General features: G+C 43.7%; 4 protein-coding genes, 1 long non-coding RNA gene and 1 pseudogene across 8 annotated transcripts in view; 4 read left to right on the top strand and 2 right to left on the bottom strand.

The window, feature by feature from the left end:
* LOC121573448 (probable RNA 3'-terminal phosphate cyclase-like protein) overlaps positions 1 to 108 on the top strand; it is an 11532-nt gene extending 11424 nt beyond the window's left edge. For all 3 annotated transcript variants that reach the window (XR_006661406.1, XR_006002046.1, XM_045222510.1), the window contains one exon: positions 1 to 108. This exon is cut by the window's left edge and continues 211 nt beyond it. The gene's annotated coding sequence lies outside the window, so the exon portion shown is untranslated.
* Positions 109 to 8373: 8265 nt separating this feature from the next.
* LOC121573446 lies at positions 8374 to 12535 on the top strand. 2 transcript variants are annotated; one of them, XR_006002044.2, is made up of 3 exons: positions 8374 to 9802; positions 10833 to 10927; positions 12175 to 12535. It is a non-coding gene; the product is annotated as an uncharacterized LOC121573446 (long non-coding RNA). The 2 variants fall into 2 exon arrangements; XR_006002045.2 differs by having other exon boundaries at positions 8382 to 8706.
* Positions 12536 to 46464: 33929 nt separating this feature from the next.
* On the top strand, positions 46465 to 105333 carry LOC121573445 (tyrosine-protein kinase JAK2). The gene is made up of 24 exons (XM_041885448.1): positions 46465 to 46687; positions 59994 to 60221; positions 73502 to 73625; positions 73836 to 73947; positions 83972 to 84117; positions 86767 to 87058; positions 87398 to 87517; positions 87781 to 87938; positions 89572 to 89683; positions 89785 to 89971; positions 90672 to 90796; positions 91262 to 91396; positions 91639 to 91726; positions 94095 to 94222; positions 95699 to 95837; positions 96353 to 96504; positions 96726 to 96876; positions 97099 to 97232; positions 97682 to 97871; positions 98760 to 98884; positions 99223 to 99395; positions 102979 to 103096; positions 103554 to 103667; positions 103748 to 105333. Exons 1-24 carry the CDS (start codon positions 46627 to 46629, stop codon positions 103853 to 103855), a joined length of 3420 nt encoding a protein of 1139 aa, XP_041741382.1. The 5' UTR covers positions 46465 to 46626; the 3' UTR covers positions 103856 to 105333.
* Positions 105334 to 107908: 2575 nt separating this feature from the next.
* On the bottom strand, positions 107909 to 110057 carry LOC121574302 (relaxin-3-like). The gene is made up of 2 exons (XM_041886915.1): positions 109670 to 110057; positions 107909 to 108884 (listed from the first exon to the last, which is right to left on the bottom strand). Exons 1-2 carry the CDS (start codon positions 109845 to 109847, stop codon positions 108517 to 108519), a joined length of 546 nt encoding a protein of 181 aa, XP_041742849.1. The 5' UTR covers positions 109848 to 110057; the 3' UTR covers positions 107909 to 108516.
* Positions 110058 to 112552: 2495 nt separating this feature from the next.
* Positions 112553 to 126392, bottom strand: LOC121574519 (annotated as a pseudogene).
* A 7060-nt stretch (positions 126393 to 133452) lies between these two features.
* On the top strand, positions 133453 to 138613 carry LOC121574301 (programmed cell death 1 ligand 1). Its single transcript, XM_041886914.2, has 6 exons — positions 133453 to 133916; positions 134993 to 135052; positions 135296 to 135646; positions 135938 to 136216; positions 136862 to 136975; positions 138118 to 138613. The coding sequence occupies exons 2-6, from the start codon at positions 134998 to 135000 to the stop codon at positions 138186 to 138188; spliced, it is 870 nt and encodes a 289-aa protein (XP_041742848.1). The 5' UTR covers positions 133453 to 133916; positions 134993 to 134997; the 3' UTR covers positions 138189 to 138613.
* The last annotated feature ends 5566 nt before the right edge of the window (positions 138614 to 144179 follow it).

Here is a 144179-nt window from a genome sequence, read left to right as displayed (position 1 = left end):
TAAACAGAAAATCCCCTTCCGGTGTAAAAATCATGGAAATTAAAAACAAAAAACTATGTTTTAAGTGAGAAGTAGGCATTGGTTGAAAAATAAAGGAAATTGTGTGACCGATGTGTATGAAGTTTGCTAAGGATTCAAACCTCAAACAGCCTAATTCATACTCTTCAGTGGGATAATGGACTTTACAGTGTCCTGCTATTAAAATTATATATATATATATATATATATATATATATATATATATAAACACTACCGGTCAAAAGTTTGGACACACCTACTCATTCAAGGGTTTTTCTTTATTTTTACTATTTTCTACATTGTAGAATAATAGTGAAGACATCAAAACTATGAAATAACACATATGGAATCATGTAGTAACCAAAAAAGTGTTAAACAAATCAAAATATATGTTATATTTGAGATTCTTGAAATAGCCACCCTTTGCCTTGATGACAGCTTTGCACACTCTTGGCATTCTCTCAACCAGCTTCATGAGGTAGTCACCTGGAATGCATTTCAATTAACAGGTGTGCCTTCTTAAAAGTTAATTTGTGGAATTACCTTCTTAATGTGTTTGAGCCAATCAGTTGTGTTGTGACAAGGTGGGGGGGTATGCAGAAGATAGCCCTATTTGGTAAAAGACCAAGTTCATATTATGTCAAGAACAGCTCAAATAAGCAAAGAGAAATGACAGTCCATCATTACTTTAAGACATGAAGGTCAGTCAACAAGGAACATTTCAAGAACTTTGAGAGTTTCTTCAAGTGCATTCGCAAAAAACCATCAAGCGCTATGATGAAACTGGCTCTCATGAGGACCACCACAGGAATGGAAGACCCAGAGTTACCTCTGCTGCAGAGGATAAGTTCATTAGAGTTACCAGCCTCAGAAACTGCAGCCCAAATAAATGCTTCAAAGAGTTCAAGTAACAGACACATCTCAACATCAACTGTTCAGAGGGGACTGTGTGGATCAAGCTTCCATGGTCAAATTGCTGCAAAGAAACCACTACTAAAGGACACCAATAAGAAGAAGAGACCTGCTTGGGCCAAGAAACACGAGCAATGGACATTAGACCGGTGGAAATGTGTCGTTTGGTCTGGAGTCCAAATAAGAGATTTTTGGTTCCAACCGCTGTGTCTTTGTGAGATGCGGTGTGGGTGAACGGATGATCTCTGCATGTGTAGTTCCCACCATAAAGCATGGAGGAGGAGTTGTTATGGTGTGAGGTTGCTTTGCTGGTGACACTGTGATTTATTTAGAATTCAAGGCACACTTAACCAGCATGGCTACCACAGCATTCTACAGTGATACGCCATCCCATCTGGTTTGGGCTTAGTGGGACTATTATTTGTTTTTCAACAGGACAATGACCCAACACACCTCCAGGATGTGTAAGGGGTATTTGGCCAAGAAGGAGAGTGATGGAGTGCTGCATCAGATGACCTGGCCTCCACAATCCCCCGACCTCAACCCAATTGAGATGGTTTGGGATGAGTCAGATGGCAGAGTGAAGGAAAAGCAGCCAACAAGTGCTAAGCATATGTGGGAACTCCTTCAAGACTGTTGAAAAAGCATTCCAGGTGAAGCTGGTTGAGAGAATGGCAAGAGTGTGCAAAGCTGTAATCAAGACAATGGGTGGCTATTTGAAGAATCTAAAATATAACATATATTTTTATTTGTTTAACACTTTTTTGGTTACTACATGATTTCAAATGTGTTATTTCATAGTTTTGATGTCTTCACTATTATTCTATAATGTAGAAAATAGTAAAAATAAAGAAAACCCCTTGAATGAGTAGGTGTGTCCAAACTTTTGACTGATACTGTATATCTCATTAGGCTGTATGCATTTATTTTTTATCTAGGCCTATTGTAAATGTGTATTATTATAGCTTAATAATCTTTATTGCAACAATAAATACAAATACACACAACTTTAAGCTGAACTGTCCATTGATCAGCACAGCAATTTATGAAACAGTTGATACTTTCTGAGCTTATGTCAATATTACAGGTAAACTAACGGTTACAGAAATCAGGAATGCAGACGGGCTCTATAGACCTCTAAGCCGGGGTATGAATACTTTGCCTTCAGAAAGTATTCATACCCCTTGACTTATTCCCCATTTTGTTGCGTTACAGACTGAATTCAAAATGGATTAAATAGATTTTTTTTCTCTCACCCATCTACACAATACACCCCATAATGACAAAGTGAAAACATGTTTTTAGACATTTTTGCAAATGTATTGAAAATGAAAATGAAATACAGAAATATGTAATTTATATAAGTATTCACACCCTTGAGTCAATAAATGTTAGAATCACCTTTAGTAGTGATTACAGCTGTGAGTCTTTCTGGGTAATTCTCTAAGAGCTTTGCACACCTTGATTGTACAGTATTTGCACATTATTATTTTTTTATTCCTCAAGCTCTGTCAATTTGTTTGTTGATCATTGCTAGAGAGCCATTTTCAAGTCTTGCCATATATTTTCAAGCCGATTTAAGTCAAAACTGTAACTAGGCCACTCAGAAACATTCAATGTCATCTTGGTAAGCAACTCCAATGTATATTTGGCCTTGTGTTTTAGGTTATTGTCCTGCTGAAAGGTTAATTTGTCTCTCAGTGTCTGTTGGAAAGCAGGCTGAACCAGAATCTAGGATTTTGCCTCTGCTTAGATCTATTATGTTTATTTTTATCCTAAAAAAATCCCCAGTCCTTGCCGATGACAAGCATACCCATAACATGATGCAGCCACCACCATGCTAGAAAATATGAAGAGTGGTACTCAGTGATGTGTTGGATTTCCCCCAACATAATGCTTTGTATTCAGGACATAAAGTTAATTTCTTTGCCACATTTTTTGCGGTTTTACTTTACTGCCTCATTGCAAATTGGATGCATGTTTTGGATTATTTAAAAAATCTGTACTGGCTTCCTTCTTTTCACTCTGCCATTTAGGTTAGTATTGTGGAGTAACATCAATTTTGTTGCTGCATCCTCAGTTTTCTCCTATCACAGTCATTAAACTCTGTAACTGTTTTAAAGTCACCACTGGCCTCATGGTGTAATCCCTGAGCAGTTTCCTTCCTCGCTAAAGTGTAATTAATAACTTCACCATGCTCAAAGGGATATTCAATGTCTGCTTTTTTTATTTTATTTTATGTATGTATCTACCAATAGTCGACCTTTGCGAGACATTGGAAAACTTCCCTGGTCTTTGTGGTTGAATCTGTGTTTGAAATTATCTGCTCGACTGAGGGACTATACAGATAATTGTATATGTGGGGTACAGAGATGTTAGTAATTCAAAAATAATGTTAAACACTTATTGCATGCAGAGTGAGGCCATTAAATTTATGTGACTTTGTGGCGAAATCCCGCTCGGAGCCTTCACCATGCGCTGCCGCTTTAAAAGTGCACCAGTTGTCAGGAGGGATTATGTAAATATTTATCTTCCGTTTCTGTGTGATAACTCTCGGTTAGCGCGGCAATTTTGACTGTGGGTGCAACTCATGCAGAACTATTCTTTATTTTCGGAAGAGCTTAGTTCATGAAAGTTTTAAACCAGGTCGCCGGTGTTACTGTTTGGAACCGCTCTTTCCATAGATCTCATTGATGATTAGCAACATTGTTGTGAAGCTTTTGTGAGGAAAACAAACCAAAGCGTGTATCGGAGGGACGAATATAACTTCAATGCTGGAGTAGCCTTCAACAGTTGACATGCTGACCACACCGCACGAGTTGCGTGCTCGAGCGTAGCAAAATAAGTGTACACATACAAGTTATTCAATCATTGCACCCACACTGCTCGCGCACGTCAACGAGCGTCTGCCTGGCCAGGCGCTAAAATAGAACTCGGTCAACGCGCTGCAAGTCCTGCCTCTCCCATCTCCTCATTGGTTTTTAGCAGCATCTACCCACGTGGGTGATTGAAAGACACACACCAGTTTCAGTCGGTGGTGGTAATGCACCTTTTAAAGTTGGTTGCCAAACACAATAGTCCAAAGAAGAACCCTGAAGGAGGAGAGATTACTAGAAAACTAACTTTTCCCGTTTTATCTGTGGATTCATTGTCGGAGTAGAGGACTTTGTGCATTTCAGGTAAAATAACCCAATGTTTATATCCCAGAACAAATTAGCTAGCAACAGCAAGCTAGCTAGCTAAATTGCCATAAATGTTTAATGCTTTTCGACCTGTCCCGAAATTAATATAATTGGTACAGAGTTTGTTTTGATATTTCAACCTGCGTGTCATGATCGCGTCTGGTGTGGGGGGACAAAATCAATTTGCGCGCGTGCGGTCTGAATATAAAAGCACCCATGAACACACCACATACACACAATTGTTGAATCATGTATTTTATTGGAACCCCATACTGTGTCAATGTGGACATGCCCAATGTAAATTATGACCAGGATTCAGGAGTTGGAGAGCCTTGTCCCTTATCCCCTATATCCTCTCCACGGTTACCCTCCCTTCAACCTCTTCCTATTACCCTGCCCAGACAGACTGGGAGAGGTGTCTCTGTGCTCACTGGACAAATGGAACAATGGACACACCTTTTAATAACAAAAATATAAATGCAACATGCAACAATTTCAAAGAGTTACAGTTCATATAAGGAAATCTCTCAATTGAAATAAATTCATTAGGCACTAATCTATGGATTTCACATGACTGGGAATAAAGATATGCATCTGTTGGTCACAGATACCTTAAAAGGGTAGGGGCGTGGCTCAGGAAACCAGTCAGTATCTAGTGTGACCATCGTTTGCCTCATGCAGCGCAACATCTCCTTCACATAGAGTTGATCAGGCTGTTGATTGTGGCCTGTGGAATGTTGTTCCACTCCTCTTCAATGGCTGTGCGAAGTTGCTGGATATTGTCGTACACGTCGATCCAGAGCATCCCAAACATGCTCAATGGCTGACATGTCTGGTGAGTATACAGGCCATGGAAGAACTGGGACATTTTCAGCTTCCAGGAATTGTGTACAGATCCTTGCGACATGAGGCCATGCATCATCATGCTGAAACATGAGGTGATGGCAGCAGATGAATGGCACGACAATGGGCCTTAGGATCTCATCACGGTATCTCTGTGCATTCAAATTGCCATCAATAAAATGAAATTGTGTTCGTTTTCTGTATCTTATGCTTGCCCATACCATGACCCCACCGCCACCATGAGGCACTCTGTTCACAACGTTGATATCAGCAAACCGCTTGCCCACACAATGCCATACACGCTGTCAGCCATCTGCCTGGTACAGTTGAAACCAGGATTCATCCGTGAAGAGCACATTTTTCCAGTGTGCCAGTGGCCATCGAAGGTGTGCATTTGCCACTGAAGTCGGTTACGACACTGAACTGCAGTCAGGTCAAGACCCTGGTGTGGACGACAAGCATGCAGATGAGCTTCCCTGAGATGGTTTCTGACAGTTTGTGCAAGAAGTTCTTTGGTTGTGCAAACCCACCGTTTCATCAGCTGTCTGGGTGGCTGGTTTCATACGATCCCACAGGTGAAGAAGCCAGATGTGGAGGTCCTGGGCTGGCATGGTTACATATGGTCTGCAGTTGTGAGGCCGGTTGGACATGCTGCCAAATTTTCTAAAACAATGTTGGAGGTGACTTATGGTAGAGAAATAAACATTCAATTCTCTGGCAACCGTTCTGGTGGACATTCCGGCAGTCAGCATGCCAATTACACGCTCCCTCAACTTGAGACATCTGTGGCATTGTGTTGTGTAACACAACTGCACATTTGAGTGGCCTTTTATTGTCCCCAGCACAAGGTGCACCTGTGTAATGCTCATGCTGTTTAATCAGTTTCTTGATATGCCACACCTGTCAGGTGGATGGATTATCTTGGTGAAGTAGACATGCTAACTAACAGGGATGTAAACAAATTTGTGCACACAATGAGAGAAATAAGCTTTTTAATGCGTATGGACATTTCTGTGATCTTTTATTTCAGCTCATGAAACATGGGACCAACACTTTACATGTTGTGTTTATATTTTTGTTCAGTATAGTTTGACAATGCAGAAGAATGCCATTCTCAAACTTAGTGAAAGTGTAGTTGCGGTTAGCTCACCTTCATCGTCAAATGGAGGAAAACCAATAACAAACTGTTCAGAGACAGAAATATTAGCAAGATTCTCTGAAACAACAGGATGTTCAAGGGAAAATGTAAAGTTTCAAAACACTCAAACTAACCATAATGTTGTCCTGAACTGTCTTGAGGAGGATCAGAAAGCAGAGGAGTCGGCCTCTGTTGTGAAAGAAGTGTGTGCTCACCTGAAAGATGTTATGGAGGACATGAAAAACTCTTCACAGGGGAAATGCGATTTATGATTGAGGAATCTCCCCGCCTTGCCAGCAATGTTCGAACGTTTGCAGAGTGTGGAGGATCTGGTGTGTCTTGTGACCCAGTTTGAGAAGGACTGGAAGCACCACCTCTAAACTCAAAACCCTGTTCCCTCATCCCGGTATCCCAACAACTCTCCTGGGGCTAAACCGTCTGTGCCCAAGAACCAAGATACAGAAAAAGGTAAATGGACAGAATACAGACAGTCTAGACAGGCGTGGTGGCTTGCATTCAGTTGGGTCGGCCTCAATGCCATCCATGAAGCCGTCAGACTGCTAGCTGTCTTAGGTCAACTTACACCCTGATGCAGGAGCCCCTCTGTAGAAAGATGGCATTACCGCATGAGGAGCTTCGAACCTGGGAGGAAGGACCATTTGTACTTGGCCAATGGAGAACCAACCAATCCCTTGGGCTGGATTGATTATGGCGATAAAGCTGCATGATGAAATTACCACCCTTCCTGTGACTATTCTTCCAGATCCGTGCCTTGCATTTGCTGTGGTCCTTGGCCTGGACATTTATGTTCTTCAGTGGACTGACCAGCTCGATGTCCGAACCATCCTATTGGCTGCGCTCTGACCCTTCCCAGCCTCATCCATTTCAACCTGGAAATGCACTGATTTCAGACTGGAGCCTGCAAGCCTATCCAGAGTCCCGGCAAGGACAAGAAAAGACAGAGACAAAAACATGTTCCACCAGTGAAGGCAAAGAATATGCCTAGCATCATCATTACAGCCACATGTTGGCTAATGGCTTTGTGGAACCTTCCTTTTCCGGATGGGCTTCTCCTGTTGTCTTGATTCCAAAGAAAGATGGCGGATATCGATTCTGTGTGGACTACAGGAAGCCGACATACTATTTCAGAAAGCGATGCCTATCCTCTACCGAACATCAATGTCATACAAGAATCTCTGGCCGGAGCAACCATTTTCAGTCATCTGGATCTGAACAGCGGATATTGGCAGGTGGCAATGGATCCCTCCAGTCAGGACAAGACTGCCTTCGTCTGCCTGTTAAGCACATTTTTACTCCTGAATTTATTTAGGCTTGCCATAACAAAGGGGTTGAATACTTATTGACTCAAGAAATTTCAGCTTTATATTGTTTATTCATTTGTAAACATAATTCCACTTTGACATTATGGGGTATACCGTGTAGGCCAGTGACACCAATATCAATTTAATCCATTTTAAATTCAGGCTGTAACACAACAATGTGGAAAAGGTCAAGTGGTGTGAAGGCACTGTATGAGTGACTGTGTCCAACACACTCCATCCACCTGGTGTTATGTTGGGCACCTACTGACCCAAAAAATATTTTGACATTTTTTATTTCTTTCTCAATGACATGTATTGCTAAATAAAAAGGTTTAGGGAAATACAGGCAGGCACCAGATTACTACAATACAAAACAGCTCGCTCAATCAAGCATGATGATCTTGTAAGTATAAAAGCAAATCTTGTTTTCATCTAATAAAAAAAAAGTTTGAAAAGGTAGTGGAATGGGATTAGTGTTGTGTGTGTGTGTGTGTGTGTGTGTGCAGCACAAATCACATTGTGGGAGCACCTCCTCTAAAAGTATGAATTAGGCTGTTTGAGAAGGTTTGAATCCTATGCAACCTGCCTACACGTTGTTTGAAGTACAATAGACCAACATGGCTACTGTAGTAGGTCAAAGCTGTGTGCTGGAAAACCTTGGTAGAGCATGGGTGGAGTAGGCATTGTGGCGCTCATGAATTTCCTTTTCTTTTTTCGGCTTCAGACCAATGCCTACTTCTCAATAAGTAACTGCATCCTATCTATGTAGAGATATAACGATGTGAATGTGATACATAGCTCCCCTCTTTTAACAGTCAAAATACACTTTATAAAAAAATTAAAATCTATTAGCTGCTGAGTCTGTGACACCACTTTACTCCTCCTGCCTCCCACTGGTCGCCCCCTTTCATAAGAGCATGTGAGTCCAGTTAGCCAGTAGAATTTGATGAATCGTTTTGAATGCCCAGTATTGTTGCTCCCTTTTCTACAAAGCTAGGCCCGTGGAGAGAGTCTGCTCATTGGCCGAGAGGAGGGAAGGAGAAGACTAGGCAATAGAGGAGTCACTGGGGTCTCCCGGGAATGGTTAATATTTGAAGCATATAAGGGTGATGGAGTTTCTTTTTGAGGACTGCGGTGCGCCTCTGTGTGTTTGTTCCGTGGCTAATGAGTAATACTGGCAGCAGGCAGGCAGCTAGCTTAGTGGTCGTAGTAAACGGGAGCTATGTTACGTCCACAGCGTTTAGGAGCGCCTGGTGAGGAGAGCTGAAGTACATAGTGGTGGACTATTTTTGTGAGTTATTTATCTATTGAGAGTTGACTTAAAATCAATTCAATGGATTTAGCAAATTGTTAAATATGATATGAAGTAAGCCTATGTGAGCATGAACTTTTCGGTTTGAAATTATTTGACAGTATCTGCATGTTTGTTGTATGTTTCTGGTTGAAGAAGACCGATTGCAAGTTTGTTACGTCCAGTAATTTACCATATGTTACCTTATGTGGTATGTCTTGCGCTTTTGGTGATTTTTCTATGCATGATGACAGACCAGGGTAATGGAAGACTTTAAAGTTAATATTCCTTGTGGTTCAGAGACAAGCAACTCTTATTGGACAGGGGAATGTGCCACTCCCTTGGCTTCCTAAAAATGTATTGGCAAAATTATATATCAAAGTAATGGCTTCCCATATGACCTAATTCAATTTTACAATTTCTTATCGGCCAGGTCAGGAGATGCCAAATATCATGCCAATGGCTTGAATTGTGACCAAAATTCCCGCTTTTCTCTCCAGTCACTCATTGTAGTGTGTAATGTCTAGGTCACAGGGTCTGATCATTTGAAAGGCTAGAATGGCTGCAACTGAAAACATCTTGGAGCTGTGGTTGTGGATTCTAGGCATTTTCCCTCAGGCCTCACCCCATGGCAGTTGAAACCAGGGCCATGTTTGATGAGCATCCTGAAAAACCTCCTCACTCTAAAACGGATATTGTGTAGTGTTTGTTTACATGAATGGAAGCAAAGTCAGGTTTATTTATCTATGTTGATGGCTTTAGTGGAAAACCTGCTATGGTTCAATGATGAGGCTTGAGGATGTAACCTAAGCACCCGTTTCCAAGCCTTGTGACTGCAGTTGCTTAGTCTCTCTCATCTGGAGGTTTGTAGGCTGGTTGAAGTGGGAGAGGAGATCTCGTTATGCCATGTTATTGTTTGAAAATGACCATTGTAAATGCTAGGTCTAGACCGTGTTTTGTGATAAGATTTAAAATGTAGCTCTTATGTCCTGTTTCTGTTACGTTTTCATCAGGACAGACCTTTCCTAGACAGATATTTGGGTCTGACAAAGAACAGAGTTTGGAATCCCAGTAGTCTCATGGAACACGGAATGACGTGAGACAATGTTGCCTTAGTTCTTAGATAAAGCGATTAAGTGATTGAATCATATTCAAGCTGAAGACTAGATGTTGGGCATAAAGGCCACAGTCACTGACACTGCATGCTGACATGGCATGTGATGCACACAGCCAGACTACCCTCTCTGTCTTCCAGACTACCCTCTCTGTCTTCCAGACTACCCTCTCTGTCTTCCAGACTACCCTCTCTGTCTTCCAGACTACCCTCTCTGTCTTCCAGACTACCCTCTCTGTCTTCCAGACTACCCTCTCTGTCTTCCAAACTACCCTCTCTGTCTTCCAGACTACCCTCTCTGTCTTCCAGACTAAAAACGTAAAGAGTGTCTGGTAACCCTGTCTGTCTGGTAACCCTGTCTGTCTGGTAACCCTGTCTGTCTGGTAACCCTGTCTGTCTGGTAACCCTGTCTGGTAACCCTGTCTGTCTGGTAACCCTGTCTGTCTGGTAACCCTGTCTGTCTGGTAACCCTGTCTGTCTGGTAACCCTGTCTGTCTGGTAACCCTGTCTGTCTGGTAACCCTGTCTGTCTGGTAACCCTGTCTGTCTGGTAACCCTGTCTGTCTGGTAACCCTGTCTGTCTGGTAACCCTGTCTGTCTGGTAACCCTGTCTGTCTGGTAACCCTGTCTGTCTGGTAACCCTGTCTGTCTGGTAACCCTGTCTGTCTGGTAACCCTGTCTGTCTGGTAACCCTGTCTGTCTTGTAACCCTGTCTGTCTGGTAACCCTGTCTGTCTGGTAACCCTGTCTGTCTGGTAACCCTGTCTGTCTGGTAACCCTTTGAAAACGCAAACACTTCAATATTATAGCTGCTGTACTTGTTGTGTCACTGACACTAATCGTGTTAGTATTCCTAGAAGGGTTATGTCAATGTTTAATTTTGAATAACAGTATAACACAAAATGATCAGTCTAATCTCCTTTTTTTGTTAAGTTTTAAGTGAGGCCACAATGCCACATGCGGTGTCTTTCACTTTGAGGACATCAAGTGCCCCCCCCACCCTTTCTCTTTCAGGGCGGCTATATCGACTCAACCAATCAGAGCCTGGCTCTCATGGACCCTTGGCCAAGAACATGTGTGTAATGTGCTGCTCGGCCACCTCCATACACGTACGTTTTGTTTTTTGTTTTTCTCACAGTTGGCTTGGCAGGACGTCCAATCCAAAGTTCTCTCCTGTAGCAGGAATTCCTATAACAGAAACTGCAAAAAAAACAGGGACTAACTTTAAGGTGGAACGCAAACAAATATATTTTTTGTCATTTCCGATAAACATTTGGTCACGTTTTTGTTGAATCTTTTGTTTGTTGATTTGTGCAAAACATTTAGGGTGAATACTTTTGATTCTTCTTCTACGAACTTCAAAATATTGTTTTAATAGCACATTTTGTTTTAATTTTGTATTTTAATTATCCTGCGAGAATTTTTAAATGTAATCTAACCCATTCATATCCTAATATTAATGTTAGAAAGTTAAGACCAAGCCATAATGGTAAATGGCTTGTATCCTTCTGTTTAACATATTTACATGAGTGTTGGTGTGTTTCTACATATACTGTAAGTTGGTGTGTGTTTTACATTTGTACATAATATATAATAATATATGCCATTTAGCAGATGCTTTTATCTAATGCGTGCATACATTTCACGTACTGCTGGTCCAACTGATCTACAGAGAGGAACATATGAATGTTGGTGTGTGTTTCTACATGTGTTTACATGTATCCCCTGATAGCAGTCAGTCAGGATGTGACTCAGTCAGGAGTTCATCACTCCTCTGTCAGACCTCAGACTATGAACTGTCCATTTTCAGTTATCATGGTACCGGTGCTGTGTGCCTGTCAAGTACAGTACTATGATAACTGAAGATTGGCAGTGCCATCGCAATGGTTCTCTGAGCAACCTTCCGAGGCAGCCAAGCCTAAATCTCACTGGTTTTTCTAAATTCTGAGTATCAACATTCTAGAATCTACTATATGGATTATCCGTTTTCTGATTCTGAATTCTCTGTAACGATGTTCTACTGTTTAGAATTCCCCTGACGTGTATATTTTGTTGTCTATGGGTGATCATAGAGACCTTTGAGCTGCTGTTTAGTTGTTTGAAGGCATCCCAAAGCACACACTGTCCTGGATCACCGCTCGTCCTCGGTCATCTCTCTGACATCACACAGGGTCAGAGGTCACAGTGCTTCTCAGTATTCCATTGTGTTTGACTTCCCCTCTGGCCTTCACAGCCTGTTTGTAGGATGCTCTAGTGTTTTGTAAATCTCTCCATGAGGTAGCCTGTCACATAATGCACTGCTGTATTTGAGTAGCCAAGCCACCCACCTGAAATATAGTCTCTCTCTCTCTCTCAGGATTGACATGCTCAGACACATGAGACTTCTTCCAGATGAGGTTCAAGATGGAGACTCCGACATCATTGGAGGACAAGAGAAAAGGAGAAGACTGTGTTGGCATTTGGCTTTACCAACGTCAGCGAATCAATACTTTTATACCGGAGTCGTTCTTGAATTGCGGTGGCATTTGGGCATGGCATACAAAAAAAAACACATTATTTATAGATTTGTATTTAACATTGTGCCACCAGTGGGAATGGTAACACCAATGAGACTTTTGGTTGTTGAGAATTTTCTTAAATGGAGGCCACACATGCTCAAATCTAAGGTCATTAACCCAGAAAATAATTTACTAAATAAAATTAAATAAAAAATCTAATTTTATTTGTCACATGCGCCGAATACAACCGGTGTAGACCTTACCGTGAAATGCTTACTTACAAGCCCTTAACCAACAATGCAGTTCAAGAAATAGAGTTAATAAAATATTTACTAAATAAACTAAAGTAAAAAATAAAATAGAAAAGTAACACAATAAAATAACAATGGGATATGGTTCATAATTGCTCACAATGTTATTTACCTTCATTTAAATTGACTCACCAAGTGACACTGGGTTTAGACACACCAAATTGTCAATGGAGTCCTCAGATTTATGACATAATAAAAAAGGTGTGGTTAGCTAACACTTTTCTTTAGTAAAGACCCCTCCCCCGATACGTTTTCCACTGGAGGGAATGGTCAAGGTCCTTGTATATGTTTGTAATGAGTGATTTTCAAGGCGGTAACACCAATGACATAAAACTGAGGGACAGACATAGTAGTATAATATATTACCTCTTAAATGTAAAGTCCCCATATACAGTGAGGGGAAAAAAGTATTTTTGATCCCCTGCTGATTTTGTACGTTTGCCCACTGACAAAGACATGATCCGTCTATAATTTTTGTGGTAGGTTTATTTGAACAGTGAGAGACAGAATAACAACAAAAAAATCCAGAAAAACGCATGTCAAAAATTTTATACATTGATTTGCATTTTAATGAGGGAAATAAGTATTTGACCCCTCTGCAAAACATGACTTAGTACTTGGTGGCAAAACCCTTGTTGGCAATCAGAGGTCAGATGTTTCTTGTAGTTGGCCACCAGGTTTGCACACATCTCAGGAGGGATTTTGTCCCACTCCTCTTTGCAGATCTTCTCCAAGTCATTAAGGTTTCGAGGCTGACATTTGGCAACTCGAACCTTCAGCTCCTTCCACAGATTTTCTATGGGATTAAGGTCTGGAGACTGGCTAGGCCACTCCAGGACCTTAATGTGCTTCTTCTTGAGCCACTCCTTTGTTGCCTTGGCCGTGTGTTTTGGGTCATTGTCATGCTGGAATACCCATCCACGACCCAATTTCAATGCCCTGGCTGAGGGAAGGAGGTTCTCACCCAAGATTTGACGGTACATGGCCCCGTCCATCGTCCCTTTGATGCGGTGAAGTTGTCCTGTCCCCTTAGCAGAAAAACACCCCAAAAGCATAATGTTTCCACCTCCATGTTTGACGGTGGGGATGGTGTTCTTGGGGTCATAGGCAGCATTCCTCCTCCTCCAAACACGGCGAGTTGAGTTGATGCCAAAGAGTTCGATTTTGGTCTCATCTGACCACAACACTTTCACCCAGTTCTCCTCTGAATCATTTAGATGTTCATTGGCAAACTTCAGATGGCCCTGTATATGTGCTTTTTTGAGCAGGGGGACCTTGCGGGCGCTGCAGGATTTCAGTCCTTCACGGCGTAGTGTGCCTTGATCATCCTCCCGTGTAGTTCTGGGCTGATTCCTCACCGTTCTCATGATCATTGCAACTCCACGAGGTGAGATCTTGCATGGAGCCCCAGGCCGAGGGAGATTGACAGTACTTTTGTGTTTCTTCCATTTGCGAATAGTCGCACCAACTGTTGTCACCTTCTCACCAAGCTGCTTGGCGATGGTCTTGTAGCCCATTCCAGCCTTGTGTAGGTCTACAATCTTGTCCCTAACATCCTTGGAGAGCTCTTTGGTCTTTGCCATGGTGGAGAGTTTGGAATCTGATTGATTGATTGCTTCTGTGGACAGGTGTCTTTTATACAGGCAACAAACTGAGATTAGGAACACTCCCTTTAAGAGTGTGCTCCTAATCTCAGCTCGTTACCTGTATAAAAGACACCTGGGAGCCAGAAATCTTTCTGATTGAGAGGGGGTCATACTTATTTCCCTCATTAAAATCCAAATCAGTTTATAACATTTTTTTGTTGTTATTCTGTCTCTCACTGTTCAAATAAACCTACCATTAAAATTATAGACTGATCATTTCTTTGTCAGTGGGCAAACGTACAAAATCAGCAGGGGATCAAATACCTTTTTCCCTCACTGTATGGGGACCCTATTAGATTGTTTGTTTGTATTCAATTCAGTCTGGTATGAGAACAGTAGCCCCTATCTGCAAAAGCAGGGTGTCTGCGGAAAGCCGAGTATCTTGGCTATTGATCGGTGCCTTCAAATATTTGGTGTGACTTACTACCATATATGGGCATACGAATATTGTAAGGGCAAGCCGAGCCGATGACCTCATTTCAAGATGGCTGCTACCTACATTCCGGTTAGCGTTTGTGAAGCATAAACAAAATAAACACGGAATATGTTGATACACATCAAAAGCCGGGACTCCACAGATCATTAGGATATCTTATTTATCTGCCTGTGACCTAGCGTTATTGATCACAAGCCCCGAGAGTCAAAATGTTTATTTTACACAACATTTTCACCAAACAGCAAACATCTTACTAGGTAAGCTTCGATTTGGTCTATTTGAGCTATAGCTACATGGGGGGTATCAAATTAATCCTTAGGTTGGTAGGAACATATACAGTTGAAGTCGGAAGTTTACATACACCTTAGCCAAATACATTTAATCTCAGTTTTTCACAATTCCTGACATTTAATCCTAGTAAAAAATTCCCTGTCTTAGGTCAGTTAGGATCACCACTTTATTTTAAGAATGTGAAATGTCAGAATAATTGTAGAGAGAGTGATTTATTTCAGCTTTTATTTCTTTCATCATATTCCCAGTGGGTCAGAAGTTTACATACACTCAATTAGTATTTGGTAGCAATGCCTTTAAATTGTTTAACTTGGGTCAAACGTTTTGGGTAGCCTTCCACAAGCTTCCCACAATAAGTTGGGTGAATTCTGGCCCATTCCTCCTGACAGAGCTGGTGTAACTGAGTCAGGTTTGTAGGCCTCCTTGCTCGCACACGCTTTTTCAGTTCTGCCCACACATTTTCTATAGGATTGAGGTCAGGGCTTTGTGATGGCCACTCCAATACCTTGACTTTGTTGTCCTTAAGCCATTTTGCAAAACTTTGGAAGTATGCTTGGGGTCATTGTCCATTTGGAAGACCCATTTGCGACCAAGCTTTAACTTCCTGACTGATGTCTTGAGATGTTGCTTCAATATATCCATATAATTTTCCTTCCTCATGATTCCATCTATTTTGTGAAGTGCACCAGTCCCTCCTGCAGCAAAGTACCCCCACAGCATGATGCTGCCACCCCCGTGCTTCACGGTTGGGATGGTGTTCTTCGGCTTGCAAGGTACCTCCTTTTTCCTCCAAACATAAATGGTCATTATGTCCAAACAGTTCTATTTTTGTTTCATCAGACCAGAGGACATTTCTCCAAAAAGTATGATCTTTGTCCCCATGTGCAGTTGCAAACTGTAGTCTGGCTTTTTTATGGCAGTTTTGGAGCAGTGACTTCTTCCTTGCTGAGCGGCCTTTCAGGTTATGTCGATATAGGACTAATTTTACTGTGGATATAGATACTTTTGTACCTGTTTCCTCCAGCATCTTCACAAGGTCCTTTGCTGTTGTTCTGGGATTGATTTGCACTTTTCGCACCAAAGTACGTTCATCTCTAGGAGACAGAACACGTCTCCTTCCTGAGCGGTATGACGGCTGCATGGTCCCATGGTGTTTATACTTGCATACTATTGTTTGTACAGATGAACGTTGTACCTTCAGGCATTTGGAAATTGCTCCCAAGGATGAACCAGACTTGTGGATGTCTACAATTGTTTTTCTGAGGTCTTGGCTGATTTTCTTTTGATTTTCCCATGATGTCAAGCAAAGAGGCATTGAGTTTGAAGGTAGGCCTTGAAATACATCCACAGGTGTGCCTCCAATTGACTCAAATGATGTCAATTAGCCTATCAGAAGCTTCTAAAGACATTACATTATTTTCTGGGATTTTCCAAGCTGTTTAAAGGCACAGTCAACCTAATGTATGTAAACTTCTGACCCACTGGAATTGTGATACAGTGAATTATAAGTGAAATAATCTGTCTGTAAACAATTGTTGGAAAAATGACTTGTGTCATGCACAAAGTAGATGTCCTAACTGACTTGCCAAAACGATAGTTTGTTAACAAGTAATTTGTGGAGTGGTTGAAAAACAAGTTTTAATAACGCCAACCTAAGTGTATGTAAACTTCCGACTTCAACTGTATAGCCTATTGCCAATGTTACAGTGGGGAAAAAAAGTATTTAGTCAGCCACCAATTGTGCAAGTTCTCCCACTTAAAAAGATGAGTGAGGCCTGTAAATTTCATCATAGGTACACATCAACTATGACAGACAAATTGAGGAAAACAAATCCAGAAAATCACATTGTAGGATTTTTTATGAATTTATTTGCAAATTATGGTGGAAAATAAGTATTTGGTCACCTACAAACAAGCAAGATTTCTGGCTCTCACAGACCTGTAACTTCTTCTTTAAGAGGCTCCTCTGTCCTCCACTCTTTACCTGTATTAATGGCACCTGTTTGAACTTGTTATCAGTATAAAAGACACCTGTACACAACCTCAAACAGTCACACTCCAAACTCTACTATGGCCAAGACCAAAGGGCTGTCAAAGGACACCAGAAACAAAATTGTAGACCTGCACCAGGCTGGGAAGACTGAATCTGCAATAGGTAAGCAGCTTGGTTTGAATAAATCAACTGTGGGAGCAATTATTAGGAAATGTAAGACATACAAGACCACTGATAATCTCCCTCGATCTGGGGGCTCCACGCAAGATCTCACCCCGTGGGGTCAAAATGATCACAAGAACGGTGAGCAAAAATCCCAGAACCACACGGGGGACCTAGTGAATGACCTGCAGAGAGCTGGGACCAAAGTAACAAAGCCGACCATCAGTAACACACTACGCCGCCAGGGACTCAAATCCTGCAGTGCCAGACGCGTCCCCCTGCTTAAGCCAGTACATGTCCAGGCCTGTCTGAAGTTTGCTAGAGTGCATTTGGATGATCCAGAAGAGGATTGGGAGAATGTCATATGGTCAGTTGAAACCAAAATATAACTTTTTGGTAAAAACTCAACTCGTCGTGTTTGGAGGACAAAGAATGCTGAGTTTCATCCAAGAACACCATACCTACTGTGAAGCATGGGGGTGGAAACATCATGCTTTGGGGCAGTTTTTCTGCAAAGGGACCAGGACGACTGATCTGTGTAAAGGAAAGAATGAATGGGGCCATGTATCGTGAGATTTTGAGTGAAAACCTCCTTCCATCAGCAAGGGCATTGAAGAGCAAACGTGGCTGGGTCTTTCAGCATGACAATGATCCCAAACACACCGCCCGGGCAATGAAGGAGTGGCTTCGTAAGAAGCATTTCAAGGTCCTGGAGTGGCCTAGCCAGTCTCCAGATCTCAACCCCATAGAAAATCTTTGGAGGGAGTTGAAAGTCTGTGTTGCCCAGCGACAGCCCCAAAACATCACTGCTCTAGAGGAGATCTGCATGGAGGAATGGGCCAAAATACCAGCAACAGTGTGTGAAAACCTTGTGAAGACTTACAGAAAACGTTTGACCTGTGTCATTGCCAACAAAGGGTATATAACAAAGTATTGAGAAACTTTTGTTATTGACCAAATACTTATTGTCCACCATAATTTGCTAATAAAATCATAAAAAATCCTACAATGTGATTTTCTGGATTTTTTTTTCTCATTTTGTCTGTCATAGTTAACGTGTACCTATGATGAAAATTACAGGCCTCTGTCATCTTTTTAAGTGGGAGAACTTGCACAATTGGTGGCTGACTAAATACTTTTTTCCCCCACTGTATATCTCACTGGTCATCTCCAAAGCCAACACCTCCTTTGGCCGCCATTCCTTCCAGTTCTCTGCTGCCAATGACTGGAACGAATTGCAAAAATCTCTGAAGCTGGAGATACTTATCTCCCTCACTAACTTTAAGCATCAGTTGTCAGAGCACCTTACCGATCACTGCACCTGTACACAGCCCATCTGAAATTAGCCCACCCAACTACCTCATCCCCATATTGTTATTTATTTTGCTAATTTGCACCCCAGTATCTCTGGACTCTACCCACACACACTGACATTCCAACACACACACACACACACACTCACTGGACTCTACCCACACACACTGACATTCCAACACACACACACTCACTGGACTCTACCCACACACACTGACATTCCAACACACACACACTCACTGGACTCTACCCACACACACTGACATTCCAACACACACACACACACACACACTCACTGGACTCTACCCACACACACTGACATTCCAACACACACACACTCACTGGACTCTACCCACACACACTGACATTCCAACACACACACTCACTGGACTCTACCCACACACACTGACATTCCAACACACACACACACTACATACACTCTTCACATACACTGCTGCTACTCTGTTTATTATCTATCCTGATTGCCTAGTCACTTTTACCCCTACCTACATATTATTTACCTCAATTACTTAAACTACCTCGTACCCCTGCACATTGACTCGGTACCGGTACTCCTTGTTTATAGCCTCATTATTGTTATTTTATTGTGTTACTATTTCCTTTTTTTTATTATTTGCTAATTTGGCTTACTTTTTAACTCTGCATTGTAGGGAAAGGGCTCGTAAGTAAGCATTTCACGATAAGCAGTTGTATTCAGCACGTGACAAATGCATTTGATTTGATTTTGGTAAAGAGGATAGCCTGGGCCTGGTGCAAGGACAGGAACAGGCTACAGGGTGGCGCTAACTATTTGTCAAATCAAAATGTGTCACATGCGCCGAATACAACTGCCGTAGACTTTACCGTGAAATGCTTGCTCACGAGCCCATCCCAACGATGCAGAGCTTCAAAATAAAATAGTAACACAAGAGGAATTAAATACGCAAGATTGGAGCTATATACACTGTATTTAAAAATTATACATTCTAAAAAAAAAAACATTTAACAAGACTAGGCCAACGAAAGAGGACATAGACATTACATTTTCATTTTATTCATTTAGCAGACGCTCTTATCCAGAGCGACTTACAGTTAGTGAATACATATCTTTTTATACTGGCCCCCCGTGGGAATCGAACCCACAACCCTGGCGTTGCAAACGCCATGCTCTATCAACTGAGCTACATCCCTGCTGGCCATTCCCTCCCCTACCCTGGACGACTTGTGCGCCGCCCATGAGTCTCCCGGTCGCGGCGCGCGACCGGCTGCGACAGAGCCTGGATTCGAACCAGGTTCTCTAGTGGCATTAGTTAGCACTGCGATGCAGTGCCTTAAACCACTGCGCCACTCAGCTGAGACATAACATTGAACATTTAAATGTAACATTTAAAAACACTTAGCTGTCCCAGCTGACAGGACCCCCCATAGGGTCTGGGTATGTACACCAGTAACAGTGGCTATGTATCCACGGTGCACTGAATAGGCTACACACTGGACAGGAACAACAACTAGGCTATACTCTGATTCAGGTCGATCACTGTAGGGTTTAGCCTGATTTAATTAAGTAGAAGAGGAGAACACTACATTTGCAGCGCGCTTTGTTTACAAACACTGATAAAACTTAACTAATGAATTTGAATGTCCAAGAACACCCTACAACCCGCAGTGCGGTCTGTTCCCAAAAGCCTGGGAGATGGCTAGCACTCCTAGCAACCCCACTAGAGTCCCATCAATTCTATCAACATTACTCTGATCTGACATTTGGACTCACCTCTACCCAGTGAAACATGAAAATAAATTATATCTCGTTTTAAAGCCCTTTTGGCTATCTAGTCTACAATTGAATTCCCTTCCACACCCGAATGGGTTGGGACCCAGCAGAATCTCACTACTACACCCAGTCTCTCAATTCTCCATAATAACATTAATGCCTCCAATAGCAGGTCACTCCTATTAGATTTGCCAGATGATAAACTATTCAATACAGACAGGGAATCGGAGCATACTATAATTCGGACAGGTTGAGCGTCCTCCACCCACTGGAGGGCAACTACTATCGCCAACAGTTCAACTGAGTATACTGACAGTTCATCTGTTAGTCTTCTACATATCTGCACATCAAATTTAGGAACGTAAACGCCTGCTCCTGTACGCCCACTATCTGGGTACCATCTGTGAAAAGCTATAAAAATGCATAAAAACTTCTAGCAATGTAAGACTTCTGAAGTTCTGACCAATCTTTTCTTTTCTCTACCAAGGTTAGATCAACAACAGGATCTGGTAGTAACCACAGAGGAACATCCCCTATCACTACAGAAGGGCCAACCTCCAACTCCCTCAAACCACTCTCATCAGCAAGCTTTCCAACTGTCCAACAAAAACCACTGCCTTGTCTTATAGTATATTCCCAACAATCATCTAGGACAGTACCAGTGGGATGTTCAACCTCCCAGCTTTTCAACCTAACCCAATAAGTGAATGACAATTCTTTAAGCTGTATATCCAAAGGCATCTCACCTGTCTCCACTAGTAAAGCACTTACAGATGTTGATTTAAATGCACCAAAACATATCCTTAGAGCTATATACTGGATTCTGTCCAGCCTCTGAAGCCAAGTCTTCGCCGCTGTTCCATGAACTATACACTCGTAATCAATTGTCGTCCTAATCAGAGCTCTATAAATATCCATCAACAATTGTCTGTCAGCAGCCCATTCATAACTAGAGACAGAGCGCATAAGATTCACCTTACACTTTGTTTCAACATTTATGACATGATCTTCCCATGTATATCGCTCATTGAACCATAGACCCAAATATTTGAACTTAGAAACCCTCCCCATAGGCTGTCCATACAGAAACAACAGTATATTATCAGTAACTTTCTTCTTCGAGAAGAACATACAGTAAGACTTTGCCACTGACAATTTAAAATCCCAGTCAATCAACCATCTTTCAACATCCACTATAGCTTGTTGAATAGATTTTGACTTTCCTTCCCCTCTTCCAAATAGCTCCATCATCAGCATATAGGGAAGCCCCAATACCCCTACCTACATTCGAAAACACACCGTTAGTCATAATATTGAACAAAATAGGACTGATAGCACTGCCCTGAGGAATACCATTGTCAACTCCAAAGGCATCAGATAAAATTGATCCTATTTTAACTCGAAAAGAACGATTAAATAAGAAGGCCAAAACCCAGTTATATAATCTCCCATCAATACCAAGTTTTTCCATCTTAATCAGTAGGCCTTCTCTCCACATAGTGTCGTATGCCTTTTCAATGCCAAAAAAAGACAATAGCCATTACTTCTTTCATGACCAGAGTTTTTTTCAACTTCATTGCTCACCTTAACTAATGCATTCAAGGTAGAGCTACCTTTTACAGAAGCCACTTTGACATTGACTCAATAAAACCTCTATGTTCCAAGAAATAGGACAGTCTGCTGACTATCATCTTTTCCGTCAGTTTACACAAGTCAGAGGTCAGTGCTATTGGTCTGTAACTATCAGCATATGAAGGATCTTTACCAGGCTTTACAAAATGTAATATTACTGCACATTTCCAACCAGAAGGTACAATCCCCTCACTCCAAATATTATTAAATAATCCCAGAAAAACATGTATGACCTCATCAGGTAGATGCTTAAACATTACATAGCACAACTGATCATGACCTGGGGCTCTATATCCACAGCCTGTTAAGGCTGAACGCATCTCATGTATGGTAAACACAGCATCCAAAGAAGAGTCAACAGTATCCCTTTTCTTATACACATTAATAGGAGCATTTAAAATCTCACACCTGCATTGCTTATATACTTCATCTAAAGTAACCCCACTATGTACTATAGCAAATGTCTTCCCCAACAAGTCAGCTTTTTCTTTATCAGTTACAGATTATTATTTTTTTACACACAACCAAAACTGGAATTCGAGTGGACTTGCTTCTTCCAGCCATCTTCTTCAACATAGACTATACATCCACCAGCTCAGTACCCCTGCCTATTGTAGAGCAGAACAGTCTTCATGCATTTCTCTTGACATACTTAATGACCCTACGTACTAAAGCGCTCTTCCTTTGGAAATCAAGTAGATTCTCAGGAGTCATATTCCTATGCAACACTCTGTAAGCCGTATTTTTTCTCTCGAAAAGCCGCAGTGCACTCTTCAGTCCAACAAGGAATCACTTTCCTTTTCTTACCCACTTCACTCTCTGGTACAAATACATTCGCAGCACTCAAAATCAGTGATGTCACAGAGGCAGCACATACATCAACCGGCCTCTCTAAAGACAACTGTCCAACAGACTTTAAGCAATGGTCACCAAACCTTTCCCAGTCTGCTATATGAAAGAGCCATCTTCTGAATGGTACCCTATCTGGAATAGTAACATCAAAGTTCATGGTACACTAAATCGGAAATTATCACTGCCAACAGTAGAACCATCCATTGAATTCCATTCACACATAGATGCAATAGAGTTAGAAGCCAGTGTGAGGTCTAGGCAGGATGTAACCCCTCTAACAACATCTACTCGTGTACCACATCCCATTGTTAAGACATACTAATGCTCGTTTCCATCATATCTTCCACAATAGTACCATTAGCATCTGTATGTGTGCTTCCCCATAAACTATTATGGGCATTCAAGTGGCCGCACCATATCTCTCTAGAGCCCAATTCTCCTGATATTTCATCAAACATCGCTACAGATAGGGTGGTAAAAATGTTGCTACTCAATATTACTACCTGCACTGTAGATTTCCACCATCACACATTCATTTTCAGATGGGACAGGTATTGTCACACCCTGATCTGTTTCACCTGTCTTTGTGATTGTCTCCACCCCCCTCCAGGTGTCGCCCATCTTCCCCATTATCCCCAGTGTATGTATACCTGTGTTCTCTGTTTGTCTGTTGCCAGTTTGTTTTGTTTCGTCAAGCCTACCAGCGTTTTTCCCCTTGCTCCTGTCCTGTTCCTGTTTTCTAGTTTTCCGGGTTTTGACCATCCTGCCTGCCCCTGAGCCTGCCTGCCGTTCTGTACCTTGTCACACCTCCCTGGATTATTGACCTCTGCCTGCCCTGACCCTGAGACTGCCTGCCGTTCTGTAGCTTTTGGACTCTGATCTGGATTACTGACTTCTGCCTGCCCTTGACCTGTTGTTTGCCTGCCCCGTTTTATAATAAACTTTTGTTACTTCGACACTGTCTGCATCTGTGTCTTCTAATGAAACGTGATAGATATATTACGATATACAAGACCTTACCTTATGAACGTAGCACAACCACCACCCAGTCCAGTTGATCGATCAGATCTGATTGAACAATAACCAGGAATAATAAAATCAAGATGTGTTCTAAGTCATGTTTCTTGAACACATATCACATCAGGTTTGATCTCTAAATCAATTACATATTTCTTAAACTCCTGACCGTTTTTCAATAAGGCTTCTGGCATTCCACTGAAGGATGACAAAAAACATAACTCTAATTTTCATCACACTGAGACATTCCATCATTAGTATTATTAGGAGTCAACAGATCAACTATCATGGCGACAGTAACATATGTTACTGCTAAAAACTGTTGCTGCTTCTATCTAATTAATTGTCAAGGTGTCCTTTGACACGACACGTTTGTGAGAGCAAGGTTTCTGAACGGGTCTCGTAACAGTGTCAGATACCAGCATAAGCAACATTTCCTACAGTAGGCCCACATTATTCCAGGAGTAACCCTATTATCTCCATCATTCTGCCTGATAGTTCCACCAATCTGCCTCGCAGCCTCTGCATAACAGACATTATGAGTGATTGTATAGCTTTGGAACTCTCTAGCCTCTTTCTGCACATGGCATCCACCAAATGCTGTACTATGTTCCCCTACAATTACAACAGTTAGCCTTGACATTATTTCCCACAGTCACTATAATCATGTTCCCCTCCACACTTGGAAAACAGAAAGGAAAACGCTGCATACTGCTGCTCATGCTCCCAGGTGATTTTATTTACAACAACGTTCCGACCCTTAGGTCTTCATCAGGCATCTATATCCCAGGTGGGGGTGGAAGGTCCTATATATAGGGGCAGTACTCAGTGACATCACTTCCTGAAACAGGAGGTAAAAATATATGGGGCCTCCCGAGTGGCGCAGCGGACTAAGGCACTGCAGTGCTTGAGGCGTCACTACAGATCAGTCAATGGCACCGGAGAAAATGGCTGCCGTTTTAAAGCCCTCTAACCAATTGTATTGTTATGTGTGTTTTTTCGCGTTATTTGTAATTTATTCTGTACATAATGTTTCTGCCACCGTCTCTTATGACCAAAAAGAGCTTCTGGATATCAGGACAGCGATTGCTCACCACGTATTGGACTAATATTTTTTCTTCAATGAGTCGGACGCGAAGGATATCCTACAGACACCAGACAAGGCCCAAATCCCCCTCATTCGCATGAGAAAGAGACAGATATCGTGGACGTAGGTCGGGGTGCCTTGTAAGGATCCGACGGCGAGCAAGTAAACTGCCTCTTCCATCAATCCTATTAGCCAATGTTCAATCATTTGAAAATAAATTGGACGACCTAAGATTAAGGTTATCCTACCAACGGGACATTAAAAACTGTAATATCTTATGTTTCACAGAGTCGTGGCTGAACGACGACATGGATAACATACAGCTGGCGGGATATACGCTACATCGGCATGATAGAACGGCTGACTCCGGTAAGACAAGGGGTGGCGGTCTGTGTATATTTGTTAACAACAGCTGGTGCATAAAATCTAATACTAAGGAAGTCTCGAGGTTTTGCTCGCCTGAGGTAGAGTATCTCATGATAAGCTGTAGACCACACTATTTACCAAGAGAGTTTTCATCTATATTTTTCGTAGCTGTCTATTTACCACCACAAACTGGTACTAAGACTGCGCTCAATGAGCTGTATAAGGCCATAAGTAAACAGGAAAACGCTCATCCAGAGGCAGTGCTCCTAATGGCCGGGGACTGTAATGCAGGGAAACTTAAATTAATTCTACCTAATTTCTACCAGCATGTTAAATGTGCAACCAGAGGGAAAAAAAACTCTAGACCACCTTTACTCCACACACAGAGACGCGTACAAAGCTCTGCCTCGCCCTCCATTTGGCAAATCTGACAAAAATTAAAGCAGGAAGCACCAGTGACTCGTTAATAAGGAAGTGGTCAGATGACGCAGATGCTAAGCTACAGGACTGTTTTGTTAGCACAGACTGGAATATGTTCCGGGATTCCTCCGATAGCATTGAGAAGTACACCACATCAGTCACTAGCTTCATCAATAAGTGCATCGATGACGTCGTCCCCACAGTGACCGTACGTACATACCCCAACAAGAAGCCATGGATTACAGGCAACATCCGCACTGAGCTAAAGGGTAGAGCTGCCACTTTCAAGGAGCGGGACTCTAACCTGGACGCTTATAAGAAATCCCGCTATGCCCTCCGACGAACCATCAAACAGGCAAAGAGTCGATACAGGACTAAGATTAAATCGTACTACACCAGCTCTGACGCTGGTCGGATGTGGCAGGGCTTGAAAACGATTACAGACTACAAAGGGAAGCACAGCCGCGAGCTGCCCAGTGATACAAGCCTACCAGACGAGCTAAATCACTTATATGCTCGCTTCGAGGCAAGTAACACTAAAGCATGCATGAGAGCATCAGCTGTTCCGGATGACTATGTGATCACGCTCTCCGTAGCTGAGGTGAGTAAGACTTTTAAGCAGGTCAATATTCACAAGGCCGCAGGGCCAGACGGATTACCAGGACGTGTACTCCGAGCATGCGCTGACCAACTGGCAAGTGTCTTCGCTGATATTTTTTACATGTCCCTGACTGAGTCTGTAATACCAACATGTTTCAAGCAGACCACCATAGTCCCTGTGCCCAAGAACACTAAGATAACCTGCCTAAATGACTACCGACCTGTAGCACTCACGTCTGTAGCCATGAAGTGCTTTGAAAGGATCGTCATGGCTCACATCAACATCATTATCCCAGAAACCCTAGACCCACTCCAATTTGCATACCGCCCCAACAAATCCACAAATGATGCAATCTCTATTGCACTCCACACTGCCCTTTCCCAGCTGGACAAGAGGAACACCTACGTGAGAATGCTATTCATTGACTACAGCTCAGCGTTCAACACCATAGTGCCCTCAAAGCTCATCACTAAGCTAAGGACCCTGGGACTAAACACCTCCCTCTGCAACTGGATCCTGGACATCCTGATGGGTCGCCCCCAGGTGGTAAGGGTAGGTAACAACACATCTGCCACGCTGATCCTCAGGGGTGTGTGCTCAGTCCCCTCCTATACTCCCTGTTCACCCATGACTGCATGGCCAGGCACGACTCCAACACCATCATTAAGTTTGCCGACGACACAACAGTGGTAGGCCTGATCACCGACAATGATGAGACAGCCTATAGGGAGGAGGTCAGAGACCTGGCCGTGTGGTGCCAGGATAACAACCTCTCCCTCAACGTGATCAAGACAAAGGAGATGATTGTGGACTACAGGAAAAACTACAGCGCTTGATGGTTTTTGTGACTACACTTGATGAAACTTTCAAAGTTCTTGAAATATTCCATATTGACTGACCTTCATGTGTTAACGTAATGATAGACTGTCATTTCTCTTTGCTTATTTGAGCTGTTCTTGCCATAATATGACTTGGTCTTTTACCAAATAGGACTATCTTCTGTATACCCCCCCCACCTTGTCACAACACAACTGATTGGCTCAAACGCATTAAGAAGGAAAGATATTCCACAAATTTAACTTTTAAGAAGGCACACCTGTTAATTGAAATGCATTCCAGGTGACTACCTCATGAAGCTGGTTGAGAGAATACCAAGAGTGTGCAAAGCTGTCATCAAGGCAAAGGGTGGCTATTTGAAGAATCTCAAATATAAAATATATTTTGATTTGTTTAACAAATTTTTTGGTTACTACATGATTACATATGTGTTATTTCATAGCTTTGATGTCTTCACTATTATTCTACAATGTAGAAAATAGTAAAAATAAAGAAAAACCCTGGAATGAGTAGCTGTGTCCAAACCTTTGACTGGTACTGTATATATAACATAAGTTGACAATGTTAACATTCAATGTATCAAAATATATGATCATACACATGGAATGTGATCAATATTTACAGTAATATATATATATATATATATATATATATATATATATACAATATTCAATTAGGATAAAACACAATAATTTGGACATTTTGAAACTATAAAAACGGTTTCAATATGAACTCCTTGTTAAGGCCAAGAGGAGACAGTGTGTTGAGCCTGTGGATCCAGAAAGATTCCCTTTGAAGAAGTTTCCTCTCAATGTCCCCTCCCCTGCGTGACATCTTGACCAGTTCTATTCCAATGTATCTCAGAGAACTAATAGGATGTCCAGCTTGTACAAAATGAACAGCAAGCAGATTTTCTGTCTCACCTGTCCGTATATTGCTGCGGTGCTCACTGATCCGGGTCTTAAGGCTTCTACAGGTTTTCCCTATGTAAGACAGACCACAAGGATTTCAACATGTTAACAACATTGGTGGGCATGCAGGTAATCAGGCCTTTGATCTTAAATCTTTGTCCTGTGCAGGGGTGGGTAAATGAGTCACATTTGTACGTGAAACTGCATTGAGCACATTGGCCATATTTGTAATTACCTCCTGGAACCTTGTCCAATAAAATTTCCTTTTTCTCTGGTGGATAATCCGATTTAACCACGATGTCTCTCACATTTGGGGGTCTTTTAAAGACCATACGTGGGGGATATTTAAAGATGGGTTTCAATTCTGGGTCAGTATCAATAATGTTCCAGTGCTTCCTGATAATGTCCTCAAATGCCTTCCCCAATGGTGAGGGGACATGTTCTGCTTTTCTTTAACTGTGTTAACCCTTCAAATCAAATCACATTTCATTTGTCACATGCGTGAAATGCTTACTTACAAGCCCTTAACCAACAATGCAGTTCAAGAAATAGAGTTAAGAAAATATTTACTAAATAAACTAAAGTAAAAAATAAAATAAAAAGTAACACAATAAAATAACATGTACAGGGGGTACTGGTACTGAGTCAATGTGCGGGGGTACAGGTTAGTCGAGGTAATTTGTACATGTAGGTAGGGGTAAAGTGACTATGCATAGATAATAAACAGCGAGTAGCAGCAGTGTAAAAACAAAGGGGGGGGTCAATGTAAATAGTCTGTGTGGCCATTTGATTAATTGTTCAAAACGATCATTGGCATGTTTTACCCAATTTTCTTTGTACCCCCTTTCCTTAAACCTTTGTGTGAGGTCTGTGGTCTCATCCGAGCTGCATATTGTTCTGATTAGTCTGAATTGACTTATAGGGAGACTTTTAATAAGTGGACGTGGATGGAAGCTGTCACCTCTAAGGAGGGTGTTCCTGTCCGTTTCCTATAGAGATCTGTAGAGAGGGAGGTTTTGTCCTTAATAACCATCACATCAAGAAAACCTATTTGTGATAGGCCATAGTTAATGTTGAAACGAAGGTGCTCATTCATAGATTTTAGATAGGCATGGAATTCCATGAGTTCTTCCTGGGTCCCTGTGTAGATCACGAAAATGTCATCCAAATATCTCAGAATTAGGAGAATATTAGAGAGAAAGGAGTAAAGGTCTGGATTCAGCACCACCTATTCTTCAAACATTCCTAGATATAGGTTAGCATAATTAGAAGCCATAGTGCTCCCCATCGCTGTCCCTTTGGTCTGGAGGAAAAAGTCTCCTCTGAAGAGAAAATAGTTGGAGGTTAGTACCAGTTCAGCCAAGTCCACAATCCAATTGGTGCTGTGAAGAGCATTAGGGGGACGTTCATTGAGGTAGAACTTGAGGGTCTCTAGGACACCCTGATGGGGGATGTTAGTATATAGACTGGTAACATCAAAAGTACAGAAGAAAAAAGTTCACCACAGACCATCCAGGTCCATGACTTTCATCACCCCCACCCATACCATCAGAACTATCATCCATGTCGACCACGGTCCAGCTGATGCATGTATCACTTTATCAAAGTACGTCATCAATGATGTCCGCAGCTTCGTTTGTTCACGTGCTTTTTCAAAACCGTGTGTTGTAAATAAGAGATCCCACTGATTTCACTGTGGTTCCGGTGCTTTCTTCGATTCCACAGGGATGCTGGCCCATGTTGACTCCAATGCTTCCCACAGTTGTGTCAAGTTGGCTGGATGTTCTTTGGGTGGTGGACCATTCTTGATACACACGGGAAACTGTTGAGCGTGAAAAAACCCAGCAGCGTTGCAGTTCTTGACACACTCAAACCGGTGCGCCTGGCACCTACTACCATACCCCGTTCAAAGGCACTTAAAGCTTTGTCTTGCCCATTCACCCTCTGAATGACATACACAATCCATGTCTCAGTTGTCTCAAGGCTTTAAAAGCCTTCTTTAACCCATCTCCTTCCCTTCATCTACACTGATTGACGTGGATTTAACAAGTGCCATCAATAAGGGATCATAGCTTTCACCTGGATTCACCTGATCAGTCTGTCATGGGAAGAGCAGGTGTTCCTAATGTTTTGTACACTCAATGTATAGTCTAGTGAGTGTGCGTAGGGTCAGTGCAAGATAGGGTCAGTGCAGATAGTTCGGGTAACCCTTAATTGACTATTTAGCAGTATTATGGCTATTTAGCAGTCTTATGGCTTGGGTGTAGAAGCTGTCTTGGAGCCTGTTGGTCCGAGAGCCGATGCTCCGATACCATTTGCCGGATGGTAGCAAAGAGAACAGTCTATGGCTTGGGTGGTTGGAGTCTTTGGCAATTTTTGGGGCCTTCCTCTTACACTGCCTGATATATAGGTCCTGGATGGTAGGGAGCTCAGCCCCAGTGATGTACTGGGCTGCCCGCACCACCCTCTGTAGCGCCTCTGGGTCGAGGGTGGTGCATTTGCCATACCAAGCAGTGATGCAACGAGTCAAGATGCTCTCGATGGTGCAGCTTCAGAACTTTTTGAGGATCCGAGAGCCCATGTCAAATCTTTTCAGCCTCCTGAGAGGGAAGAGGCACTGCCGTGCCCTCTTCACGATTGTGCGGGTGTGTGTGGACCATGTAAAGTACTTAGTGATGTGGACACCAAGGAACTTGAAGCTCTCGACCCGCTCCACTACAGCCCCATCGATGTGAATGGGTGCGTGCTCTCCCCTCTTTCTCCTATAGTCCACGATCAGCTCCTTGGTCTTACTGATGTTGAGGGAGAGGTTGTTGTCCTGGCACCACGCTGCCAAATCTCTGACCTCCTCCCTGTAGGCTGTCTCATCGTCGCCGGTGATCAGGCCTTCCACCATCGTATCGACAGAGAACTTGATGATGGTGTTGGAGTTGTGCGTGGCCATGCAGTCATGGGTGAACAGGGAGTACAGGAGGGTACTGATCACGCACACTTGTGGGGCCACCATGTTGAGGATCAGCATGGCGGAGGTGTTGTTGCCTACCCTCACCACCTAGGGCTGGCCCGTCAGGAAGTCCAAGATCCAGTTGCAGAGGGAGGTGTTTAGTCCCAGGGTCTCTAGCTTGGTGATGAGCTTGGAGGGGACTATGGTGTTGAACGCTGAGCTGCAGTCTATGAACAGCATTCTCACATAGTTACTTCTCCTCTTTGTCCAGGTGGGAAAGGGCAGTGTGAAGTGCAATTGAGATTGTGTCATCTGTGGATCTGCTGGGGCGGTATGCGAATTGGAGTGGGTCCAGGGTGTCTGGCATGATGATGTTGATGTGTGTCATGACCAGCCTTTCAAACAGTGGAGTGTGCTGTTTAGAAAAATGTATGTTATTTATCTTTGTGTAGCATCAAATTAATCAACCAATCAATGTGCATACAAAAATACAGATATTAAAACAAACAATTCTGAAAATCACCCTGCAATAGAGCATGATAGGAAATATGATATGGCTCTAAGTAGAACCGTTCTTGCCTTCCAAAGAATCCTTCTTGCCTTCCAAAAAATCATTCTTGCCTTCCAAAGAATCATAAAAAAACGATTTCTTCCAAAAAACGGTTCTTAGGATGTTAAAAGTTCTAGGTAGAACCCTTTGCCTTACAAAGAACCCTTGTCTTCAGATCAAACCGGTTCTTGGTAGAACCCTATCCCTCCACATAGAACCCTTTTGGAACCCTTTTTTCTAAGAGTGCAGAGAATCTACATTTGGCTAGCCTGATCCCAGATCTGTTTATGCTGTTTTGCCAAGTCCTACTGTATGATTGTTGTCATGCCATGTTACCATAGGAGTTGGCTATACATAGGAGTTGGCTATCTGGCACAAATAGATCAAAGACCACGCTTACATTTGGCTGATTGTCGGAACAGAAAAAGTGAAACTTTGATGTACTGGATGACTACTCTAGAAATTGTTGGCTTTGTTAAAGGAAAAATAGGAGGATTGTTTGTGTAGCACCTGAATGCAAGGGCAAATGGTTATGCATCGTAAGGGACCGAAATTGTTTTAGGTTGTGTCACTCCAGTGAGTTTGAATAATTGCGGAAATATGCACCAGTAAAGGTAGCTATCAATGATGTCTACACTGAGGAATAGGGTGTAATTTGGAAAGCAGCCCTAGTATGGAAAAATTATGAACTATTGTCCCTCCTCTGCATGGTGAACCTGGAGTTGGCCTACACTGAGTTGACAGTGGATCAGGGTTGTGTGAGAGGTCTGGCTGTCAAACACACTGAGATCCTGAGGAAGGCATTCCACAAGCAGATGGGTCAATATGTCCCAACACCTGAGGCAAATATTAAAGATTGTATATATATATTGTGATGCCACGAGAGGCTACCGCTTCCAGCGGGATTGCCCAAGTAGTGCAAGGAGTCCAGGTTCAACCAAAACAAGGATTTTATTAAAGGTCTTCGGCAACTAACGAAATTATAACACAATTCTCTTCTTCCCAGAGCCCACCCTCCAGACCGTGTCCCTTCCCTTCAAAAACAACTCCAGCCCATCCGCCCCTGATTGGTTTCAGCTGCGTGGGAAGATTGGCCACAGAGGGTTGGAGTTCCCGACCATACCAGCAGATGGAGCCATAGCTGTCTGGGTTTGCAGCCACCTCAGGGGGATGTAACGTCCCTCCAGGACACAGCCTCTCGTGACATCACAATATGTATATTGTATCTTCCTTATCCTATACGTCAGGGGTGTCAAACTCATTTTAGCTCAGGGGCCACATGGAGGAAAATCTATTCCCAAGTGGGCCGGACCGGAAAAATCATGGTATATATAACTTAAAAACAACAACTTCAGATTGTTTTCTTTGTTTTAATACGATCAACATACAACATAAAGCTGGAGCCTGAGGACAGTGTGTCCAAAATAGTACAAGCACAACATCACTATTAATCATAAAACACGTCAAGTTTATTTGAAAATTCTAAAGAAAAAGAACACACAAACACACAATGCCTCAGTGATTAACAGAACTGTTTCACAGATCACATAACTATATCAGGGTGTCATTTCTCAGGCAGAAATGTAGATACAAATAATGAAATCCTGTTCCCCAAACAAGTGCAAGAACCACAGAGTCAATAATAGGTTAAATATACAAATAAAATAAAATCAATTAAAAACAATAGCACATCAACATAAAAACATATAAACATAAATCTGAAAGCGTTGCTCAAACTCCCGTAACAGTCCCGTTATTTTATCTTTCAACCGCTTCATGTCTGCCACATGTTGGGTCGCGCACACATTTTTCAGACAGGGGAAGTGAGCTGCATCACCACCGGCAAGTTGCGTCTCCCACAATGACAGCTTCAACTTGAAAGAACGTATGCTGTCATAATACTGCGTGACAACTTTGTTGCGCCCTTGCAGCTGTTTGTTCAAGTTATTCAGGTGCTCTGTAACATCCACCATAAATGCAAGGTCCTGCATCCATTCTGCGGAATGAAATTCTAACACTGGTTTGCCTTTTTCTTCCATGAACTGTTCAATTTCTTCTCATAAATCAAAGAAACGCCTCAGCACAGCACCTCGGCTTAACCATCTTACCTCAGTGTGGTATGGCAGGCCATAGATGTAGTCTTTCTCTCTGAGAAAGCTGTCAAACTGACGGTGATTCAGGCTTCTGGATCGGATGAAATTAACAGTTTGGATGACCACCTTCATGAAGTTATCCATCTTTAATGACTTGCAACACAAAGCCTCCTGGTGCAAAATACAGTGAAAAGTCAAAAAATCACGTCCTCCATTTGCAGATTGCACTTTCTCTCTGAACTTTGTCACAACGCCTGCTTTTTTTCCCGATCATTGAGGGCGCACCATCTGTAGCCAGGCTGACACCGCGGGACCAGTCCACTCCGACCCTGTCCAGCGCGCCGACGAGTGCGGTAAAAATATCAGCTGCTGTCGTTGTATCTGTCATCGGCACCAACTCCACGAACTCCTCGGTGACGGTCAATGTGTCATCAACTCCGCGGATGAAAATGGCCAGTTGTGCAACATCTGTAATGTCCGTGCTTTCATCAATTGCAACCGAAAACGCAATAAATGACTTTACTTTTTGCTTCAACTGGCTGTCCAAATCCACTGAAAGATCGGAAATCCTGTCTGCAACTGTGTTTCTTGTCAGGCTGATATTTGCAAAAAGCCTGCCGCTTTTCAGGGCACACAATCTCCGCTGCCTTCATCATGCATGTTTTTACAAATTCACCCTCACTAAATGGTTTTGAAGCCACTGCGATTTCATTAGCAATGAGGTAGCTAGCTTTCACTGCAGCGTCACTGATGTCTCGGCTGTGAGTAAACACAGACTGCTGTTTCTTCAGACCCGCCAACAGTTCATTCACCTTCTCTCATCTCCGCTGTCCTTGAAAGTTGTCATATTTTTCGGCATGAAGACTCACATAGTGGCAACGAAGGTTATATTCTTTCAGCACTGCAACATGCTCTGAACACACCAAACATACAGCTTTCCCATTCAATTCAGTGAATAAATAGGATGACCATTTTTCTTGGAAGACTCTGCACTCTGCATCCACTTTTCTCTTTTTTGACAGAGACATATTGGGGCAATGAGGGTGCCAAAGCACATAATGTTAAAAGTAGAAGCCGTAATAAATATCGCGGGCAAAACAAAGTAGCTCATTGGCTGCAGTGCTTGACCTACTTGCTCTGCCCCGGTATAAACAGTTTGCTTGCTTAACACAATTGCTATTGCGCCATCCAGTGGACGCAATTGGAACAGCAGTTTATTTTATTGAAAAATTGCAGCGCATTTTTATACTTTACAAAATTATTATTATTATTATTATTATTATTTATTTTTTTTTTTTCAAAATCATCTCGCGGGCCGGATTAAACCCGTTTGCGGGCCTGATCCGGCCCGCGGGCCGGACGTTTGACACCCCTGCTATACGTCCTGCATGCCAGCCTGCCTACATGTTTGATTCATGACTCTCATGGCCTTAGAGATGTAAAGTCTAAAATAATGTTGGGCTTTTGCATTATTCCTGTTCTGACTCTTCATGTAATAGGCTATAGGCCTAGTGAAATGGATGAACAGAAGAAATGTAAGTTGTAAAAGCCAATTATTGTTATTATATGCCATATTCTTATATTATGTAATTATGATAGCAATGTAACCTGCACTTTGTTTTCAGGTTTGAATAAGAATGTATTCCCCTAACCTTATTCTTTCAATACATTTATATTACTTGTTTATGTCTTTACTTATCATATTTAAGACTAAATACCATTCGTAATTAGATATGTGTTAAATATACTACCCACATAAGTAAGTGTCTCTTCACAGAACAATATCGTCGGCCACTAAAACAGCTGTAAATTGTTCACAGTAAAATATATTTTTTATTCTGATTTCAGATTTTCAAGCCTAACAGAATAAGGAAGACTCAATATGCTGTAAGTGTTTCTCTATCTTCATTAAATAGCTGTGTAAATGGCAGTTGTTTGGGGGAAAAGCAGCGATTTTTGTATAAGATACACATTTTCACAGGTGTTTTTTCTCGACTGATTACAATTTCATTGATGTGGTGTTATTGTATGTCATATCATTGGTAGGAACTTTTCATTTGGTCACACACCAATCAAATGCAAATGACCAATCATATGTGTACAGTAATTTACCGGGCCAATCAGATCTCAACACCAATTTACCTCTTCAACCACATGTCCAGCAAGAACCATTGGAGCAAGAAGAATAGCCTTCATTTCTACCATTGAACATGCCTACAGTTGTGACCTTCACAAAATAATGGCAACACCAATTTACAGGTTGGGTCATAACTCAACCATTGTTATGTTATTTATTAAAGAAATGCAGTTGTGGAAATACAAGAACAACCAAATGTTGATAAAGGACTGGTCAATTTGACCCTTCGCTAAGCCCCGCCCCCCTTGGTTACTGTTGCAACCTCGGACAAAATCTTACATGTGTGGTGATACTGATGATTTGTCACCACAGATGGTTTGATTACATAGCAGGTTAGGATAATTAATGTGTCAGATTAGGTGAATTAGTGTGGCAGGTTAGGAGAACTAACGCAGCAGATTAGGAGAAAAAGGTTAAGGTTAGGAAAAGGGTTAGGTACAACGCTACAGTTATGAACAACTAGACACGACCACTAGATGGCGCTGAAGCTAGGCCTCCCATTAGCCACAATGCTAGAAATGTAAACAAACCATCTGTATCATAACACATGGAAGCCCAATTCCCCAGGCATTCAACCACTGGCGAAATCCCCTCACAATGATCTCAAAGTGTGTTTTTAATATACAATGAAATTAAGCAAAGTCTACCCCTTGCTAATCAGGAAACTCTCGGGTATGTTGTGGTGGACTGTCATTACAATTGCTTCATTGGGACCTGGTAAAATTATGTTTGCAGTGTGGCTAGACACTGAATGGCTCCGAATTCACACTCAGCATGCAGTCAAAGCTATAACCACTTTTGGAGCAAACTAGTACTCTCAAATCATATCCTGATGCCGACAGCAGATGGGAGTTGTATTAATAACATGGATAACTTAGCTAACGTACATTTCAAGAAAACAAGTTATATTAGTGGCTAGCTAGCGTTAGCAACGTTTGATGGTCAATGCAACTGAGCTAGCTAACCAGCTGAGCCAGCAAACAATGTAACCAAAACTATAATTTCGGATTCTAAAAATACTCCAACAGGCTCTGCATTTCAGGAATCACAGTAGCAAATACCCATGGTGCATTGTTAAATTATTTAGCCATATAAATTTTTTCCTCACTGGCCTTCATGTGTTTCACACATGTCATGAGCTTGTCTAAGGTCTCGGACTTAATGACAGTTGCTATCCATTGGAGCACTGAGATTGGTTGGCCAAAATTCCAGGGCGGGGCTTAGCGAAGGGTCAGATTGACCATTCCTTCATAAACATTTGTTTATTTCTGTATTTCCACAACTGCATTTCAAAAAATCAAAAAATCAAGACTATGGTTGGGTTAAGACCCTAATTGGTGTTGCAATTATTTTGTGAAGGTCACAACTGTAGGCTAGCCTGGTTGCTGTCTCTGTTCAGCTCTTACATTCCACTCCTGTCATTTCTTTTTTGTCATCTTTGGCAAATGACAGGAGTGGCAAGGAGTGAAATGTTAGCTAAAAAGACTGGAACCCAGACTAACTGTAGACATGTTCAATGGCAGAAATTAAGGCTATGCTTCTTGCTCCAAAGGTTCTTGCTGGACATGGGTTGAAGAGGTACATTGGTGTTGAGATCTGATTGGCCGGGTAAATTGCTGTACACATATGACTGGTCAATTGCATTTGATTGGTGTGTGACCAAATTAAAAGTACAATTCCTACCAATGGTTCTTGCACCCTGTAAAATGTAGTCTCCAACCCTTTTCTGCCTGAGCAGAATGTTACATTTTTTGCTGGATCATGACCTCTGCGTGCATTACTGAGTATAATTTGTTGGTGTCAAACTATATATGAAAACATGATACGTATTTTGAAAGTTGAGAAAGAGCTATTTCGAATATGACATACAATAGTGTAACAGTCTTGCTTCCGTCCCTCTCCTCGCCCCTACCTGGGCTTGAACCAGGGACCCTCTGCACACATCGACAACAGTCACCCTCAAAGCACCGTTACCCGTCGCTCCACAAAAGCCGCGGAATTTGCAGAGCAAGGGAAACAACTACTTCAAGGTCTCAGAGCGAGTGATGTCACCGATTGAAATGCTACTAGCGCGCACCACTAACTAGCTAGTCATTTCACACCGGTTACAATAGCACCCCATCAATCAAATTGTAATCAGTCAAGAAAAAACACCTGTGAAAATGTGTATCTTATACGAAAACCGCTGCTTTTCCCCCAAACAACTGCAATTTACAAAACATAGATAGAGAAAAACTTAGAGCATATTGAGTCTTCCTTATTCTGTTAGGCTTGAAAATCTGAAATCAGAATAGAAATACTTTTTACTGTGAATAAGTTACAGCTGTTTAAGTGGGCCACGGTATTGTTCTGTGAACAGACACTTACAGTTGAAGTCAGAAGTTTACATACACGTAGGTTGGAGTCATTAAAACTAGTTTTTCAACCACTCCACAAATTTCTTGTTAACAAACTATAATTTTGGCAAGTCAGTTAGGACATCTACTTTGTGCATGACACAAGTCATTTTTCCAACAATTGTTTACAGACAGATTATTTCACTTATAATTCACTGTATTACAATTCCAGTAGGTCAGAAGTTTACATACACTAAGTTGACTGTGCCTTTAAACAGCTTGGAAAATTCCAGAAAATGATGTCATAGCTTTAGAAGCTTCTGATAGGCTAATTGACATCATTTGAATCAATTGGAGGTGTACCTGTGGATGTATTTCAAGGCCTACCTTCAAACTCAGTGCCTCGTTGCTTGACATCATGGGAAAATCAAAAGAAATCAGCCAAGACCTCAGACATTTTTTGTTGACCTCCACAAGTCTGGTTAATCCTTGGGATCAATTTCCAAACACCTGAAGGTACCACGTTCATCTGTACAAACAATAGTACGCAAGTATAAACACAATGGGACCACGCAGCCGTCATACCGCTCAGGAAGGAGACGTGTTCTGTCTCCTAGAGATGAACGTACTTTGCTGTGAAAAGTGCAAATCAATCCCAGAACAACAGCAAAGGACATTGTCAAGATGCTGGAGGAAACAGGTACAAAAGTATCTATATCCACAGTAAAACGAGTCCTATATCGACATAACCTGGCCACTCAGCAAGGAAGAAGCCACTGCTCCAAAACCGCCATAAAAAAGCCAGACGACGGTTTGCAACTGCACATGTGGACAAAGATCGCACTTTTTGGAGAAATGTCCTCTGGTCTGATGAAACAAAAATAGAACTGTTTGGCCATAATGACCATTGTTATGTTTGGAGGAAAAAGGGGGTTGATTGCTAGCCGAAGAACACCATCCCAACCGTGAAGCACGGGGGTGGCAGCATCATGCTGTGGGGGTACTTTGCTGTAGGAGGGACTAGTGCACTTCACAAAATAGATGGCATCATGAGGAAGGAAAATTATGTGGATATATTGAAGTAACATCTCAAGACATCAGTCAGGAAGTTAAAGCTTGGTCGCAAATGGGTCTTCCAAATGGACAATGACCCCAAGCATACTTCCAAAGTTGTGACAAAATGGCTTAAGGACAACAAAGTCAAGGTATTGGAGTGGCCATCACAAAGCCCTGACCTCAATCCTATAGAACATTTGTCGGCAGAACTGAAAAAGCGTGTGCGAGCAAGGAGGCCTACAAACCTGACTCAGTTACACCAGCTCTGTCAGGAGGAATGGGCCAAAATTCACCCAACTTATTGTGGGAAGCTTGTGGAAGGCTACCCAAAACGTTTGACCCAAGTTAAACAATTTAAAGGCAATGCTACCAAATACTAATTGAGTGTATGTAAACTTCTGACCTACTGGGAATGTGATGAAAGAAATAAAAGCTGAAATAAATCATTCTCTCTACTATTATTCTGACATTTCACATTCTTAAAATAAAGTGGTGATCCTAACTGACCTAAGACAGGGCCTTTTTAATAGGATTAAATATCAGGAATTGTGAAAAACTGAGTTTAAATATATTTGGCTAAGGTGTATGTAATCTTCGGACTTCAACTGTATGTGGGTAGTATATTTAACACATATCTGCACCAAAACAAATTACAAATGGCATTTAGTCTTACATATGATAAGGAAAGACATAAACAAATAATATAATATTAATAAAACAATAACTTTATTGAAAGAATAAGGTTAGGGGAATACATTCTCATTCAAACCTGAAAACAAAGTGCAAGTTACATCGCTATCATGACCGTAACATTGTACAACTGTCAGAGCTGGCGTAGGGGTGGTGTGGAAATCAGATGCAGGATGCAGAAGTAGTCCAAAAATACTTTAATAAAGTCCACAGAATGAACGGCTACAAACAGAGCCGGAGGCACAAGAAAAATAACGCACTCAGCGTAATACACTAAACACGCACAATAGTGCGGACTCTCTACAGCAATAGAGCACAAACTAGACATGGAAACACCTGCTGACAAATGAACAACTACACACAACCACAAGACAGAAACAACGAGAACTTAAAGGACACATAATCAAGACAAAATGAGAAACAGGTGTACCAAAACAGACCAAACCAAACGAACACAGAAACAACGAACGGTGGCAGCTAGTACTCCGGGGACGACGACCGCCGAAGCCTGCCCGAACAAGGAGAAGGAGCAGCCTCGGCAGAAACCGTGACAACAACATTCATCTCAGCGATATTGTCATCAAAATGGATCTGGAATTACATAATATAAGACATATCATTTTACATTTACATTTTAGTCATTTAGCAGACGCTCTTATCCAGAGCGACTTACAGTTAGTGAATACATATTTTTTTTATACTGGCCCCCCGTGGGAATCGAACCCACAACCCTGGCGTTGCAAACGCCATGCTCTATCAACTGAGCTACATCCCTGCCGGCCATTCCCTCCCCTACCCTGGACGACGCTGGGCCAATTGTGTGCCGCCCATGAGTCTCCCGGTCGCGGCCGGCTGCGACAGAGCCTGGATATATAATAACACATTGGCTTTTACAACTTACATTTCTTCTGTTCATCCATTTCACTAGGCCTATAGCCTATTACATGAAGAGTCAGAACGGGAAGAATTTAAAAGCCCAACATTATTTTAGTCTTTACATTTTACATTGACATTTTAGTCATTTAGCAGACACTCAAGCGCCATGCTCTACCAACTGAGCTACACAGGACTCTCCAAAGCCATGAGTCATGAATCAAACATGCAGGCAGGCTGGCACGCAGGATGTACAGTGAGGGGAAAAAAGTATTTGATCCCCTGCTGATTTTGTACGTTTGCCCACTGACAAAGAAATGATCAGTCTTTAATTTATATGGTACGTTTATTTCAACAGTGAGAGACAGAATAAAATAAAAAAATCCAGAAAAAACGCATGTCAAAATTTATATAAATTGATTAGCATTTTAATGAGGGAAATAAGTATTTGACCCCCTCTCATTCAGAAAGATTTCTGGCTCCCAGGTGTCTTTTATACAGGTAACGAGCTGAGATTAGGAGCATACTCTTAAAGGGAGTGCTCCTAATCTCAGCTTGTTACCTGTATAAAAGACACCTGTCCACAGAAGAAATCAATCAATCAGATTCCAAACTCTCCACCATGGCCAAGACCAAAGAGCTCTCCAAGGATGTCAGGGACAAGATTGTAGACCTACACAAGGCTGGAATGGGCTACAAGACCATCGCCAAACAGCTTGGTGAGAAGGTGACAACAGTTGTTGCGATTATTCGCAAATGGAAGAAACACAAAATAACTATCAATCTCCCTTGGTCTGGGGCTCCATGCAAGATCTCACCTCGTGGAGTTGCAATGATCATGAGAACAGTGAGGAATCAGCCCAGAACTACACGGGAGGATCTTGTCAATGATCTCAAGGCAGCTGGGACCATAGTCACCAAGAAAACAATTGGTAACATACTACGCCGTGAAGGACTGAAATCCTGCAGCGCCCGCAAGGTCCCCCTGCTCAAGAAAGCACATATACAGGCCCGTCTGAAGTTTGCCAATGAACATCTGAATGATTCAGAGGAGAACTGGGTGAAAGTGTTGTGGTCAGATGATACCAAAATCGAGCTCTTTGGCATCAACTCAACTCGCCATGTTTGGAGGAGGAGGAATGCTGCCTATGACCCCAAGAACATCATCCCCACCGTCAAACAAGTAGGTGGAAACATTATGCTTTGGAGGTGTTTTTCTGCTAAGGGGACAGGACAACTTCACCGCATCAAAGGGACGATGGACGGGGCCATGTACCGTCAAATCTTGGGTGAGAACATCCTTCCCTCAGCCAGGGCATTGAAAATGGGTCGTGGATGGGTATTCCAGCATGACAATGACCCAAAACACACGGCCAAGGCAACAAAGGAGTGGCTCAGGAAGAAGCACATTAAGGTCCTGTAGTGACCTAGCCAGTCTCCAGACCTTAATCCCATAGAAAATCTGTGGAGGGAGCTGAAGGTTCGAGTTGCCAACGTCAGCCTCGAAACCTTAATGACTTGGAGAAGATCTGCAAAGAGGAGTGGGACAAAATCCCTCCTGAGATGTGTGCAAACCTGGTGGCCAACTACAAGAAAAGTCTGACTTCTGTGATTGCCAACAAGGGTTTTGCCACCAAGTACTAAGTCATGTTTTGCAGAGGGGTCAAATACTTATTTCCCTCATTAAAATGCAAATCAATTCATAACATTTTTGACATGCGTTTTTCTGGATTTTTGTTGTTGTTATTCTGTCTCTCACTGTTCAAATAAACCTACCATTAAAATTATAGACTGATCATGTCTTTGTCAGTGGGCAAACGTACAAAATCAGCAGGGGATCAAATACTTTTTTCCCTCACTGTGTGGGATAAGGAAGGGAAAACATACATATATATACAATCTTTAATATTTGCATCATGTGTTGGGACATACTGACCCATCTGCTTGTGGAATGCCTTCCTCAGGATTTTGTATTTATTTGTATTTATTAGGGATCCCCATTAGCTGCTGCCAAGGCAGCAGCTACTCTTCCTGGGGTCCAAACATATTAAAACACTTACATTACATATAAAACAAAATATAAATCAGTACATCATATAACATTATTACACCACTACCTATCTACAATACAAAATGTTCAACACCACCATACAACAACATCACAATGTGTGCGTATGCATGTGTCTGTACCTTTGTGTGTGTCACTTCACAGTCCCCACTGTTCCATTTTTTAATCTGTTTAAAAAAAAATCTGATTCTACTGCTTGCATCAGTTACCTGATGTGGAATAGAGTTTCATGTAGTCATGGCTCTATGTAGTACTGTGCGCCTCCCATAGTCTGTTCTGGACTTGGGGACTGTGAAGAGACCTCTGGTGGCATGTATTGTGGGGTATGCATGGGTGTCTGAGCTGTGTGCCAGTATTCCAACAGACAGCTCGGTACATTCAGCTTGTCAACACCTCTTACAAAAACAAGCAGTGATGAAGTCAATCTCTCTTCCGCTCTGAGCCAGGACAGACTGACATGCATGTCATTAACGTTAGCTCTCCGTGTACTTTTAAGGGCCAGCCGTGCTGCCCTGTTCTGAGCCAACTGCAATTTTCCCAAGTCCCTCTTTGTGGCACCTGACCACACTACTGAACAGTAGTCTAGGTGTGACAAAACTAGGGCCTGTAGGACCTGCCTTGTTGATAGTGCTGTTAAGAAGGCAGAGCAGTGCTTAATTATGGACATACTTCTCCCCATCTTAGCTACTGTTGTATCAATATGCTTTGACCATGATAGTTTACAATCCAGGGTTACTCCAAGCAGTTTAGTCACTTCAACTTCCTCTATTTCCACATTATTCATTACGAGATGTAGTTGAGGTTTAGGGTTTAGTGAATGATTTGACCCACATACAATGCTTTTAGTTTTGGAAATATTTAGGACTAACTTATTCCTTGCCACCCATTCTGAAACTGACCGCAGCTCTTTGTTAAGTGTTGCAGTTATTTCTATCGCTGTAGTTTTCTGTTCTGACAATCAGTCAAATGTAAGCGTGGTCTTTGATCTATTTGTGCCAGATAGCCAACTCCTATGTATAGCCAACTCCTATGGTAACATGGCATGACAACAATCATACAGTAGGACTTTGCAAAACAACATAAACAGATCTGGGATCAGGCTAGCCAAATGTTGATTGCTCTGCACTCTTAGAAAAAAGGGTTCTATGTGAAGGGATAGGGTTCTACCAAGAACCGGTTTGATCTGAAGACAAGGGTTCTTTGTAAGGCAAAGGGTTCTACCTAGAACTTTTAACATTCTAAGAACCGTTTTTTGGAAGAGGTTTTTTTGATGATTCTTTGGAAGGCCAGAACGATTCCTTGGAAGGCAAGAACGGTTCTACTTAGAGCCATATCATATTTCCCAGCATGCTCTATTGCAGGGTGATTTTCTGAATTGTTTGTTTTAATATCTGTATTTTTGCATGCACATTGATTGGTTGATTAATTTGATGCTACACAAAGATAAATATAAATGTTTCTAAACTAATCCAATCTGTTAGTAGTTAGTAGGACTTATTGCACTCATTACTGGGATGGTTGTTCCAGTTTAGATGATTGAGGTAGTCTCAGTATTCAATCTTCCCTACCCTGGCAGTCATTCTGAATGCAGGTTGCGGGTGATTCAAAATTCAATTTGTTGGATATCCTAACTCTGTCTGGATTCCAATAGGAATTACACATCACTTTGCAAGCCTGCATAATGTGACTTGCAGGCCTGATGTGGCCTGTAAACCAGGAGTTTCCTAACACCCCTGTGTTAGGGTATAATTAGGCCTTCAAAGAAAGGCCTTATGATATGTAATTATTGTCATAAGAATTTCATTTTAAAGGCTAAAAAGGCTGGTGGAACTGTTCAGACGGTTCTAGAATGAACCCGCCAAAGACAAAATGGTTATTGGTAGAACCCTTCATAGAGAGGGTTCTTTGTAGAACCCTTCATAGAGCAGGTTCTAGGCAGAACCCTTCATAGAGGATTCTAGGTAAAACCATATACAGGGGCTTCTATGAAGAACCCTACATAGAGGGTTCTAGGTAAAACCCTTTGCAAAGGGTTCTACCTAGCACCAAAAAGGGTTCCCCTTTTTTTCTAAGAGTGTGCCAGTCAATGCTAACCTGCCTGTCCTGTGTGTGTGCTGTTACCTGCCTGTCCTGTGTGTGTGCTGTTACCTGCCTGTCCTGTGTGTGTGCTGTTACCTGCCTGTCCTGTGTGTGTGCTGTTACCTGCCTGTCCTGTGTGTGTGCTGTTACCCTGGCCTGTTGTATTGTGCTCACCTGGGCTGTGAGGGTGTGTCCTGTGATGTCTGGTTGTCCCTCAGCCCTGTCTGCAGCCTCAGCAGCATGTTCTCCGGTCTCTCCAGTACCTGCCTGTCCTTTTCACCGTAGGGACAGCTTCTATTGACTACCTGGTACACAGATGACATACTCTCCTCACGACGGTTCACCACACTATGCTACAGAGAGCGAGCGAGAGGAGAGTATTTTAAAAACATAGACCTAATATATATACCTAATAGTACATAACAATAATACATCACTAATAGTAACCTTTCAGGTTATATGACTTGCAGCTCATCAGCTGTCGGCAGCTTCCTTCTCTTCAATCAAGCACACATACGCACACGTGTGACTCAAATAATTAGTACTGTAACCTTTCTGTGTCAACCCAGTAAACTGTGTATGTGTGTTTTTCTAACCTCAATACAGATGTGTGTGTCTGGGTATCTCCTGTAGAAAATGGCCCTCATGTTGAACTCTAGGTTTCCCACCCTTTCTTAGGGTGTCGTCCTCACATCAGATCATAGCATACTAACCTGGTGCTACACAACACAGATACAGACAATACAATCAGTCTTGATTTGAAATGGAAAGATGGAAATCAAGGTTTGCACACAATAAGATCAGATGTGATCAAATCAAAGTTTATTGGTTACATGCGCAAGATACAGGATGTAGGCTAAACATTGCAGTGAAATGCTTACTCATGGTCTCTTCTCAACAGTGCATTACACATCCACCATTACCTAAGGTGGCAATATCTGTTAATGATAATGTAATAACAATGTCCCAGTGATGTGTATAGCTGTCTGTTTAGGCTGGCTGAGTCCAGAGGACGGTGGTCACTAGATTGGGCTGGGGAAGACACTGTAATTTATGATGCAGAGACATGTTGTAAGTTTGTGTGTGTAAACTTGTGTGTGACCTGACAAAAGCTAAAGATGGGTTCCCCTTGAAGTCTGATAGTCCTGTCCAGTTGGTCTCGAATCAGCTCAGATATCTACCACTATAAAGATATAACTCAGAGACAGACACACAACTGATAACTTGGCACACAAGAATGTGTCATGACGTGTTGCCATGCATAAATTACAGTATTGTGATAATCAGATTCCCTGCGAGGCTGGTATTCACCAGATGCATTCTTTCTTTCCCTCTCATCCTAGCTAGCTAGCTACTCCATTTACTCATTCACACACACACAGATGGCTTCCACGTAAAAAGCTTAGTGGATTAACATTAGCCCTTTGTTTGCTATATAGCTAGCTAGCTGCCTAGGTTAGCTAGAAAAGCAAAGTCAGCATCTAAAACATAAGTTTCCACTCAACATTCCAGCAGTCTGAGCTGTAGCTACACGTATTTCCCCCTACCGTCTCCCTCCCTCCACTTCTCCACAACAGCTTTCCAAAGAAGTTTGAACTGAAGTCTGCACTGACATTTCCACTTAAAATCGTCCACTCTCCTCCCCTTAGCATTCGTCACTTCCGGTTCTCGTTGCGGCATTACCTTATCAGTTGTTTGTTGAATATTACATTTTACAATCGAGGTATAGACACGTATAACGCCTTACTGGCTTGTAAGGAATGTGACACGAAGGAGCCGAAATGAAGTGTGAAGCACGCGGACTGTAACGTTAGCGGTCTTGATTTCTGCAAAACTCATGTCATTGGGAACAGCGACAACCACGACATTCAAAACGGGAGCTGTTGGGCAACATTCATGTAAGTAACTGTACAGCTGCTGTCAATCGCTTATCTGTTAGCTAGCTAAATTAGCTGACAAGCTAGCTAGCTTAGTCCTCTTCACTTGCTACAAAGAGAACTGTACACCAGGCTGTTTTCAGTAAATGATTAATTAAGGAATTTCAAGTAATAAAAGGGGATTTTATTTTCTATTTCCTTTAGTGATTCACTGTGACACATAGTCTCGGAGAGCATGAACTGCATACGTGCAGAAATAGTGCCTCCTACACACTTGTCACAGAGTTTTCAAACACAGCGGCGCAGTCCCGATACTTATGGAGAAACGCGTCGCGAAGCTGACAGACCTTGGCTGGGTTTCCCAAAAGCATCGTAGCACCTAAGATCATCCATTGAAACTAAATGGACTAAAGATGATCTTAGTACTACGATGCTTTTGGGAAACCCAGCCCAGGGGTGTATTCATTACTGAAACCGTTAACGTTTAAGAACCAAACGGAACGAAACGGGGAGTCACCTCACTGAGGAGGTATAATAAGAACAGGATAATATGTCCAACCATTCTTTTCAAGGTAATCTACTCACGTTTACATGAAGTCAAGAGCTCTGCTGTCTGGCTACTGAGTAGCAACCTAGAGGTGCCAAAAGCCCTGAGCTTGGTTTCCCAAAAGCATCTTAAATATGCGCTATGCAGATGTATTTGTCACATGCACTGAATACAACAGGTGAACCTTACCGTGAAATGCTTACTTCTGAGCCCTTAAACAACAATGCAGTTCATGAAGTAGAGTTAAGAAAATATTTACTAAATAAACTAAAGTATATAATAAAATAACAATAACGAGGCTATATACAGGGGGTACCAGTACAGAGTCAATTTGCGGGGGTACAGGTTGGTCGAGGTAATGTGTACATGTAGGTAGGTGTAAAGTTGACTATGCATAGATAATAGACAGAGAACAGGAAGCATAGAACAGATCTACCGCTTCTAAGACTTGTGTTCAATGAGAATTACGTATATATATATATATATATATATATATATATATATATATACATACATACATACATACATACATACATACATACATACATACATACATACATACATACATACATACAGTACCAGTCAAAAGTTTGGACACACCTACTCATTCAAGGGTTTTTCTTTGTTTTTACAATTTTTTACATTGTAGAATAATAGTGAAGACATCAAAACTATGAAATAACACATTTGGAATCATGTAGTAACCAAAAAAGTGTTAAACAAATTCTGTTCTTCTTATTGGTGCCTTTAAACCAGAAAATTCCAGAAAATGATGTCATGGCTTTAGAAGCTTCTGATAGGCTTATTGACATCATCTGAGTCAATTGGAGGTGTACTTGTGGATGTATTTCAAGGCCTACCTTCAAACTCAGTGCCTCTTTGCTTGACATCATGAGAAAATCAAAAGATATAAGCCAAGACCTCAGAAAACAAATTGTAGACCTCCACAAGTCTGGTTCATGCTTGGGAGCAATTTCCAAACGCCTGAAGGTACCACGTTCATCTGTACAAACAATAGTACGCAAGTATAAACACCATGGGACCATGCAGCCGTCATACCGCTCAGGAAGGAGACACGTTCTGTCTCCTAGAGATGAACGTACTTTGGTGCGAAAAGTGAAATAATCTGTCTGTAAACAATTGTTGGAAAAATTACTTGTGTCATGCACAAAGTAGATGTCCTAACCGACTTGCCAAAACTATAGTTCGTTAACAAGAACTTTGTGGAGTGGTTGAAAAACAAGTTTTAATGACTCCAACCTAAGTGTATGTAAACTTCCGACTTCAACTGTATTCATTCCCCTTGGCGTTTTTCCTATTTTGTTGCATTACAACCTGTAATTTAAATTGATTTTTATTTGGTTTTCATGTAATAGACATACACAAAATAGTCCAAATTGGTGAAGTGAAATGACAAAAATAACTTATTTCAAAAAATTCTAAAAAAATAAATAACGGAAAAGTGGTGCGTGCATATGTATTCACCCCCTTTGCTATGAAGCCCCTAAATAAGATCTGGTGCAACCAATTACCTTCAGAAGTCACTTAATTAGTTAAATGAAGTCCACCTGTGTGCAATCTAAGTGTCACATGATCTCAGTATATATACACCTGTTCAGTGGTCCTATGTAGCTCAGCTGGTAGAGCACGGCGCTTGTAACGCCAGGGTAATGGGTTCGATCCCCGGGACCACCCATACACAAAAATGTATGCACGCATGACTGTAAGTCGCTTTGGATAAAAGCGTCTGCTAAATGGCATATTATTATATTATATTATTATTCTGAAAGGCCCCAGAGTCTGCAACACCGCTAAGCAAGGGGCACCACCAAGCAAGCGGGCACCACGAAGACCAAGGAGCTCTCCAAACAGGTCAGGGACAAAGTTGTGGAGAAGTACAGATCAGGGTTGGGTCATAAAAAAATATCAGAAACTTTGAACAGGGCATTAATCAGAGAGGCAACAAAGAGACCAACGATAACCCTGAAGGAGCTGCAAAGCTCCACAGCGGAGATTAGAGTATCTGTCCATAGGACCACTTTAAGCCGTACACTCCACAGAGCTGGGCTTTATGGAAGAGTGGCCAGAAAAAGACATTGCTTAAAGAAAAAAATAAGCAAACACGTTTGGTGTTCACCAAAAGGCATGTGGGAGACTCCCCCAAACATATGGAAGAAGGTACTCTGGTCAGATGAGACTAAAATTGAGCTTTTTGGCCATCAAGGAAAACGCTATGTCTGGCGCAAACTCAACACCTCTCATCACCCCGAGAACACCATCCCCACAGTGAAGAATGGTGGTGGCAGCATGCTGGGGGGATGTTTTTCTTCGGCAGGGACTGGGAAACTGGTCAGAATTGAAGGATGATGGATGGCGCTAAATACAGGGAAATTCTTGAGGGAAACCTGTTTCCGTCTTCCAGAGATTTGAGACTGGGACGGAGGTTCACCTTCCAGCAGGACAATGACCCTAAGCATACTGCTAAAGCAACACTCGAGTGGTTTAAGGGGAAACATTTAAATGTCTTGGAATGGCCTAGTCAAAGCCCAGACCTCAATCCAATTGAGAATATGTGGTATGACTTAAAGATTGCTGTACACCAGCGGAGCCCATCCAGCTTGAAGGAGCTGGAGCAGTTTTGCCTTGAAGAACAGTGGCTAGATGTGCCAAGATTATAGAAACATACCCCAAGATACTTGCAGCTGTAATTGCTGCAAAAGGTGGCTCTACAAAGTATTGACTTTGGGGGGTTATGCACACTCAAGTTTTCTGTTTTTTTGTCTTATTTCTTGTTTGTTTCACAAGAAAAAATATTTTGCATCTTCAAAGTTGTAGGCATGTTATGTAAATCAAATGATACAAACCCCCCAAAAATCCATTTTAATTCCAGGTTGTAAGGCAACAAAATAGGAAGAATGCCAAGGGGGGTGAATACTTTCGCAAGCCACTGTAGATGTGTGTGTGTATATATATATCACACATTTATATGTGAATGTGGTCGGGTCTCCCAAAAAGTTACATATTGTAGCTTTAAGGCTATGTTCATTTTTAGCATCATTAAATCTCTGAGCTGTTTCCCAAAACCATCGTTACTAAAGTTGCTCTTGAAAACGCTTGTTATTTAACAACCAAGTCGGACCACTCCTAGAACAGCTAAGTACGTCATTAGATGCTTTTTTTGACCTTCCGCATCACTTATACACAATCTCCACTAAGCACAAAATCAAGATGTTTATCTATCTTTCTGTGACTTCTGATAACTTCAGAATGAATGTGACAGTGACTACAAATACAGTTGGCCATTTCTTTGCATAACAAGTGAAGGGTATAAAGGTGCTTCCAATGAAAACCGAGATTACTGTGTTAAAAGATAAATACAGTAAAGACTACATAGACCTATTTGAATGATTCAACTGAGTTTTAGTTAGCTATTTGTACGCTACTCTGACATTTATGCCTCTATAGCCTATTTCATGATGTTTAACGTGCGCAGTGATGTGCCGAACTTGATTTAGTGCATTGTTATAGGGTAAGCATTAGAATAACCCGCCTCAATATTTGTAGCCATACATGATAATACAGTGGGGGAAAAAAGTATTTAGTCAGCCACCAATTGTGCAAGTTCTCCCACTTAAAAAGATGAGAGAGGCCTGTCGTTTTCATCATAGGTACACGTCAACTATGACAGACAAAATGAGATTTTTTTTCTCCAGAAAATCACATTGTAGCATTTTTAATGAATTTATTTGCAAATTATGGTGGAAAATAAGTATTTGGTCACCTACAAACAAGCAAGATTTCTGGCTCTCACAGACCTGTAACTTCTTCTTTAAGAGGCTCCTCTGTCCTCCACTCGTTACCTGTATTAATGGCACCTGTTTGAACTTGTTATCAGTATAAAAGACACCTGTCCACAACCTCAAACAGTCACACTCCAAACTCCACTATGGCCAAGACCAAAGAGCTGTCAAAGGACACCAGAAACAAAATTGTAGACCTGCACCAGGCTGGGAAGACTGAATCTGCAATAGGTAAGCAGCTTGGTTTGAAGAAATCAACTATGGGAGCAATTATTAGGAAATGGAAGACAAACAAGACCACTGATAATCTCCCTCGATCTGGGGCTCCACGCAAGATCTCACCCTGTGGGGTCAAAATGATCACAAGAACGGTGAGCAAAAATCCCAGAACCACACGGGGGGACCTAGTGAATGACCTGCAGAGAGCTGGGACCAAAGTAACAAAGCCTACCATCATCAGTAACACACTACGCCGCCAGGGACTCAAATCCTGCAGTGCCAGACGTGTCCCCCTGCTTAAGCCAGTACATGTCCAGGCCTGTCTGAAGTTTGCTAGAGTGCATTTGGATGATCCAGAAGAGGATTGGGAGAATGTCATATGGTCAGATGAAACCAAAATATAACTTTTTGGTAAAAACTCAACTCGTCGTGTTTGGAGGACAAAGAATGCTGAGTTGCATCCAAAGAACACCATACCTACTGTGAAGCATGGAGGTGGAAACATCATGCTTTGGGGCTGTTTTTCTGCAAAGGGACCAGGACGACTGATCCGTGTAAAGGAAAGAATGAATGGGGCCATGTATCGTGAGATTTTGAGTGAAAACCTCCTTCCATCAGCAAGGGCATTGAAGATGAAACGTGGCTGGGTCTTTCAGCATGACAATGATCCCAAACACACCGCCGGGCAACGAAGGAGTGGCTTCGTAAGAAGCATTTCAAGGTCCTGGAGTGGCCTAGCCAGTCTCCAGATCTCAACCCCATAGAAAATCTTTGGAGGGAGTTGAAAGTCCGTGTTGCCCAGCGACAGCCCCAAAACATCACTGCTCTAGAGGATATCTGCATGGAGGAATGGGCCAAAATACCAGCAACAGTGTGTGAAAACCTTGTGAAGACTTACAGAAAACGTTTGACCTGTGTCATTGCCAACAAAGGGTATATAACAAAGTATTGAGAAACTTTTGTTATTGACCAAATACTTATTTTCCACCATAATTTGCAAATAAATTCATTAAAAATCCTACAATGTGATTTTCTGGATTTTTTTTCTCATTTTGTCTGTCATAGTTGACGTGTACCTATGATGAAAATTACAGGCCTCTCTCATCTTTTTAAGTGGGAGAACTTGCACAATTGGTGGCTGACTAAATACTTTTTTTCCCCAGAGAGAAATATGCTTTTTGTGCGTATGGAAAACTTCTGGGATCTTTTATTTCAGCTCATGAAACATGTGACCAACACTTTACATGTTGTGTTTATATTTTTGTTCAGTGTATTTGCAGCTTTCAGTTTCTATTCAAGTATGATGATCAAGTGTCCACTCATTGGTCACCATTCTCACTTCACCCCTATACAGCAAATAATACAACTAGTTGAGTGCCAGTCCTTCGTATCTCTCACACAGGAAGTCTGGTGGTCTGATTGGCTTTGTTGCATTGCGTGAGCTGGCATAGAGGACCCACAGTATTTGTTGAACGAAACAAACTGGATTAGCTGTGTGAGGGGATTATCCCAGGTAGCAGACCTGATAACCACAGGTCAACTTGGAGCTGCTATTTCTCCTGCATGGCAGAAGTAGACTAATCAGCCCCCTACCCCACGTCCCACCTGTTAACTAAAAGCCTTGTCTGCAAACTAACGTGCTGTCAATGTTCCTCTCCCATAATGCAGCATGATTAGGGGGCTTCCCCTCACCTCGCCCCTATAGCTTCCTGTGTGTAGTATAGTGCCCACAAATTCAAATCTTGACCTCAAAGCCAGTTCCACTGGGTTTTTTCAGTCTTCCCCTCTAATCATGGACTGGTGGGTGCAATTCATTATCAGGTAGAACAGAACCAGCAGTAGTCTGGACGTCGTAGGGTAAGACCTGAATACCCCCTCAACCTAACCATGGAACATTCTGTCAATGTTTCTCTGCCATAATGCGCTGTGATTGACCGGATTGTGGAGTTGGCAGGGGGCCTTGCTAGTTGCTACCACCTCACCTCACCCCTACAGCAGCCTGTGAAGGAAGGTGGGTCAGCAGCGTCCTCATTGTCGCGTGCTGCCTGTCATCTTTACGCAAGCTTTTCGTATTTACAACATCCTGCTCATTAATTCCGGTGTCCGTTGGTAGAGCTCTTGTGTGAATATGCCTCGGATGCAGTGCGTGAGGCTCCTTTTGACATTACGTCGGTGACAGGACAGAGGACGGGAGCATTTTGTAGGAGTTGTGGACCCAGTAGAGTAGATATAGCGAGCCTTGTGACATCAAGGCAGAGTGGACAGGGCTGGACAGCCTACAGGACACAGTCTGGCTGCAGTGATAGTGGTTGGCCCCAGCTTCCCCCAAAGCCCTGATAAGCCTGGGAACAAGTAGGTTAACTCTCTCTGCCTGTGGGCCGATGACAGCGAAACACCACTGACAAACCAGGGGGTACGTACATAATTGTGTGTGTGATCTAAACGAGGGAAGTGGGTGGTTTAAGGGATTCTCAGGGAGAACCCCATGCCAGCATGGTTTTAGAGTCTCACCAAAACAGAGACTGTGGAAGGAACACTGAGCTGAACAAGTCTGTGGCTGTGGCCCAACTGGCTCCTTATTCCCAATAGGGCTATTGTCAAAAAGTAGTGCCCTATATAGGGAATATGGTGCCATTCGGGACGCACCCTTTGACTAACTTCTCCCAGCTTTAGGAGTTCAAACAGCTGTCGAAATAGATTTAGACAAGCTCATGATAATTGTTAATGTGTGAGACTGAACAACAACATAATGTGGCGTCAGTTCCCTTTTCAATTTTGCTTCACTTAGAGGAAGGTCATGTTCAGCTCTGCCTGGGCTACTATCTACGTGACGGGAGCTGTGCATGCTGAACGTTAAAGAGCAACGGTAAGAGTTCTAATGGAGGAAGTGGCAAAGTGCTGCACTTCTGCGTAAATAGTCACAGTCAGGGTTAGGCTGTATGTTACAGGCCAACCTACTGTTATGTTCACGTCCTTTGTTCCTGCCGTCATTCTGCAGTGAAGAACTGAAGCACAATAACAAACTAGTGTGGGATGCAATGAGGGCCTGAAACATGTTTAGTTTTCACTGCTGGTTTATATGGACCTTGTTTAGCCTGCATCTGGTTGGCATCTTTATTGCTCATGAAACGTAATATGCTAGCAGGCATAATGGCAGTAAGCACCCGAGTGCAATGAGTGGTTTCATTAATTTCATTTGATTTATTTAGCAAGGATAGTCCACTCAGTAACAATTGCCACTGTTTTCCAGGGAGTCCTGGGTTCCAATGAAAACATACACATTTAATAAAAATGTGTCTAGATATAAACACAGCATACCCACAGCTAAACAACACAGCATACCCACAGCTAAACAACACAGCATACAGTAGCACACAGAACCTACTCAGTAGCACACAGAACCTACTCAGTAGCACACAGAACCTACTCAGTAGCACACAGAACCTACTCAGTAGCACACAGAACCTACTCAGTAGCACACAGAACCTACTCAGTAGCACACAGAACCTACTCAGTAGCACACAGAACCTACTCAGTAGCACACAGAACCTACTCAGTAGCACACATAACCTACTCAGTAGCACACAGAACCTACTCAGTAGCACACAGAACCTACTCAGTAGCACACAGAACCTACTCAGTAGCACACAGAACCTACTCAGTAGCACACAGAACCTACCCATGCAGATCTCCTCTAGAGCAGTGATGTTTTGGGGCTGTCGCTGGGCAACACAGACTTTCAACTCCCTCCAAAGATTTTCTATGGGGTTGAGATCTGGAGACTGGCTAGGCCACTCCAGGACCTTGAAATGCTTCTTACGGAGCCACTCCTTCGTTGCCCGGGCGGTGTGTTTGGGATCATTGTCAATGCCCTTGCTGATGGAAGGTTTTCACTCAAAATCTCACGATACATGGTCCCATTAATTCTTTCCTTTACACCAATATAAAATATATTTTGATTTATTTAACACTTTTTTTTTGGTTACTACATGATTCCATATGTGTTATTTCACAGTTTTGATGTCTTCACGATTCTTCTACAATGTAGAAAATAGTAAAAAATAAAGAAAAACCCTTGAATGAGTAGGTGTGTCCAAACCTTTTGACTGGTGCTGTATAACCTACTGTGTGTGTACTAACCTTTGGTTCCATGTTATAATGGGAGTAGATCTATCTGTTGTTTAGAGGTGATTTAAGGGGTTGTTGCAATTCACTAATTTCTTTACGGTTGCAGTGACCAGTTAGATGTTTCACATGGTGGAGCAAAGATGATACAAAAATACAATTTCAGACCCTGTAATTACGCCAACAATTATGATAACCATAATGTATAATAACCATACATTTATAATAAGATGTATTGATAAACAGTGATAAAAAAGCAATCCATGAGAGAGCGGAAATGAGGCAGAGAGTATATGATCCACCAACTATATCAGAGTGACGATGCCAAGCCTACCGTTTTACATGATTATACTGTCTCTCTGGTGCTGTTACTCATGTTAAATGAGATATTTCCCAGTACTTTTCTAACCCTCAGCTTTGGGCTGACAACAGCTTCCCTATCAATCAGGTTTCAACCTGAGGTAGGTGGTTGTCGCTGACTCTGATGCTGCCTAGCTTTGCAATCTCGCTACCTGCAGATAATTGTTTTTTGCTTCTCTACATGGCATCTAGAAGTCATCGAGCAAATTCCGATGAGATGCCACTAAAATAAATCAATAAAGAATGCAAAAAGTACACCCTAATTAGGCTACGTTTTAGTATCTAGAACATTCCCTGGCCTGGTTTTGTTATTCAGATCTCTATCATAATGCTTTCCTAATTGCAATCGCCGCCTGAGGCTGTCTGGTCTTGCTCAGTTCAATGGTGTGTGATAGACATAATGTGCTGGCCTGGCTGGCCATTTATCACAGATAAGGCCTAATTCCAGAGGGCTGCTGATGCTAACTGGACGTGTCCGGCCATCCCAGCAGTACTGTCTGAGCTCTGCCAGGCGAGGCCAGCTCACATGGGCCTGTCCCCTGTACTGTTCTGTACGAATCTCAGCTAGCCACCCTCAAATCAGGCCTGTCGTTGAACAAAGACTCCAAAACAAGACCCTTGGCTCCAGACATATTGTGGTTTGCCATCCCAAGAGCAGCACTGTCAGCTTAGATGTGACGATTGCACCCTCCCCTGCATTTAACTCAGGAAGACAACTGGACAACTTGTCCTCTTTCTGGTTTTGATTGGCCTTAATACACCAAGTGCAACAGATGTGTACAATCAGTAACTGTCTTGATTGGAAGATTTTAAGTGTCTTATTCATTTTTGTTTTGGTTATACAGGGCCAGTATGGTATTAATCTACTGACCCTACAGTATATCTAGGGTGCATCTCCAATGGCACCCTATTCCCTATATAGTGCACTACTTTTGACCCTATGGGGCCCTATACAGAGATTATCCTGATTTAGGATACAGTCAGTCACCCGCCTATACCACAGACGGACGCCACCTATGCCACAGACGGACACCAAAGTACCATGACACATTTTTACTGGAATGTTGGTATATGATGACTTGTTCCTCATACATGCTAGTATTTTACTTCCCTGGTCAGTGTGCCTTGTGACATAGTAATCTGATGCTTGCAGACAGTTTCAGAAGTGATGTAGGAGCTGAAGTAAGTCAGACTCTCACACTAGAACACCCTGGACACGAGTCAGCTTTGACCTTTTGGTTTCAGAACATCACCCATCTCTAGCTGCTAACTCTGATTGAGGATCTAACTCTTTACATACTTTATCGATTCACATGTCAACAGTCTGCAGGCCTAACCCTTGTTTAGACAGTGATTCACAGCCCTTGGCAGTTTATATTGATATTGCAGGGATTTTTCTGTCATTTTTGGGGGGGTCAGCTAATTCCAAACAGTGAGAGAATTTCTATAATTTGTGATGGACAAACACTTTCCAGTGTAAACTTAAGACTTAAACCAGATAGGAAGTATGTAGAAAAAAGAGAATGGACCTAGATACAGAGCATTCGGAAAGTATTAAGACCCCTTAACGTTTTCCACATTTTGTTACGTTACAGCCATATTCTAAATTGATTAAAGAAATAATAATAATCCTCAGCAATCTACACACAATAAAAAAACGGAAATATCACATTTACATAAGAATTCAGACCCTTTACTCAGTACTTTGTTGAAGCACCTTTGGCTGCGATTACAGCCTCGAGTCTTCTTGGGTATGACTCTACAAGCTTGTCACACCTGTATTTGGGGAGTTTCCCCATTCTTCTCTGCAGATCCTCTCAAGCTCTGTCAGGTTGAATGGGGAGCGTCGCTGCACAGCTATTTTCAGATCTCTCCAGAGATGTTCGATTGGGTTCAAGTCTGGACATTCAGAGACTTATCGCGAAGGCACTCCTGCGTTGTCTTGGCTGTGTGCTTGGGGTTGTTGTCCTTTTGGAAGGTGACCTTCACCCCAGTCTGAGGTCCTGAGTGCTCTGGAGCAGGTTTTCATCAAGGATCTCTCTGTACTTTGCTCCGATAATCTTTCCCTTGATCCTGACTAGTCTCCCAATCCCTGCCGCTGAAAAACATAAAAATCAAATTTTATTTGCCACATGCACCCAATACAACAGGTGTAGACCTTACAGTGAAATGCTTACTAACAAGCCCTTAACCAACAATGCAATTTAAAGAAAAATAAGTGTTAAGTAAAGAAATAGATAAGTAAAAAATTAAAAAGAATTAAAGAGCAGCAGTCAAATAAAATAACAGTAGGGAGGCTATATACAGGGGGTACCAGTACAGAGTCAATGTGCGGGGGCACCGGTTAGTCGAGGTAATTGAGGTAATATGTACATGTGGGTAGAGTTAAAGTGACTATGCATAGATAATAAACAGAGTGTAGCAGCAGCGTAAAAGAGGGGGTGGGGTGGGGGAACAATGCAAATAGTCTGGGTAGCCAAGATTAGCTGTTCAGGAGTCTTATGGCTTGGGGGGTAGAAGCTGTTAAGAAGCCTTTTGGACCTAGACTTGGCGCTCCGGTACCGCCTACCATGCGGTAGCAGAGAGAACATGCCATGACTAGGGTGGCTGGAGTCTTTGACAATTTCTAGGGCCTTCCTCTGACACCGCCTGGTATAGAGGTCCTGGATGGCAGGAAGCTTGGCCCCAGTGATGTACTGGGCTGTACGCACTACCCTCTGTAGTGCCTTGCGGTCGGAGGCCGAGCAGTTGCCATACCAGGCGGTGATGCAACCAGTCAGGATGCTCTCGATGGTGCAGCTGTATAACTTTTTGAGGATCTGAGGACCCATGCCAAATCTTTTCAGTCTCCTGAGGGGGAATCGGCTTTGTCATGCCCTCTTCACTGTCTTGGTGTGTTTGGACCATGATAGTTTGTTGGGGATTTGGACACCAAGGAACTTGAAGCTCTCAACCTGTTCCAAAATATTTATCTCAGCTCCATGGAGAAATTTGTAGAATTGCAGAAAATTGGCTTAAAATTGTCTGTACATCGCCAAGATGGGGGGCCTCTAAAATCTTCTCTAAAATGTAGCCACGTCGACGGGCCGGGCTGACTGTGCCAATTGCCACACCCCCCTGCCACGCCCACCACCTAAACCCCTTTTTCATCCAGACAAACCCCTAGTTTATAAATTGTTCTATTCTCAGCAAAGGCTATAACTAACTGTAAACAATACAGAGCAGTTATTGTTTATAGCTCTCTAATGACACGAGTCATAATCATGACACTCAACTGACTGCTAACTGACTCCCCCCTCACCCCCCCCCTCTCTCTCTCTCTCTCTCTCTCTTCTCTCTGTCTCCCCTCCCCCTTCTCTCTCTCTCTATCCTCCCTCCTCTCTCTCTCTCTCTCTCTCTCTCTCTCTCTCTCTCTCTCTCTCTCTCTCTCTCTCTCTCTCTCTCTCTCTCTCTCTCTCTCTCTCTCTCTCTCTCTCTCTCTCTCTCTCTCTCTCTCTCTCTCTTCTCTCTGTCTCCCCTCCCCCTTCTCTCTCTATCCTCCCCCTTCTCTCTCTATCCTCCCCCTTCTCTCTCTATCCTCCCTCCTCTCTCTCTATCCTCCCTCTTCTCTTTTGCTCCCTCCTCTTCTTTCTCTCCCTCCCCCTTCCTCCCTCCTCTCTCTCTATCCTCCCTCCTCTCTCTCTATCCTCCCTCCTCTCTCTCTATCCTCCCTCCTCTCTCTCTATCCTCCCTCCTCTCTCTCTATCCTCCCTCCCTCCTCTCTCTCTATCCTCCCTCCTCTCTCTCTATCCTCCCTCTCTCTCTATCCTCCCTCCTCTCTCTCTATCCTCCCCCCTCTCTCTCTATCCTCCCTCCTCTCTCTCTATCCTCCCTCCTCTCTCTCTATCCTCCCTCCTCTCTCTCTATCCTCCCTCCTCTCTCTCTATCCTCCCTCCTCTCTCTCTATCCTCCCTCCTCTCTCTCTATCCTCCCTCCTCTCTCTCTATCCTCCCTCCTCTCTCTCTATCCTCCCTCCTCTCTCTCTATCCTCCCTCCTCTCTCTCTATCCTCCCTCCTCTCTCTCTATCCTCCCTCCTCTCTCTCTATCCTCCCTCCTCTCTCTCTATCCTTCCTCCTCTCTCTCTCTCTCTCTCTCTCTCTCTCTCTATCCTCCCTCCTCTCTCTCTATCCTCCCTCCTCTCTCTCTATCCTCCCTCCTCTCCCTCCCTCCTCTCTCCTCTTCTTTCTCTCCCTTTCCTCCTCTGTCTTCCCCTCTCCATCTCTCAATGCATTGCAGTGATGGACATGGAGTCTACAGTATGTCCCTCGTCCAATCAGAACGGCTGCAACCTGAACCCACTTCCTGTCTCCGAGACCAAACAGGAACAGGAAGTAGCTCCTCCTCCATGTCTGAGGGTGCACCTGTACCACCTGGGCCAGGGCGGAGCCAACAGCCAAGACCTCACCTACCCTGCAGGGGACTATGTGGCTGAGGAGCTGTGCATCGACGCGGCCAAGGCATGCGGTGAGTGACACAAATAAAGAAGGGAATGTGTGTCTGTTTTTCTGCTCCAAAGGTGAATATTTAATAAAGAAAAATGTTGAGTGGAACTTCAGCCATAAACAGGGACTGACGCATACTGCATCAGGTTAGTAGTGCTTAGTTTGGGAACGAGATAATATACATGCTTTTTTACCCTCTTAGTGCTTGTTTGAGGTATTTAAGTGTGGGCAGGTTTATTGAAGTGTGGGCAGGTTTATTGAAGTGTGGGCAGGTTTATTGAAGTGTGGGCAGGTTTATTGAAGTGTGGGCAGGTTTATTGAAGTGTGGGCAGGTTTATTGAAGTGTGGGCAGGTTTATTGAAGTGTGGGCAGGTTTATTGAAGTGTGGGAAGGTTTATTGAAGTGTGGGCAGGTTTGTGAGACTTTGCCAGTTTGTTCACTGTGCTCCCCTGTCTCTGACTTTAACTCTAAAGCATCAGCTCTGGCCTTTGACCAAACCCCTTCAGCGCTTGTTTCGTTAGCCTTAACGTTCGGATAAAACACATTAGGTATTGTTTGGTTAGCGTTTGGCTAGAACACTTACCTAATTGTTTCGTTAGCTTTAGCATTTGGCTAAAACAATTAGTGATTGTTTCTGAGTGGTTCAGGTTTGTGCCGGGTTCATTCGTTCACTGAAAGCTTAGGCCACAGCATAGCGCTACACCACTAAACAAAGACACGCACGTCTCACGCACACACACACACACACCCTCCCCACACCCATTTCCTTGTTTGTGACTGCTGTTGACACAACAGGGCCCAGAAGCCACCGCCCGCAGACTTCAGAGCCCTGGAGTGTCTGCTTGGTGATCAGACCATCCAGATCCACACACACCAGGGTTTCCGTTAGGAAAATGTGACGCCGGATAACGTGACCCCGAACATTTTAATATGCCGGCCATTTGAGAAATGTACCGGACCCATGCATTGGGTGTGTAGCCCATTAGGGCGTCCACCCACGGTGCTCAGAATGTCCACCCACGGTGCTCAGAATGTCCACCCACGGTGCTCAGAATGTCCACACACGGTGCTCAGAATGTCCACCCACGGTGCTCAGAATGTCCACCCACGGTGCTCAGAATGTCCACCCACGGAGCTCAGAATGTCCACCCACGGTGCTCAGAATGTCCACCCACGGTGCTCAGAATGACAGATCCCATTTAGATTATGGTAATGCATCTTAACGGAACATGCAACTCCTGTAATGAAGCAGGAAATAACACGTCATTTTCAAACATTTGACAAAATGCAATTCGCCGGGAACATAACATTCTAAACAGCGCACCATGCGAGCGGTTCCATATGTGACAGAGATGAAAATCTCTGTTAGAATCTTAGAAAGAGCTCTAAAGATGCAACAACTAGGATGGGTTGCTAATATGACTAGGATTATGCCTTTGGCTTCTGGACAACGAAAGAAAGTTAATATGAAAACCAATAGAACAGGAGAGAAATGGAATATGAGCTGTGGATCACAATTCCATTGGGTCAGAAGTTTACATACACTAAGTTGACTGTGCCTTTAAACAGCTTGGAAAATCCCAGAAAATAATGTAATGTCTTTAGAAGCTTCTGATAGGCTAATTGACATCATTTGAGTCAATTGGAGGTGTACCTGTGGATGTATTTAAGGCCTACCTTCAAACTCTCTTTGCTTGACATCATGGGAAAATCAAAAGAAATCAGCCAAGACCTCAGAAAATAAATTGTAGACCTCCACAAGTCTGGTTCATCCTTGGGAGCAATTTCCAAATGCCTGAAGGTACCATGTTCATCTGTACAAACTATAGTACGCAAGTATAAACACCATGGGACCACGCAGCCGTCATACTGTTTAGGAAGGAGACGCGTTCTGTCTCCTAGAGATGAACGTACTTTGGTGCGAAAAGTGCAAATCAATCCCAGAACAACAGCAAAGGACCTTGTGAAGATGCTGGAGGAAACTATATCCACAGTAAAACGAGTCCTACATCGACAACCTAAAAGGCCGCTCAGCAAGGAAGAAGCCACTGCTCCAAAACCGCCATAAAAAAGCCAGACTATGGTTTGCAACTGCACATTGGGACAAAGATCGTACGTTTTGGAGAAATGTCCTCTGGTCTGATGAAACAAAAATAGAACTGTTTGGCCATAATGACCATCGTTATGTTTGGAGGAAAAAGGGGGCACTTGCAAGCCGAAGAACACCATCCCAACCGTGAAGCACGGGGGTGGCAGCATCATGCTGTGGGGGTACTTTGCTGCAGGAGGGACTGGTGCACTTCACAAAATAGATGGCATCATGAGGAAGGAAAATGATGTGGATATATTGAAGCAACATCTCAAGACATCAGTCAGGAAGTTCAAGCTTGGTCGCAAATGGGTCTTCCAAATGGGCAATGACCCCAAGCATACTTCCAAAGTTGTGCCAAAATGGCTTAAGGACAACAAAGTCAAGGTATTGGAGTGGCCATCACAAAGCCCTGACCTCAATCCTATAAAAAATGTGTTGGCAGAACTGAAAAAGCATGTGCGAGCAAGGAGGCCTACAAACCTGACTCAGTTACACCAGTCTGTCAGGAGGAATGGGACAAAATTCACCCAATTTATTGTGGGAAGCTTGTGGAAGGCTACCCAAAACGTTTGACCCAAGTTAAACAATTAAAAGGAAATGCTACCAAATACTAATTGAGTGCATGTAAGCTTCTGACCCACTGGGAATGTGATGAAAGAAATAAAAGCTTAAATAAATCCTTCTCACTACAATTATTCTGACATTTCACATTCTTAAAATAAAGTGGTGATCCTAACTGACCTAAGACAGGGAATTTTTACTAGGATTAAATGTCAGGAATTGTGAAATGTATTTGGCTAAGGTGTATGTAAACTTCCGACTTCAACTGTATAACTCACATTTCTATGTACATTTGGTCGGGTCGCCCAAATTAAGTATGTTTTCAAAATGCATAACTCAAAATGCATAATAGTGGTGGGTGACGCACTGATAGCCTGTCTACTGTAGCCTGCACTTAAATGGTGAATGGGCGCTTCAATTACCAAATATAACTAGTAGCTTTTCTTAATCATGGCCATTGAAATAGTTTTTAACAAGCGATTTGCATTTAGAATTGTTATGCAATGACTGGGCTTATAAAATAGGATGTTTTACTCCAGCATCAACCAGCTGAGGAGCTGCAGCAGAAATCCAGCTCAAAATAGGCTCTGTATGCCTGTGATAGTTGTGTTGGATAAATAAGATACACTACATGACGACTAACGAAAATACACACACCAATTTATGAGGTCCTCTGTGCACCACATGCCACACACACATTCATATCCTGTGACGCCAAAGGGCCCAGACTCCACCGCCCATCCAAATCCACGCACACAGTACCCCCCACCACCCATATCGCAGACTCCCTCCAGCCTCCATCAGAACCTACACTACCGGTCAAAAGTTTTAGAACACCTACTCATTCAAGGATTTTTCTTTATTTTTTTAACTATTTTACACATTGTAGAATAATAGTGAAGACATCAAAACTATGAAATAACACATATGGAATCATGTAGTAACCAAAAAATTTTTAAACAAATCAAAATATATTGTATATTTGAGATTCTTCAAATAGCCACCCTTTTCCTTGATGACAGCTTTGCAAACTTTTGGTATTCTCTCAACCAGCTTCATGATGTAGTCACCTGGAATGCATTTCAATTAACAGGAGTGCCTTCTTAAAAGTTAATTTGTGGAATTTCTTTCCTTCTTAATGCGTTTGAGCCAATCAGTTGTGTTGTGACAAGGTAGGGGGGTATGCAGAAGATAGCCCTATTTGGTAAAAGACCAAGTCCATATTATGGCAAGAACAGCTCAAATAAGCAAAGAGAAACAACAGTCCATCATTACTTTAAGACATGAAGGTCAGTCAATAGGGAACATTTCAAGAACTTTGAACGTTTCTTCAAGTGCAATCGCACTTGTGCAAGCGCTACGATGAAACTGGCTCTCATGAGGACCGCCACAGGAATGAAAGACCCAGAGTTACCTCTGCTGCAGAGGATAAGTTAGAGTTACCAGCCTCAGAAATTGCAGCCCAAATAAATGCTTCACAGAGTTCAAGTAACAGACACATCTCAACATCAACTGTTCAGAGGAGACTGTATGAATCAGGCCTTCATGGTAGAATTGCTGCAAAGAAACCACTACTAAAGGACACCAATAAGAAGAAGAGACCTGCTTGGGCCAAGAAACACGAGCAATAAACAATAGACCGGTGGAAATGTGTCCTTTGGTCTGGAGTCCAATTGTGAGATTTTTGGTTCCAACCGCCCGTGTCTTTGTGAGATGCGGATGAATGGATGATCTCTGCATGTGTATTTCCCACCGTAAAGCATGGAGGAGGAGGTGTTATGGTGGGGGTGATTTGCTGGTGACACTGTCTGTGATTTATTTAGAATTCAAGGCACACTTAACCAGCAAGGCTACCACAGCATCCTGCAGCGATACGCCATCCCATCTGGTTTGGGCTTAGCGGGACTATCATTTGTTTTTCAACAGGATAATGACCCAACACACCTCCAGGCTGTGTAAGGGCTATTTTACCAAGAAGGAGAATGATGGAGTGCTGCATCAGATGACATGGCCTCCACAACCCCCCGACATCAACCAAATTGAGATGGTTTGGGATGAGTCGGACCGCAGAGTGAAGGAAAAGCAGCCAACAAGTGCTCAGCATATGTGGGAACTCCTTCAAGACTGTTGGAAAAGCATTCCTCATGAAGCTGGTTGAGAGAATGCCAAGCGTGCGCAAAGCTGTCATCGAGGCAAAGGGTGACTATTTGAAAAATCTCAAATATATTTTGATTTGTTTAACACTTTTTTGGTTACTATATGATTCCATATGTGTTATTTCATAGTTTTGATGTCTTCACTATTATTCTACAATGTAGAAAATAGTAAAAATAAAGAAAAACCCTTGAATGAGTAGGTGTTCTAAAACTTTTGACCGGTAGTGTACATTGGCTCTGAACACAAGACTAGTTTCTGGCCTGACATTAGTGTCTTGGTGTGATCCTGGGCAACACCCAGTCATTCTCTGCAAACATCAAAGCAGTGACTCTCTCATGCAGGTTTATGCTCGACAACACCTGTAGAGCACAACCTTTCCTCACACAGAAAGCGGCGCAGGTCCTAATCCAGGCACTTTTCATATCCCGTCTGGACTACTGCAACTCGCTGTTGGGTGCGCTCCCAGCTTGTGCCATCAAACCCCTGCAACTTATCCAGAACGCCGTAGCCTGTCTGGTGTTTAACCTTCCCAAGTTCTCTCATGTCACCCCGCTCCTCCGTACACTTCCAGTCGAAGCTCACATCCACTACAAAACCATGGTGCTTGCCTACGGAGCTGCAAGGGGAACTGCCCTTCCCTACCTTCAGGCTATGCTCAAACTATACATCCAATCCCGAGCACGCCGTTCTGCCACCTCTGGTGTCTTGGCCTTCCCACCCCTACGGGATGTCAGCTCCTGCTCAGCCCAGTCAAAGCTCTTCTCTGTCCTGGTCTCCCAATGGTGGAACCAGCTTCCCCTGTTGCTTGGACAGCAGAGTCCCTGCCCATTGTCCGAAAACACCTGAAACCCTACCTCTTCAAAGGGTATCTTAAATAAGACATTCTCCTACTAGCACTGACTTTACTGATAACTTCTTTATTGAGGAAAAATGTACTTTACTATGACTGTGATATGTGGTTTGTCTCACCTAGATATCTTAAAGATGTGTTCTGGAGGACTGAAAAACCACCTAGTTCTTTTTATTCTTATTTTTGGTTTTGGACTCTGTGTGCCAATATATATATATTATATATCTCATACATGGATAATAAACCATCTGCAGTCCTCTCCCAGTGGAGAAAGGCACATAATTCTTACATTATATCCTGCCACCATTGAGTGCACGAGATGCGCGTTCATTCATCTCATGTATTGAGCGCGCGCTGTGAAGCGAGTGGGATTGCCTGGCTACGTGACCTTACTATTTTGTTATTTTGATAACTGCGAAAAATGCTTAGAATACATTGATCAAATCCCTGCATCCTAAAGTTAGAAAACATTTGAAAAGTAGAAGTTAGATCTATTAGACCTCATTTGTAGGTTAATTTCTTTCAACACCTTACTTTTTTCTGCAAGCAAGCAGAAAATAATGTGTGCTAAAGATGGCGTTGTAGCCAGACAAATACATTAGAAGATAATTGTCAACTGATTAAACACTATGCTCACAACCTGAATCTAATAAATGGTGTCACTGGTGGATTTTGTTTGAATTTTGGAATATATTGCTGAATAGACTGTTTTTACCAGGCGCGAATCACGGACTCAACACACGTAGTTGATGCGCTAGATAAATGTGTACTGCAAACTTTCACCCACTTAATTTTTAGATAAGAAAATATTGCCCTACCTTTTTGTTGTTTCAACCATCCATCCAATCAAATCATTTCTGTGTCCGTCCACCTTTTGTCGTAATACGTTCACACAGCAGGTATTCCATGATATGGGATAAAATCCAAAACTGCAGTTGATTGCCAGCGATCATCATTCATCATGTAGACAAATGCTAGGCCTATATATATAATCATTAGGCGACTAATGATTCAAACATAGTGTAAGTATGTTATAACTTTTGCTTTGTATAAATTACGTGATCACAATCGCTTGCTTGCCATATTAGTCTGTACAACAATGGGAATTAGCTGCAGCCAAGCGTGAGGGACAATGTTGTTTGGCATGTGGAATGATGTCCAATGAGGTTGCAAGGTCAAAGTGGGAGGCGGGATCAGATCGGCACAGCATTGTCCAATGAGGTTGTGAGGTGATGCCAAGCATGTGCACAGCACGCTACAGAGGCTCGAGAACAATGGCGTGAAGACAAAGTACACAACTTTTGGGGACCACTTTTAGCTCGTGAGCGCTACTTTCAGAACTACTGGCTAAAAAGTATGCAGAAGTACCGGAGAATCTCTTTAAGATGAATGCACTATAACTGCAAGTCTCAGCTAAATGACTAGAATCTTTAAAAAATGCCCCACAGAGACAGTCTCCTGCCCTACAGGGCCTAAAGTACATCACGTTTGCTCTTATTGCCCCTACAACAAACATCAAAACAAGCCCTTACCCATAACAGTCAACCTTTCAGCACAGACAGAAGCAAAAGGAGGAGGTTTGTAATAAAATGGATGTGTATCCACACAAAGCCCTCCTCTGACCTCTTTTTCACTAGCACAGAGTCTGACTGACTCTGGTTTACTTCTCTTGAGGGCTTTGTGTAACTACATCTCTAGTCATTGTTTACTGCAGACAGGGTTATCATTTTGTCATGACACAGACAGAGCCGTTGTACATCGTCAGGCGGTAAATGTAAACGGAGGTTATGGGTTTGATGCTTACTGGATATGGGACACTGCAACACCTGTCCAATAAGGAAGTCGACGTGTAGAACGTCTGGCAATGGAAAGGTGGATTTGGGATTCAGCACGTGTGTAATCAGCCTAGCCACCATGGCAGTAAATCAAGCTTCATATCCCCTTGGGATAGACCTGTCTTGTGACTAGGGTAATCTGGGCCTGGAGAGGCTGTAAACCGATGAAGTTGACAAATTAATTATTTGATTAGACTAAGACTGACGCAGCAGTATTTGAGCGTTGTGCTTCTTGCCAAGGTGGTGTGCAATGTCTGGCGGTGGCGAGTTGTGTACAGTCAACTGAGTTGAAGCATAGTCTGTGCTTAGGTTAGAGCAGCACAAGCCTACTTTAGACCCATCTCTCCTTGATCACACTCCATTCTTGGCAGTCTTACTGTTATTTTAAGCAGTTATACAGTTTTGGTTGTTGTTTAACTATAAGTGCAACAGTCTGTATTCTTAGCTTTAAAACCTATTTGCAGAGGCCAGCTCATCTGTGCAAAAGGATAAATTGGTCAAACTTATATCTGTTTGACCCGGTTTACAGAGTACTCAAATAAATGACTTATTTTAATTCTAAATGAGTAAACATTGTTCAGTATCTGGCAGTTTAATCTGTTATGTGTAAATATGCATCGGGCATGCAGTTTAATGAGAATATATTCTTAGTCCTAATCCGGAAAAGCCTGGATAGCGGTTTTGCTTGAATATGGCTTGAAACCACAGCCATGTAGTGTATTTATGTTGAATATAGCCTAGCCCTGGCCTGGGCGTTCATACACTGCATACACTGACCTCAGCAGGCTGTTGACTTGTTGACTTGTTAGTTCTCTACTGCTCTATCTCTCTCAAACACACCCCAGAAGGTCTCCAACTGATACGCACCCTGCAGCACGCTCGCTCTCTCTTTCATTTACTCTCTCTCTCGCTTTCATTCGCTCTCTTTCATTTACTCTCTCTCGACTCTCTCGCTCTCTCTCTCTTTTGCATGCGCTCTCGGCTCTCTCGCTCTCTCTCCAATGTACTCTTTCTCTCGCTCTCTCTTTAATTTACTCTCTGTCTCGCATGCGCTCTCGCTCTCTCTTTAATTTACTCTCTCTCTCTCACCCTTTGGACAATTAACTACTCCACACTGCAGTGTCGACCGACATGTTGCAAAGTTTTTAGAGAGACAGTGAGGTTATTCTGAGCACCTAAGGGAGAAGGTGACAACCATATAATTAGGTCTACTACAATGGGAAAAGCCCCTCAGACCACAGACATTTGACGGGTACACTCAATCTAGCACTTGTATTTCTATGGGGACAGTCACCCCTCTGATGGCTGATGTTGATTACTTGTATTCCATTCTTCCTCTGCTCCCCCTGGCTGCCTTATCACAGTCTCCCCGACAGGCAGAAAGTGGGGCTGGCTAGCAAACAAACTTACTAACCTCCACTATGCAATACACTCGGCTAGGCTTCTCTTCCTCTTGTCACACTGCACTCTACTATCACTTCCTGTTTCTCTCACCTACTGTCTCTCACACCATTGTCTCATAGACGTTGTTGTTGTTGTTTTTGAGGTAATGGCCCATAGGGGTATACTACGATTGACGCTAGACCTACTCAGGGTTTTCTAAAACTGTCCAGCTTCCAGGTCCGGCTTCATCCGTACTATGACGGTGGATATTACTTGTCCACCTGCCGCTAACTCTAGCAGGCTTGTAACTGCGCTTGGCTAGTCGAACGCCAAACTCTTCATTCAGACTACGTTGAAACATCAATCCATGGGCGAGTCAATGGCACATTTTTTGCCGAAATCAAAATGAAAGAAAAGTTGCAAATAGGGACGGACAGTTTTTTTTTACTGTTTAGGATTTTTAAAACCACAAGGCCCTAACCCTGCCCCCACTGGAGAAAAAAATATGTGCGCATTTATCTATATGCCAACTATGCCTAATTTATCATAACCATGACAGATAACGAATCCTAATTGCTAAAATGGCTCATATACTGTTTATTCAGTAATAAACAAAAAAAAGTTCCATTTAAGATATATTTATTGAAACCGTAATATCATATTGTGAAACACAATCTTCAAAAGGCAGTAACCTCAGCAGTGGCGCTTGCTTGTAGAAGCCTATGGCTGTGCAATGGCATAGCCTTGTTTTGTTAATTTAGCAGAACATCCGAAAACATCTGAGTTGACCAAAGTTACCTCGCTAACTTCCTCAAAGCAGGTACGTAGTATAGGGCTCTGTACACTCCAACTTGATCCATTCTCTGGCTTGTTGTATTCTGTCTTTACTCTGTCACTCGGGTCTCCTCTTCCCATTTCCCCTGGCCTCACCCTTAACTTTGTCCCCTGCACAAGGATGTCGACATACATACAGTACCGGTCAAAAGTTATAGAACACCTACTCATTCAAGAGTTTTTCTTAATTTTTTTTACTATTTTCTTCATTGTAAAATACTAGTGAAGACATCAAAACTATGAAATAACACATATGGAATCATGTAGTAACCAAAAAAGTGTTAAATAGCCACCCTTTGCCTTGATGACAGCTTTGCACACTCTTGGCATTCTCTCAACCAGCTTCACGAGGAATGCTTTTCCAACAGTCTTGAAGGAGTTCCCACATATGCTGAGCACTTGTTGGCTGCTTTTCCTTCACTCTGCGGTCCGACTCATCCCAAACCATCTCAATTTGGTTGATGTCGGGGGATTGTGGAGGCCATGTCATCTGATGCAGCACGCCATCACTCTCCTTCTTGGTAAAATAGCCCTTACACAGCCTGGAGGTGTGTTGGGTCATTATCCTGTTGAAAAACAAATGATAGTCCCGCTAAGCCCAAACCAGATGGGATGGCGTATCGCTGCAGGATGCTGTGGTAGCCTTGCTGGTTAAGTGTGCCTTGAATTCTAAATAAATCACAGACAGTGTCACCAGCAAATCACCCCCACCATAACACCTCCTCCTCCATGCTTTACGGTGGGAAATACACATGCAGAGATCATCCATTCATCCGCATCTCACAAAGACACGGCGGTTGGAACCAAAAATCTCACAATTGGACTCCAGACCAAAGGACACATTTCCACCGGTCTATTGTTTATTGCTCGTGTTTCTTGGCCCAAGCAGGTCTCTTCTTCTTATTGGTGTCCTTTAGTAGTGGTTTCTTTGCAGCAATTCTACCATGAAGGCCTGATTCATACAGTCTCCTCTGAACAGTTGATGTTGAGATGTGTCTGTTACTTGAACTCTGTGAAGCATTTATTTGGGCTGCAATTTCTGAGGCTGGTAACTCTAACTTATCCTCTGCAGCAGAGGTAACTCTGGGTCTTTCATTCCTGTGGCGGTCCTCATGAGAGCCAGTTTCATCGTAGCGCTTGCACAAGTGCGATTGCACTTGAAGAAACGTTCAAAGTTCTTGAAATGTTCCCTATTGACTGACCTTCATGTCTTAAAGTAATGATGGACTGTTGTTTCTCTTTGCTTATTTGAGCTGTTCTTGCCATAATATGGACTTGGTCTTTTACCAAATAGGGCTATCTTCTGCATACCCCCCTACCTTGTCACAACACAACTGATTGGCTCAAACGCATTAAGAAGGAAAGAAATTCCACAAATTAACTTTTAAGAAGGCACTCCTGTTAATTGAAATGCATTCCAGGTGACTACATCATGAAGCTGGTTGAGAGAATGCCAAAAGTTTGCAAAGCTGTCATCAAGGAAAAGGGTGGCTATTTGAAGAATCTCAAATATAAAATATATTTTGATTTGTTTAACACTTTTTTGGTTACTACATGATTCCATATGTGTTATTTCATAGTTTTGATGTCTTCACTATTATTCTACAATGCTCCTGAAATTACAACAGTTTTTCTGCTATTTTACAACGCTATTTACATGCTGTGATGAGTGACATTTCATACAGTGGGTGCCTTTTGGCCAGTTAATCAGATTTCACTCCCAGAGCCCAGACCAGACAGCACAGCTGAGGCTGATTTCACTCCAAGAGACAAACACCAGAGCACAGCAGATTTCACTCCCAGATTCCAGACTAGCGCACTGCTGACTGAGGCCCAATACTATCCACTGAAATGTCTCGCCTCAAGCTTAAAAGCCTAAACTGTAAACCCTCACAACCCCAACCATCTTACAGTGACCAGTTGACCATAGCAGCCTGTGTGTACGTGCATGAGTAGGAGTGCTGATTTAGGATCAGCTTTTCCTTAAAGATCCTAATGAATCACCACTTCTACTCTGAGTTGCTTTGTAAATATGGGATCTGAGTCTGACCTAGAGCTGGGACAATAAACCGAAAATTATAGATTCCGATCATTTATCGAGGACATTTTACTGATATCGATAATAACGATTATTAGCCTTTTAATAGAGGAATGTGAAGTTTGAAATGAAATCAATCTGCTAATAATAGCCACACCATTCAAAGTAGTAGAAGTAGTTTTAAGGGTAATATCTTTTTTAAAGTAACGGTACACATTGTTGTAAACATATCATTCCATTCATCGTTATCGTGATAATTCTGTCAATTTATCGTGAAATGGATTTGTGTCCATATCAGCTCTAGTCTGTGTATGTATGCGACAGGCTCACCTAAAATAGCCTTCCTGTAAAGCCACCAGAGACTGTTCAGTAACCTAAAGTATTAAATAAACGTGTCCCGTTGTGTGCCTGCGTTCAATGGAAGTTTAGAAGTTGTTAGGTTTATAAGTCGACTTTGAAAGTTCAGAATAAGGTTGCTGCTAAATAGCTCTATTTGCTATTGCTGCTATGTGTTGTGGTATGCCTGTTCATTAATGCATCATGACTATGTAAAGCTGTGAAATTGAATCGCATGGTTCTGTGGGTATAACTATCTATGCAGAAAAATATTCCTTGTGTCAACTGACATTATCCCCAGGGCCATTTTAGTTCGAGTTTGGTCAAGTGTCCAGATAGAACCTTGTCTTGGCTATACACTGAGCGTACAAAACATTAGGAACACCTGCTCTTTCCATGAGATAGACTAACCAGGTGAATCTAGGTGAAAGCTATGACCCCTTATTGATGTTACTTGTTAAATCCACGTCAATCAGTGAAGCTGAAGGGGAGGAGACGGGTTAAAGAAGGATCGTTAAGCCTGGAGACAATTGAGACATGGATTGTGTATGTGTGCCATTCAGAGGGTGAATGGGCAAGACAAAATATTTAAGTGCCTTTGAACAGGGTATGGTAGTAGGTGCCAGGCGCACCGGTTTGAGTGTGTCAAGAACTGCAACACTGCTGGGTTTTTCATGCTCAACCGTTTCATGTGTGTATCAAGAATGGTCCACCACCCAAAGGACATCCAGCCAACTTGACACAACTGTGGGAAGCATTGTAGTCAACATTGTCCAGAATCCCTGTGGAACGCTTTCGACACCTTGTAGAGTCCATGCCCTGACAAATTGAGGCTGTTCTGGGGGCAAAAGGGGGTGCAACTCAATATTAGGAAGGTATTACATAAATATACAAATGAATAAATAGTAGGCTCCTGCCATATGGCTCAGACAAGGCTATCTCCCATTTCTGTAGGGTGAGGCAGCTTGATGTACAAGTACACCCCCTAGTCTAGCGCAGGCCCTTACCCCTAATCCATCTCCTAAATACTGAGTGCCAAGCAGAGAGGCATCAGGTCCCAATTTTAGAGTCTTTGGTGTGACTCAACCGGGGATCGAACCCCCAACCTTCTAATATCAAGGTGGACACTCTAACCACAAGGATATATATACAGCTCTGCTTATCCCTATGGATGTGTTTGAAGTTGATGTTTTTATTATTCTCTCCTGTGTCCCAGGCCTGTCACCGATGTACTGTAGCCTGTTTGGCCTGATAAGGGAGAGCGACCGCATGTGGTTCCCACCCAATCACGTCCTCAAACTGGACCAATCAGCCAATGAGAGTCTCCTCTTCAGAGTGCGGTAGGAAGTGGCGTGGGGTCAGGGATCTAGTTTTTTAATTTTTCTGTTGAAAAGGAAACAATTAGATAGACTATTAGAAATATTAAGGAATGAAAATGTCAAATATGCAATGAGGTTTAAATGAAGTATCATTGTACTGTAGTAGTATTATACACAATATAATCTTCCTCTTTGTCTCTTCTTTTCTTCCTGTTTCTTCTCTCTCTCTAGGTACTACTTCCCTGGCTGGTATGGAGGCTCCTGTGCCCACCGCTATGGGGTCAACAAGGGACTGGACAGCCCTGTTTTAGACGATACCGTCATGTCTTACCTCTTCGCTCAGGTTAGTCTTGGGCTATGTTTTTTCCAGGAGTGTTTTCTCAGTCTGGTAGTGTGAAATTCAAGAGACCAGGGTGTAAATTCCGAGTGTAAAAGTGCTGATCTTGGATCAGCTTTGCCTTAAAGATCATAGTGAATCAGCACTTGCTTTGTAAATATGGGCTCTGAGTCTGACATGTACAGTGGGGGAAAAAAAGTATTTAGTCAGCCACCAATTGTGCAAGTTCTCCCACTTAAAAAGATGAGAGAGGCCTGTAATTTTCATCATAGGTACACATCAACTATGACAGACAGAATGAGAAAAAATTTTCCAGAAAATCACATTGTAGGATTTTTAATTAATTGATTTGCAAATTATGGTGGAAAATAAGTATTTGGTCAACTACAAACAAGCAAGATTTCTGGCTCTCACAGACCTGTAACTTCTTCTTTAAGAGGCTCCTCTGTTCTCCACTCGTTACCTGTATTAATGGCACCTGTTTGAACTTGTTATCAGTATAAAATACACCTGTCCACAACCTCAAACAGTCACACTCCAAACTCCACTATGGCCAAGACCAAAGAGCTGTCAAAGGACACCAGAAACAAAATTGTAGACCTGCACCAGGCTGGGAAGACTGAATCTGCAATAGGTAAGCAGCTTGGTTTGAAGAAATCAACTGTGGGAGCTATTATTAGGAAATGGAAGACATACAAGACCACTGATAATCTCCCTCGATCTGGGGCTCCACGCAAGATCTCACCCCGTGGGGTCAAAATGATCACAAGAACGGTGAGCAAAATCCCAGAACCACACGGGGGGACATTCCTCCATGCAGATCTCCTCTAGAGCAGTGATGTTTTGGGGCTGTCGCTGGGCAACACAGACTTTCAACTCCCTCCAAAGATTTTCTATGGGGTTGAGATCTGGAGACTGGCTAGGCCACTCCAGGACCTTGAAATGCTTCTTACGAAGCCACTCCTTCGTTGCCCGGGCGGTGTGTTTGGGATCATTGTCATGCTGAAAGACCCAGCCACGTTTCATCTTCAATGCCCTTGCTGATGGAAGGAGGTTTTCACTCAAAATCTCACGATACATGGCCCCATTCATTCTTTCCTTTACACGGATCAGTCGTCCTGGTCCCTTTGCAGAAAAACAGCCCAAAAGCATGATGTTTCCACCCCCATGCTTCACAGTAGGTATGGTGTTCTTTGGATGCAACTCAGCATTCTTTGTCCTCCAAACATGACGAGTTGAGTTTTTACCAAAAAAGTTATATTTTGGTTTCATCTGACCAGATGACATTCTCCCAATCCTCTTCTGGATCATCCAAATGCACTTCAGACGGGCCTGGACATGTACTGGCTTAAGCAGGGGGACACGTCTCGCACTGCACGATATGAGTCCCTGGCGGCGTAGTGTGTTACTGATGGTAGGCTTTGTTACTTTGGTCCCAGCTCTCTGCAGGTCATTCACTAGGTCCCCCCGTGTGGTTCTGGGATTTTTGCTCACCGTTCTTGTGATCATTTTGACCCACGGGGGTGAGATCTTGCGTGGAGCCCCAGATTGAGGGAGATTATCAGTGGTCTTGTATGTCTTCCATTTCCTAATAATTGCTCCCACAGTTGATTTCTTCAAACCAAGCTGCTTACCTATTGCAGATTCAGTCTTCCCAGCCTGGTGCAAGTCTACAATTTTGTTTCTGGTGTCCTTTGACAGCTCTTTGGTCTTGGCCATTGTGGAGTTTGGAGTGTGACTGTTTGAGGTTGTGGACAGGTGTCTTTTATACTGATAACAAGTTCAAACAGGTGCCATTAATACAGGTAACGAGTGGAGGACAGAGGAGCCTCTTAAAGAAGAAGTTACAGGTCTGTGAGAGCCAAAAATCTTGCTTGTTTGTAGGTGACCAAATACTTATTTTCCACCATAATTTGCAAATAAATTCATTAAAAATCCTACAATGGGATTTTCTGGATTTTTTTTTCTCATTTTGTCTGTCATAGTTGACGTGTACCTATGATGAAAATTACAGGCCTCTCTCATCTTTTTAAGTGGGAGAACTTGCACAATTGGTGGCTGACTAAATACTTTTTTGCCCCACTGTATGCGACAGGCTCACCCTAAAATGGCCTACCTGTAAAGCCACCAGATACCTTTCAGTCACCTAAAGTGTTAAGTAACCTCGTCCCCAGGCTCAATTACTACAGAGGGAGAGCCAGATGGTAAGACTAATGACAAGCAAAATCAATTTTGGGGGACTGTTTTCTATAAGTCAATCTCCAATCAGTGAAGATGTAAAGTCTGTCTGGTGTAAATAACTGCCGAATCCACCCATGTACGTGTGTGTGTGTGTGTGTGTGTGTGTGTGTGTGTGTGTGTGTGTGTGTGTGTGTGTGTGTGTGTGTGTGTGTGTGTGTGTGTGTGTGTGTGTGTGTGTGTGTGTGTGTGTGTGTGTGTGTGTGTGTGTGTGTGTGTGTGTGTGTGTGTGTGTGTGTGTGTGTGTGTGTGTGTGTGTGTGTGTGTGTGTCCACACGTATGCTAAAGAAAAGGGGAAGTGGTGTTGGGAGGGTGAGAGGCGGTGGTGGAAGCTGAGGCTCTTTGTGTGTTTGCTTGCTTTCAGAATGTCTGTGTGGACTGTGGTGGCCTTTCTGTCTTTATCTTCACATTCACATTGTCACAAAACACACTGGGTGTGAGAGATTACCCTGTAAACGTTAGTTACTATGTGAGGTCCTGCTGTCATTTTAAGGGGGCAATCCGCAATTGCTACATCCATGGATTCTTGAAGAATATAACTTATAGATACCTCATGAGCTTAGTTCAATTGTTTACAATGTTTGTAAACATTGTAAATGTAAACAAACGCTGTATATAACTGCGTATAACTATCATTTTAATATTTTGGATGGTCAGTCCTTGCATCGATACCTCCGTTTTATGAATTTAAGAGTGGTTACATTTCTCCAGGCCCATCCCTCAGCTTTTTACCAAAACAAAGGCGGGGTGAGATCCCTTTGTTATTGTTTCAACGGTGGCTGGCCCCTTTAAGTCTGTAGTTTAGGACAATGGAGGCCCTGGGTTGCTGTGAGGAAAGCGGTGTTGACTTTGGTACATAGTTCTGAGAACTGAGGTACCTCTTTTCCACGTAAAAAAAAAAAAAAAAAAAACAACAACAAAAAATAAAACTTGCGTGACAGTTTTTTCTTTATTTTCTATTCTTGGAAAGTTGGGTTATGTTCCTCAACATGTTCTGTCTGCCGATGTGTTGTTCGTATAGCCGAGGGCGATGTCTCTTGTGGTTTTAGTTGATGTTATCCACAGAGAGAAGTTCAACTGGACTGGCCATAGTTCTAGAGCGTACATACACTCTAAGATCCCCATCACCTTTGGTAACAGCACAGAAACGTGTTGAGCAAAAAGACGGAAGAGAGAGTGTAATACTTCAAGTGTAGCTTGTGAAAACATGGCTGCATATATCCAACGTGCCATGTAAGGTTGTTATTTGCTATAACTAGTAAATTAGTGGTGGTGCAGTCAGGAAGACGGGGGATGCAGAGTGTACGTGTTTGAGATGGACAACATTGCAGTCGGAATCACTGAACTGCAAATCACCTTGCATCTTAAATAGCACAACCAAACATTAAGCAGTTCTGCCTGCGTCTTGCCTTGCTTAAATTGATCTCCTCAAACACCCAGGCAGTCTGTTCTCCCCAGTTAGTTTGTAACCCTGCCTGTGGGGACATCTTCCTTAGCTAGCATGTGCAGACAAAGTGTGCATCCCAAATGGCACCCTATTCCCAATATAGTGCACTACTTTAGACCACGGACCATAGGGCCAGTAGTCTGGAAACCCTAGGCAACACGGTGACTAAGGTCTAGTGTCAATGAGGACTCTTTTGTCATAGAGGAACGACGTCACTGCCTACGTCGATAAGACGGGGGAAAAAATCAGGGGACTCCCAACAAATCACAAGGCAAGCATGCCAGAACGTTGTGATTCAAAACCAATGTTTGGAGTCAAGTTTTTTTTTGTAACCTTTATTTAACTAGGCAAGTCAGTTAAGAACAAATTCTTATTTACAGTGACTGTACACCGGCCAAACCCGGACGATGCTGGGCCAATTGTGCGCCGCCCTATAGGACTCCCAATCACTGCCGGATTGTGATATAGCCTGGAATCGAACCAGGGTCTGTCAAAACGTTTGCAGTGGTTTTAGTTGAGGTAATTGATGTAAACTAGCCACTTGCAAAATGCACTCATTAAAAATAACCTCGGTGATCTCCATCTTGCTAGCTACTATTTTGTATTTTATTCAAGCGGATAAGGTAGTGATTCAGTTATACGTAGGTATTGACGTGACGTAGTGACCTAGTGATGTAGTTCCTCTATGCCACGAGTGCATCATTGAAACGAGACCCTAGTCACTGTTGCCTAGGGTCTGATTTTTTAGACTACCCTACAGTGAGGGAAAAAAGTATTTGATCCCCTGCTGATTTTGTACGTTTGCCCACTGACAAAGACATGATCAGTCTATAATTTTAATGGTAGGTTTATTTGAACAGTGAGAGACAGAATAACAATAAAGAAATCCAGAAAAACGCATGTCAAAAATTGTATAAATTGATTTGCATTTTAATGAGGGAAATAAGTATTTGACCCCCTCTCAATCAGAAAGATTTCTGGCTCCCAGGTGTCTTTTATACAGGTAACGAGCTGAGATTAGGAGCACACTCTTAAATGGAGTGCTCCTAATCTCAGTTTGTTACCTGTATAAAAAACACCTGTCCACAGAAGCAATCAATCAATCAGATTCCAAACTCTCCACCATGGCCAAGACCAAAGAGCTCTCCAAGGATGTCAGGGACAAGATTGTAGACCTACACAAAGCTGGAATGGGCTACAAGACCATCGCCAAGCAGCTTGGTGAGAAGGTGACAACAGTTGGTGCGACTATTCGCAAATGGAAGAAACACAAAATAACTGTCAATCTCCCTCGGCCTGGGGCTCCATGCAAGATCTCATCTCATGGAGTTGCAATGATCATGAGAACAGTGAGAAATCAGCCCAGAACTACACGGGAGGATCTTGTCAATGATCTCAAGGCAGCTGGGACCATAGTCACCAAGAAAACAATTGGTAACACACTACGCCGTGAAGGACTGAAATCCTGCAGCGCCCGCAAGGTCCCCCTGCTCAAGAAAGCACATATACAGGCCCGTCTGAAGTTTGCCAATGAACATCTGAATGATTCAGAGGAGAACTGAGTGAAAGTGTTGTGGTCAGATGAGACCAAAATGGAGCTCTTTGGCATCTACTTAACTTGCCTTGTTTGGAGGAGTAGGAATGCTGCCTATGACCCCAAGAACACCATCCCCACCGTCAAACATGGAGATGGAAACATTATGCTTTGGGGGTGTTTTTCTGCTAAGGGGACAGGACAACTTCACCGCATCAAAGGGACGATGGATGGGGCCATGTACCGTCAAATCTTGGGTGAGAACCTCCTTCCCTCAGCCAGGACATTGAAAATGGGTCGTGGATGGGTATTCCAGCATGACAATGACCCAAAACACACGGCCAAGGCAACAAAGGAGTGGCTCAAGAAGAAGCACATTAAGGTCCTGGAGTGGCCTAGCCAGTCTCCAGACCTTAATCCCATAGAAAATCTGTGGAGGGAGCTGAAGGTTCGAGTTGCCAACGTCAGCCTCGAAACCTTAATGACTTGGAGAAGATCTGCAAAGAGGAGTGGGACAAAATCCCTCCTGAGATGTGTGCAAACCTGGTGGCCAACTACAAGAAACATCTGACTCTGTGATTGCCAACAAGGGTTTTGCCACCAAGTACTAAGTCATGTTTTGCAGAGGGGTCAAATACTTATTTCAAATCAAATCAAATCAAATTTTATTGGTCACATGCGCCGAATACAACAGGTGCAGACATTACAGTGAAATGCTTACTTACAGCCCTTAACCAACAGTGCATTTATTTTAAACAAAAAAAGTAAAAATAAAACAACAACAAAAAAAAGTGTTGAGGAAAAAAAAGAGCAGAAGTAAAATAAAGTGACAGTAGGGAGGCTATATATACAGGGGGGTACCGTTGCAGAGTCAATGTGCGGGGGCACCGGCTAGTTGAGGTAGTTGAGGTAATATGTACATGTGGGTAGAGTTAAAGTGACTATGCATAAATACTTAACAGAGTAGCAGCAGCGTAAAAAGGATGGGGTGGGGGGGCAGTGCAAATAGTCCGGGTAGCCATGATTAGCTGTTCAGGAGTCTTATGGCTTGGGGGTAGAAGCTGTTGAGAAGTCTTTTGGACCTAGACTTGGCACTCCGGTACCGCTTGCCGTGCGGTAGCAGAGAGAATAGTCTATGACTAGGGTGGCTGGAGTCTTTGACAATTTTGAGGGCCTTCCTCTGACACCGCCTGGTATAGAGGTCCTAAATGGCAGGAAGCTTTGCCCCAGTGATGTACTGGGCCGTACGCACTACCCTCTGTAGTGCCTTGCGGTCGGAGGCCAAGCAGTTGCCATACCAGGCGGTGATGCAACCAGTCAGGATGCTCTCTCCCTCATTAAAATGCAAATCAATTTATAACATTTTTGACATGCGTTTTTCTGGATTTTTGTTGTTGTTATTCTGTCTCTCACTGTTCAAATAAACCTACCATTAAAATTATAGACTGATCATTTCTTTGTCAGTGGGCAAACATACAAAATCAGCAGGGGATCAAATACTTTTTTCCCTCACTGTATATATACAACACTGTATTTGGGGAAAAGGGTACCACTTGGGATGCACCCAGAGACCGCGGCAGGCCACTGATAGGGCTGTGTAACAACTGCTTCATCCCTAATCAGATCTGTCATATGTTAGGGGTGTCTGCCAGTCTGCTGTGCCTGTCTGTCATATGTTAGGGGTGTCTGCCAGTCTGCTGTGCCTGTCTGTCATATGTTAGGGGTGTCTGCCAGTCTGCTGTGCCTGTCTGTCATATGTTAGGGGTGTCTGCCAGTCTGCTGTGCCTGTCTGTCATATGTTAACGTTATCAACTCTCCCCCTCCCTACTCTGTCTCCCCCTCCCTACTCTGTCTCCCCCTCCCTACTCTCTCTCCCCCCTCCCTACTCTCTCTCCCCCTCCCTACTCACTCTCCCCCTCCCTACTCTCTCTCCCCCTCCCTACTCTCTCTCCCCCTCCCTACTCTCTCTCCCCCTCCCTACTCTCTCTCCTCCCTACTCACTCTCCCCCCTCCCTACTCTCTCTCCCCCCTCCCTACTCTCTCTCCCCCTCCTACTCTCTCTCCCCCTCCTTACTCTCTCCCCCTCCCTACTCTCTCTCCCCCTCCCTACTCTCTCTCCCCCCTCCCTACTCACTCTCCCCCTCCTTACTCTCTCCCCTCCCTACTCTCTCTCCCCCCTCCCTACTCTCTCTCCCCCTCCCTACTCTGTCTCCCCCCTCCCTACTCACTCTCCCCCTCCCTACTCTCTCTCCCCCCTCCTTACTCTCTCCCCCCTCCCTACTCTCTCTCCCCCTCCCTACTCTCTCTCCCCCTCCTACTCACTCTCCCCCTCCCTACTCTCTCTCCCCCTCCTTACTCTCTCCCCCTCCCTACTCTCTCTCCCCCCTCCCTACTCTCTCTCCCCCCTCCTTACTCTCTCCCCCCTCCCTACTCTCTCTCCCCCTCCCTACTCTCTCTCCCCCCTCCCTACTCACTCTCCCCCTCCCTACTCTCTCTCCCCCCTCCTTACTCTCTCCCCCTTCCTACTCTCTCTCCCCCTCCCTACTCTCTCTCCCCCTCCTTTCTCTCTCCCCCTCCCTACTCTCTCTCCCCCTCCCTACTCTCTCTCCCCCTCCTTACTCTCTCCCCCTCCCTACTCTCTCTCCCCCTCCCTACTCTCTCTCCCCCTCCCTACTCACTCTCCCCCTCCCTACTCTCTCTCCCCCCTCCCTACTCTCTCTCCCCCTCCCTACTCTCTCTCCCCCTCCCTACTCTCTCTCCCCCCTCCCTACTCTCTCTCCCCCTCCCTACTCTCTCTCCCCCTCCCTACTCGCTCTCCCCCCTCCCTACTCCTCTCCCCCTCCCTACTCGCTCTCCCCCTCCCTACTCTCTCTCCCCCCTCCCTACTCTCTCTCCCCCTCCTTACTCTCTCCCCCTCCCTACTCTCTCCCCCCTCCCTACTCTCTCTCCCCCTCCCTACTCTCTCTCCCCCTCCCTACTCACTCTCCCCCCTCCTTACTCTCTCCCCCTCCCTACTCTCTCTCCCCCTCCCTACTCTCTCTCCCCCCTCCTACTCACTCTCCCCCTCCCTACTCTCTCTCCCCCTCCTACTCACTCTCCCCCCTCCCTACTCTCTCTCCCCCTCCCTACTCTCTCTCCCCCTCCCTACTCTCTCTCCCCCTCCTACTCTCTCTCCCCCTCCCTACTCTCTCTCCCCCTCCCTACTCTCTCTCCCCCTCCCTACTCGCTCTCCCCCCCCTACTCGCTCTCCCCCCTCCCTACTCGCTCTCCCCCCTCCCTACTCTCTCTCCCCCTCCCTACTCTCTCTCCCCCTCCTTACTCTCTCCCCCTCCCTACTCTCTCCCCCTCCCTACTCTCTCTCCCCCTCCCTACTCTCTCTCCCCCTCCCTACTCTCTCTCCCCCCTCCTTACTCTCTCCCCCTCCCTACTCTCTCTCCCCCTCCTACTCTCTCTCCCCCTCCCTACTCACTCTCCCCCCTCCTTACTCTCTCCCCCTTCCTACTCTCTCTCCCCCCTCCCTACTCTCTCTCCCCCTCCTTACTCTCTCCCCCCTCCCTACTCTCTCCCCCCTCCCTACTCTCTCTCCCCCCTCCCTACTCTCTCTCCCCCTCCCTACTCACTCTCCCCCTCCTTACTCTCTCCCCCTCCCTACTCTCTCCCCCCTCCCTACTCTCTCTCCCCCCTCCCTACTCTCTCTCCCCCTCCCTACTCACTCTCCCCCTCCTTACTCTCTCCCCCCTCCCTACTCTCTCTCCCCCCTCCCTACTCTCTCTCCCCCTCCCTACTCACTCTCCCCTCCTTACTCTCTCCCCCCTCCCTACTCTCTCTCCCCCTCCCTACTCTCTCTCCCCCTCCCTACTCTCTCTCCCCCCTCCTTACTCTCTCCCCCTCCCTACTCTCTCTCCCCCTCCCTACTCTCTCTCCCCCCTCCCTACTCACTCTCCCCCCTCCTACTCTCTCTCCCCCTCCTTACTCTCTCCCCCTCCCTACTCTCTCTCCCCCCTCCCTACTCTCTCTCCCCCTCCCTACTCACTCTCCCCCTCCTACTCACTCTCCCCCTCCCTACTCTCTCTCCCCCCTCCTTACTCTCTCCCCCCTCCTACTCTCTCTCCCCCTCCCTACTCTCTCTCCCCCTCCCTACTCACTCTCCCCCTCCCTACTCTCTCTCCCCCTCCTTACTCTCTCCCCCTCCCTACTCTCTCTCCCCCTCCCTACTCTCTCTCCCCCTCCTTACTCTCTCCCCCCTCCTACTCTCTCTCCCCCTCCCTACTCTCTCTCCCCTCCCTACTCACTCTCCCCCTCCCTACTCTCTCTCCCCCCTCCCTACTCTCTCTCCCCCTCCCTACTCTCTCTCCCCCCTCCTACTCTCTCTCCCCCTCCCTACTCTCTCTCCCCCTCCCTACTCTCTCTCCCCCTCCCTACTCGCTCTCCCCCTCCCTACTCGCTCTCCCCCTCCCTACTCCCTCTCCCCCTCCCTACTCGCTCTCCCCCTCCCTACTCTCTCTCCCCCTCCCTACTCGCTCTCCCCCTCCCTACTCACTCTCTCTCCCCCCTCCTACTCTCTCTCCCCCTCCTTACTCTCTCCCCCCTCCTACTCTCTCTCCCCCTCCCTACTCGCTCTCCCCCTCCCTACTCGCTCTCCCCCTCCCTACTCACTCTCCCCCTCCCTTCTCACTCTCCCCCTCCCTACTCACTCTCCCCCTCCCTTCTCTCTTTCTCCCTTGTTTGCCTTGTCTGTTTTCACCTTATGCCACTACGCCCTATATCTCCCTCCCTCCCTCCCTCTCTCCCTCCCTCTCTTTCTCTCTCAGTGGCGTAGTGACTTTGTGCATGGCTGGGTGACTATCCCAGTGAACCATGAGGCCCAGGAGGAGTGTCTTGGCATGGCTGTGTTGGACATGATGAGGATGGCTAAGGAGAGTTGCCAGTCCCCTGTGGACATCTATAACGACAACAGGTGAGTAGGCTGGTTGGAGGAAGATGGAGCATGTTGAAATTCAAAGCCAAGAAAAACGTATAAGAAACTGTCAGAGCTGAAAAACGTTTGGTCACAAAACGATGTGTACACGACGGTCAAACCAGGTGGAATGCAGAGCCTTCCCTGCGGTCACTGAAGAAGGGATGTTAACTCTGGTCGGTGTCCTGTCTAAAATCCTAACTTGCCATTTGTTTCACCTTCCTGGCCACTTAATCATCCCTAGATCAAAGGCTGCCAATTGGCTCATTCAGCCGCACCCCTCTCCCCTTCAACTCGTCGTGTTGTACCGTTCACACACTTCACAGTCGGGTCAATACAAATCATGTTTTGGCATATGATATTGTAGTGGGCAGTAATATCTGATATGTGTATATACAGTATACAGTGTTATACAGTTGAAGTCGGAAGTTTACATACACTTAGGTTGGAGTCATTAAAACTTGTTTTTCAACCACTCCACAAATTTCTTGTTAACAAACTATAGTTTTGGCAAGTCGGTTAGGACATCTACTTTGTGCATGACACAAGTAATTTTTCCAACAATTGCTTACAGACAGATTATTTCACTTATAATTCACTGTATCATAAATTTACATACACTAAGTTGACTGTGCCTTTAAACAGCTTGGAAAATTCCAGAAAATGATGTCACGGCTTTAGAAGCTTCTGACAGGCTAATTGACATCATTTGTGTCAATTGGAGGTGTACCTGTGGATGTATTTCAGGACCTACCTTCAAACTCAGTGCCTCTTTGCTTGACATCATGGGAAAATAAAAAGAAATCAGCCAAGACCTCAGAAAACAAATTGTAGACCTCCACAAGTCTGGTTAATCCTTGGGAGCAATTTCCAAACGCCTGAAGGTACCACGTTCATCTGTACAAACAATAGTACGCAAGTATAAACACCATGGGACCACGCAGCCATCATACCGCTCAGGAAGGAGACGCGTTCTGTCTCCTAGAGATGAACGTACTTTGGTGCGAAGAGTGCAAATCAATCCCAGAACAACAGCAAAGGACCTTGTGAAGATACTGGAGGAAACAGGTACAAAATTATCTATATCCACGTTAAAACAAGTCCTATATTGACATAACCTGTAAGGCCGCTCAGCAAGGAAGAAGCCACTGCTCCAAAACCGCCATAAAAAAGCCAGACTACGGTTTGCAACTGCAGATGGGGACAAAGATCGTACTTTTTGGAGAAATGTCCTCTGGTCTGATAAAACAAAAATAGAACTGTTTGGCCATAATGACCATCGTTATGTTTGGAGGAAAAAGGGGGTTGCTTGCAAGCCGAAGAACACCATCCCAACCCTGAAGCACGGGGGTGGCAGCATCATGCTGTGGGAGTGCTTTGCTGCAGGAGGGACTGGTGCACTTCACTAAATAGATGGCATCATGAGGAAGGGAAATTATGTGGATATATTGAAGCAACATCTCAAGACAGTCAGGAAGTTAAAGCTTGGTCGCAAATGGGTCTTCCATTTCTCCAAAAAGTACGATCTTTGTCCCCATGTGCAGTTGCAAACCGTAGTCTGGCTGTTTTATGGCGGTTTTGGAGCAGTGGCTTCTTCCTTGCTGAGCGGCCTTACAGGTTATGTCGATATAGGACTTGTTTTACTGTGGATATAGATACTTTTGTACCTGTTTCCTCCAGAATCTTCACAGGGTCCTTTGCTGTTGTTCTGGGATTGATTTGCACTCTTCGCACCAAAGTACATTCATCTCTAGGAAACAGAATGTGTATCCTTCCTGAGCGGTACGACGGCTGCGTGGTCCCATGGTGTTTTATACTTGCGTACTATTGTTTGTACAGATGAACGTGGTACCTTCAGTCGTTTGGAAATTGCTCCCAAGAATGAACCATCACTTCACCCCACCTCACTCCAATCCACCACACCAACTGTAACTCCAATCCAATCCACCACACCTCACTCCAATTCACCCCACCTCACTCCTATCCACCCCACCTCACTCCCTCACCCCACTCCACCCCACCTCACCACACCTACTGTAACTCCAATCCACCACACCTCACTCCACCTCAACCCACCCCACCTCACTCCAATCCACTCCACCTCACCTCACCACACCTACTGTAACTCCAATCCACTCCACCTCACTTCACCTCAACCCACCCCACCTCACTCCAATCCACTCCACCTCACCTCACCTCACTCCAACTCAACCCACCCCACCTCACTCCACCTCACTTCACGTTACCTCACTCCACCACACCTCACTCCAATCCACCCCTCCTCACCACACCTACTGTAACTCCAATCCACCACACCTCACTCCAATCCACCACACCTATCCAATCCAATCCACCCCACCTCACTCCAATCCATCACACCATTACTCCAATTCAATTCATTCCAATCCACCACACCAAACCTCACTCCAATCCACCAAACCTCACTCCAATCCACCAAACCTCACTCCAATCCACCAAACCTCACTCCAATCCACCAAACCTCAGTCCAATCCACTCCAGCCCATGTTCTTAAGATGTGTATGTTATTGTGTTTGTTGTATCATATAATTCAGCTCTTTGCTGCTATTGATACTGGTATGTAACGCACCCAATTGTAACTAAACCCATTTTTTCACCTTCCCTCCCTAGCTATAAGTCATTCCTGCCCAAGAATATGCGTGCCCATATCCAGGAGTACCACTTTGTGACCCGGAAGAGGATCCGCCATCGCTTCAAGAAGTTCATCCAGCAGTTCAGCCAGTGTAAAGCCACGGCTCGTGACCTCAAGCTCAAATACCTGGTGAACCTGGAGACGCTGCAGCCAGCCTTCTACTCAGAGTGCTTCCGGGTCACTGAGCCCTTGGCCGGAGAGGTCACCATCGTCGTCACAGGCAACAACGGCATCCAGTGGTCCCAGGGGGAGGATAAGGAGGCAGACAAGGTAAGGAGTAGTAGCATTCTCTTCTCTTTTCTGTTCCTCTTCTTTCGCTCTCTTTTCCTTTTTGTTCTAGTTTGTTGTTCCCCTCATCTTTTTCTTCCTCTTTCTCTTACTTTTCCTTCTCGTCTTCTCCTTTTATCTTTCTCTTTTCTATGATTTTCTTCTTGGAAACAGCAAAGGACATGTTGAAACAACCACAAAAGGGCTAGGGTTAGTCATGTGTTCAAATTGTCTCCTGCAATAATTTCATAGAGCGTGAGAGGAAGGATGTTTGAAACGGTTGTGCATTCAGGATGGCTGCTACTACTCTCTTTCTCTCTCTCTCTCGCTCTCTCTCTATAGGGTTTCCAGACGTACTGTGATTTCCCTGAGGTTATTGACATCAGCATCAAGCAAGCCAACAAGGATGGCTCTATCGAGAGTCGCATCGTCACCATCAACAGACAGGACAGTCAGACTCTGGTAAGAGGACAAAAGCTGTGTCTGAAATGAAACGCCATTTCCAATATAGTGCACTGCTTTTGAGCAGAGCCATAGGGCCATAAGTAAGTGCACTTTGTAGGGGAACAGGGTGACGTTTCAGACTCAGCCCAAGTGTTATGTTAGATCAGAACAGGAACATTTCTCATATCCTTGTATACCTTGTATTATGTGTAACAGAGGACTGATCCACCCCTCTTTTCTCCTCCATCCTCTTCCTCTGTCCATCTCGCTCTACTACACAGGAGCTGGAGTTCCATTCCCTGTCGGAGGCTCTGTCCTTTGTGTCTTTGGTGGATGGCTACTACCGGCTCATAGCAGACGCTCACCACTTCCTGTGTAAAGAGGTGGCGCCCCCTAGGCTGCTGGAGGCCATTCAGAGTTACTGCCACGGCCCAGTCTCGTAAGTCAAGACTAGGCACATAATAATATAATAATAATATGCCATTTAGCAGACGCTTTTATCCAAAGCGACTTAGTCATTTGGGCATACATTTTTACGTATGGGTGGTCCCGGGGATCGAACCCACTACCCTGGCGTTACAAGCGCCGTGCTCTACCAGTTGAGCTACAGAGGACCACATATACAAACACAAGAACATCCGCACACACATAGACAGGTGTACTAGTGGTGTGCGGCTCAGCTGTTTGTTCACCCGCACCCGGGTGCCTGATTTTAGGTATGTTTCCGACATTTTGGTAGGCTATTTGTTAGTCAACTTGTCTAAAACAAAAATGTAAAATAATTAGATACATGCAGCTTCTCTTCTGTCATTATACAGTGCATTCGGAAAGTATTCAAAGTATACGTTACAGCCTTATTGTAAAATTGATTATTGTTTTTTTTCCCCTCATCAATCTACACACAGTACCCCATAATGACAAAGCAAAAACAGGTTTTTAGAATTTTTTACACATTTATACAAAAATAAATAATAATTCTACCCATTTTAGAATAATGCTGTAACATAACAAAATATGGAAAAAGGGAAGTGGTATGAATACTTTCCCGAATGCACTGTAAGTTGTCCTAGAAGTAAGTGTTTGTGCGCTAAGCCTATGTATAAATGTTTATTTAAATGGTGTAGTATGAAAAATGTATGCACTCACTAACTGTAAGTCGCTCTGGATAAGAGCGTCTGCTAAATGACTAAAATGTAAATGTAAATGTAAGTCTAAATAAACCCTTTAGGCGTCCGCATGCTTCCCAGCCGAAACAGTTCGGAAGAGTTCGTACATATATTACGACGACATTTTGTGACGTTTTTTTGTTCGTTTTGGACTTCGGTGAGGGTTTTTTCGGCTGTTCGGGCACACCAAACATTTTCTGGAGGCAAACCGATACACATAACATAGCTGACACTGCCATAGGCCTATTTGAAGTCCCTGTCTTGTGACTGTTGAATTTGTATAGCTCCTCACAACCATCACACATAACATAGCTGACACTGCTATCATCCTCTTTTACCACTTCACCAAATCTTTCCCAAACATGTATTTTCTGGCCCTCCCTTCTCTTTATCTTCAACTCTACATTTCACAGCTTTTCTCTTATTGAATTAAACTCCCACATTGTCCTTCCATGGATAGACGTTAACTTTTTCTGACCATTCCCAAAAGCATTTGGCAATTAGCGTTTAGGCTATTTGGCGCTCGTACAGTTTGGCCCTAAAGCTTATTAGTCTTACGCACTAATGCCAGATAACCTAAAATAATTAAATATATTTTTTAATGTAGCCTATAGATATATATGGCACAGTTATGGATTTTTTTATGCGTTGTTTTCTCTTTTTATTCAACCCGCCCGGTCATGCACCCGCCCTTCATCCACACAAGATGTCATGACCCTAAACCCGCCCGTCCAGCTGATATAACCTAGGGGACTTCAGTTTATGTGTCAACCCCCTCATCACTAACTTGTACATATACAAGCACACATACATACATATACATATATATATACATATATATACGCACACGTACGGTACGACCATGACTGACCATATCTCATCTGTCCTGTCTCTCTCTGTCCTCAGGATGGACTTTGCTATCAGTAAGCTGCGGCGGTCTGGGAATCACAAGGGTCTGTACATCCTCCGCAGCAGCCCAAAGGACTACAACAAATACTTCCTGTCTTTTGTAGTGGGCGTGAGTATCATACCGTACAATACAGGTTGTTGAAAGACATGGTGTTAAGTGTGTTTATCCCAGACCCTTCAATGTTTCCAGACCTGTCTCTCTCCCTGCAGTGTGACAGCCTAGTGGAGTATAAGCACTGCCAGATAGTGAAGACAGACCAGGGAGACTACATCCTCTCTGGGGCCAAGAAGAGTTTCGGCTCTCTGAGGGAGCTGCTCCACCGCTACCAGAAAGAAGCGCTGCGCTCCGACGGACACATCTTCCAGTTCACCAAGTGCTGCCCGCCTAAGGCTAAAGGTGAGGGGTCAGGGAATAAGGGTCATAGCTGTGTTTTGTGATGATAACAATATCATAAACAGGCCTACTTCATTTCTTTGGCCAATGTTAGCAATGTGGGCTGATGTTAGCTCTCCAGCCACACTCAACTCTAGATCTATATTCTCACAGTAGTTTGATAAACAAATAATGCACTATCATTTAAAAGGAGACATGGGACAAGTATTGTAGTTCTTGCTCTTGTAAAACTATCATCATGTATAGGTCATGCATGACAGTTCATAACGTTCAAGAGGGTTTATTTTGGTCACGTTATGTTCACCATGATAACCAATTCCTTTGTCTATACACAAACACAACAGAAACACTTGGACAAGGCCTCTGAGCCGCATCGACCCCACTTCACACGTACTGTTCATAACATTATGTTGTGTCACATACATCACATGTCTGCACCCAACAGGCTCAGTCAGGCCAGGCAGTCAACCAGTGCAACTAACAGACCCTGATGGTCAGATTCATTAGGCACCAAACGGAAAAATATTTTTTTTAAACATGAAACGGGGAGGGACTACCTGAACTTGTCCAACTTGTTTTTGTTTACCGTTGAAAAACTTTTTTCTGCAGTGTGCCCTAATGAATACGACCCGTAAGCGTAGTAGATTATTATGTACTCCTAATTAACTTAACGTCCTCGTCTCTGTGTTCCCCGTGTCTGCAGACAAGTCTAACCTGTTGGTGTGCCGCAGTAACCAGGGGGCTGAAGTCCCCCTGTCCCCCACTCTACACAGACACAACATCAGCCAGATGGTCTTCCACAAGATACGCAAGGAGGACCTCGTCATCGTAAGATACCTCACTCACTCACTCCTTCTCCTTCACTCTTGACCTAAAGGTCAATTAGGATACATTTAGAGTTCCTATTATGGTGTATTGACCTCTTTCACCTATGACCCTTTCACCTGTGACACAGACATACACCTGCATGTGCATGCACACATTGACACACACACACTTGATAGAGGACTTCAATCAGAGACTGAATTGTCGCTCCTTAACTGGTTCAGGTGAAATGGTGGAATGAGATCTATCTAACTATGGCATGATATGAATAATGTAAGTTAAGCAGGAACCTGGAATATAATATACATAGAAATAAACACTCACAAATACAATTTAAAAAAGGGGCAACGTTCAAATGTTCAAGTGAGGATGTGTTTGCATCATCACAACATGTTTTGGATGACCAGGGAAAAGGATAGGATCCTAGACCCTGCTTCATGCTTGTCTTGTGTTCCCTGTGTGTTACAGAAAGACAGTCTGGGTCAGGGAACGTTTACTAAGATCTTCTGTGGCGTGAGGAAGGAGCTGGGAGACTACGGAGAAATTCACCAGATGGATGTCATTGTCAAGATCCTGGATAAGGCTCACCGCAACTACTCCGAGGTTGGTTGAGAACCTCTCCCCACCTCCAGTCAACAAGATGTAGTGTTAAGGAGATGGACTTGGAGTCTGAAACTCTTTTTGAATTAGTTCTAGAAAGCGACAGGAATCTTCCATTGCTGATAAGTCATTTTATTTAGCACAATGTTTTGCCAATTGATTGTTCATTTTCTATGTTTGCTTACATTTCCTAAGGTACAGTATTTAACTCTGTCTGACCTCTGTTCTCTCCCTCTTCCCTCCAGTCGTTCTTTGAAGCCGCCAGTATGATGAGCCAGCTATCCCATAAGCACCTGCTCCTCAACTATGGCGTGTGTGTCTGCGGGGAGGAGAGTAAGTGACATTACACAATTCTATTATACCTCTCACCGCTTCCTCTGTTAGCTTACCGCTCGCTCCATCCCAACCTCCTCTGTTAGCCTACCTCGCTCCATCCCAACCTCCTCTGTTAGCCTACCTCGCTCCATCCCAACCTCCTCTGTTAGCCTACCTCGCTCCATCCCAACCTCCTCTGTTAGCCTACCTCGCTCCATCCTAACCTCCTCTGTTAGCCTACCTCGCTCCATCCCAACCTCCTCTGTTAGCCTACCTCGCTCCATCCTAACCTCCTCTGTTAGCCTACCTCGCTCCATCCTAACCTCCTCTGTTAGCCTACCTCGCTCCATCCCAACCTCCTCTGTTAGCCTACCTCGCTCCATCCTAACCTCCTCTGTTAGCCTACCTCGCTCCATCCCAACCTCCTCTGTTAGCCTACCTCGCTCCATCCTAACCTCCTCTGTTAGCCTACCTCGCTCCATCCTAACCTCCTCTGTTAGCCTACCTCGCTCCATCCTAACCTCTGTTAGCCTACCTCGCTCTCCATACCAACCTTTGCAATGGGCCTAAGCCAGCATTTCCCAAACTCGGTCCTGGGGACCCCAAGGGGTGTACGTTTTTGTTTTTTCCTGGCACTACCCTGCTGATTCAAATAGTCAAAGTTTGATGATGAGTTGATTATTTGAATCAGCTGTGTAGTGTTAGGGCAAAAACCAAAACATGCACCTTTTGGGACCCCCAGGACCGAGTTTGGGAAACGCTGGCCTAAGCTAACCCAAGCCTCCTTCTCTCACCACCCTATCCCCTCACCACCCTATCCCCTCACCACCCGATCCTCTCACCACCCTATCCTCTCACCACCCTATCCTCTCACCACCCTATCCTCTCACCACCCTATCCCCTCACCACCCTATCCCCTCACCACCCTATCCTCTCACCACCCTATCCCCTCACCACCCGATCCTCTCACCACCCGATCCTCTCACCACCCGATCCCCTCACCACCCTATCCTCTCACCACCCGATCCTCTCACCACCCGATCCCCTCACCACCCGATCCTCTCACCACCCGATCCTCTCACCACCCGATCCCCTCACCACCCCTATCCTCTCACCACCCGATCCTCTCACCACCCGATCCCCTCACCACCCTATCCTCTCACCACCCGATCCTCTCACCACCCGATCCCCTCACCACCCTATCCTCTCACCACCCTATCCTCTCACCACCCGATCCCCTCACCACCCTATCCTCTCACCACCCTATCCTCTCACCACCCTATCCCCTCACCACCCTATCCTCTCACCACCCTATCCCCTCACCACCCTATCCTCTCACCACCCTATCCTCTCACCACCCTATCCCCTCACCACCCTATCCTCTCACCACCCGATCCTCTCACCACCCGATCCCCTCACCACCCTATCCTCTCACCACCCTATCCTCTCACCACCCTATCCTCTCACCACCCGATCCTCTCACCACCCTATCCTCTCACCACCATATCCCCTCACCACCCGATCCCCTCACCACCCGATCCTCTCACCACCCTATCCCCTCACCACCCTATCCCCTCACCACCCTATCCTCTCACCACCCTATCCTCTCACCACCCTATCCCCTCAGGGTTCTGACCTTCTCTCTCTCCCCCTGAACTCTATCTCCCTGCCCTCTCTACAAAACGGTTGTCCTCTGTCTCCCAGTCAGCGGCGTCCTATCTGAGGATCAGTGGAGGTGTTTTTAGTAATGGGATAGGGGCCTATTTCTAGTTAAGTCCAACTGGGGCTGGATTAAACACAGCAGTTCATTGGGGCATACAATGGAACACGAAAATTAGCATTTCTTATTGGACAAGTCCAGTTTTCTTCCGTTTGTAGCCTAATGAACACGACCCTGGCCACGTGGCTTGTGCTCTCTGGGTAACATCAGGGCCAGCGTCGGTCACACTGTCTGTCTGGAATAAAATACTTTTTAACGGTAGCTGTGACCTGTGACTGCTGTGATCTGTGATTACTGAACTGGCCGAGGCCCTAAGTTAATCGTATGTTATGTAAGGACTGGAGCAGCCAGCTATTGCATGAAGTGCTGACTCAAAATATGAAGCAGGCCTCGCTCTATATATCACTATGCATGGTCGTGCCTGGTTTTAAAGATGTGTGTGTGATCCAACACTCGAATGGATAAATTAAGATTGATTTGATACAGTATGAATAAGAATATTAATGTGGATTGACATTGGATGCTTTTACCCTCCAGTCCTTATTGACCATAGAAGTTGGGAAATTGCTAATCAAAACCGTATGGCAGTTTTACGTCCCTTTATTTGATGTGATGTGCTACAGTGGTCCAGCTGTGATTGTTGTGTTCTAATCCTTTGCCTTTCAGACATGATGGTGCAGGAGTATGTGAAGTTTGGGTCCCTGGATACATACCAGAAGAAGAACAAGAGCTCTGTGAATATCACCTGGAAGCTGGAGGTTGCCAAGCAGTTGGCCTGGGCTATGCATTACCTGGTAAGGCCAATCAATCAATGAATCAAATCAGTCCATCAATTAACCAATCAACCAATTACCTAGTAAGACACCCTAATCATAATACTCTGGAAGGACCTCCATTCATAAGGCCCCACACGGTTCACAGAATGTATGCACTCCCTGAACAGTAAATGGCTTTGGTTAGAAGCGTCTGCTATGTGACCTCGTTGGTCTAGCGGTCAGCGCTGCGGCCTACAGCACAAATACCAGTATTTTCATGGGTTCAAATCTGAGCTATTGTCTATGGCTGAGTTTACACAGGCAGCCCGGTTTCAAATCTGACCCTACTGTATATGGCTGAGTTTACACAGGCAGCCCGGTTTCAAATCTGACCCTACTGTATATGGCTGAGTTTACACAGGCAGCCCGGTTTCAAATCTGACCCTACTGTATATGGCTGTGTTTACACAGGCAGCCCGGTTTCAAATCTGACCCCACTGTATATGGCTGAGTTTACACAGGCAGCCCGGTTTCAAATCTGACCCCACTGTATATGGCTGTGTTTACACAGGCAGCCCGGTTTCAAATCTGACCCCACTGTATATGGCTGAGTTTACACAGGCAGCCCGGTTTCAAATCTGACCCCACTGTATATGGCTGCGTTTACACAGGCAGCCCAATTCTGATCTTTTCCCACCAATTTATCTTTTGGCCAATCAGATCAGCTCTTTTGCCAATAATTGGGCAAAAGTTCTGAATGGGCTGCCTGTGTAAACGCAGCCATAGTCAGTGGGTCAGATCGGAATGGGCTGCCTGTGTAAACGCAGCCATAGACAGTGGGTCAGATCGGAATGGGCTGCCTGTGTAAACGCAGCCATAGTCAGTGGGTCAGATCGGAATGGGCTGCCTGTGTAAACGCAGCCATAGTCAGTGGGTCAGATCTGAATGGGCTGCCTGTGTAAACGCAGCCATAGACAGTGGGTCAGATCGGAATGGGCTGCCTGTGTAAACGCAGCCATAGTCAGTGGGTCAGATCGGAATGGGCTTCCTGTGTAAACGCAGCCATAGACAGTGGGTCAGGATCGGAATGGGCTGCCTGTGTAAACGCAGCCATAGACAGTGGTCAGATCGGAATGGGCTGCCTGTGTAAACGCAGCCATAGACAGTGGGTCAGATCGGAATGGGCTGCCTGTGTAAACGCAGCCATAGTCAGTGGGTCAGATCGGAATGGGCTGCCTGTGTAAACGCAGCCATAGACAGTGGGTCAGATCGGAATGGGCTGCCTGTGTAAACGCAGCCATAGACAGTGGGTCAGATCGGAATGGGCTTCCTGTGTAAACGCAGCCTATGTGATGCACTTTTCCCAACCTATCTTTCCCACTTTCTCTCTCCTCTCTGTCCAATAAAACATATTAAATACGACTGCGTCTGCTAACTGGCTTATATATCATGTAGTGGTGTTACTTTGTGTTCAATCTGCCACAAATCTGTCCGTCATATTCAATTCTATAACAGGAGGATAAGAACCTGGTCCATGGGAACGTGTGCGCCAAGAACGTCCTGTTGATCCGAGAGGAGGACAGGAAGACTGGGAACCCCCCCTTCATCAAACTGAGTGACCCTGGAATCAGCATCACTGTGCTGCCCAAAGATGGTGAGCACCAGCCCTTGTATCAGTTATTACAAAGAGATACTGTACTAAGAAAATTGCACTTCAGATGTTGAATGGGCAAGACAAAATATGTAAGTGCCTTTGAACGGGGTATGGTAGTAGGTGCAAGGCGCACCGGTTTGTGTCAAGGACTGTAACGCTGCTGGGTTATTCACGCTCAACCGTTTCCCGTGTGTATCAAGAATAGTCCACCACCCAAAGGACATCCAGCCAACTTGACACAACTGTGGGAAGCATTGGAGTCAACATGGGCCAGCATCCCTGTGGAACGCTTTCGACACCTTGTAGAGTCCATGCCCCGACGAATTGAGGCTGTTCTGAGGGCAAAAGAGGTGTTCAATATTAGGAAGGTGTTCTTAATGTTTTGTACACTGTGTACATTGGCAGCTAAAAGCATAAAGCGCTCAAACAAACAAGAACAGTAGCTCAGGAAGGGAGTATCTTTTAATGTCTGTGTCCAACACATCCCACTCTCCTCTCCTCCGCCGCCCCTCCAGTCCTTGTGGAGCGGATCCCCTGGGTGCCTCCAGAGTGTATAGAGGAGCCCAGACATCTGACTCTGGCTACAGATAAGTGGGCCTTCGGCACCACTCTGTGGGAGATCTGTAGTGGAGGTGACAAGCCACTCAGCACGCTGGACTGCTCCAAGGTAGGGACTGCTGGAGGTGCTGTTGTTGTGGTTGTGCAATGAACCGTTTTATTCATGATGGTAATAGTTATATATTGTTCTATAATTCTAATACGGTCCGTAGAGCAGGAGCCTAACTGCATTATAATGTATTATAGTAAAGTATTATGAAGAGTAAAGAATAAAGAGTTATGTTCCTCTGTTATAGGCCATAGTTAATGTAGTCTTATTGTCCTCTGTAGAAACGCCTGTTCTACGAAGACCACCACCAGCTGCCTGCTCCTAAATGGACAGAGCTGGCCAACCTGATCAACAGCTGTATGGACTATGAGCCGTCCAACAGACCCTCCTTCAGAGCTGTCATCAGAGACCTCAACAGCCTCTTTACTCCTGGTTGGTTGCCTCCTCCTCTTTCTACTTTTCTGCAGACCGACAAACATGTCACTCTAGTCATATATATATATATATAATATAGAACATAGGCTATGGGTCACTGTCAATGTTGACAGTTCTATGACTCTTTTTGGGTAAAAATGTCTGCCAGATTAGCGTATATTTTGGGGGGGTTTGTTTACAGAAGGTGTTAATTGTGTTCTGTCCTGTCTCCTGCTCCAGACTATGAGTTGCTGGTGGAGAGTGACATGGTGCCCAACAGGACCAGAGGGTTTGGGTTCCCAGGGGCTTTTGAGAACCAAGACCCTGCTCAGTTTGAAGAGAGACATCTCATCTTCCTCAAGCAGCTGGGCAAGGTTAGACAACACACACACACACACCGCCACTCTGTCTCTATCACACTGTCATCCCAATATGTCATTGATTCCTTTTTTTCTCAACCTCTTTCTTTCGTTCACTGCCCCCCCACTTATTTTTCTCTCTTTTACATCATTACATCTCCCTCTGTCTCTCTCGCTCACTTACTCTCTCTCTATCTCTCTCTCTCTCTCCCCCGCTCTCCCCCTCTCTCTCCCTCTCTATCTCTCCCTTGCTCTCTTTCTCTATCTCTCTCTCTCTCTCTCTCTCTCTCTCGCTCTCTCTCTCTCTCTCTCTATCTCTCTCTCTCTATCTCTCTCTCTCCCCCTCTCTCTCCCTCTCTATCTCTCCCTCCCTCCCTCTCTCTATCTCTCTCTCTATCTCGCCCGCTCTCCCCCTCTCTCTCTCTCTCTCTCTATCTCTCCCTCCCTCTCTCTCTCTTTTTCAGGGTAACTTTGGCAGTGTGGAGATGTGTAGGTATGACCCTCTGCAGGATAACACAGGGGAGGTGGTGGCAGTCAAGAAGCTGCAGCACAGCACAGCAGAACACCTCCGAGACTTTGAACGGGAGATCGAGATCCTCAAGTCCCTTCAACATGACAACATCGTCAAGTACAAGGGAGTGTGCTACAGTGCTGGTGAGATTGACCATCATGACTAGAGTAACTTAAATCACCAAGGCAGGGGGATCAGTGCATCCTGTCCATTTAGTGAAAAAAGGGCTAGGGTGGTGTTGAGTAGTGCAGCGGTTTTCAAACCTTTCCTCTAGGACCCCCAGACATTTCACCATTTTGTTGTAGCCCTGAACTAGCTCACTGATTTACCTAATCAGGGTCTTGATAACAAAATAAAAATGTTACCTTTATTTAACTAGGCAAGTCAGTTAAGAACAAATTCTTATTTACAATGACGGCCTACACCGGCCAAACCCGGACGACGCTGGGTCAATTGTGCGCCGCCCTATGGGACTCCCAATCACGGCCGGTTGTGATACAGCCTGGAATCGAACCAGGGGGTCTGTAGTGACACCTCAAGCACTGAGATGCAGTGCCACTCAGGAGCCCTAGTTGACCAGTTCAATCAGGAGCGGCTGGGTGTCCGTGAAGAGAGGCTTGAAAACCCCTTGCAGTAGGGTACACTGTAACAAAACATTTTGCAAGGTAAAACCAAAATCTGTTCTTATTGGACAAGTTCAGGCAGTAGCTCTCCATTTAACAACAGTTATCCCTACTGAATAACACCCTGATCTCCTCTCTCTCTGTTGGCTTCCTGTCTGACCCTCTCTCTCTGTTGGCTTCCTGTCTGACCCTCTCTCTCTGCTGGCTTCCTGTCTGACCCTCTCTCTCTGTTGTGTTCCTGTCTGACCCTCTCTCTCTGTTGTGTTCCTGTCTGAACCTCTCTCTCTCTCTCTCTCTCTCTCTCTCTCTCTCTCTCTCTCTCTGTTGGGTTCCTGTCTGACCCTCTCTCTCTCTCTCTCTCTCTCTCTGTTGGGTGCCTGTCTGACCCTCTCCCTCCCCTATTCCCAGGCCGGAGGAACCTGCGTCTCATCATGGAGTACCTCCCTTACGGCAGCCTGAGGGACTACCTCATCAAGAACAAGGGCTGCTTCGACTACAAGAAGCTTCTGCACTACGCCTCACAGATCTGCAAGGTACACTACTCCTGTACTTCTGTAATACTGTAAAAACAGCTGGATGGAGGATGGTATGTTATACCATCAATCAGTCAAATGATGATGGTGATTGATTGATGTTATGTCATCACTGCTGCTCATCATTACTGAGGTCAAAAGAAACAGGTGGAAATAAATCTCTCTTGCAATGAATTGAACCATCAGTTAATGTCTATATTATCAATATCTATTTGAGAGGTATGTATATAGATATAAATATCTATTTGAGGTATGTGGATCATGTTTGTGGAACATCCTTAGTGTTTCCCATTGTAAAACAACAGCCTTACCCTCTACCTGTGTGATCCCGTCTGTAGGGTATGGACTACCTGGCGACCAAGCGCTACATCCACAGAGACCTGGCCACCCGTAACATCCTGGTAGAGAGTGAGCTGAGGGTGAAGATAGGAGACTTTGGCCTCACCAAGGTCCTGCCTCAGGACAAGGAGTACTACACTGTCAGAGAGCCGGGAGAGAGCCCCATCTTCTGGTGAGAAAAGATACAGCAACTTCTCTTAGTAGGCGGGGGAGAATCATACGTTTGTTTCCCTCCAACATCTCTTATATCTATATACTCAGGCCTGGAGGGAAGCTAAAGTCATTCCGCTACCTAAGAATAGTAAAGCCCCCTTTGGTCAGCTATTTGAGCCAGTAATCAGCCTGTTACCAATCCTTAGTAAACTTTTGGGAAAAAATGACCAGTTTGACCAGATACAGTAAACAAATTGACAACACAAATGACTGATGATTGACTGAGAGAAATTGATGATGAAAAGATTGTGGGGGCTGTTTTGTTAGACTTCAGTGCGGCTTTTGACATTATCGATCATAGTCTGCTGCTGGAAAAAACGTATGCGTTATGGCTTTACACCCCCTGCTATATTGTGGATAAATAGTTACCTGTCTAACAGAACACAGAGGGTGTATTTGTATTTATTAGGGATCCCCATTAGTTCCTGCCAAGGCAGCAGCTACTCTTCCTGGGGTCCAAACACATTAAGGCACTTACATTACATATAAAACAGTACATCATATAACATTATTACACCACTACATATCTACAATACAACATGTATAATACCACCATACAACAATACTACAATGTACGTGTGTGTAGAGTGCGTGTGTCTGTACCTTTGTGTGTGTCTCTTCACAGTCCCCGCTGTTCCATAAAGTGTATTTTTTTCAATCTGATTCTACTGCTTGCATCAGTTACCTGATGTGGAATAGAGTTCCATGTAGTCATGGCTCTATGTAGTACTGTGCGCCTCCCATAGTCTGTTCTGGACTTGGGGATTGTGAAGAGACCTCTGGTGGCATGTCTTGTGGGGTATGCATGGGTGTCCGAGCTGTGTGCTAGTAGTTTAAACAGACAGCTCGGTACATTCAGCTTGTCAACACTTCTTACAAAAACAAGTAGTGATGAAGTCAATCTCTCTTCCACTTTGAGCCATGAGAGATTGACATGCATATCATTGTTAGCTCCCCGTGTACTTTTAAGGGCCAGCCGTGCTGCCCTGTTCTGAGCCAATTGTAATTTTCCTAAGTCCCTCTTTGTGGCACCTGACCACACGACTGAACAGTAGTCCAGGTGCGACAAAACTAGGGCCTGTAGGACCTGCCTTGTTGATAGTGCTGTTAAGAAGGTAGAACAGCGCTTTATTATGGACAGACTTCTCCCCATCTTCGCTACTGTTGTATCAATATGTTTTGACCATGACAGTTTACAATCCAGGGTTACTCCAAGCAGTTTAGTCACCAGATTTAGTTGAGGTTTAGGGTTTAGTGAATGATTTGTCCTAAATACAATGCTTTTAGTTTTTGAAATTATTAGGACTAATTTATTTCTTGCCACCCATTCTGAAACTAACTGCAGCTCTTTGTTAAGTGTTGCAGTCATTTCAGTCGCTGAAGTAGCTGACGTGTATAGTGTTGAGTCATCCGCATACATAGACACACTGGCTTTACTCAAAGCCAGTGGCACGTCTTTAGTAAAGATTGAAAAAAGTATGGGGCCTAGACAGCTGCCCTGGGGAATTCTTCTTTTCTGCCCAAGGTTTTTTTTTTTTCTGATGCAAGCAGTATAAACATATAAAAATACACCTTATGAACCAGTGGGGACTGTGAAGAGACACACACAAAGGTACAGACACGCATACGCACACAAACGTTAGCGCACGCACTCTACAAACACACGTACATTGTAGTATTGTTGTATGGTGGTATTATACATGTTGTATTGTAGATATGTAGTGGTGTAATAATGTTATATGATGTACTGTTTTATATGTAATGTAAGTGCCTTAATGTGTTTGGACTCCAGGAAGAGTAGCTGCTGCCTTAGCAGGAACTAATGGGGATCCCTAATAAATACAAATACAATTCAAAGCCTTTTGAATGAATCAGGGATATATTTCTTCCTGATTTTAAAATAATCTGGGGTTTTCTGACACAATCCTCTTATCTACACTACCGGTCAAGTTTTAGAACCCTTGCTCATTCAAGGATTTTTCTTTATTTTTTACTATTTTCTACATTGTAGAATAATAGTGAAGACATCAAAACTATTAAATAACACATATGGAATCATGTAGTAACCAAAAAAAGTGTTAAACATATCAAAATATATTTTATATTTGAGATTCTTCAAATAGCCACCCTTTGCCTTGATGACAGCTTTGCACACTCTTGGCATTCTCTCAACCAGCTTCACCTGGAATGCTTTAGCAACAGTCTTGAAGGAGTTCCCACATATGCTGAGCACTTGTTGGCTGCTTTTCCTTCACTCTGCTGTCCGGCTCATCCCAAACCATCTCAATTTGGTTGAGGTCAGGGGATTGTGGAGGCCAGGTCATCTGACGCAGCACTCAATCACTCTCCTTGGTAAAATAGCCATTACACCGCCTGGATGTGTGTTGGGTCATTGTCCTGTTGAAAAACGAATAATATTCCCACTAAGCGCAAACCAGATGGGATGGCGTAATGCTTCAGAATGCTGTGGTATCCATGCTGGTTAAGTGTGCCTTGAATTCTAAATAAATCACAGACAGTGTTACCAGCAAAGCACCACCACACCATAACACCTCCTCCTCCTCCATGCTTTACGGTGGGAAATACACATGCATAGATCATCTGTTCACCCACACCGCGTCTCACAAAGACACGGCGGTTGGAACCAAAAATCTCAAATTTGGACTCCAGACCAAAGGACATATTTCCACCGGTCTAATGTCCATTGCTCGTGTTTCTTGGCCCAAGCAAGTCTCTTCTTATTATTGGTGTCCTTTAGTAGTGGTTTCTTTGCAGCAATTCTACCATGAAGGACTGATTCACACATTCTCCTCTGAACAGTTGATGTTGAGATGTGTCTGTTATTTGGACAGCGATTTCTGAGGCTGGTAACTCGAATGAACGTATCCTCTGCAGCAGAGGTAACTCTGGGTCTTCCATTCCTGTGGCGGTCCTCATGAGAGCCAGTTTCATCATAGCGCTTGATGGTTTTTGCGACTGCACTTGAAGAAACTTTCAAAATTCTTGAAATGTTCCATATTGACTGACCTTCATGTCTTAAAGTAATGATGGACTGTCATTTATCTTTGCTTATTTGAGCTGTTCTTGCCATAATATGACTTGGTCTTTTACCAAATAGGGCTATCTTCTGTATACCCCCCCTACCTTGTCACAACACAACTGATTGGCTCAAACGCATTAAGAAGGAAAGACATTCCACAAATGAACTTTTAAGAAGGCACACCTGTTAATTGGAAATGCATTCCAGGTGACTACCTCATGAAGCTGGTTGAGAGAATGCCAAGAGTGTGCAAAGCTGTCATCAAGACAAAGGGTGGCTATTTGAAATATATTTTTATTTGTTTAACACTTTTTTGGTTACTACATGATTCCATGTGTTATTTCAACGTTTTGATGTCTTCACTATTATTCTACAATGTAGAAAATAGTAAAAAATAAAGTAAAACCCTTGAATGAGTAGGTGTTCTAAAACTTTTGACCTGTAGTGTATGTATTTAGATTTATTTGATGTGTGAGCTTATTTGACCTTTGTTGTGTTGAAGGTATGCCCCGGAGTCTCTGACAGAGAGCAAGTTTTCAGTGGGCTCTGATGTGTGGAGCTTTGGAGTGGTCCTCTATGAGCTGTTCACTCACAGTGACAAGAACTGCAGTCCTCCAGCAGTACGTCTCTCAGTCTATACTGTTCTTCAACCTCACACTATCACTTTTCATCTCTGTTGCTTTGATCCCTCCTCTGTCTCCATCAACCTTTCTCTCTTTGATGCTGCTTACTGTGGAAAGAGCTTGAATAAGACTTTTTATAGTCATAATTATGGCTATTCCAGACTCTTTCTTGTCCCATGTGGTCTCTGTATGTGTAATTTCCAGTTAATCGGAAATTACACTGAAGCATTTCCCTTTGCAAATTTGATTAGTTTACTTGCCATCCTTAAACTGTATTTGATGCTGTAATTAACTCAGTTCTTACCCCCTCCTCCTCCCCCTCTTCTCCCTCCTCCTGCCCCCTCTTCTCCCTCCTCCTGCCCCCTCCTCTTCCTCCTTCTCCTCCTCCTCCCCTCTTCCCCCTCATCCTCTTCCTCCCCCTCTTTCTCATCCTCCCCTTCCTCCTCCTTTCCAGGTGTTCATGGATAAGATGGGCAGTGACAAGCAGGGCCAGATGATAGTGTATCATCTCATAGATCTCCTGAAGAGAGGATACAGACTGCCTGCTCCCAAGGGCTGCCCGGAGGAGGTGAGTCTGTCTGTCTGTCTGTCTGTTTTAGTGTACCTCTGATTGCAATGTAACCTTGAGCCTCCCTCTGTACCCTTCAGATTAACCACATGATGATGGAGTGCTGGAACGTTGACCCAGCCCTGCGGCCCACCTTCAAGAAGTTAGCCCAGAGTGTGGACATATTCCGGGACAGTAAGGAGGGTTGAGGAACCCTTCCTGGAGGTCTCTGCTGGAGGGAACCTGCCCCAGCCCACATCGATCACCTGGGTCGTGTTCATTAGGCACCAAACGGACTGAAAGGGATTACCTGAACTTGTCCAATAAGAAACACTTGTTTTCCTTTTCCGTTGCAAAGCGTTTTGCTACGGTGTGCCCTAATGAGTACATCCCTGACAACGCCTCAACTCTAAAGACAACAATGAAGTCACCAGACCCAATGGTCTTCTGGAGCAGAGAGGAGCAGCAAACGGGGAGTATTACCAAAGGCATTCTGGGAGAAAGTCTCAAGAACGGTCTACTTTGTGTGCATACCTACCCACCTTTTCAGGGATTCGAGGAATCTCTGAAATGACCGCATGCTGTTACTTTGTTGCCGTCTTTTCTCAATTTTGAGATGTTTTCACTGTTTTACTTCTGTCATGCTCTGGTCTCAGACTCACTCCAGCACAGAAAAAACACCCAGCTGTTGATGATGTGTTAACGGCAGCACAGAACACCCAGCTGTTGATGATGATGTGTTAACGGCAGCACAGAACACCCAGCTGTTGATGATGATGTGTTAACGGCAGCACAGAACAACCAGCTGTTGATGATGATGTGTTAACGGCAGCACAGAACACCCAGCTGTTGATGATGTGTTAACGGCAGCACAGAACAACCAGCTGTTGATGATGATGTGTTAACGGCAGCACAGAACACCCAGCTGTTGATGATGATATGTTAACGGCAGCACAGAACACCCAGCTGTTGATGATGATGATGTGTTAACGGCAGCACAGAACACCCAGCTGTTGATGATGATGTGTTAACGGCAGCACAGAACACCCAGCTGTTGATGATGATGTGTTAACGGCAGCACAGAACACCCAGCTGTTGATGATGATGTGTTAACGGCAGCACAGAACACCCAGCTGTTGATGATGATGTGTTAACGGCAGCACAGAACACCCAGCTGTTGATGATGATGTGTTAACGGCAGCACAGAACACCCAGCTGTTGATGATGATGTGTTAACGGCAGCACAGAACAACCAGCTGTTGATGATGATGTGTTAACGGCAGCACAGAATGCACGTGAGGGAAAGCAATACAGAAGATGTACTGTACAGTTAGTAAAAAGTGTTCAACTGCCTCCCTCCTTAACTGAAGTGGATTTATCTTTTTCACCCAAGGGAAGGACTAATAAAGTAATACTGCTTTTAGAGACACAAAGATGTGGACAAAATGGTGATGAAAAAAACTATGAAGGGAGATGTTTCACAAAGGATGAAAGCTTGGGCTATTGCAAAGTAACATGCAGAAGGAATTGTTGACTTATGTTCTTCCCCTTTTAGAAAATTCTATAACTTGAAGAGTCTAGTGTGCTGTGCACAGCCAGTTGTAAAATAATGTCTTACATTTACATTTTAGTCATTTAGCAGACGCTCTTATCCAGAGCGACTTACAGTTAGTGAATACAATTATTATTTTTTTATACTGGCCCCCCGTGGGAATCGAACCCACAACCCTGGCGTTGCAAACGCCATGCTCTATCAACTGAGCTACATCCCTGCCGGCCATTCCCTCCCCTACCCTGGACGACGCTGGGCCAATTGTGCGCCGCCCATGAGTCTCCCGGTCGCGGCCGGCTGCGACAGAGCCTGGATTCGAACCAGGATCTCTAGTGGCACAGTTAGCACTGCGATGCAGTGCCTTAGACCACTGCGCCACTCAGGAGTGTAGTCTTCATTATAGTGTTGTCAAAGAGCCTGCTACATAGCAATATCTGGAATGAGACTGACTAAAGGGTGTATATGAAAGCATCAACAGAAGAGAAGTGCAGAGACGAGGTGGAATTTCAGTTCAAGGACATTTAAGCGCGTATGCAAGTAAGGCGGCAAGTAGCCTAGTGGTTAGGTCTCTGGTTCGAATATCCGAGCCGACAAGGTGAAAAATCTGTCGATGTGCCCTTGAGCAAGGTACTTAACCCTAATTTGCTCCAGGGGCACTGTACTACTGTGGTTGACCCTTTTTAAAACAGCACATTTCACTGCACCTATCTGGTGTGACACAACATAAAGTACCCCCCGTCAAAAAATAGACTTGTTGTCCTGTGACTTGTCCATACTGTCACCGTGAAGAACAAGACCAAAAAGATGCAATATAATGCTCTCTTTAATTCTGTCAGCGTGACTCTATGGTCTGTAACTGTACAGCAATGTGGGGTGACAGGCTTTGTTTGACCCACTACTCTATTGTAATAATGGAGTTTAATCCAGGGATCATCAACTAGACACAGCCACGGGTCGATTCCTTTTTCTTGAGCGGATAGTCGGGGTGCTGAAACATAATTACAAATCATTTGTAAACTGCAAATTGACCGCAAGATGCCCAAACAGATATGTTTGACTAAAACATAATAATTTCAAACCTTGCTTACATTTGTATACGATCGCGTCGTGTCTCTCTATTATGCGTGGGAATAGTTGGGAACAGATTTCTTACATAAAAATCACTTGGAGCTGATTTTCTGGTGTTTTTGTACAGTCTTTCATGGCCAACAATAAAAATTCCCCACCCCCAAAAAATACAAATACAATTTTGCTCAAAACTTGGGGGACCAAATAAAACCACCCGTGGGCCAAATTCTGCCCACGGGCCGCCTGTTGGGGAACCCTGGTTTAATCTGTCTGCTTGTTTGTTTCTGTCTTCCTTTTATTTAATGTTGTTGTTCTTATGGCAGCCGTGCTGACAGTCATACATGATGCCGTCATGTCAAGGTTAGTGTTTTGTGTGAAGATTTGTTGTTTTTTCATTAAAGAAATTATAACACATGATCATGAAGAAGTGGAAAGTGAATTTAAAAAAATATATATTTTCTTCATATTTATGCAAGCCAGTATTTACCTGTGTTTGTGTGTTGAACGTAAATGTGCTGTTGTTGAATATTAATAATAATGCTTAGGCTAAATTGATTGTAAAATATCTGCTATTTTATATCAAAGCAGTCACACAATATTGTATATATAATATTAAAGGGGATGTTGTTGCAGAACTGGTCAGAAATGGCTTTTGTTGGTTTGGGTGACCTTGTTTTATTTGTTTATAAGAGAGCCACTATAAAATTTGAACTGCCATGTTATTTGTTTGTAGTCATCCTGTCTTGCCTCACATCAAACATTAGCTTGAACAGTGGCTCGTCTCTGTTAACGTCTCCATCCACACTAGTCAGCTCTCAAAGATCCTTTACACATGGTAAAGATGCTCGGAGCTCCACATGAGCGCGACATGGTGAAGATGCTCGCAGCTCCTCCTGTGAGAGACATGGTGAAGATGCTCGCAGCTCCTCCTGAGAGAGACTTGTCTCCTCAATGCCTTGACTGGTCTGTTGTCAATTACAGGTAAAATATAGGCAATGGTCTTTCATGATCGCTTTGAGGCTAAATGGGGTTGAATCGTCATGAGTAAACCAGCTTTGAGATCTGTCACAGGTACGCCTTAGTAGTGGTGGTGGTCAGGGGCGCAACTTTGGTTTTAGAAGTGGAAGGGGACATCATTTTTATTTTTTCAGTTGGATAAACACTATAAACAGCCTACCACACCGCTCGGAGGGGTCCGCGTGGTCCTAAAGCACACCTTTGCCTCGTTTTGTATCGCATTCCAGTGAAAGTTGTGCCCCTGGTGGTGGTAGTAGTAAGTGTAACCAATGTTCCGTAGAAGCGTGGTAGTCATTGAAATAACCATGATTGTGACTGATGGATCCGCCTGCCCTCACGGCTGACTAAATACAGCTGGCTGCATGTCAGAGTCCGGCCCACTAGCTAACTGTGTTATCGTTTCCATGGTGAACCAGGAGTGTAGTGGAGGGAGAAAGGAGCTAAAAAATGCTGATAATCCATAACAAGGGAATTTCCTTATTGCCTGCACTGTTTCCATGTCGTCAGTTACAGTTAGCTTGGTCTGAGGAAGGTGAGGCGATTAATGGCCAATAATGTGGTTTTACCTCTGGTAGAATGCACACATTATTTTTGTTATTTTTTATTAGAATAATAAATACCAATATGTTCTTTCCATGCAATATCATTATATAGCTAGCACATTTGTAGATTTTCCATTGAGTGGATGAGACATTTTGACTTGGACAAGATTCGATTTCCAAAAGATACTTTATATTGATATTTGATTAGTTTAACATTTACATACACAACATATTTTCTCAGTGTTTTAATGGAGTATTTGTGGTGGGTTGTTAGGGGGGAAATTTTTTTCATGTCATTCAAACAATTGTATTCCTCAGGGAAGTACAATGATGCTCTTGCTTCAGTAACGAAGTAATTCATTTAATGATGAGACAAAATTTGAGAAATAATGAAAATTAAATGCAAAATATTTTCCTTTCACATTATACAGAAAAGTGTACAAAGCCATTTGCTAGCCTGTGTTGAAATTTCCCCCATCAACAACCCAAACCTTATGATCGTGATTCTCTTGGAACACTGAAATGAAAACGTAAAACTGCTGTCTCCCTCACACCCAGTCCAACAACACAGAGAGAAGGTGGAGCTCTCCTCGCCCTGTATAGAAAGGAGAATTTGAGCAACGTTCTCCGTTCTGTAAAGGGCAAGCTCCCTCAGCCTGTGTCCACCTCCTCTGTCCTGCCCCAGTCTCACTCAGCACAGACGCCCAATGTCATTCTTAGTGCAGCCCTGGTTGCAGCACATGCCAGCTAAGCCCAGGGAAAAGTTCCTCTTTTGTCTTTCGCGGCGTGGCCAGTTGATGCTTGGGTTCCTGGCCACTCCTCCCAGCACTGAAGCCTGGTTCTGAAGCCCCTCGCTGGGGTCGACATCAACCATTGACCCCCTATGGTCCCCCACTCCGCCCAAGAGTGAGAGGAGGTCTGCCAGGGAGGTGGAGGAGGAGAGCTGGAGAGGGTGGTCTGCTGCTGCTGCTGCTTGATCCAGACCATGTCCGTGAGGCCAGTTAATTCTGTTGTTCTCGCCCTCTGTGACATCACTGTAGGAACCGGGCTGGAAGGGATCTGGAAGGAGTCCGAACAGAACAGGGGGAGGGAGTGGGACAGTCAGTGGGGAGACACATTTTTTTTTTGTTTTATCTCCACTGTATAGACTGTAAAGTGAATACATAAAATGACTGAAAATCCCTCCAAAATACAAAATGAGTTGGGTTATTTTTTAACTTTTCCCACCCTGTGTCAAGACACCCCAACAATTAATTTAAGTGAAAATCAGAGGTCCTAGACTGTTTCTGCATGGATAGCGATCTCTCTCAGAAAACATGCGGAGTGCCTTGCAGACCCACCTGGCTAAATAAAAAAAGCGCTCTGAACCACCTTTTGAATAGGAAATTACAAATTAGCCTATGATTGCATTTCAATTAGGCTACTTCTCAGTAATCAGGGTACCATATTTTTAGAGGCAAAAGCAGAGCTCCCTGTTGTCTCGTTTTCTAATCAAGGAGCTGTCTGTGGTGCTGAAGTGGCATTATCAAGCAGAGAGGTTTCTCAGGCGTTCTCTCAGGCAAAATACTATTTCCAAAAATGCGACTATCTTCGAAACGTAAAAAAATAAACTTTGATTTGAGAATATAGCTACTGTTTTAACTTTTACACAATGGAAATTATCAATGTAGCTCATGTTAAAGTAAAACAAAAAAAATGCAGCTTTCAAAAACGTTAGCATGAAAGTAACAAGATTATAACTTAACTCTTACAGCAGCTGCGAATAAAAATCAGTTTGACCAGTTCAACATGACTGACGAGTGTTTGCATTTATAAGACCGTAAATGATGTTTTTGCCTACGTACCCAAGTCTTCATCTAAGGACCGTTTCCAACGGGACCCGCCGCACGTGAAGATAACGGCTCTTATAAACTCTCTTCCGCACAGTTTGACCCCGTAGTCTCTCGATAGGCTTTGAGCGCTCGCACACAAGAACAAACTACCAACACACACAAGGATCACAGTAGTAAGCTTTAGAGGCATTTTCAGTTAAAGAAGTAGAGCTGGTTTCCTTGTAGAGATTAACTGAAGTTGCCCTACTGTGCAGTCCTGGTGCGAGTGTGAAGAGTTTCTTTAGATGCTGTTACTGCTCTATCAGTCAACGTTCTCTGTCAATGTAGACTTCAGTAGGATATCATGAAGTGACTCTCTCGCTACCATTTGGTGCTTCTTGTGATCTGTTTGCTACTGGTCCAGCTTTTATAGTCTCTAGCCCCTCACCATCTTGTGTGCCAGTCATGATACCCTACTCTCCATACACATCCACCTGATGCCAACCCCCCTCCCTCCCCAACATGCTCGCTCTCACGCACGCACACACACTTAGATGCGTAATAATTAATGACCTCATATTATAATTTTTTTCTTCACGTATTCCGAGTATAATTTCTTTCATATGGCAGAATTACAGTGAAAGATCAGTGTTTGGGTTTGGTGTGGTTCTAGAGAAACAGCTCAGAGCTACACACCTGAGACTGGCTCCAATCAAATCTTAATCTACAATAATCAATCTGTGTTTGTAAATGATGACAGGCTAAAAACTGACCCCATGTGTGTGTGTGTGGAGAAGGTACTATGACAGCAGAGAATGAATAATTTCTGTGGAAATGGATGGATATGATTTTGTCTATTTGAGAAAGTAAACTTTGTCAAGAGAAATATCCACCTGATCCATTGGACAGACAATCGTATGATGTACATATTGTCTGACATCAGTATTGAAAAACAAATGTTCCATGAATAGGTTACATACTATGTTCAATGTACTGCCATGTTCAATGTACTGCCATGTTCAATGTACTGCTATGTTCAATGTACTGCTATGTTCAATGTACTGCTATGTTCAATGTACTGCTATGTTCAACAATCATTCCTAGTTCACCACAATAAGTGTCCTCTATGCATGGCTGGCTGTAATATTTTGTATTTGGGATAATCGAAAACTCAAAAATATATATCTGGCTATGATGCTACCCAAGTTTCCCACACGTATATAACACTTAGAAGATCATTATGAACAGTTTTAGATGTCTGTCTGGAGTTTTACGGGACAGAGTTTCCAATCATTCCGATCAGTGGAGGCTCCTCAGAGGAACATTTAAAAAGTTCTCATTTTTAGATAAAACAACACTAAATATATTCACGTCACCAAATAATTGATTAAAAGGTCTACAGTAGCCTCAACAGCACTCTGTAGGGTAGCACCATGGTGTAGCCGGAGGACAGCTAGCTTCCATCCTCCTCTGGGTACACTGACTTCAATACAAAACCTAGGAGGCTCATGGTTCTCACCCCCTTCCATTGACATACACAGTAATTATGACAACATCCAGAGGACATCCTCCAACCTATCAGAGGTCTTGCAGCATGAATTAACATGATGTCCACCCAATCAAAGGATCAGAGAATGAATCTAGTACTGAAAGCATAAGCTACAGCTAGCTAGCGCTGCTGTGCATAAACTGTGGTGAGTAGTTGACTCAAAGAGAGAGAAAGACAATAGTTGAACAGTTTTGAACAAATTAATTTCTTTAAAAATGAAGGAGAAGCAAGAGATAGAGAGACAGAATTCGTCATTTTTTTCACTTTCAGTTTCACTTAACGAGCAAATGCAGCTAGCTAGTTTAGCCTACTCAAACACCCTGCTCAAACAGAGGGATGCTATGTTAGCTAGCTGGCTATTACTATCCAACACAATACTGGAACTCTTCAAAGACAAGGTAAGCTTTTGGTTTTACTCATTTATTGCCACCAGGGCCTGCCGGTGTAACTGTTAAACTGCTTACACTGTAACGTTACTGCATGAATATAGCGGGTTTACTAACACGTTAGTTATATTAGCTATGTTGACTATGACGTTACTTTAGCTAATATGGTGACAACGATGTAGGCTGTGTATAGCGGTTATGATATTGTTTGGCTTGGAAAGGTCACATACTCCTGGTCACATACAGCTGATGTGTTGTGCATTGAAGTCCACAAACGAAGGGAAAAGGTGAGAGGAGGAGAGCGCATAGATGCGAGAAGGAATACAACGTGGCTGCTATGGAAGTGAACTGTGTTTACGCGTGATCAGGGGTGTATTCATTCTGCCGATTCTGTTGAAAAACGTTTCTTAAACGGAAGCAAACGGAACGAAACGGGGATAGACATACCTGAATTTGTCCAATAGAAACTCTTGTTTGTAACTGTTGAGCTAATGATTACACCCTAGATCAGCTAGATGCAGGCAAGAGTGTGCAAGGCGGTATTGAATGTGTCACTGTCTGTCCATGTGTCACTGCCAGTCATGTCAAATTTGTATCTCGACCTGTGTGCACCTACGTTGTAAACGTTCATTCATAGGCTAGGTTGTAGCAACCTCATGATTGGTAGGCTATAGGGAAAATGTTAGTATCATGTAGTAGCCTAAACCTATCGATGTTACATTGAACTGGGTGAATGGAATATGAATGACAGTCATACAATATGCTGTAATAGAAATAAGGACATGCTCATGAAGAAAAAAAAAATCGTCCTCCCTCATCATAAATGGCACCGACCGCCACTGATTCAGATAGCACATAAACACAGCATAACTTAGGCCAAGACTTGATGAACATTGATCTTAGGGATGGAGGAGCGTCACTCACTGTCAGAGGTGTGAACAACCCTGAACAACACCCACCCATGGCAGGACAGTGTCGGTGTCATTTCTCAAAGTGGGAGCTCAGGGAGCTCTTGGCTCTTCTTGCCTTCTCAATGCTCGGGAAGTTGGCCACACCGTGTGGAAGGTCCAATCGGTCGTGCTCTGAGACCATTATGCTCTCTGCCTCATCTGGGGGGACACACACAGACGGGAAGTGACATCAATCAGAGAGCAAAGAAAACAAGCAGGCAAAGAAAAATAATACTTTATTTTCCATTTTTCTTTTAAGATCACGAAAATGTTGTATTTTGCTTTCAACCAAGATACTGATATTAAACTTAATCTGTGGTGGTCTGGCCCGAGTATTGTTGAAATTACAGCTGCCTTATATTGTAGCAACTGAGTACAATAATATTGTTTTCTCATGTTATATTTAGGCCGAGGCTGCGTTTCCGACGGTAACCGCCAGTTCCGCCCCCCTGGAACCCTTTTATTTTCTTTTCTTTTATTGTCTTTTATTATTTTTTAGTCATTTAGCAGACGCTCTTATCCAGAGTGACTTACAGTTAGTGAGTGCAGACATTATATATTTTTATATTTTTATTTTACTGGACCCCCGTGGGAAACGAACCCACAACCCTGGCGTTGCAAACGTCATGCTCTACCAACTGAGCTACATCCCTACTGGCCATTCCCTCCCCTACCCTGGACGACACTGGGCCAATTGTGCGCCGCCCCATGGGTCTCCCGGTCACAGCCGGCTACGACAGAGCCTGGATTTGAACCAGGATCTCTAGTGGCACAGCTAGCACTGTGATGCAGTGCCTTAGACCACTGCGCCACTCAGAGCAAAACATCTGGATCACGTTCTGCATGATGTTTCTTTACCTCTACTTTACGCACACATTGTTGTGGTCACCCTCTGTTTTGTTTCAATCAAAGCACATATTTTGCCTGGAGTCGCGCGCTGTTGAGTTCTGCCCGCATGAGAGAAAAATGCGAGCATTCGCACAATCATCCTCAAATGTCATAAGAAATTAGGTGGTGTTTTTTGTCTTACAGTTACGTTGTACTATGCTATTATATTCGGTTCGGTTATGTAGAATACAATCATTATGTGATCTTGCAGACATTGATTCAGCTTTGATCTAACTTTATTAAACAAGCACCATTCGCCAGAGTAACCTGGTCTCTGGGCAGCCGAACGAATTGAGCAGAGACTGTGCGTAAAGTAGAGAAATCCCGAAAATGCGCAGAAGTTAAGGATTTTTAGCTCTCTGGAACAGGCTTCTAGAGAATTGAGAACGCAGCCACTCTGTTAAATGTATACGTTCAAAGACGTTTGATGGCGGGTATGCCTAGCAAGGTTTCTAGTTGTCTGAACGAAAATCAAACTAAGTCGTTTTGCGAGAGGTGACACTTCAGGCAGTGACTTCAAAAGCAGCCAGATTGGAGATTGGTCAGGGAATACAAATATCTTTCGCCATACCTAATGAGCATGGAACCCAAGCACTTCCCAGGCACAGCCTGTAATGTCACAGCATGTTTGAGGTTTGAAGTTTGACAGAGAGAAACAAATAAAAGCATGATTGATTCCTCTCTTGTCTCTTTCTGCTTGAGATGGTTTTAGTCTTCAAATTGGGGACATTTTAATCCCCATTTGTTCTAATCTTTTGGTGACATCACTATTAGACGTGATTGTGCGCTCAAATAGAAGGGACTAATACCCCTTTCACACTACTGAGCCAAGCCTAGCAGTACTGCGTTGGTCTGGTTACGCATCCAGCATAGTTTCTGGAACCGTGCTGGAAAGGACAATGTGAAAATCTAATATCAGAGTGTACACAGGACGTTTCAGGTCAGCTGTCAGCTGTCAGTACACTTGGTAAAGAGAGAAGTACATACCCCTCATGCGGTAGATAAGCGTTCCATACGCCATGTCCATCGAAGATGAGAGGTACGACAGGGACAAAGAGCTGGCTTCCTCTTCTTAATGGCACTGCAAGTGTGGGGGATAGAGGTGCATTATACAGAGTCACAGAGATCAACTAACGCCTAAAACAATCATTCAAATGTTTGAAACTAAACCAATAAATACATTTTTGCAGGGGTGGGGCACACATTTAGCCTATATTATCAACATGGTCAAGGCTTATGTTGGCATCCAAAGACAGAGATCAACAAACACTTATAGCAATCATGATATGCTTAAAAACAATTTATATTATTTATTTATAATTAAATCACACTAACTAGCTTCACTGATAACATTATGGGCGAGGGCGACATTGTATTTATCTCTATGGTGTGTTTGTTTGTTTTGATGAAGATGTCATCCTATGACCAGAAACTACACCTGCAACCCTGCACATGTGACTATTAAACACTATGAATCTGGAACTACTGAATCATAACCTGCATGTGAATAACAGGTCATGAACTGCATGCACACATCACACCACTGTAAGTAAAACAGTGATTTGGCTTGAAAGGCCACCGCACTTCACATGAATCAGTTCACCTCTGACGCTTTAGATCCCTGAGCCTCTCTCACACATAACAGGTAGGAAATACAGTCACTCAGCTGGGCAAGCGATGGCGTTTCAGAACATCAAACCATCTGTTAACGCTGAAGTCTTTACAGCATCATAATAGTGGCATCATATTGTCATCAACAATATCAATGTAATTATATATGTCATGTTATGTTATGTTTATGACATGTTTATGACAGTATTGTGACATACAGTTCAAACAAAGTGTTGCCTCATCTTTTTGGTCCATCTCATTTTCATTAGTCTCTTTATTAACTAAACATTCATTTTGCAATGTTATAATTTTATTAAAACATTATCAATCATCTATCTCTAACTATTGAAGAACCCAGGCTTAATGTGAACTAAAATGATGTAGGCATAGCTTACTATGGAGAACCCACCCGATGGTGAGGCCTAGTTAACTCTATGGAGAACCCACCCGATGGTGAGGCCTAATTAACTCTCTGGAGAACCCACCCGATGGTGAGGCCTAGTTAACTCTATGGAGAACCCACCCGATGGTGAGGCCTAGTTAACTCTATGGAGAACCCACCCGATGGTGAGGCCTAGTTAACTCTCTGGAGAACCCACCCGATGTTGAGGCCTAGTTAACTCTATGGAGAACCCACCCAATGTTGAGGCCTAGTTAATTCTATGGAGAACCCACCCGATGGTGGGCCTAGTTAACTCTATGGAGAACCCACCCGATGTTGAGGCCTAGTTAACTCTATGGAGAACCCACCCGATGGTGAGGCCTAGTTAACTCTCTGGAGAACCCACCCGATGGTGAGGCCTAGTTAACTCTATGGAGAACCCACCCGATGGTGAGGCCTAGTTAACTCTATGGAGAACCCACCCGATGGTGAGGCCTAGTTAACTCTCTGGAGAACCCACCCGATGTTGAGGCCTAGTTAACTCTATGGAGAACCCACCCAATGTTGAGGCCTAGTTAATTCTATGGAGAACCCACCCGATGGTGGGCCTAGTTAACTCTATGGAGAACCCACCCGATGGTGGGCCTAGTTAACTCTATGGAGAACCCACCCGATGGTGAGGCCTAGTTAACTCTATGGAGAACCCACCAGATGGTGAGGCCTAGTTAACTCTATAGAGAACCCACCCGATGTTGAGGCCTAGTTAACTCTATGGAGAACCCACCAGATGGTGAGGCCTTGTTAACTCTATAGAGAACCCACCCGATGTTGAGACCTAGTTAACTCTATGGAGAACCCACCAGATGGTGAGGCCTAGTGCGGCCAGGCTGAAGAAGGTGCTGTAGTATTTGAGGAACTCCCTGGACCAGGCTATCTGCATGGCCATCTGCCTCTCTCTCATCTGGTTCTGCATTAGGGTCTGTCTCTCCATCTGGGCAGGGCAGGGCAGGAAGGACAGAAACATACTCAGTCAGAGCTCAGAGAACACATCCCAATATGCAAAACCGGTTGCGATGATGTTATTATGACATCTTTTATGACGTTATACTTAGTAAAAGGTTGTAAAAGGACGTTTTGTTGATGTTTTTTTAGCAACCAGAAAAATACGTATGTTTGGTTGTAATCTGGTTATCTGCTGCAAAACTTTGATCTCAAGGCACATACCCTATAAATGAATAGACTATAGCTAATGTACATCTCTTCGACACAATTCCCAGAATGTATTTGAAAACTGTTGTTTCAAGAGAGATGAGTGTGAAATGCACAAAAGGAACAAAGAGAGGTGGAGAAATGTGTATGAACACTGTGTCTCTACTGGTGCGACTGAGGTATCGTGGGACATCGTGCCTCCCTGACAATAGAAGTAAGAAGAGGGTGTTAGGTGGGGGTGTAGAGAGAGAGGTGAGGTATTGGTTGGGTTCAGAGAGCGGGAGGAGACATATTGATACTCTAGTGACGCAGGACTGGGAGAGTGGAGCGCGGAGCCTGTGGCCATCACACCCTGGCTTGGATTGAACTGTGAGTCGCTCACTGTAGTAATTATCATGGTCATGACAATTAAATGATGAGACTGTGAGACGGGACAATAAGACTAAGTGCATCTGTCCTTCAAGTTATGACAAAGCCTCAGACCTTCACAGTGGATGAGAAAAGGTTGCTATTTCAGCATCTGTCACCTCAGTGAATATTAAAACAGATTAAACACATTCTCTAAAAACGGCTGTAAATATTACCGAGCCAGCCTATAAATGCATCCTTTGAAGGCAGTCAGACCCCTTTGATTCAGTGCTGAGACATACGCACTGATGACTGACCTAGCGCCGTCACACTCTTATTCCTAGGTGAACTCTTTGGCTGGTCAAGTAGGCTTTTTTCTACGCTGTTTCCCGTTTACTGCAAAGACGTTCACCGTCCACCACGGCTGCTATTATCATTAGGAGAAGAGAAGAAAGAATGAATGCCGTTTTGTATGACAGCTCTTTATTTCCTAAAAGTCATGTCAAAAGATGACATTTGCTTTATGAAATATGTAGATAGATCGTAAGGCTAGCGGTTGATTGGGTTGGGAAAAATAAGATTCAAATGACATTCAAATATGGAAATATAAAAGGGACATAAATTATAGTGTGTCATGTGAGGATGATTTTCGTGACAATTATCTTAGGTCATTTGTGGCAATACATTAACTATTCTAACAGTAAGTGGCCGAAAACAGAAGGAGTGGGATACAAAATCAAGACTATATAATGAATATACTGTATATAAATAATATATGCAATTTAGCAGACACTTTTATCCAAAGTGACTTAGAGTCATGCATGCATACATTTTACGTACAGTGGTCCCGGGAATCGAACACACTATATTGGCATTGCAAGCGCCATGCTCTACCAAGAGTACAAAGTACAATGTCATGTCTTGACTCCAGACAATTGAATGTAAATTGCATTCAATAAAAACATGAAAAGCTTTCATTTGAAGTCACATAAAAAAAACGTAAATGTCAATGTACCTACAACTATAATTTGTGCAACTCTTCAAACAACAAAAATAAACACGCTGAAGGAAGTGTCTGGTGTTTCTGAAAGACAAGGGGTGGAGCCAGAATGATTGGCTCGTTTTGTGACCTGTTAGTCATCATTAGTCAATTGATTACACAAGCCATCATGTCACAAAAACTTTAAACCAATAAATACCTTTCACCACACCTGGTGCATTGTTGGGAGCTTAAGGAGAAGTGCTAAAATGTGGTGATTAGAGAAGATCACTTGGCTTTTCTTGGAGTACTACAACCTCTTTGGTATTAAAGCATCAGGCACTGTCTTGGCGTGTGGCTATTCAGTGACGCCTTAACATTAGCTTAAATAAATCACTGGGAAAACTTAAAAATCAAGAGCTATTGTTCTGTATTAGTGAGCTTAAAGAAATCACTGGGAAAACTTAAAAATCAAGAGCTATTGTTCTGTATTAGTGAGTGCAGAGTTCTCCTAAAGGTTTTTTAACAAGGTGGTGCTGAGTACGGCGGGAGGAGGTTTGACCCAGATATTTTTGCTTTATTAAACATATGTAACAGCCATTTCCTGCAATCTAGAGCAAAATTACCTTAAATGATAACAAATGGTAATATATATATTTATATATATATATATATATATATATATATATATATATTTTTTTTAACTTAACTTGATTTTTTTTATAGTGGCACAGTCAGTCCACAAGGTGTCGCAGCGCCCTCTTTCCTTCTTTGGGGAGAACCCTGGAGTGTATATTCTGCAGATTGGGTTTAAATAGGACTACTATTTGTAATCTTTCAAATACTTGTGATCGTTTTGCTTTAGCCTACCTGTAGTGCCAGATGGGCGGGGTTTGCACTTTTGGGACTATTCTACTGGTTCCATTGCACCAAGCAAGCTCAATTAAGCACAGATAAAGTATTATTTGAGACCAGGTCTGATATACTGCTCTTCAAGATACTGAGGAGGTTGGTGGGGCCATGGGGGTTCTATATTATCCACATTCTCAAGGGTGATGAAGGCACATGACCAATCAACCGTGAAAGCCATTGTGTCCTCAGGGAGCTGGGATAAGCATCATGTCTTCCCTGAGTGCCATTAACTCCATTAACTGAGTGCTGTTAACTCAGAGAGTTGCTGCTCCATATATATTTTTAAAGATGTTAACATGAATGGAGCATGGAGGTGATGGTGTTGTGACATGAGAGGGAGGGAGGGAGGGAGGGAGGGAGGGAGGGAGGGAGGGAGGGAGGGAGGAGGGAGGGAGGGAGAGAGCTCATTGGTGGATCTGTCCCAAATACATCACCTCCCGCGTCCATTCAGGAGGCCTCTCACTGGGCCAGGTCACACTGGGGGAGGTAAAGAGTAATCCAGTGGTAGTGTCCCAAATGGCATCTTATTCCCTATATAGTGCACTACTTTTAACCAGGGTCCATAGGGCTCTGGTCAAAAGTAGTGCACTCGTTAGGGAATAGTGTTCCATTTGGGACGCATCCAGTGTCTTTGGTCGGGTTGAGGCATAGAGGACGGCAGGACTCCCACCTACGCTGCTATTTCTCTGATAACCATCAGACAGCTAGGGAATTCTCATCTGCAGTAATTTCAATGGGTCTGACACTTTAGACTGTATGACCACCAGACATCGATTTCAGCCTTTGCCACCAACGTCGCCGTGTCATCAGGAAGCAGAATTCTGTTCACAGAAAAAAATAGAAAACATCACAGATCCGTTGGAGAAAATGTGTGCAGTTAGGATATAAAGTATAGTGTCTTTTAAAGGCTTAGACATCCAGCGGAGTGTGTCATGTATTTTCATTAGGTCCTCGTAAGGTAGTGGCTCCACTTAACCGTTTATCTACCTCATAGAGTGCATAGGAGGTCACAAGAGCATTCTGGCAGATAGGAAAGATTCCTTCCAGTGTATACCACATTGGATAACATTGGTGTCTCTGACTAAGGCATTAGGCCAACGTCTGAATCTCTGCAGCTAAGGCATATCAAGAAGACCCTTTGCCTTTGCCAACTCAGGCCTTAACCCCAAAGTCATGCTCAAATGGAGTCGGACGTCACCGAGAGACACAGTTCTTAAAGTCTGCTCTGACTCCTCAGGAAGGGGTGACAGGGGGGAGAGAGGTGGGCTGAGGAGAGTCGAGGGATGACGGAGGAGGAGTGTATGGAGGTGACAAAGGTGATAAAGTGTAATGTGCGCTGAATGCATGGAGGAAGTTCACTGACATTTCCTAAAGGCCGTGTGGAAGAATGTCCTTGACTGAGCAGTAAATCAAATGGAAAACTGACAATACAGGAGCCTCTCAAATAGTCAAAACCGGCCTCAACTAATGAGACAACTTTTATTTTAAGAGTGTGTTGAGTCTAGTTATGAGATCTAACTTTTGATTGCTATAAGGTTTTATAATCTCACATATTGTCATACGCAGGGAAACAATTTGAGCTTTGTGAAAAAGACTGTGGGGGGCGTCAATGACTTATTTTAAATGCCATAGCCTAATCAATACTCATCTATTCTATTTCACCTTCCTGAGAACATCAGGATCCACACCCCTATAATTTGTAGGCTATATTTTCTTCATATTTTGAAAGTGAATGAATTAAAAATGTCATAACTTTCAATCACGCACGATGTACCCATACAAACTGACCATCTCCATTTAATCATCAAGTCATAGACAATAACGTGAAACGTTTAAAGATTCCACTACAATGAGCAGTGACGTAGGTGAGCATGCAGTCCAATTCAGGCGAGCAGCGAGCAAACAGTCATTTACTTTGATTGATATGACTTGAAAAGAGACTCCTCCTCCGCCTGACGTGCAATCTGTTTGAAATCTTAATGCAGGAGAGAGGGAGAAATCATAGGCTTGATACACCAGCTATCCTTTTAAATGACCTGGTCGAATCCATCTGTTAACATCCCAAGTGTCAGATATTCATTTACATAGAGAAGAAGACGGTAACAGTAAAGTAATGTCGTTCTGTTTCTAGGCGATCCATTTTGTCCTCAAAATACCTTTAGATAGAATGTTTAAAAAAAATAGTAATAATCTACAGTCGTATTAATGTTACCACAGTATTAGACGCATGATAACACAATGGTGTCGGTTAGAGATGTACCCACCACATTTTACAATGATGATGATGATGATGATGATGTGTGGCATATGGTAAATTGTGCATTACACATGACAAGCTTCTGAAGAACATGTGCTCTGTTGATGTACCCTGCTGTCACATCTCACAAGGACAGTTAAGAGGTGCCATACTGGTGGTCAACAAATGCCATAGAATACCTCAATTCTCACAAAAACCTGCAAGAAAAAAATAACATATCTGAGATACAAAAATAATCTTAAAGTACATGCATTTACCTCAGAGTCTGAGCAAATTGTGCATTACACATGACAAACTTATACAGAACATGTAGTCTCAGCTGTCATAAAGTCACAAAGACATACAGAATTACTGCATGTGATTCTATTTGGGATATGGGACGCTATATGTAATGACATGGTTAAAGATGCCATTCGTGTGGTAAACAGCGTCATAGAATACCTGAATTCCCTCAAAAACCTGCAGGAAAAATATATATACACATATTTGGCTCAGTCTGAGTAATCCAAATGACCTTAACCAGAGGATGATGCTGAAGCCCCAAACTCAATCTGGAAAGCTTTGGGATCAATCAACCAATCATCATTAGTCATTATTTATTACATTTGCGGAGGTAAAAGTGGGGAGAAAGTGGGGGAAAACAGAACAATATTTTACAGTGTGCGTTAATAAGTCTGTCACCCCCTATGGGCTCTTGTCTGATAATGACATTGGTCTGCCACAACCACAGAACACAGATGCTGATTGCCTCACAGGCAAAAATAAATCAAAAACGTATTGGGCCACAAAATGGAGAAAAAAAAAAGCTTTTGGATAAAGCTTGTTGCAAAAAGCCACCCCTTTTTAACGATTCCAACTAAATCTGTTTTACACCATGCTTCGAATCGCCCCGAGCGGACGGAAGCACCTCACTCCATCTTCAAGACGGTGTTACTGTGTTACTGAGATATTTTAGAATCTAGGGGAAACTACTGAGCATCAATAAAATGTGTGTTACCCAGTGGGCAAGAATCGTTCAAATGACGTCTTTACAACCAGAAACCGGGCAAAACTGGTTTTGAAGACGTCAGTGGTCATTTCAACCGTTGTAATGATGTTATAATGCTGTAATTTCAACAAGTTTTGCCCAGTTTTACACCTGAAACTTCTCTCCTCTTCCTCTTCCAAGAAACAGAGATAATGGCCAAACATTGTATAGGTTTATATAGGAATCTTTGTTATGGCTTTTGCATTCATGCAGACAGGTATAATACGAGACCAGGGGTGTCACCGCTTTGGGCCTTAAACACTTTTCTAATGTCCAGAGGGGACAATCAGCGGTAAAACTGGTTGAGTACGTCAAATCCTTTACCTAATTAACACAATTTAAAAAACTGATTATAAAATAGACATAATTCCTATTTTAGGGAAGACTCATGTTGAGCCGATTGGAATGTAATTAGTAATTTTATAAAACTGCCTTCTTCTGACGCTGGTTAGGCTATGTCTAGCCCTTGATCATGACTCTCAGTTCCATTACACATAAGAGTCATTGGACAAAGGAGTATTTTGTAGGTGGGAGTTTTGTTAAGAGCCGCAACGCTCTGTCTGAATATTGACATGCATCGCTTGCGGTACGGTTTTGGAAGAATATGGACCTTATCTTTCATATCGGCGAGAAATAAAAAAACTAAAGGTTAAATTGATACACACCTTTTATAGGGTTAGGGTTCCCATGCGGCCATATTTCCATGTTACAGTGCTTGTTTACGGAAACAGACTGAAGAGGGAACTCAACACCCTGCGACAACCCAACTCTCCGTGGGGTGGAACCCAACTCTCCGTGGGGTGGAAGAGGGAACGCAACACCCTGCGACAACTCAACTCTCCGTGGGGTGGAAGAGGGAACGCAACACCCTGCTACAACTCAACTCTCCGTGGGGTGGAAGAGGGAACGCAACACCCTGCTACAACTCAACTCTCCGTGGGGTGGAAGAGGGAACGCAACACCCTGCTACAACTCAACTCTCCGTGGGGTGGAAGAGGGAACGCAACACCCTGCGACAACTCAACTCTCCGTGGGGTGGAAGAGGGAACGCAACACCCTGCTACAACTCAACTCTCCGTGGGGTGAAAGAGGGAACGCAACACCCTGCGACAACCCAACTCTCCGTGGGGTGAAACTCAACTCTCCGTGGGGTGAAACCCAACTCTCCGTGGGGTGGAAGAGGGAACGCAACACCCTGCTACAACTCAACTCTCCGTGGGGTGGAAGAGGGAACGCAACACCCTGCGACAACTCAACTCTCCGTGGGGTGGAAGAGGGAACGCAACACCCTGCTACAACTCAACTCTCCGTGGGGTGAAACCCAACTCTCCGTGGGGTGAAACCCAACTCTCCGTGGGGTGGAAGAGGGAACGCAACACCCTGCTACAACTCAACTCTCCGTGGGGTGAAACCCAACTCTCCGTGGGGTGGAAGAGGGAACTCAACACCCTGCGACAACCCAACTCTCCGTGGGGTGAAACCCAACTCTCCGTGGGGTGGAAGAGGGAACGCAACACCCTGCTACAACTCAACTCTCCGTGGGGTGAAAGAGGGAACTCAACACCCTGCGACAACCCAACTCTCCGTGGGGTGAAACCCAACTCTCCGTGGGGTGGAAGAGGGAACGCAACACCCTGCTACAACTCAACTCTCCGTGGTGTGAAAGAGGTACGGGACTGTAGGTGTGAGTAAGGATGACAAAAGGCAGAGAATACCGTTAACAGGGAATTTATTCCTTCGCACGGTAAGTTTGGAGAAAAGGGGCTGGATGGAACCAAAGCAAAGAAAGTAAATATCAAAGCCCCCTCTCCTACCTTACCTGCCTACCCACTACTTAACTAGCACCACCTGGTGCACTAACCAAAATACAAGGGATGGTCCGCCCAGGTCTTTCCTAGTGTGCATAGACAGTCAACTTCTACGGGTAATGTATGCCCGCGGGCCTCTTGCCTAAGCACTCCCTAGGTGCCTTCCCCTTCCCCCCTTGGGAACAAATTAAACAAAATTGCACAAACTGGTTCACAACAAAACCTGAGAAAAAAATTAACTCAGGACATTAAAGAAACTCTCTGAGCCACAAATTAACACAAACCATCACAGCAACAACTACACAGTACATACCAAAATCTTAGCATACAACCAACATGCTGTAACTCTCAGCCATTTTGGTCCCCCCTTTTCTGAGCAACTGGGGCTTATATAGCTTCAGGAGGAGTTGGTAATACTCCTGAGTGGCGCAGTGGTCTAAGGCACTGCATCGCAGTGCTAACTGTGCCACTAGAGATCCTGGTTTGAATCCAGGCTCTGTCGCAGCCGGCCACGACCGGGAGACTCATGGGCGGCACACAATTGGCCCAGCGTCGTCCAGGGTAGGGGAGGGAATGGCCGGCAGGGATGTAGCTCAGTTGATAGAGCATGGCGTTTGCAACGCCAGGGTTGTGGGTTTGATTCCCACGGGGGGGGCAGTATAAAAAAATAATTACAAAAAATATGTATTCACTAACTGTAAGTCGCTCTGGATAAGAGCGTCTGCTAAATGACAAAAATGTAATTGGAGACAGCTGCATCCTGACGAGGGCGCGGGGTCAGCTCTCCAATCATCAATGTTCATCCAATCAATCAGCTGCTTGTTGGGGAATTTCAGGAACCCATTTCCTGAAATACCTACATGAAAATACACAAACCACAACCTACCATCACACCTCAATCACAACTCAGAGAGCTCAGTGCAGCAGGGTCCAGTGGGTTTAATGGTATCCCGGATGAGCCCCCATTAAACCTGTGCTAATTTGCTATCTGCGTCTCCGAACACCGTGTGTAAATGGAAGACATTCACCACAAACGTGTTGTCACTAAAAAATACTTTTGGCAGCACCTGTTAAAGCCCGTTAAAACAGCGTACAGTAACTGTGTATTTTCCATTTGTGAAATTATTTTGAGGTGATATGAAAGTAGAGGGGTTAATGTTTCTAGAACCGTATTGCAGTTGAGAATTTATTCACGTTTAGATGGAGTATTTGTCTGTTTTGTCTTCCAGAGCCACTTCTCCCTTTAAACAGAACTATCACGGCTCAGATGCAGACAGTTCGAATAACTGACTTTTATTATATGAACAGGGGGCAGGCAAAGGACAGGTCAAGGGCAGGCAGAGGTCAGTAGTCCAGGGCAGAGTCCGTAAGGTACAGAATGGCAGACAGGCTCAGGGTCGGGGCAGGCAGAGGTCAGTAGTCCAGGGCAGAGTCCGTAAGGTACAGAACGGCAGTCAGGGTCGGGTAGGCAGAATGATCAAAACCAGGAAAACTAGAAAAGAGGGCTCAAGAAAACAGGAGTACGAAAAACACGCTGGTAGGCTTGACGAGACGAACTGGCAACAGACAAACAGAGAACACAGGTATAAATGCACAGGGGATAATGGGGAAGATGGGTGACACAGATCAGGGTGTGACAAGAACATGTAAGGTTCTTGGACTAAGGAGTAATGTCAGGTTCCTTTAGTCCAATATTGTGCTAGGCTATACCAAAGCCCACCCAATGTTCTATCTATGACCCTGACACTGGAACCACAGTTATAATAGGCCTGCATATCAAGCTAAGTGTTTTTCAATTCATAAGCCTACATAATGGTAACTTCAATCATCTCTCAATCAATGAGAAGATTTAAAAAAGACAAGATGGCAATTTACACGTTGGATTACTTCATGGAGCAAAACATTTACTTATTTCAATAACGAAGCATTTTCTAAATTCAACGGAAGTTTTATGAGACTCCTGTTTCCACAAATCTGTCACGACTTCCTCCGAAGCTGCCTCCCCTCCTGGTTCCGGCAGGCTTCGGCGTTCGTCATCACCGGCCTTCTAGCCACTGCCGCTCCTCATCTCATCATTTCATTTGTCTTGTCAATTACACACACCTGGTTCATATTCCCCTCATTAGTACATGTTTAAGTGTTCCCTCTGCCCCCTTGTTCATTGTGAGGAGTAGTAGCTCGGTTGAGCTCTGTATTTTGTATTGCCGGGGTATTTTCCCTGTGTGCATGTTTGTTCCAGTGCGCCTGTTTTGCGCACTGGACTGGTTACACTGGATTACGGAATAAAATCTGTATACCGTGATTTACCCTCCAGCGCCTGACTCCTTCAAATCACGCATCACAAAATCGAGGACGAAGACAGTATCGCCAATTCTCTGTGCTACACAAAACTGTACCTAACCTGTAATTCCCAGTAAAATAGATACCTCTCACCTGGAGCTGTGCAGCATAAACTCCTGCTGCTTCTTGAAGTTCTGTGCCCAGATTCACAAAACCTTCTTAAGAATAAATGTATTCTTAACTGCCATTTTTTCCTTAACTATAGACTTATGATGAAAGGTAAGCAAAGTTGCTATTCCTCAAAGTTATTGGAAATGTTCTTAATTTTTTTCCTATGTTTCTTCCTAAGAAAAAAGTTAAGAATAAATTATTTAGACAGCATGAACCCCATAGTGCTGGTTTAGATAAGGACAGAAGCTATATGTTAGACTAGATACAGTATGATTAGATATTATGATATAATCAGTTCAAGGAGCATCCATTAGGGCCTTGAGTTTATCCTGGTCAGGAAAAACTCAGGTCCCTATTAAAGCCACAATGTATGACGTGTATACTAGTGGTGCGCGGGTCAGCTGTTTGTTCACCCGCCTGCAATTGCTAATAACCCATCCGCCGACTATATGTGATAAAGTGAAAATATGAGGCTTACACCCGGCCCTAACCCGCTAATATAGAAAATGCCTGTAGGCTACAGTCAGAGACGGCAGAACTATTTTTTGACAAGGGGTGCAGGATTTTTTTTGCCTGATTTAGATGTTTCTGCTTATAATCTCCGACATTTTGGTAGACTATTTCTTAGTCAACTTGTATATAATTAGATACATGTAGCTTCTCTTCTGTCATTATATATGTTGTCCTAGAAGACTAAATAAACCCTTGCTCACCAGAATAATGTCATACAGTGCATTCGGAAAGTATTCACACCCCTTGACCTTTTCCACCTTTTGTTATGTTACAACCTTATTCTAAAATTGATTAAACCGTTTTTTCCCTCATCAATCTACACACAATACCCCATAATGACAAAGCAAAAACAGGTTTTTAGAAATGTTTACTAATTTATTAAAAATAAAAAACTGAAATATCACATTTACGTAAGTATTCAGACCCTTTACTCAGTACTTTGTTGAAGCACCTTTGGCAGTGATTACAGCCTCGAGTCTTCTTGGGTATGATGCTACAAGCTTGGCACGCCTGTATTTGGGGAATTTCTCCCATTCTTCTCTGCAGATCCTCTCAAGTTCGATCATGTTGGATGGGGAGCATTGCTGCACAGCTATTTTCAGGTGTCTCCAGAGATGTTCGATCGGGTTCAAGTCCAGGCTCTGGCTGGGCCACTCAAGGACATTCAGAGACTTGTCACGAAGCCACTCCTGCGTTGTCTTGCCTGTGTGCTTATGGTCATTGTCCTGTTGGAAGGTGAACCTTCACCCCAGTCTGAGGTCCTGAGTGCTCTGGAGCAGGTTTTCATCAAGGATCTCTCTGTACTTTGCTCCGTTCATCTTTGCCTCGATCCTGACTAGTCTCCCAGTCCCTGATGCTGCCACCACCATGCTTCACCGTAGGGATGGTGCCAGGTTTCCTCCAGACGTGACGCTTGGCATTCAGGCCAAATAGTTTAATCTTGGTTTCATCAGACCAGAGAATCTTGTTTCTCATGGTCTGGGAGTCTTTAGGTGCCTTTTGGCAAACTCCAAGCGGGCTGTCATGTGCCTTTTACTGAGGAGTGGCTTCCGTCTGGCCACTCTATCATAAAGGCCTGATTGGTGAAATGCTGCAGAGATGGTTGTCCTTCTGGAAGGTTCTCCCATCTCAACAGAGGAACTCTAGAGCTCTGTCAGAGTTAACATCGGGTTCTTGGTCACCTCCCTGACCAAGGCCCTTCTTCCTCGATTGCTCAGTTTGGCCGGGCTGCCAGCTCTAGGAAGAGTCTTGGTGCTTCCAAACTTCTTCCATTTAAGAATGATGGAGGCCACTGTGTTCTTGGGGACCTTCAATGCTGCAGAAATGTTTTGGTACCCTTCCCCAGATCTGTGCCTCGACACAATCCTATCTCGGAGCTCTACGGACAATTCCTTCGACCTCATGGCTTGGTTTTTACTCTGACATGCACTGTCAACTGTGGGACCTTATATAGACAGGTGTGTGCATTTCCAAATCATTACCACAGGTGGACTCCAATCAAGTTGTAGAAATAACCCAAGGATGATCAATGGAAACAGGATGCACCTGAGCTCAATTTTGAGTCTCATAGCAAGGGGTCTGAATACTTATGTAAATAAGGTATTTCTGTTAACTTTAATAAATGTGAAAAAAAATCTAAAAACCTGTTTTCGCTTTATTGTTATGGGGTATTGTGTGTAGATTGCTGAGGATTTTGTAATTATTTAATCCATTTTAGAATAAGGCTGTAACGTAACAAAATGTGGAAAAAGTGAATACTGTAAATCGATAGAATGAATGCTTCAATCTGTATTTGTATGGATTATGGATCCCCATTAGCTACTCTCGCTGGGTTCCAGCAAAATTAAGGCAGTTTATACTATTTTAAAAACATTACAATACATTCACAGATTTCACAACACACTGTGTGCCCTCAGGCCCCTACTCCACCACTACCACATATCTACAGTACAAAATCCATGCGTACGTGTGTGTATAGTGCGTATGTTATCGTGTGTGTATGCATGTGTCTTTGCCTATGTTTGTGTTGCTTCACAGTCCCTGCTATTCCATAAGGTGTATTTGTATCTGTTTTTTTAATCACATTTTACTGCTTGCATCAGTTACTTGATGTGGAATAGGGTTCCATGTGGTCATGGCTTTATGTAGTACTGTGCGCCTTCCATAGTCTGTTCTAGACTTGGGGACTGTGAAATGACCTAGTTGACAAGTTCTCTAAGGTCTCTGCTTCTTTCGCGGAGCAAAGACATTTAGGGACCAGTGAGAAAATGCTATAACTATAAAAAAAACTGAAAATACTTTCTGTGCAAAATTTCCAAATGACATCAGTTTGACCGGTTGTAAGGAAATAGAAAACTGTGAAAATGACCCAGCATGTTGCTGATAAGATTTCAGTTTGTCTTGAATGCATATTTTATGTGGTTGAAATACTATCAGCTTTTATGATGCTGATAAAGATAGCGCCTCTACAGACGGTATCTAACTAACTGCAAATTCTTATTCTCTCAAGATGCTGAAATAAATAAATCATATAAACACCTCTGGTTTTCATCCTCTCCTTCTAATCAGGGGCTAATTCAGACCTGGGACACCAGGTGAGTGCAATTAACTACCAGGTATAAATAAAAAACAGAAGTGTTTCGGCCCTCCAGGGCCGGAATTGAAGAACCCTGATCTAGATCAAATAGGGGAGAGGTGTTGTGCCGTGAGATGTTGCTTTATCAGTTTTTTGAAACCAGGTTAACTGTTCATTTGAGCAATATGAGATGGAACGAAGTTCCATGCAATAATCCCTCTACATAATACTGTACGCTTTCTTGAATTTGTTCTGGATTTGGGGACTGTGAAAAGACCCCTGGTGGCATGTCTGGTGGGATAAGTGTGTGTGTGTCAGAGCTGTGAAAAGACCCCTGGTGGCGTGTCTGGTGGGGTAAGTGTGTCAGAGCTGTGTGTAAGTTGACTACGCAAACAATTTGGAATTTTCAACACAATGTTTCTTATAAAAAGAAGAAGTGATGTAGTCCGTCTTTCCTCATCTCTTAGCCAAGAGAGACTGGCATGCATAGTATTTATATCAGCCCTCTGATTACAACGAAGAGCAAGACGTGCCGCTCTATTCTGGGCCAGCTAGGTCTTTCCTTGCAGCACTCGACCACACGACTGGACAATAATCAAGATAAGACTCAAACTCGGTCTTCGAGACCCCAAAACGTTTTGGTTTTTGCCCAAGAACTACACAGCTGATTCAAGTAATCAACTAATAATCAATATTTGATCAGTTGAATCAGCTGTGTAGTGTTACGGGCAAAAACCAAAACGTGCACCGAGTTTGGGAAACGCTGAGTTAGGCCCTAAAGCTTTCGCTGCTAGCTAGCTAAATGTCCATGAATGTTTCATGTTTCAACCTGTCCCCAAATGAATACAGTTGATTCAGAGTTCGTTTTGATGTTTCAACACGTCTCCCATGTGAGCCACACGTCTCCCGCCTCTTAGCTAAGTTACCACACAACCTAAGAGCCAGCTTCAAGAGATGTGTGAACCCCATCACAAGACACCCATTCCAACCCTCCTTCACCTGGCAGAGTGGCTCGAATATGAGATGAGAGTGCAAGTAGATGGCACGCAGTTCAGTAGCGACCAAAGTAGGGACCACCCTAGCTCACGCCGAGATCAGTGTAAAGAAAATATCCTTCCACAAGACCATCACCATCCTCCATGGACACGAAACACCAAACAGCTCAGTGTACTCTCAAGGCTAAGTGCAAGAAGTGCGAGAAGAAGCATCTTGTGATTCTCTAGCCCGACTGCTACAAAGAACACTAGAATGAACTCTGAAGACCGCCTGCACAAAGGCGTCAACAGAGAGCATTTGCCTGGTGAGCTCCACCGCAGAGACCCTCTATGTTGATCGACCTTCCGGCAGCAGCAAGGTGCTGCTGAAGATGAGTCGAGTCATCTTGCGGAGCGGCAACAAGTCACTTGACACGTACGCCCTGTTGTACGACGGGTCGGAGCGCACTATACTTCTACATGAAGCAGCAGAGCAGCTAGGCCTCCAAGGAAATCCTGAGGACTTGGCACTTCGTACGGTGCGTCAAGAAATCAGTTGTCCATGGAGCTTCTGTGTCATTCTCTGTGGCCCCTGTTACTCAACCAAACAGGTCCTTTGAAATCCACAGAGCCTTCACAGCTGAAGAGTTGGGCCTTGCACCGCACACCTACCCGGCCGAAGCCCTTAAGAAAATATATCGGCACCTCAAAGGCCTACCCCTTCAAACGCTGGATGAGGCGCAGCCGTTACTGCTCATCAGATCAGACTATCCCCATCTAATCACCCCGACGGAGCCATTGCCTTTGGGTCCCCCTGGCGGACCTGCCGCCGTCAAGACTCAGCTCGGATGGACCCTTCAAGGTCCTTCAAAGTTCCTGCAGCAAAGTCTTGCTCCACAACAGTGCCTTCATACATCCCTTGTCTCTCCGTCTGCAGAGCTCTTCAGCCATGGCAGTTGGATCCGTACAAGAGTGAGAAGCTCGTCACATGTTCCAGACAAGTTGCTCTATTGTTCTTTGTGCATCTATCATGTGTTTGGGTCCACATAGCCTGTTTAGTTGTTTACATGCAAATAGGCATATTTTTCCCATTAGTATGAATTAGTATCAGAGAGAGTGGTATTGTGTGTGTGTGTGTGTGTGTGTGTGTGTGTGTGTGTGTGTGTGTGTGTGTGTGTGTGTGTGTGTGTGTGTGTGTGGATCTTCATTAAACCTTGAACTGGAACTACTGCTTCCTCATGTTATTAACGGTGACCCTGTGGTGGTTGCTACCGACCTAAAATCCAGCACCTACGTTTTTTATCCCTTTTTATTGGTACTTCGAATTCATAAACAACCCATATTTTTCAATATTCTTAATTCATTCCTTACTTAGATTTGTGTGTATTGGGGTATATGTTGTGAAATTGTTAGATATTACTGCACTGTGGGAGCTAGAAGCACAAGCATTTCACTACACCAGCTATAACATCTGCTAAACATGTGTATGTGACGAATAAAATTTGATTTAATTTGAATTCGCCTTTGCACTCCTTCTAAACAAAGCAATTTTTTAAAACTTTGGCAAAGGGTAAAGTCTACAAAACTTATTCCACTCTCTTCGTAACAAATTTTAGTTTTGGGGGGAAAAAACTGTATTGAGATTAAATGTTTCATCAATGAGAAAATTATCAGAATCTCGGCCAAAATCCATCTCGTTCCATCTTCTCCCACTGCCGGCCACTGGGCTTCCTCTCACTACCAGTGAGTGGAAACGCCAAGCGGATGCTTCACATTTATACTTCCGTTGAAATATCTGTCTCATTGTTCTATCTGTGACAAGGCTTTATCATTGGGGTTTTTACAGAAATGTTTGGCGATCGACTAGGAATGCCTTGGCTATCGACCGGTTGGTGACCACTGCTCTAGAAAGTTCAATCTCGTGCTTCTCAATTCAAAGGGCTTCATTGGCATGGGAAACATGTTTACATTGCCAAAGCAAGCGAAATACATAATAAACAAAATTGAAATAAACAATACAAAATTAACAGTAAACATTACACTCACAAAAGTTCCAAAGGAATATACATTTCAGATATAATATCATGGCTATATACGATTTGCAAATAGCTTCTCTATGTGGGCTGATATTTCTGCACGCAGCTTAGAGGGAACATTGCCTATCATTCCTCATATTTAATGTCATTTTCATTGTGGACTTTTTCCAGTGACAGAAGCATGCAAGGGAGTTCCATAACTTCCATTTCAAATGTCCACTCGCGCAGCGCTCCAGACCCTAGAACTGAGCATGATACGGTTATTCATTAGAACAGTCGACATTAGAATGCAGTTGACTTTAAATCACCCCTGAGCGAATTTATCTAAAGTCGTTTTCCAATGCTTTGTCGCCGTTATATCAGTTGTAGTGCATTAATATGTTTTATGGAAAAAGGGTGTCTCAATAATGACAATCTAAATAGCCTACCCACAACTGGTAAAGAATTGGGGGTGGGGGTGGGTGTGTGTGGGGGGGTGTGTTTGACAGAGAGGTTTGGAACTTTCTTTCTTATTGGTCTGTTAACTAATTTGTCGCCTGGTGTTGTCACAAGGCAGGCCAAAACTCTATCCCACCAAAACAGGCTGAAATGTCAAGTATTTTCAAACGGCTCTTACACTAAAAGGGCATTATCATAATTTTCACAATTTCACAGTATTATTCCAACCTATATATAAAACACAGCAAAATCACGTTTTTGACTGCACTGGGCCTTTAATAAGTAACATATGGCAATGAACAAGGAAGTAGTCTGAGCTGTGGTGTTCCTTTACTGTAATGGATCTTTTGGCTCATTGCCTGAGACTATCATAATAGACTGCTAGGCTTGCCCCTTTACTGTAACTTCCTAGTCCTTTCTGGTAGAGTAAATTAAGGGTTAAACAACTTTCTTCTTCCCTGCCAGTAAAAATTGTGTAATTTTGGGAGGATTCGATGATTTCCTCCTTTAGCCTACATTCGATATTACTAAACCCCTACAACTATTGTGCAAGATGAAAGGGGGATTGTAACCATAAATGACTCTTTGATTAATGTTATCATTATGGCCAGGACTATTTCTGACAAAGAGATCAACAACAACAAATTAAGAGATCTGTATAGACAGAGATCCTTTATCCAGATTCTACAACCGTACTCAATCTCAATCCCCCTTTTTTTTATCGGGAATTCTCCTGTCCCTAAATGATAATAGTGTTTATGTTTATAGTGATAATTTTGCATTGGACCATTTAGTTGTATTAGGTTATTCACCGTCTTTGTTCCCAGGTAAGTAAATGAGCGCATCTCACTATCAGGAAACTGCTAGGCTTTGAGGGGAAGATGTCGAGAATTACAGATCGAGAGGAAGTACCACACTACATAACAGAATATGTGACTGATGCGATGTGAGAGGGACTGTGAAAGAACAAGGAAGACTTCAGCAAAGGTAGTAGAAGACTGCATTTACTGAGTGCTTTAACTTCGTTTAGTTTATGTGCCAACGTTTTATGCATTTGTTTTAATCAATTTCTATTATTTTAAAGCTTTTATTTGCTTATCAGAAACTTAAACTTGATTATATATTGTGGAGACTAATAACGTTATGTTGAATTTACTTTAAGAAATTCCATTTTTTTTTAATCCAATAAATAGATGTGTCAGGACATTGTGAGTTGACTTTTACTTAGAAAGCCTTTCCCCAATCCACTACTTGGGTTAAATAACTCAGAGAATGGCCCGTAATAACCAGCACTGTAGCAGAAAAGCTCTTGTTATGTTTCAATATCACCCTCTGTTATACACAAATGCATTCACCATGGTTTACTATGCTGCGGTGATAAAACCCTCAGATGGGTGATTGATTTCCCTGCGTTCGATTTATTATTCTTATTGATTTAAAGTTGAATCTATGAAATCAGATATGAAGTCAGATATGAAATCAGAGCTGCACTGAACCTGGTGTTATTACTCCATTTATGGACAACCACTATTGTTGACCAGGTGTGTAAGAGAGAGCCTGTGTGTACATGATGCAGAATGGTACCCATGATCAGTGTTGGTATTTTTGTTGTTGTTGTTGTTGTCATTAACAGATTATCCAGAGCAATTAGGGTTAAGTGCCTTGCTCAATGGCACATCCACAGATTTTTTATCTAGTCGGCTCGGGGATTCGAACCAGCAACTGGCCCAACGCTCTTAACCACTAGGCTACCTGCTGCCCTATAGGAAAGTAAAATGCTCTATTTGTGCCAATGCTGCTGACTCCTACCATTATGGTCTAATCACGAGATAAAGTTAGACTACACAGCAACAAATTAATACATATTCCTTCATTAATTTTCTCCGTTGCATCAGTTGCGGAAGCACCCGGTAACCAGCTCAAACCAGACTTATACAGTAGTTTTAGTGTGGCAATTTCTGTTCTATTTCAATGGACTGACTCATAAATTTTTTTTTTTACTCATGACTCCACTTACAAAAGCTATTGGTTGCAAAATTTCAAAAATGTCATTCCTTCTCTAGGTCAAATGGAGCAGGCCTTTCTTTTGGTTTTACACGTAGTCTTATGGCCAACTCTTGCAGGTATGTTATTGATTTTTGAAAGAACATTCACGATAATACAATAGACTCAAAGCCACATTCATATTTTTTATCCATTGTTTAGAGCACACTTTAGCCTGGTTATTTAAACTTCTGACTGACTGTAATTACAATTTGGATATCTGATTTTAATACGGATGATATTGCCAATGTTGCTAATGTATCTCTGATCTCTCTCCTCTTACTCCCCTCTCTCTCTCTCTCTCTCTCTCTCTCTCTACACAGCCATGTTCACAGTGGAGGTGGACAGTCTCTCACATGTGGCAGAGTTCCACGGTGATGTCACCATGGGCTGCAGGTTCCGACCTGGGGGCCGGGACCCGAACCTGTCAGTGATATGGCAACGGGTCTGGCCTCTTCCAGTTGTAGACGTGTACAAGCTGGAGAACGGACGGGAGGACCTTACTTCTCAGGATCTCCAGTACCACGGCAGGGCATGGTTGGTGTCGGAGGAGCTGACCAACGGCTGGGCCAAGCTACATGTGTCCAGGCTGAGGATCAACGACTCTGGGATTTACCAATGTCTTGTGGAAATGGGGGGAGCTGACTACAAACAGACCACTTTGACTGTCAGAGGTGAGTTAAAGCTCTGTCATTGCATTACTGTAGTTGTTATAAACAGTCAATCAATATTAGGTAATGAACTTGTCAGAAAAAATGGTGGTAACATTTTACTTTAAGTTTCTCTTATACGACACTGTAATTACACTGTATTAACATGTTGTTACATATGTACTTTAACCACATTATAATTACTGCATTGTATGCACTCACTAACTGTAAGTTGCTCTGGATAAGAGCGTCTGCTAAATGACTAAAATGTAAATGAAATAGAGTTTAATGTTTTTACTTTCATGTGTCCTTTAGCTACCTATAAGAGTATCATTAAAAGCATGAAGAGACGTGGGGGAGATGAGGTGGAGCTGGCCTGTGAGTCTGAGGGCTATCCTCTTGCCACTATCAACTGGAGAGACAGGAGTCTCAGGAACATCAAATCCAACGACATTGCTGTTGAAACTCCAGACCAGCTTTTCCATGTCACCAGCAAGATAACGGTCAAATACTCTGAGAAAAACAACTATACATGTGCCTTTATGGAGAAAGGTGAAGTTCCAAAGGGTCCATCAGCCAGGTTTGACATCCCAGGTATGAAGTGGGTGAATTTCCCTGTTTGTTTACACCATTTGAAGGGCATCTACATAAGGACTTCATAACACATTCATAACTCATACATAACACATTTATAAGAAATACTGATACCCTACAAATGAGACTGTGTGACATTATAACACAAGGTCTATTTAATCTCTGAATGGAAAGTGTGGGTTGGAGTGCGTAGATGTGTTGTTGATAAAAGGTGCTTTAAAACGGGTGCTTTCCTCAATGAGCATGGTGCTAAAGCGTAGGTGCCGGGGTGATGTTTTCCCTTCCATTCAATGAATCACATTGTAGGAGTCATAATTTAATGTGGAAAAAACATGTAGGAGTCATAATTCAATGTGGGAAAAACATGGCCTTTGAAGATGGCTACAAGAAAGTGCATAAGTCTTTACATGAAGATCAAATGTTTGTCAGAACTTCTACCAATCACTGTTGCTTGGTGGTGGTGGTGTTTTTAGCTTTACGACTTTGAGGAAATTCTCTTCACACCCTTTTATCTGGTGGAATATTGTTTTCTTTCCTAAATGTTTTTTAAGTTTTGAAATGTTAACTAAGAACATAGGCAGTATTATATACAGTTTATGATGCAAAATAAAATGGTTTCACTCTCCCTATCTTTTTTACTCACAGATGAAATACCTGTGATTGAGAGTAAACCTAACACCCTTTCAATTGCATTGGGCACAACATTGATGGTGGCTATGATCATTGCAGTTACCATCTTCGTGTATCGCAGACATAAAGGTAACACACACTTAACTGTTCTTCAGTTCTTAATTGATTTTCACAAATGTTTAGTTTCCACTGTTTCATGTTGCCGGTGATAGACAGCCTAGAGAGGAAGTATGTACTTTATCCTCTAAAGGTGTAGCTGATGTTGAAGCCAGAATGATCTCATACAAAGTTAGTATGAGACAGGATTTTATTTGGGGAATCTCATGACAATGACTCAGCATGTGAGCATGAGTGTGCATGTGAGCATGAGTGTGCGCTTTCTAAACTGCCACGTGTGGAAACACCCCCACAGACACCAAGTTTGTTTTTGTGTCAGGGGGATTTCACATGTTGTAAATCATAATAATAAATTACATTGGTAAAGCACTTTTCATTAAATAGGAATAATCTCAAAGTGCATAAAATAAAGTAAAAAAATAAAACATGTTTATAAAACTAAACAAATATATCTAACCATATCATGAAAGCAACAATCAAAGTCTAGGAGTAATGGCAGCCAGCCGATAGAGTTGAGTCTTAAGGCCTGCTTTAAAAGTCCCGACAGTCTGTTATAGACCTAGTCATTTCTTATTTTTAGAAAAGTCCCCCCATCACAGGAGGTTGGTGGTGGCACCTTTATTGTGGAGGACGGGCTTGTGGTAAGGAACAATAAAAAACGGGATCCTTGGGACGTCCCAACTCTGACGTCACCACATTTAAGTTTAAATTTTAAATGGTTAAGGTAAGGGTTAAGGCAGGGTTACCCAACCCTCTCCTTGGGCCCCCCCAGACTTTTCACATTTTTGTTTTAACCCTAAACTGACACACCTGATTAAATTAGGATCCCAGATAACACTAATCCTCGTTGTAATGGCTGGAATGGAATAGTATGGTATCAAATACATGGTTACTATTATTATGAGCCATCCTTTCCCTCAGCAGCCTCCTATGGTTTATACTTACAGTATTACTGCAATAGCATTTTGAGAAGTCAGTGTGTTAAAAACAAAAGTGCTAGAAAAAGGAAAGTCCCAAAATACCTTTGACAGTAAGTGTTAGACAGTTTCAAATGATGTTACTATTTTCTAACAATAACATTAATAGGTTCAGCAGAACATCTCATGGAACATTCTGACTGTAAACTGTAACCTGCTTTTATGTTCTGTTCACAGGGAGGCCCAGGGTTTCCAGGACCCCCCAAGTACTAACACCCTCCTGGGCTCAGCAGAGACGTGTCCTCTGACCTGGACCCCTTTCGGCAGCGCCAACTGGTCCTGGTGATAGACTGTCTGTGACTGTCACTGAGATGGAGACTGTAAACTCTTGCCAGGAGAGGACTGAAAACACAAAAGGCTCATGCACACAAGGACACTCACATTGACTCTGTCAACAAAAAGTTTAATCATGCTACATTTTCTGTTAACTAAATGTGATGCATCCAGTTGGCGTTTCCACTCACTACCAAATATGGTAATGAGAGGGAGCCCAGTGGCCGGCAGTGGGAGAAGATGGAATGAGATGGATTTTGGCCGACATTCTGCTAATTTTCTCATTAATAAAACATTTGATCTCCAGACAGTTTGCTGTTTCCAAAACCATAATCTGTAACAAACAGAGTGGACTGCGTTTAGTAGACTTTACCCTTTGCCAAAGTTTCAAAAAATGGCGTTGTTTAGGAGTGCAAGGGCGAATTGAGCACTTCACAGAGTAGGCGTTCCCTAATGAAAATATGCAAATACATGCTAGAATGCGCCAATAGGATCTCACTAGCTCGCTCTTGGCACTGCCCACCTCCTTGCTTGTTCTGCCCACTATGATTAATTTGCTCCCATTGGAAACGACAGGCTGTGGTCGATCTTGGGTTAGTTATAAACATCTTTGTCTAGGCATTCTCATAATTTTTTAAAATTGACATTTTAGTCATTTAGCAGACGCTCTTATCCAGAGCGACTTACAGTTAGTGAGTGCATACATTTTTAGTAAAAAAATGTTTTATACTATTTTTCATACCCCCGTGGGAATCGAACCCACAACCCTGGCGTTGCAAATGCCATGCTCTACCAACTGAGTTACATCCCTGCCGGCCATTTCCTCCCCTACCCTAGACAACGCTGGGCAAATTGTGTGCCGCCCCATGGGTCTCCCGGTCACGGCCGGCTACGACAGAGCCTGGATTCGAACCAGGATCTCTAGTGGCACAGCTAGCACTGCGATGCAGTGCCTTAGACCACTCATAATGTCACCAAAAAGCATTGCTCCTCCTTCACTAGAACTAGAATGGTCCAACTACAGAAGTTATTATGTCAGGTGCATTAAAGATGCACTATGCAGAAATCGCTCTGCCATTTCCTGGTTGCAAAAATTCTAATAGTTCGCCTAATTTCAGATTATGTGACAAAAGAAGCACTCACTGTATAGATAATCATTGTACCATCTAAACAGCTGTGAAATATATTTTCCATAACCAAAAATATTGTATATTCAGCTGTACGAAGCCGGTGTACAAAACCAAAAGTAAAAGACTCAAAAACAAAACTTCAGAACGGTAAGCATAGAAATAGCACACTTAGAATAGATCTACCACTTCTTAGACTTGCTTTCAACGGGAATGAAAGCTCTATAACTCCCATTTCTACATATTGTAGCTTTAAGTGATACTCTGTTTTATGTTATTTACTTGATGTCTTTGTTTCATACAACTTATCGGAAGACTTTTGGTCCCTCTGAAGGCCTGAGTCCTATACTGTAGTCACGGTTCGCCATTGCGTTTACTTATATTATGTAATATTATGTAATTATGTAATACAGAGATAATAACATGTTTATACAGAGCTGTCCGACTTTGGGGGTTGTTATTGAAAAACCAGTTCCCTTCCATGCTTACCATGAAACCCCAGAAGGCAAATGAGTTATTCCAGCCACAGTTGAAGTATCGCTCATATTAACGCAGTTCTTTACTGTACTTCAGAAATGTGATACTGGTTGATACTCATTATGAGTCGAACCATTTGATGACTAAGACCTTGTGACCCCACAGTTTCACTTTCTGTCTCAGTCACATGGAACTCTACAGTGAGACCATTGCACAATTTCCTAGAAAACAAAACTGTATGTAGATAGAAAAGACAGCGATGCTGATGGGAAATGCTGATGATGTTAAAGAAATATCTCAGTCATCAAATTGAAACTCAGTCATCAACTCTGGTCTTTTTTCTAATTCACATAATATAAGATATGCTCACTAATACATTGTAAAACATGTGCCATGATGATTGTTTGCTATTCGTGACAGTCTATGCCCCTCAAAATCAAATCTGGCCAATTCCACAGCTTCTTTTCATTATTCCCCTCTAATCAGGGATTGATTTAGACAAAGATGATGGATATACTGACAAGATACATGTCTCTCTGCCCTATCCTTTCTTTGGATTGGTGGATACATCTCATTATTGTCATCCTTTTTTGAATATTCGATGAGGGTTGTTGTCATCCGCCTGTAATCAATGGAGAGAGATGCTATGCTACTAGCCTCATGCCATGGATATGCATAGTCATCTCTAGACAACTCCGATATAAAGTGTTTTTTCTCAAAGTTGCCATGATGTCACGTGTCCTACTTATATCAGTACACTAACAATAATACTTTTTTTTAACAATAATCATTTTTTAGGGGGACCAAATTCGACACTCTCATTGACCTCCATACAAAAACTCCTTGCTTGGTGGGCGAAACAACGAACAAACGCCACCTGCTGGAGAGAGACAGATTTTCTTCCGAGTTGAGCCGGTCTCTTCCTCTTCCTCTCTGTTTTAGTCCTGGGACACCAGGTGGGTGCAATTAATTATCATGTAGAACAGAAAAACAGCAGTACTCCGGACCTCCACAGTAGGATTTGAATACTCCTGGTCTATACTTTGTTACACAAGGAAACAGACAAGGGTTTCCCAGTGCCTCCACCATGCGAGGATCTTGGTGTGTCTTACCTCCAATATCAGTTTCTTCCTTCTGTTGTCCCTAATGTATATGTTCAACCATGGTGTTAAATAACATCTGACATTATTTCGGAAGGAGGCTATTTTTCCTCTGGGCATAATAATGTTGATCACAATTCAAATGTTCTCTCACCTCTAGTGCTGAGATTGGGTCTGTGCTGAATAGTGCTGTGCGATTAGTGTTACAAAAAATTGACATATATATAATAATAATTAATAAATCAATAAAACATATTTACCTTTTTGAGGTCGTTTCGGTTTCAGTTCGATTATTTAAAAAATAATAATGATTTTGGATTTTGATTGCGATTATTGTTTTCGACATTAAATGCACTATGCATTATGTGGGTTGAATACTGTAACAACACAGAATACAACAATTAATACAAGTACCAATGAGGGTAGTGACTGTCCATTACTGCTTATCACTTATTAATTAACCATCAGTTATTCACATTACTTTACTTTAAACCCTCTTAGATGTAAAGGACCTGCGTGGTTCTGGTACCGGTTCCGACCGTCATTTTCGCCCATAAATCGATCTGTGGAAACCGTAGATTGAAATGGCTTGCATTGAGCAATAGCCCTGGTTCCCACGGACTCAGTAATATATATATTTTGTGCCTGTCTAAACTTAGAATGTGAAATCTGAAACCACTTGAAGTTGGGATGTCCCTCCTACCATTTCATTCGCTCTTCCAACTGTCCATCAACTCCTGGTTGAACCCTGTGTCACATCCACTGACAAAGCACGTGCCTGCAATCCTTACATTCGATGAGGGTTGTTGTCATCCGCCTGTAATCAATGGAGAGAGATGCTATGCTACTAGCCTCATGCCACTAGCCTCATGCCTCGTGCAGCAGGAGAGAGTGGTTTCATCAATATAGCACATTCAGAGATCGATTTATAGCCATTAATCTAAAACAATTCATAGATTTTTTAACAAAAAACACTTTATGTTACTATGAGATGAAAGCAATGTTATATCTAGCCTAGCTGTAGAAGAACGGACATCTGCAGTTTCACATTGTACATCACTCTGTCGTTTAATGACATGTGCCACACATTCTGACAACCCATTCATCCGTAACGCAGCACACTGTCGTAAACCATAACAACGTACAGTACGACGTACAGCACGTCGTACCATACATAACATTTCCCCCCCCTTTCCAAAACCAGGGACTGGTACCATATATAAAATGTCCATAGGGCAAGAACCTAGAGTGATACCTGTAAGAAATAAACATTAACCCTTAAACGGATGGACTCTCCAAACTAGCCAGTTCAGTCCATTAACCTGGAGGTTGACTAAGACACCTAACGGAGCCTAAGAATGAAAAGAGGTTAAGTAGTCCCCCAGATAAGCAGGGCGAGTTCGTGCCCGCATAGGCCTTTCTTCAACCGCCACCGCTTGTGGCTCTGGCCCTTGGGGAACCCACAGAGGCTGGGGCTCAGGTGGTAGTGGTGGAGGAGGTCCATCCGGTGGCGTCTCTGGCCTGCATGTCTGTTTTGTGTGCCTTCGTGTTCCTTGAGGGGCAGGGACTTTTCTGAGGCGGCTGGCGTGCCAGCGTGATCCATTGCTCATCATGAATGTGGCGGGCCCCCAGTTGTCGACTGACCTGCAAGGGGTCCGACCAGAATGAGGCCATTTTGTTGCACCGCTGAGGCCGTCGGGCTCGGACCCAGTCTGACACTTGGATGATCGACTTCTTCACCCTGTGTGCCTTGTCAAAACGCTGTTTCATTGCTCTTTGGTGCCTGGTCACTGCCTGCTGTTCTTGGGTGCGCCTAGTAGCCGGTTCTGCTACTCTCTGTGTTCTGAGTCTGTCCAGTGGCAGTTCCATCTCACGACCTAGCATGAGGGATGCCGGGGAGACCTGTGTTGTTGTGTGTTTGCTTGCTCTGTAGTGCATTAGCGTTTGATTCAAAGCAGTTTGGAATGTGCACCCCTGGACCAGGTGCGCTCTGATGCCGTTCTTCAGCGTTTGGTTGAAGCGTTCCACCCCTCCGTTAGCTTGTGGGTTGTAGTAGGCCGTGCGGATGTGTTTGATTCCCTTGTTGCTGAGATATGAGGAGAACTCGGCAGAGGTTAGCTGGGGCCCATTGTCCGTGGTAAGGGTGAGGGGTAGGCCCCACCTTGTGAACAGGCTGTCTAGGATGTCCACGATGGCCTGTGCTGTGACAGTTCCGACAGGAACCACTTCTGGCCACTTAGAGTGGAGGTCATACACCACCACCAGGAAGCGCTGATGGTGAGGGACTGCGTGTCCATGGATCTCGCCACAGATGTCCAGTTGGATGTGCTCCCAGGGGTGGGACGGCCATGCGAGAGGCTGCAGGGGGTGGGGCGGACTGTCCTGTTTTCCCACTGAGGAGGCATGCAGCACAATCCCTGACCAGGGCTTCAATGTCGTGGTCGATGCCTGGCCACCACACAAGGTCTCGACATCGCTGTTTGACCTTCACTATGCCCAAGTGACCCTCGTGCGCCATGGATAGAACACGCGCACGCAGGCCACTCGGGACCACAGTGCAAAACCCTCGAGAGACACAGACTTCTTCCCAGCAAGAAAGTTCGTGCTTCACTCTGGCGAAAGTCGCCAGCTCTTCCGGCACATGTGCTGGCCATCCAGTGCGTATGTAGGTGCGCAGGGTAGACAGTGTGGGATCCTGTTCCGATGCTTGCTTCAGCTCCTCCAGTGAGACGACTGACTGAAGAGGAGCGTAGAGCATTTGTACAAGCTCTGTTTCGTTGTCGTCTGGCAAGACGGTCGGAGTAGGAGCGTCAAAGGAGCGTGAGAGGAGGTCTGCCACCACGTTATCCCTCCCCGGGAGTGAACTTCAGCTGATAGTCATACTGTCTGAGGCGGTCGGCCCATCTGTGCAGCCGAAGTGGCTTGTGGCCAGTTCCTGATGCTGACAGTAGCGTTGTGAGGGACTGGTGGTCGGTTCGGAGTGTGAACAGACGGCCATATAGGTAGAGGTGCCACCTTTCGCACGCCCAGACACAGGCCAGTGCTTCTCGTTCGCCCACAGAGTACCGTTGTTCTGTGGGGCTCAGGGCCCCTTGAGGCGAAGGCGACGGGCCTCTCAATGCCATTCTGCAGCTGTGAGAGGACAGCTCCTAGTGCTCCAGCTGAGGCGTCACATGTGACAATGGTGTGGCAGACGGGGTCAAAGTGAGCCAAGACTGGGGCTGTGGTGAGCTGGCTCTTCAGTGAGCGGACCGCGTCTGAG

This window comes from Coregonus clupeaformis, chromosome 9, assembly GCF_020615455.1.
Source record: "Coregonus clupeaformis isolate EN_2021a chromosome 9, ASM2061545v1, whole genome shotgun sequence".
In the NCBI taxonomy this organism is placed as follows: Eukaryota; Metazoa; Chordata; class Actinopteri; order Salmoniformes; family Salmonidae; genus Coregonus; species Coregonus clupeaformis.
This window is presented reverse-complemented; position numbering and strand designations above follow the sequence as displayed.

What these genes read in the sequence shown, in the direction of transcription:
- LOC121574301 (XM_041886914.2), top strand. Translation starts at nt 134,998, where the DNA reads ATGGAGCAGGCCTTTCTTTTGGTTTTACACGTAGTCTTATGGCCAACT. An exon ending in GACCACTTTGACTGTCAGAG is followed by an intron (nt 135,647 to 135,937) that starts GTGAGTTAAAGC and finishes TGTGTCCTTTAG; the next exon opens with CTACCTATAAGAGTATCATT. An exon ending in CGTGTATCGCAGACATAAAG is followed by an intron (nt 136,976 to 138,117) that starts GTAACACACACT and finishes TTCTGTTCACAG; the next exon opens with GGAGGCCCAGGGTTTCCAGG.
- LOC121574302 (XM_041886915.1), bottom strand. Translation starts at nt 109,847, where the DNA reads ATGCCTCTAAAGCTTACTACTGTGATCCTTGTGTGTGTTGGTAGTTTG. An exon ending in GTCCTTAGATGAAGACTTGG is followed by an intron (nt 108,885 to 109,669) that starts GTACGTAGGCAA and finishes GACTCCTTCCAG; the next exon opens with ATCCCTTCCAGCCCGGTTCC.
- LOC121573445 (XM_041885448.1), top strand. Translation starts at nt 46,627, where the DNA reads ATGTCATTGGGAACAGCGACAACCACGACATTCAAAACGGGAGCTGTT. An exon ending in GTGTGTCTGCGGGGAGGAGA is followed by an intron (nt 91,727 to 94,094) that starts GTAAGTGACATT and finishes TTTGCCTTTCAG; the next exon opens with ACATGATGGTGCAGGAGTAT. An exon ending in ACGCCTCACAGATCTGCAAG is followed by an intron (nt 98,885 to 99,222) that starts GTACACTACTCC and finishes TCCCGTCTGTAG; the next exon opens with GGTATGGACTACCTGGCGAC.